The 144179-nt window shown below is 36.2% G+C and overlaps 1 protein-coding gene and 1 non-coding gene across 3 annotated transcripts; both read left to right on the top strand.

Annotated features, from left to right (window-relative positions):
* Window positions 1-5970: 5970 nt before the first annotated feature.
* Window positions 5971-6077, top strand: LOC118927809 (U6 spliceosomal RNA). The gene has a single exon (XR_005030985.1). It is a non-coding gene; the product is annotated as a U6 spliceosomal RNA (small nuclear RNA).
* A 38262-nt stretch (window positions 6078-44339) lies between these two features.
* FAM83B (family with sequence similarity 83 member B) lies at window positions 44340-130725 on the top strand. 2 transcript variants are annotated; one of them, XM_036916330.2, is made up of 5 exons: window positions 44340-45044; window positions 61502-62005; window positions 116917-117081; window positions 117832-117956; window positions 124161-130725. In XM_036916330.2, the coding sequence occupies exons 2-5, from the start codon at window positions 61562-61564 to the stop codon at window positions 126460-126462; spliced, it is 3036 nt and encodes a 1011-aa protein (XP_036772225.2). In that variant the 5' UTR covers window positions 44340-45044; window positions 61502-61561; the 3' UTR covers window positions 126463-130725. The 2 variants fall into 2 exon arrangements, with proteins under 2 accessions (XP_036772225.2, XP_036772226.2); XM_036916331.2 differs by lacking the exon at window positions 44340-45044 and adding an exon at window positions 45137-45288.
* Window positions 130726-144179: the final 13454 nt, after the last annotated feature.

Here is a 144179-nt window from a genome sequence, read left to right as displayed (position 1 = left end):
ATGTGCCTTATCATTTCAATGGAGAGTTAAAAATTTAATCAATTTAAATATATTTGAACCCTTTACAGAAGATACCAAATGTTAGTAAGTATATACTTGTTATTTCGATTTTAAAGTTTGAGAATCAAGTCCCTATTGAATTAGATTTAACAAATTATATGTTGATATGATGTATAGAGTTTAAGAGTTACCCACAGAGTTTAAGAATTGAGTTCAAACCACAGCCACATTCCTTATTAGTTGGGTGAACCCAGGCAAGTTTCTTAACCTCTTTAAACCATAGCAGTTTCAATAACTATTAACAATATTATTGTTAACTTTTTACATTGTCATCATCATTGTCATTATCATCATGATTATTGTTACCATTATTTTAAAGTTAAAAGGGAAGAATTCTGGATATTTTTTCAAAAGATTCCAAATATGTATCAGGGAAGAATTAAGTTATTACACACAAGTCAATGTCATTGAACAATTAAAACATACTTTGAACTGTTACACTATGTCTATCTGTAGTGGTACATCTCATCACACCTTAATCCTTAACTATTGTGATACTTATTTCCTAGTCCATTAGTTTCACTGACAACTCTACACAGCTACCAAAGTGATTGTTTTAAAGAAGAAAAAGCATCTAAGCATGATTTGGAGACTCATTTCATCCTGCTCATCTGCTGAATACAACTACAAGCCCTGGAAAAATTCAAAAGCCAAAGGACTAAAACCTGGAAAAGAAGAAGGTAAACTGGTTAAGAACTCCAGGGCTAGAGAAACATCACAGTCACAGGGCACCTTACCACCCTCCACCCAAACTAGCCCAAACTAGCAACACAAGTGGTTTAGGAGGCTCATTCTCTCTTGGATCAAACAAGAGCCCTGGCAATAATACCAAGTAAGCCCAACAGCACAGGCAAGGGGACTGATCTGGAGCCAGGCTAGGAACACACAGCCAGGGACAGTGCTCTCCTTCTCCATAGAGTGGAGATGATCCCCCTGACCCATGCTATGAGACACCAAATAGCCAGGCATCCTGACACAACAAGCAGCCTGGCCTGGGCTGTGATGTCTGTCCTTACACACCAGACACTCGCTTTCCCCATGTAGAGACACCAGGTGACTCAGCAAGAGGAAACTCTATCTGCTGCATTGGACAGGACTAGCAAGGACCAGGGGTAGCCCCAGACCCAGCAAATAAACCAGGCAAACCAAAATAGCAAGATAAAAACTCTGAAAATTAAACTATCTTTGGAATAAACAGTCAGCAAAAGTAGCATGGAACTGTATGCTGAACTTAAACAAGATGACTGAATATTATAATAAAATATCTAAATAGGACCTACAGCCTCCTTATGTAATATCCAAGGAGTCCAGGATAGAATAAAAAATGATCATGAATAGCAAAGATCATAAATATTGTGACTTAATCAGGAAAGACAATCAAATGGTAGTCAACACAAATAAATCAAATGTTGAAATTGTATGACAAGGCTTTTAAAGAAGTTGTATGAAAAAATCTTCTAGAAGTAATAACAAATATTCTTGAAACAAAAGAAAAAACAGAAAGTCTCAACAAAGAACTAGAGGTTATTTTAAAAATGTAAATAACAGAGCTGAGTGAACCAATAATGAAAATAAAAAATTTAATGGATGAGTCAGTGGGTCAACAGTAGAGTGGAGATAATACAGGGTAGAAACTGAGCTTTAAGACAATCAGTAGATTTTACTTAGTCTGTACAACAGAGAGAATAGAATAGAAGAAAGAAAGACAGAGAGAGAGAGAAGAAGCTTTAGGGATTTGAGGGAAAATAAAAGATCCATCATTTGTATCATTGGAATCTCAGGAGACAAGAAAAAGAGTGGGGCTGAAAGAGCAAATAAATAATGGTTGAAAATGTTCCAAATTTAGTGAAAGATATCAACCTACAGATGCTAGAATCTGAGTGAAAGCCAAGAGAGATCAGCCTCAAAGAAATCTATGTCATGGCATATCATAATTAAACTCACGAAAACCAAAGAAAAATAAAAAATCTTGAAACATGGAGAAGCAGCACATTGCCCATTATGGAAGATCATTTGATGGTAGATGCTATTTGTGTCTCCAACCATGGAGACCAGGACAAAGTGACACACCGTTTTTTAAGTGTTGAAAGGAAAGAACGGTCAGCTGTGATTTCTACATCTGGTGAAACTATACTTTAAGATGAAGGGGAAAAAAAGACTTTCTTAGATGAAGGAAAAGTAAAAGAATTTTTGCTGAATGGCCTGCCTTAAAGATTGGCTATAGGGAGTTTATTAGCAGAAAGAAAATGATAAGAGAAGAGATTTTTGAGCATCAAGGAGGAAGAAAGGACAAAAGAAAACCAGAAATATGGGTACATGCAATTTATTTTACTTTTCTTGTGTTTTATAAATCATAGTTGATGACTAAGACAAAAATTAGAATAAGATCTAATCCTCAAGAAAATGATTTTTGAAGTGAGAAAATAAAGGGACCTAAACGTAAGTAAAGTTCACTTACTTACATTATACTTGAAGTAGTAAAATATTGATAAAAGTAACTGTGATAAGACACATATGCATAATTCCCAAAGCAAACACTAAAAAACTATACAGGCAGGCACACTCAAAAGCACTATAAATAAAGCCAAATGGAATTTTTAAAATTTATTTATGTTATTTACAGGAGCGCAAGAAAAGAGAAACAGGAAGTGAAAAGCAGAGAAAACAGGCAGCATACAAATAATAAAATCACAGACATATGATATTGACCTTATATGCATTAATATATGGCTGCTTACCATAATGTAAATGATCTAAATAGAACAATCAAAAGACAGAGACTGGAAGAGTGGAGAAAAAAGCACAATCCAACTATATGCTGTTTTTAAAAAAGCCATCAAATTCAGTCACATAGGTGGGTTGAAAGGTAGGTTGAAAAAAGATATACCATACAAACATTACCCTAAAAAAGCAGGAGTGGGTTCATGATCAGGGAAAGTAGACTTAGAGCAAAGACAATTACTGAAGACAAAGAGATTCATTACATAATGATGAAAGACCAGTCTACCAGGAAGACAGAATAATCCTAAACTAGGAAAAGGAAAGTCTCAAAGGACAGTGAGAAAATACTGATAAGAGCTGAAGTGAATAAGAGACAGATCCACAATTTAGCTAGGGACTTCCACACTTTCCTCTCAGTAACTGATAAGGCTGCCAGACAGAAAATCAATAAGTCTTTAGAAGATTAAAACATCATTAACCAATGAAACTAATAGACATCTGTTGAACACTCCACCACAAAACATCAGAATGTACTTTTGTTTTCCAAGTGCCCATGGGATATTTGCCAAAATAGATAATATCTTGGGCCATTACACAAACCTTAACAAATTTAGAAGAATTGAAATAATAGCATTTTTAAGCCAAATTAAAAATCAATAGCAGAAAGATAGCAAGAAAATACCTTATTAACAAAAAAATTTAATAACGTATTTCTAAAAATTCCTGAGAATTTTGGTCTCAAATTAACCTTTAGAACAGAATGAAAATGGAAATATGACATATGATATGTGAGATGTAGCTAAAGCAGTGCTGAGAAGTAAGTTTATAACAATAAAGGCTTACATCAAAAAAGAGGAAATATAATTCCTCAAATAATTAAAAATCCAACCACAATAAACTGGAAATAGAAGAGAAAATTAACTCAATGCAAAGAAAAGAAATGAAACGTAAAGATAAAAGGCAGGAATTCAAGAAAACATATATAGAAAAATAATAGAAAAAATCAATGAAACAAAAAGATGCTCTTTTGAAAAATCAATAAAATTGATAAACCTCTAGCTAGAATGAAAAAAATGGAGAAAAGACATCAATATCAGGAGCAAAGCAGAAAAAAATCATCACAGAAATTACAGCCTTGAAAATGATAATAAGAAAATGCTCTGAACGGTTTTATACTTACAAATTTGGGAAATTATAAGAAATAGATTAATTCCTTAAAAAAAAAAACAAAAGCTAAACTTACCCAATATTAAATGAATTTGAACAGTCCTATAACCAGTAAAGAAATTGAATTTTTAAATAAAAATTTCCTGAAAAAGAAATCCCTACATCCAGTTGGTTTCAATGGAGAATTCTATCAAATATTTAAAGAAGAATTAATAACAACTTTATGCAAACTCTTCCAGATAATAAAAGGGGAAAATATACTTGCAAACTCATTTTATGAGGCTAATATTTTCCTGATACTGGCCAGTACAAGACAATACAGAAAAAAGAAACTATAGACCAATACTTTTCATGAGGTTAAAAACAAAAATCACCAAGAAAATATTAGTACAGTGAATCCAACAATGAATAAAAAATAATTATATACCAAAACCAAATACACTTTTGTTCCAGGTATACAAGACTGGTTCAACATTTGAAATTCAATCAACATAATCTAGTATGTCAACAGACTAGAACACAAATCATATGATCATACCAATTGCTACAGGAAAAGCATTTGACAAAATCCAACACAAATTCATGATAAAAATTCTCACCAATAGGAATAGCAGGAATTGTATCAACTTGGTTTTAAAAAAATGTAAACTATACAGTTAACATGATACTTAATGGTGAATGCTTACCCCTAAGATTGTCAACAATGCAGATATATTCATTATCATCATTCATTCAACATAGTACTGGACTTTATCCAGTATTCATTATTCATTATCATCATTCATTCAACATAGCTACTGCAATAAGGAAGGAAAAATAAATAAAAGGCATACAGATTGAACAAAAGAAATAAAATTTCCTTTATTTGCAGATGGTATGATTGTCTTTGTAGCAAACCCATGGCATTTACAAAATGTTCCTAGAACTAATGTGAATTCAGCAAAGTTGCAGAGCACAGGATAAAATCAATCACATTACTATATAATAACAATGGCCTGAGGAGACTAATAATAAAAACATATTACCATTAACAATCCAAAGAAAGTGAAATATTTAGGTATACACTTAAAACATGTATAGGATCAGTATGTGGAAATTTATGAAAAGCTGTTGAAAAAAATCAAGACCTAAACAAATGTAGAGATGTACCATATTCATGGATTGTACATAAATTTAATGAAAATAACCATCAAAATCCCAGTCAGGATTTTTGCATACATAGAAAAGCTCATTATAAAATGTTTACAGAAAAACACAGCCCTAAAATAGTCTTAAAAAAATCTTGACACTTAAGAATAAATAGGAGAAACTTCAACTATTTATGGGTTTATTATATAGTGGTAGTAATCAGTAATAAAAGCATTGTGATATTGGCAGAGGAATGGGTATATAGACCAGTGGAACAGAGTAGAAAATCTAGAAATACATCACACAAAATTTGACTTTTGACAATATACAAAAGCAATTCAATGGAGACAATATAGCCTTTTCAACAAATGGTGCCAAAACAGTTAGACATTCATAGGTGAAAAAAATAAAGCTTGACCTGAATCTTAAACCTTATATACAAATTAATCCATAATGGATCACAGATGTAAATGTAAAATTTTTAAGTGTAAAACTTTTAGAAAAAAAATATAGGAGGAACTCTTGGGGTCTGAGGTGAGAAAAAATGTTCTTAGACATAACACCAAAAGCATGAACCAAAAATAGAAAAATCGATAATGTAGACTTCATCAAAATAAAAATATTTTGCTCTGTGACAGCCCATATGAAGAAGATGAAAAGACAAGCTACAAACTAGAAGAAAATATTTGCAAACTACATATCTGACAAAGGACTGCTATTTAGATTATGTAATGAATTGCCAAGACTCAACAGTGAAAAAAAAATCCAATTCTAAAATAGGCAAAAGACATGAACAGACACTTCAACCAGGAGGATATAAAGATGGCATATTAAGAAGTGAAAATCTATTCATCATTAGCCATTAAGGAAATGCAAATTTAAGCCACAATAAGAGTTCTTGCTTTGTCAGTACACACACTAAAACTGGCACAACACAGAGAAGATTAGCATGGCCCTTGCACAAGGAGAACATGCAAATTCATAAAATGTTCCATAGTTTTCTAGTGTAAATGGTGGGGAAACAGGGCCCAGTAAATGAAGTGACTTGCCCAACTGAGGTGCATTCCAGCTTCAAACCTCACCCTTAACTTCTCAAAATAAGAAAACAAGGTATCAGTAAGCACCTATCAGAATGGCTATACTTAAAACAGTGACAACACCAAATACTGCTGAGGTTGTAGAGAAGCTGGACCATTCATACATTGCTGGTGAGAATGTAAATTAACCCAGCAATTATACTCTTGGACATTTATTCCAGAGAAATGAAAATTTATACTCACACAATCACCTGTACACAGAAATTCATGATAGTCTAATTGTAGTTGCAAAAAACTGTAACCAGCCTAGATATTCTTCAACTGATGAAGGTTAAACAAACAGTAGTGTATCACTACCATGGAATACTACTCAACAGTAGGAATGAACAAACGTGATACATGCAAAACCTTGGATGAATCTCCAGGGAATTATGCTGAGTGATAAAGCCAATCCCCAATGGGTACATTTTGTGTAATTCTTACTTGATAACTTTTTTTAAATGAGGAAATTTGAGAAATAGAGGACAGATTCGTGGCTCTCAGAAGTTCAGAGGGGGATTGCTGTGGAACAGAGGGGAGGTTAGATGAATGGAAGGGAAATGAGTGTGGTTATAAAAGAACCACCCAAGAAATACTATGGTGTCAGTACCTTGACTGTGGCAATGGATACTTGGACCTACATAAGTGATAAAATTGGAGAGAACTAAACACCACATATAAGTGCAAGTGAAACTGAAGAAATCTGAATAATATTGGTGACCTGTATTAATGTCAATACCTTGATTTGATATTATACTATAGTTTTTGCAGTATGTTACCATTGGAGGAAATATAAAATGCACAAAAGAGCTCTCCTTTTCTTACAACTGTATATAAATCTAAAATTATATCGAAATAAAAAGCTAAGTGTTTAAAAAACCCCAATGTACACTGACATCAAAACCATACTGAAAACATGACATATGAAAATAACTAAAATGCCAGGAAACACCTAATGCTTAAGAAGTGAAATTATGCATAATATTTTTATTTTGAAATCTCTTTTGTGTTTTCATGTTCACATTATAATAAATAAAATTTTAGGATAACAGAAAAAAAGGAAATCCCCTCCAAAAGAATAGCTATTATATTTCCATTTATTTTAACAAAATAAATACATAAAAATGCAATCATTAATTAATGATATGGTGGAATATACTTCAAAAGAGAGAAAAATAGAAAAATCCTGTCACTTCCAGCCCAACATGATTTTTCAGTGGGTCTCCTTCATATTCAGCAGTTTCAAACCTTTTTACACATCAGAAAACACTTAGAATATTATTTTTATATGCACTATGAGAGTGTACAGAGTTACTGACAGCCTGGCGGGACCAGCTATCCTTCTCCAGAGACCCTAATTCCCATCCTGTCACATCAAGACTAAAGGGATAAATATCTTAACAGACTTGTAATTTTGCATGGCCTTTGGGAATTCTCATCCAGACTGAAATTAAAGATTTTAATTTCTTCCTGCATGAGAAGCTTTCTGGGATCTGTGGCCTGCTGACAAATCCAGTTTAACCTTCTTCCATTTTTTTGCCTCTAACTGGGCGCTCCAATAACAAGAATGCCTTGTAGATTTCTGTTCGCCTGTTGAGTCCTCTGTTTCTACATTACTAATTCCTGTGCCTGGAAGGCCTCCCAGGCCTAATCCATCTAGCACAAGCCTTTCATCCCACAGCTACTGGGGTGATTAAAAGCTTTAGGGACTAAAATTGTTCTTAGAATTTATGCATAAATGCAATTTCATTTGGCGGAATTGAAGTGTTTTGTATGAGCCTCAAATTTAACAATTATTTTGCTATATAAGTTCATTGACTTGACATACCCTGACTAGGCTGCCTCCCCCTTGAAGGCAAGGAATGAATATTTATTGGTAGGACTAGTAAGGGATCATAAAACAGGTGGTCAGTACATGTGTGTTGAGTAAATTCATAAAAAATGCTTAGATGATATTCAGCTAGTGGTATTTACTCTGGCAGGATAATGTGTTTATTACATTTTTGGGCAATATGTAGGCCTCTTCATTACTAAATGATAGTATGAATTGTCTTTCCGTAAAAAAAATCTGACATGTAAAAATTTGGCCACAATTGCCATATTCACAGATTCCTCATAGATCCCCAGAACCCACTATCCTGGGTTGTGGATTATACCAAAAGATCTCCTAAAATGGAAACTGATTTTTGGTACTATTAGACAAACTACCACTATAATTTGATATTTATAGATTTTCTTACCATGAACTTAACACTAGGCAGAATGTACTTATAAAAATTGTCAGAAATGAGTAAGAATTTATTTTATGCCTAACGTGTAAAAATATAATTATACCAAAATTTGTGTTACATGTTAAGGAAAAAGGAGTCAATAATTACCCCAATAAATTAGAGATATTTCATACTCTGGAGTAACCCATTATGTTATAGTTTAAATGTCCAAACTATCAAAACATGTTGTTACCTCTTAAACTGATTTCACTCATTTTTGATATTCAGAGTATTTTATTTCCAATGTGCTAAAAAGTGTAGTATACAATTGTAATTCATTTTAACTATGGTCATGTCTATGTCATGAGCTGAATATAAAAGACACCTTAGGAACTACTAGAAGATGAAAAGTAGTTTGAACAACATTCAAGTTATTTCTACTTTTGATACTATCTAGGGTCCATTTGTAACCATCTCATTCTTAATATTTATGAGGCAAATTTGAATGAATTTCAGTCTACAGACATAATAGTAAGAAGTTTTAGGTGAAATATTTTCAATGTTCTTCTTGGCTATTTATTTTTTCATTAGATTTTTTTATCAGTAGACTTTACTTTTTTTTAGAGCAGTTTAGACTTGCAGAACAATTGAGTAGAAAATAAGAGTCCCCACACCCTCCCCTCCTCTATTCTCTATACATAGTTTCTCCTATTAACAGTTTTCATTAATGTACTACATTTGTTACAATTGATGAGCAAATACTGATAGATTGTTATTTACCAAATTTCATAGTTTACATTAGAATTCACTCTTTGTGTTGTACATTCTGTGGGTTTTGGCAAATAAATGACATGTATCCATCATTACAGCATCTTACGGGATAGTTTCATTGCCTTGAAAACCCTCTTTGCTTCTGCCTTTCGTTCCTTTCCCTCCCCATGAATACCTAAGCAACCACCAGTCTTTATACTGTCTCCATAATGTTGCTTTTCCAGAATATCATACCGTTGGGCTCACAGAGTATGTGGTTGACTTCTTCCACTTAGTAATATGATTTCAAAGTTTCACCATATCTTTTTGTGTCTAGATGGCTCATGTTTTTCAATTGCTAAATAATATTTCATGGTATCGATAAGCCACAGTTTGTTTATCCATTTACTGATCAAAGGACTTTTTAGTCACTTCTGTTTTCTAGAAATTATAAACTGCTATAAATATTCCTATGCAGGTTGTGGTATAGAATTAAGTTTTCATTCTACTCATTTGGTAAATGCCAAGAAGCATGAGTGGTGGATCATATGGCAAGAGTATGTTTACCTTTGTAAGAAACTGCCAAACTATCTTCCAAAGTTGGCTGCACCACTTCGCATTCTCACTAGCAACGAGTGAGAGTTCCTGTTGCTCCGAATCCTCGCTGGCTTTTGGTGTTGCCAGTGTTTTGAATTTAGGCATTCTGATACATTTGCAGAACGGTATCTCACTCTTGTCTTAGTTTTCATTTTGGACATGTGATGTGTAGTATATTTTCATATACTTCTTTGCCATTTGTATATCTTCTTTGGTGAGTTGTATGTTCATATCTTTTGCTCATTTTTTAATTGGGTTTTCTTTTTTTCTTATTGTTGAGTTTTAAGAGTTCTTTGTATATTTTAGATAACATTCATTCCTTTATCATATGTGGCTTTGCAAATATTTCTCCCAATCCGTGGCTGTTCTTCTCATTCTCTTAACAAGTGTCTTACACACAGCCCACATTTTAAGTTTTAATGAAGTCCAACTTGTAAATTTTTCATTCATGAATCATGCTTTTGGTGTATCTAAGAATTCATCGCCAAATTCAGGATCACCTAGAGGTTATGTTATAATATTATAATCTAGGATTTTATAGTTTTGCATTTTATAGCTAGGCCTATAAATCATTTCAAATTAAGTTTTGTGAAAAATATAATGTCTGTGTCTAGATTAATTTGTTTGCATGTGGATGTCCAGTTGTTTCAGCATCATTTGTTAAAGAAGAATTAAGAAGCAATCCTTTATCTGTTAATTGTCTTTGCTCCTTTGTCAAAGATCAGCTAACTATATGTGTATCTTATTACAGGGATATACTTGTCTCTTCCTCCACCAAAAGCATACTGTCTTGCTTGCTTTTGATTATATAATAAATTCTGAAGTCTGGTGTATCAGTGTTCTTTGTTCTCCTTCACTGTGTTGGTTACTCGGGCCTTTGTTCTCCAAATAAACTTTAGAATCACTTGTTGATATCCACTGAATAACTTGTTATGATTTGTTTATTCCACTTTTGCTATATTTTTATGCCTTGGATTTTATCTTACTTTTAAAAATACCTTCACATTTAAAACTATACGAACACAAAGATCCGAATTATTTTCTCCAAGACTAATGTTAACCTTTTAGCTGTCCAATTATTATACTGAAGCAACAATTTTTTTAATACCAGGTGAATGCACTATACAACCATTTATTTTCTATTAATACTAAGCCCAGAATAAAGTTCTTATTGGCTTGTTTGTTTAATTTAGCAGCTTCAGTATTGAAAGAGGGTCCAGCTTAAAAAGAAAGATCCACAAAGAAAGCCAATAGCAACAAAATAGACTCATAATAGAAAACAGTAAAATAGCAGAGGTGGAAGCAGACCCTTAATATACTTGTAGTCTTGTTGATTTATTTGGCATTGAATTTAATTTATTTTCATAGACACTGATCAATTTACATACAAATTTCAAGCATTTTATTAGCCAGAACAGAAAACTGAGATTAGAAACCAAAACTAGCAGCATTCACTTTCTCATTTCAATCAATCAGTACCCATTTATTTAATTATGAAAGTTCTACTAAAATACTTGCAGGGTTGTAAAAAAAAAAATTGGACAAATTTTTTAATAAGACTCATAAACTTAATATATCTATACATTTCTGATATGATATCCATCTTTTAAGGCTAATTATGAGAAACATGCACTCCATGTCTTTTCCATGTGAGTTTTTGTCAGTCTGAGAACAATTACTGTAACAAAAGTCCCCTTTATAAAAACAAAAAGACTAAATTGCCTGGGGAGGTCACCATGATGTGCAGAACATTTGACCTCTACTGGAAATTTCTGTATTTAGGTCAACTCATTTGTGAAATTATATTTATTGTCTTCTTTTTGGGGTGTTGATAATAATATATATTATATGTATACATATATTATTACATATATGATATATGAGTAAGGGCTCAGAGCCCTTTCCTTCCATTATCTTATCTTATTCTTCAAAAATCCACATGCAGTAGGTGGTGCAGAAGGTGATGTACCTGCTTTGTCCATGAAGGAATGAAAGAACAGAAACTTTAACTTCCCCGAGTTTAAACTGGTCAGTTGTCATCAAGACTGCATCAAGTAAGTGTGGTTCCAAGTGGAACGTGTTTCCATGACACTATTTCCAGAGATGAAAGAAGAGTGACATCCCTGCAAGCTAAATTGGAAGGCAGAAAGCTGCTCATAATTTTCATGTATCTTTAAAATAGAAAAGTGCTAGGAAAACTGGCACTTTGTTCACTGTGCTGACTCTTGATTTATACATTGATATATACATTTTTCGATGGGCTTTAAATAATATCAGGAACCATTTAATGTTCTTTTCTCAGCTGGATAGAAGTTGAAAGATAATATTCTGTATTGGTGATAACAGATGCACTTTCTGGTGGATATTTATTCTAGTGACACTCTCCACATAAGATTTTCTACTGTAATATGACTGGCTTGACAATCCATTTTCAAGTACAATGTTTTTGGAAGCCCTCAGGGTAGATACCATTGGCAGAAGACCAGCTTTGAGGCAACATTCTCTGATATCATAGGAATCTTGTAATCATGTTGAGTCAGCACCTTTAGCGGCCAATTCCCACGGTATTAGCAAGATGGTATTACAGCTCTTTCAAGTCCAAGCAGCACTATAAAATGCCTGATTAAGAATGATTTTTCAAATCCCTAAATTTTTTCGTGAAATGAACTCTCATTTTGGAATTGGTATCTCTGGAGCTTTTTTTTTAAATTTTAGATGCTGCATTGTGTTATTATCAGTGTTGGTGCCCCTTTGTTAGCTATTCTTGTCCCATAAGACATCTGCTCAGTTTTGTCTGTATACTGTAATTCATTAGAGCTCTGACTTGAGCTCATGCTCAGGAGAAAGAGTATCAGTCCATTTCTCCTCTTCTCATAGGACAGAGAGAAAATACTGATAAATCAGGCACAGCGGCATTCACACTGGACTCCCCAGCAGCAGGCCGAAGGCAGCCCCCTTGCTGCCCTTCCACCGGCCCAGGCTCCCCTTCTTCTTACCCATCATGCCTGTCCTGGAAATCCCAGTCCTGGATAACATCAAGCTGTGTTTCTTCTACTTTTGCTCTGGCTCCTACCAGTAGATCAAATACAGGAATGACTGGCTACACTTCAATGGGGGTGCTTTCTACCCCTGTGCAATGATTTCATAGATAACCAGGTAATTCTTTAGTGAACACATGATGATAACTGCCCAGACCTTTTTTTCCCTCAAGTCTTCTCTCCCATGCTCTCATTTTAGCCCTCTTTTAAATGCCTTTACAATCCATCTGGAGTGAGTGCCCATATTTCCCTTACTTCTAGCCCAACATACTTCTTTGTCTACATCTATATTCATCTTTATCCTCCAGACAGGAAAAGATTCCACTTGTGGTCTAAAGCTCATTTACTTCCAATAAATACTGATTTTCTTCCTCTCTCACTTCTTAAGTAACGTGTTGTCACCAGTCTTTCCATTTTCATTAGCAAAGTCACTTTTAGCATGGAGACATTTCCTCTGGCTTAATAACAACAATGAAAACCTTCAGTGAGCATGGCTGGCCTGTCCAGCTACCTATATGATTTCCCTGCAAAACGTCTTATATATCTGGACAGGAGTACTCACTAGACCTGGAAAGATCCAAAGTTTGGCAGATAAATGTAAAAACTTGTACCATCAATATGATCACTATCTTACTATTTTCAAATATAAAAAGTACCACCCGGCACCTTGCTCTACCATTTTATTTTTATTTATTTAATTTTTAAATTTTGATACCATTAATACACAATCACATGAGCAACATTGTGGTTATTAGATTCCCCCCATTATCAAGTTCCCATCACATACCCCATTACAATTGCTGTCCATCAGCGTAGTAAGATGCTATAGAGTCACTATTTCTCGGTGCTATACTGCCTTCCCCTTGCCCCCCCCCCCATGTTATGTGTGCTAATCATAATGCCCCTTAGTCCCCTTCTCCCTCCCTTCCCACCCACCCTCCCCAGTCCCTTTCCCTTTGGTAACTGTTAGTCCTCTGTCTACCATTTTTAACAATCCTTTAGGTTGGGCTATATTTTTTCATTTCATTTCCATTCCTGGACTGTAAATTCTTTAAACTATGAGCCAAAATTTTCTTCTTCTTCTCTTCTTCTTGGTCTTTGTTTTTCTCCCCAACCTCCCTTGTTCATAATAGGTATTATATAATCTCAGTAATCCATTAACTGATAGTCAAATGCTTGGAAACTTAACTAGAGTGTGGCTGTGGATTGTGAATCAGGAGAAAAGACTACCAAAGGAGAAAACCCTGAACCCTGCTTTCGCCAAATACTATGGCTATCAAGGAATGGGCTCCTTTTCTCCTGGGTGGAAGAAAGGACTAGAAACACATTTTGAATAAGCTGTGAAATAAATCATCTAGAGGTGACTGAACCATGTCATAGTGAAGCACTAAAGCCCCATAGGCAGTTTAATTTCTCAACGGCTACAAGTCTTTATTCACAAAAATGCAATCCAATAGATATCATAACATTGCTTATTGTCCTTTTGCATATCATTCACAGGATTATTAGTTATGAGCACCTGGTACACATCTGACAAAGACAAAAAATACATGGAAGAAGATAAAGAGATTTTATTGGCTTGGTGCCAGTGCTATGGGAATTCATTATCAGAGTTAATAAGTTAATAGAATTCTCTTTGTCTTTAGAGAACATGGGTCATGTTCAGGTTCACAGAGAGGTGCAACAAATAATAGACCTTCCAAAGTGGGAAACTGTTGTGAGTGAAGGTGACAAAAAGACTTAACCTAAAACTTCCCTGGAAAATTATCTTGCAATTTAAAGCGTTACTGCTACAGAATGTTGTGAACTTGGCAGACACCGAGAACATAGGAGATTATCAACACTTTTTTCATCCCTGGTTGCAGATTTAAAAGTACAATAGTCAAATCAAACACATAACAAGAGATGTTAAATTCCAATACTTACGAATTACTTTCTAACATGAGTGAACCAGAGATGCCCTAGTAGCTGAATAATTTGAAATGGACTACTTTTCTTCTCTGCCAACAAGGCCTTGCAATTGTGAATATGTCTATTCATAATCATGAGGTATATATTCTTTTGCTTAATGAATATTTTTAAATATCTGCCTTATATCAGACACCGAGCTATATACTCAAATAAGGCAGGATATGTGCCCTTGAAGACTTACAATGAAGTAGAATATGATGTAGACCATTCTTTGGTTTCAGTATTAAACACTAACTTGCATTAAAAAAATTATCTCTGGTTTCAGGTTACCCATATCATCTTTTCCTTCCTTTGGTGCAGAAAATTGATCAGAGAGGTTGAGAAAGAGAAAATCAGTTCGATGTAAAGCCAAATATTACTTGATACAATTTAAAATCATTAAAATATCTATCAACTTTTTCACCATTTCTAATATCTATCATTCCAGGAAATCCATAGTCCTATGCTATAAGCAGCAGAATTTTCTCACCTGTCAGTCAAAGGCACTCAGCTCTATAAGAAAATATGCCTCTGTCTACCCATGCACACCAATCAGTCAATCAAGCAAATGAAAAGTATATGTGGAGTGCATGCAGTGTCGGTGAAACTTGGACACTTTTCTTCCACAGGTATTCCTGGAGGCATTAAAATTTTCCAAATGGAAAATTACTAGACCACAACCCTTTTCTGGAATGTCAGCCATCGTGAAACAAAAATAGCGTAAGAGCTAGAAAGGACACACTGTTATCATAATCTCAAAATCTTAAAAGTAAAATGACAGTTCCTTCAGCATCAAATTATTACCTTCTATGACCTACACTCAGCAAACTCTACACCACCACTAAAATATTTCATATACTCCAGGGGTCTGCTGAAAGCCTTTATCCACTGGTGCCTGATCCATTTTACTTTGAAAAAGTTAATTATGAAATTACAGCTCAAGAAGCTATGCCTGTCAGCATAGTCATGTGATATCATGTCACCAACCTGCAAGTGAGCTTTGGTACTTATGACTCATACTAGTGACGCATAATGCATCAGGCAGGCAGGGCTATTTCTAAGTTATTTAGTCAAAAGGTTTTTTTCTTTATTGCTGAATGTTCCTGAAGAATATGCATCTCATATATATGATACATAGTTCACATTAATAAGGTTCACTGTTCTAAAATTTATGTTCCTAAGAGGAACTTTATGTTAATTAATGAACAGTTGGGTTTCAGGGACTATATATTTTTTCTTTTAAATATATACAATAAATGAAAGCAATAATATTAGTCCCAGAAAAATCGATACCCCTTCCTTAAAATTGTGGGTTGCAATAAAAGTGATTAGAAGAAGATGTGAAGGTTAATTTGGGTTAGAATGGTATCTATTATATTCTAGAAATCTATTACTCTGGGAGATGAGGTCAATGGATCATTACAAGAACTTATAATGATAAACTTAATACTGGGCAATGCTACATTTTTCAAGCATTCTATGCACCTCCTATGTAGAGTTATAAACTTCTTACTACTGTGATTTATCAACAGATGGAGATCTATTATTTATATTTAAGACTGTATCATAACTAACAAGATTATATTTAAATTCTTCTAATTCTGCAATTCTCCATGGTTTTCCTGTAAGGAGAACGGGTAAGTTGGCCAAGACAGCTATAGGGGAGCAAAATTTTCCAACACAAAATGCATCTTTTCAGCATGTGGATTTTTTAGGCTGATGATTTTTAAGAAACAGAAGGCTCAGGAAGAGCCTTTGACCTACCTCCTAACTGCCTACAAGAATTTAGATAGAGGACCTGTTTTAGAAGGGAGCTATCACTATAGATAACTAACTACAGTATGATAGGATGACAGGGAGGAACTTAGCAAAGCCTGTTTGTTAAAATTCCCCTCTATGTCACATTGTTTCTGTGTGACCCAGGCAACATTCCTTATGAAACATTCCCTCTTTTTTGTCTTTCTGCTTTCTTCCCTTTGAAGTCCCAGTCTCCTACCTCCTTTCATTAGCTCTGAATGGCATATAAGCCTTAATTGCCTGGCTGCTTGTGGACCTTGTACTTTTATGGAACCCCCAATACATATGTAGTTAAATTATATTACATTACAATAATGTAATTAAATTTCTCCTGTTAATTTGTCTCACATCAGTTTAAGTCTTAGATCAGTCGAAAGAACATTGAAGGGTAGAGGAAAATTTTTCCTCCCCAACACTGTCGTTAAAATGAGATTAAGAAAATATGGCACTGCTTTATATGAGTGTTTGAGGATTGGCTAATTACTTGTCTTAAATTGCATATAACATTTCAAATAAATGAGGCATTGGCCTTGATGTAATTTACAAACAGAGAAAAAGTACTAAGAATATATATTTGTGTATAATACTCTTTTGTGATTATGAAGATCAACATCTTCTGCTCTGTTTCACCTGACAAAGAATCGGAAAAGAAAGATTCTGTCTTACTATACATTTTGCATATACACTTTAATACAGTATTAAAGTGGGAAAATTCCAACACTGAAGCCAGCTCTATTCTTGGTGCCTTTCTACTGCTTCCTTCATATCTACGGTACTGCTGAGATATGCTCTTTCGTTTCTCTGCTTACTGCCAAAAGTCATGAGACCAAGTCATGGCACTAGGACCCTTGGCAGGGGCTGAATATGTTGTCTGACGTAAGAAGGTTAGAAAGTCGTGCTACCAGACATGCCTTTACAGTGCCAGAAATGCTAGCATTCAGGTCACCCCTTTGAATTAAGCACTCTTTCCAACTGGCTTCTAATAAAATGCTTCCAAGTTACTATGGTGAGGATGAGGAGTTCGGAGCAACAGCACTCATTAGCACATATTTTAACCACAGTTTTGAAAGAAGAGCAGAACTCGGCGTGAATGTGACACAGGACTATAACTGGATGGTTTGGTACACAGAACACTCCTCAGGAAGGCAAGACTGCCAGGGGCACACAGAGGTTGGCCATAGGCAAGCGGGAGGGTAACGTGGAGACCACGGTGGTGAGAAAAAGCCAAACCATTCAGAGGAGGCCCTGGAAAGAGAATTCCTTTGGAAGGCACCTGAGAATTACAGCCAACTCACATTCCACACCTCTCTCTCAAATTCTCCCTTTCTTTGGGGTGTAGATCTCAGCTGGGTGTAATCCTTAATTAGAATGGGTGTGATGAAATTCCAGCAAAGAAAGGGAGACACCAGTTGAGTAGAAATCAGTATAAATTGACTTGGGATCCACAGATGCCACAGAGTCTCTTAGGGCTCTTTCAGGTTTTTAAAATAGTCTTGAGTTTTGTATAGTTAAATTTTATACATAAGTATTAACATGGAGCTGATTTTCTCTAAATTAGTATTTTATGAGTTGAACATAAACTATATCAAATATAGCAAAGTTAAATAATAATACAAGTCAGTGCATGATTCAGGGCAAGTAGGTTGTAGAAATAAAGTGACCAAAGATTATAGTGTCAGGCAGGCCAGGAATTGAATCCTAAATTCACTCCTTACTAGATTTGACATACGGGTCAAATTACTCAGCCTGTTTGATTCACAGTTTCCACATATGTAAAATAGGTAAAATAAGAACCACCTATCAAGGTTAGAGATATATATGAATTGCCCAGTAGAATGCTCAGTAAAAAGGTAACTGTTATTAAACAATGGTTATTGTTGTTACTGGAACTGCCCCTATAGACAATAAAAGCAACAGGTGTTCAAAGAAAGTATAAATTCTGTGAACATTAGTACTCCGAGGCAGCTTCACAGCAGAGATGGGGCTTCTGCTGGATATGAAAGTTGAGAAGATTACAAATAGGCAGAAAGGATTCTGAGAGTGGGAAGCTTCATTTCATTTAAGTGAGGAATGTTATAAGTGGGTTGTGCAGAAAGAAATATCTCTGATATGATGTAAAGAGAGAGCGAGTAATAACTGATCTAATAAAGAACCCATTTTAGGGTAATAAAGAGTAAAACATGAGTAATAAAGGAAGAAAGGTTAACTTGGGGCCTAATTATAATTATATGATCTTGAATGTCCACCAGCTCTTGGGCTTTTTTTTATGGATAATTGATAATAAGTTGGGTCATGATTCATGGACTGGTGTCAACCAGAATTGGGATGTGAGGTCATGATCTGTAGGGCTGTTCTTGTCATTGACATTTTAAACAGGTTATCAAAGACCTTGCCTACGTAATTAGTCAGAGGCTCTCTCTGGAGCAAGTGCATTGAGGGTTTGATTCTATTCCTCACTGAGCAGACCACACGTGAATTACTGGGGCACATCCATGCAAGAGTGAACATAATAATTAGGAAACTAGAAACCTTTGTCATTGAAAGATGGAAAGGTCTGGATGTTGTGAAACAAAAAGCTCATAGACAGCTTTTGATAGCTGAGTGAATGTTTTTTCTTCTTCTGATCATGTAGCAAATGCAAAGGAATCTAGCTTTCAGAATAACTAGGGTCCCAAAGTAAAAAAGAGAAATACTTGAAGTACTTCTACTATAATATATAGCATGAATATTAGACCTTATATTTACTATAGCTCATAGTATAGTATATTGTAGCACTTGTAATCTATATTTATCCTGCAAATAATTATTTAAGGTAAAAAATTCCAGTTGGATAATATTTTGGTCATTTTGATATAGGCCAGGCATTCCTGGGTTTGATACCAAGAGAAAGGAATGTTCTAGCTTGTAGCAGGATCCAAAGCTATCTGAATGTGTTTGTAAACTGTATCTTTGAGGAATGCAACGTGTTTAGAAATGTAAATCTTTCTGAGCTATGGAATGTGATAAGTTCTGTGTGGGGCTAAAATAATGGCAACAGTTTTACTTTTTATTTTTAATTCTGTATGTTTAGCTTGGGGAAAGAATCCTCAGGAAGACTGACTACTAGCAAATGTTCAAGTAATTAACAGGCTGTCACGTGGCAGAGTACACTTAATCTTGGTAGTGTCACAGGTTGGAACCAGTTCTGTGAGTAAAAGCTACCTAATGGCCAATTTTAGCTTTATATAAGAAATATTCTTAAAACTGGCTGAAAATAGCTTAACCTGCTTCAAGAAGATGAAAATATTCAAGCCAAATGTGGATGATCAGTTGTTTGTGCAGCAAGAAGCTATTAGTTAACTCTGATTTTCATTCGGTCTGGACATTTGCATCCCCCAAGAGTTTTTAAAAGTTACACAGATGCCAGAACCCTACCTCAGGTTAATTCTTCAGAACCTCTGGTGGTGAAGCCTGTGGGCATTGATGTTTCTCTTAAGCAGCACTATATTTGCTAAGGGAAGTCTGGATGGTCCCACATCTATCTTATCTGTGATATTAGTTAGGAAAGTGCCCTGAGGAATCTTTGTTAGCATGGTCAGTCATAGGATGGTAGGCAGAAAGGACTGAGGGTAATCCAATCAGGGGTGAGCGAGACAAGGAAGGGCTGCTGTGAATACAGCTGTCAGATAAGGGAGACTTCTACAATGAATATGCATCACTTTCCTAATCAGAAAAGGCAGTTAACCATATTAAATGAAATAAATGAAAGTAGGGAAGAATTTTCTAACTTCACCATCAGTCCCTCCTGGACACCACCACTGTCCCCAACACGTGCATACATACTTGTCTTCTGGCTACCATTGATTCCTGGAATATTTTAAACAGTGTCCTACCTACACAATTTTCAGTCACTGAGATCAGTCTCCTAGGAAAACTTTCCTCCGTTCACTGCAAGATCTCTCCAAGGTCTTGTTCAGTTAGCACATCCTCTGAAATGTTCCCTCACTTCCTCCAAACTTAATTGTTTATTCTACTTCTATAATATTTTGAACATAGTCCAAGAGCTGTATTGATCAGATTGTATGTTAATTATTTTTATTCATGTTTGTCTCTCTAATCCTTTGTTAGCTCCTCTGAGCAGCAAGGACGGAGAAATCAAAGAAATATCAGGTTTCCTTTGAGGGTCTATAAACTTACTGATGGAATCACAGACTTTGACTGAGGATACTTTCAGTTTGGCAATGGTTGAGCACTCATTTGAATATCTCAAGTGTTTGGAAATCCATGTCTGAAGAGCTTTTCAGAGAGGTAGGGCCAGAAACTTAAACTCAGGATGTATTAGAGAAGAAATGGTTAAGGCTTATCAGTTTATTCATTCAATCATTTTATTCATTGTTTTCCATAGATAAAGCTCAGTGCTAGATGACAAGGGTATCATGGGAAAAATACAGCTGTTGATTTTCGCCTTTTGGAGCTTATACTCTAATGAGAGTGGGTGACATGGTGGAAATGAATTCTTTAATGCAGAGAGTACATATGCAGAAAACAGTAGATTGCTAATATATGGACCCTAGGAAATGCTCACTTTAATATGCAGGAGGAGGAAAGAGAATTAAGTAACAAGACAGGAAGTATAGCGAAATAACAGAAGAAGAGTCAGAGAAGTTAAAAAATAATGAAACCTATTAGAAAGTAAAGACCACAGTTTGAAAGTAATTCTTTTAGCCAAGTTAGAAATGAAATTTTCAAAGTAGGAAAACTTCTGTGCAGTTTAGGTGTGATTAGTATATTTTTTTAAACCCTTCCTCCAAATTTTTCCTTTTTCATTTTGATGGGGATATCAAATTTTCTTTTTTCTTACTTTTGGCCCCATGTAATCCCCTGAGCCAGACTCCATATGCATTTGGAAAGGTCTTCTACTGTGGGAGCATTCAGTACTTTTCTTAACCAGCAATTGAAAAGAGCTGCCATCTAAAACCTAGCACTGAATTTGCTGCTACTTGACAGAAAACTGGCTACATAATTTATGTATTCCTGCAAAATAAAAATGTTGTACCTTTTGTTAAAAAATGGTTAAAATTTCAGGATGGTGACAGCGAAGTATTAAACAAATGTGGGTCCCGTGTGGCTGCACAGATCACATGCCATGACTAGATGTTTACCAAAAACTCAGTCAGAAGCAATTTTTATGAATGATGTTCCGAAGGCTGTTTACTCATTCCTTCAGCACTCTAACATATTTATCTGGGTTCAACCGAGCCAACTGGAGAATTTTATGCCAAGTGGAGTAGTACAGATAATGTAAAATACAGCAAGCCCAGTTATATTTGAACTGCAGATAAACCATGAATCTTTATTTTTTAGTATAACTTTGTCCCATGCAATATTTGGGACATAATTATAGTAAAACATTTTTGTTGTTTATTTGAAATTCATATTAAACTGTAAATCCTGTATGATTACTTGCCAAACTTGTCAACCCTAATTCCAAGATCACATCATTTGAATTTTTGTAAAACATGCTTAATGCATTTTTCTTCAGAATATTGTCCTAAATTGAGATTACGTGAGAAAAAGCTCTAGAAAATTTGATACAGTAGTTTTTATAAGGTGGTTGTTGAAGATACTGCGGTTCCATTACAAAATGTTATCTTAAGGAAATCCACAAGAGAAAATTCTCTTGGATTGATTAAGATGGATAGAAAGATAGGTGGATTTCTGCAAACTTATAATACATTGAGAGAATCTAGATATTGTATCATTAATTATATGAATAAATTGAGTCTTCACCAATTCATATTTATTTTATTCACATGTGCTAGAAGCATCTGTTTTTTCGGAAGAGATTCTCTAATGTCAGTACACACAAGTGGGATTTTATAAAAATGCAGATTCCAATCATTCTGATTCATTCAACCTGGCAGTGGTGCCTAGGAAACTGTATTTCAATAAGCACAAATCACTAGACCTGTAGTCATTCTCCAAGTGTATTTCAGATCACCTTTGAGAAAAAGCTCTACAAACATGAATGATTTAAAACATCTTTAGTACAGAAGTCAGTATGCTTCTCTGTGAAGGCAATATAATTAGAAAATGATAGCCTTTTTTTAAGTAAGTCTTTTAACCAGCTGTATTTATATTTATAATAATGTATATATATTATACTTGAAGTTGTACTAACAAAGGTAAAATATTTCCAATTTTTTAATAATTTTCAGGGTTTTTCTCATTATTCTGTGGCAATATGATTTTTATTGTTATTTTTCTCCTATCCAATTAAAGGGTGGGCTTTCAGGGGAGCAAAATTTGTCACCTCAAATAATGTGTCTCTTTTGGATTATTTCAGGCTGATGGTTTTTTAAAAACAGAGGTTGAGGAAGAACCTTTGACCTTCCTACTAAGAGCCTTAAAGAATGTAGATAGAGGGCCTGTTCCAGGAAGGGATCTACCACCACAGATAACTACAGTGTAAGGAGAAGTAGGTATGGTAGACAGGGAGGAACTTAGCAAGGCCTGTTGGTTCAAACTCCCTTCTGTGTCCCTTTGTTTCTGTGCAGCCCAGCAAACAGTCCTTTACCAAACATTTACTCTTTTCATCTTCCTGCTTTCCTTGCCTTTGAAGTCCCTGCCCCCAGCCCCCTTCTCCTTGTCAGGATGGCAGACATGCCTCATTTTCTGACTGTCTTTGGAATCTCTCATGTTTCTATGGGTTCTTCCTACATACCTAATTAAATGTTATTTTTCAATTTAATTTTTAGACCAGCCAAAAGAACCTTGAAGGGTAGAGGAAAAATTTTCTTTGCCAATAGGCCATACCCATAATTTAGGGTAACTGACAGATGTTTACAAATCAAATAAAATCCACAAAGACAGACTGGCTACCTTAGGATGTAAAGTAATTGGGTGTGAAGCGTTCACTCTTACTGTGATAAAAGTCCTGATTATCTTGAAGTTTCACCCCGAGAGTTACTTTCAATTGTATCTGGCATTCATCAGATATATTCAAAGACACTTTCACCTCCATGGGGTAACATTTAAAGGAATTAGTTGTATAAGTAGTTTCTTCCCTTAGGATATAAGTAAGAATGGTATGTGCAACTTGTGGAAAATGTTCTTTCTCTCTATTTAACTTTATTCCATCCTCCTGAAACTTGAGAAAAAGATGGTGTCTGGGATTTTACATCCTGTGGCATCATACTGGTCCAGAAGTTTTATGCATGTAAGAATATTCTGCCACGTTTAATCCACTCTTAGAGTTGGTTCTCTCTCACTTTAGCCAAAACCTAAAACTAACAAATACAGCTTTCTACTTGGGGGAACTGGTTAAAGAAAGTATTCAGACATTAAAATGATACAACAGAATGGAAAGTCAATTACAATGTATTGAGTGATAAAAAGAGATCACAAAATAGAATTTGCAGGATGGTTTTAAAAGCACAGAGAAGCACTGTATTAACTATTAATAAAATTATACTACATAAGAAACCACCCCAATATTCAGTAGATTTAAAAAAAATAATGACTTGTTCCAAGTAGCTAATCTATTGGTTCTTTGCTGGAAGCAAATCCAGACTGGACTGTGCTGGACTGGGCTCCAAGTGGTCGGTCAGGTGCAGGTCTTCTCTGTGAGTTCTTATACTTTGGCCAGCCGTCTAGCTTTTTTGGTTCACAGCAATAAGATAATTATAAGAGGACAGGCACATTTCATGCCATTGCTTGGTCACATCTGCAATATCCCATTGGCCAAAGCAAGCCACATGGCAAGCCTACACTCAAGACACAAGAAGTATTCACAGACTTAAGTGGGATGAAATGAAAGTCACATGGCAAAGGTCATGGATATGTGGACTTGATAAAAAATTGTGACCGATAATTCTATCCTTCACATTTACAAAATTTATTTCGACTGACATCCATTTTATTTTATTCATTATTTTTATATTTCCTTATATTTGAAACTGATTTTTTTCTAATTTATATGCAATGAACAGTTTTCACACAGAGTAAATCACAAAGTTATATCTTAAAACATGATACCCATGCTTCAAGGTTCACCTCAATACCACTTTCTCTTTGAAATCTTCTTGGAGACCCCAATAAGCATTAATACTTTCTTCCTATGAACTACAAAGTATCTAATTATATTTTTCTCTCTCATGGAATTTCTCATGTATTTTTTTTAAATTATCATTATCTGTATTCCTTTCACATTAGACTGCAGAGTAGAAACTATGTCTTGTTCACGAAAAGCATCTGTTTAGCTTAAGTTTTGCACATGGAAAGTTTTCAAGAAATATCAAATGAGTGGATGAAGTACAATTAAATAAAAAAATAGGACATCTTATATAGGAAAATATTTACAAAATATTCAGAAAACAGATGTTGACAGATCATTCACAAAATATATGCAAGCTTTACAGAAATAGTATTCATCAGGACAGACTCCCATGAGAGATGCAGTTTACCTCATCTACCCACTCTGAGGACCTACTCTTGATTCTTGTAGACAGACAAGGCACCTCCATTTTTGATAGCCAATTCTTTACCTTAGGGCTTTACAAACATCATAGGAGGATTCAGTGAAAATAACTGAGCTGAATATGAGCAAACCTAGGGACCACCCTGGGAACTTCCATGAATAACTTGGAGATTTAGAAGGTGGGGTTGGTACTCTGCTCTCTATAGGTGAAGTATACACTACTTTGGAAATAATATTAATATGTTCTTATTAAGCAAAAGCTTACATGCATTCAGTAAATTCTACTGAATATAAAATAGGTTATGCTGTCAATCTCTAGTGCTTTCTTGTAACAGACTTTGAGAAAAGTCTCATCAGAAGTAATAGTCTTATACAGTCCAATTCCCCACTCCAGACGCCTCATGTCATTCTTTCTCTATGCTGCTTGGTCTATTCAAGGTACGTTAACTCTCTCTTTTCAGACCTTCATATCTACATTTTTAAATGGGCTTTTTCAAAATATCAGTGCTCATTAACAGGTTTCTTCAGAAGTCTTTCCATCTCTCGAAAGTGATCTGACAGATGCCAGGCCTGACTGTGGGTGCTGCATCTCTCTGCATCTCTTGAGTTGTATTCTACAACATCGGATAAGGGGGATGTACTACAAAAAGCATTTCATTCCCTTTATCTGGAGGATTCAGATGTGACATCTAAAAACAAGTGTGCCATTGTGCATGGCCAGTAAGCCACAGACCCTTAATCAGAGCATGGTGATTTATTGAGAATGAAACATAGCAAGTTAATGTCATAAACAATTAAAAAATTAGTTTGGTTGCATTTTTCATTGTTATGGGCTCTTTAAGAAAGAATGATAGTAATACTCTACCATTTTAAGCAGTCAATTCTCATTTGTAAAGCATAGATTCTCCATTTTCACTTAAAGATGTCAATGAAAAAGGAATAAATAGTCTTTTTGTATTTTACAACTGGAAGAAGTTGTAAATGCAGACTGAAACTTTGATGGGAACACTTTATGACCTTTGGGGCAAGTACATCAAGAAGAAGAAAGTTACAGCAGCTTTGTGTTTAGAGTTGGCATGGAACTTCCAGCAATTCAGTTTGGCAGTGGATTTTATACCCATTAGTTTTATGAAATTCATGGGAATAGGGTCCCTGAAATTTTTGTTGTACATGTTTGAAATGTATTAAGATGAGAGTGTTTGAAAAATACTCTTTTGACAATGAACTAATTTATAGTTACCTTATTTGGAAACATTTTGAAATGATTAGCAATATATGGATGGACAGAACATATATATGCACCTCACTGAATAAGTGTTTTAGTTATTTTTTGCCAAGTTTTATTAGTCTGGAAATTTTATTAGATTCTTCCACTTATTAGTCTTGATGGTGTAATATTCTTATATTTCTCCCTTTACTTCCATAAAAGAGTCTCCATACTTATATATGGAGAATATAGACATGTTTGTAGTATTAGTCATTAGTCTCTTTGCTGTTAAATATTTGCAACACATGAATGTCTGAGATAAGATGCCATTGACTTCACTGGCAATTTGGCCCAGGAGCAGCTTTTATGCAAAAGCCAGAAGTCACTTTAATTACCAGTATTTAGAAGGATTTCAACTGCTGTACATAACATGTTGTCTACTGTGAGGGCCTTCCATGATTTTGATGAAGCTAGTGTCACTAATGACACAAATATTAAAACACAAATATTAAAAATATTTTTCTTTATAATATGCTTTGATTTGAAAGCAACAATGCTGGAGATGTTACGCAGATAAATAAAACTTTCCATATCGTATTAAACACAGGACAGGCTCTCTTAAGCATTTTCTAGGAGTTTTAGGGCTTGTCATATTATGGATTCTATTGATAATGCCTAGCAGTATAAAATAAAGATTCAAATGCTGATAAACAGAGAAGTACAGTGAAGAGCATGAGAGTCTGCTACTACCAGTAATTTATGTTTTTTTTCTGATCTAATTAATCCCTTCTGCCTTTCTTTCCCTTGTAAAATTGAGATAATAATATTCACAGATGTTTATAGACATTGCTTTGGGATATTCAGATGAAAGATGTTATTACAGGTATAGAATATTTTTGAAGATAAAATCTAATTAACCATCACTTCACTTCTGGGGTGAAGTGTCTCTAATTATTTCTTCGGGAATGTGGGATCTAAGAAATGATGAGGCTAGGTGATGTGCTGAAAGTAGCATTATAAATTAGGCACAGTGGTAGAAATACAGCCTAATGAGTATAAAATTTACTGTCATAAATCTGAATAGAATCAAAGGCATCCACAGAATATTTTAGGTAGAGTTTTCTGACTAGTTTGGTAAGTTTTAAAAAGAATGCCACTCTACTATAATAAATTAGAGTTTATAAAACATTTTTTCTTCTAAAGTTCTTGTATTTGATATTCACTGTTATTATAGTTATGCCAAAATCTGTGAGAACTCTGCAGATAGAATGATATGGTGATCTGAGAATGGAGTTAAAATGAAAATGCTACAGGTGCTCATATGAGCAGTGAGTAAAAATTTAACTTCAATTTCTTTGGCGACAGAGATAATGAATTCTATAAACTATGAATTAAAACATTTATTCTCCATCCTTTTCATCTCCTGAACTTCTTGAGAGTCAAATACTCCTTCCCAAACTTAATTCTGTGTTTTGCACTATCTGTGTTAGATAGTGTATTTGTTTTCTTCACTGCTGTAACAAAATACCATAAAATATTACCAATGTTTAACCAATTACCAAATTAGAAACTTAGTACCAATTACCAAAAAAATTAACTTAATGGCTTAAAACTAAAATTTATCGCCTTACAGTTCTGGACCTCAAGAGTCCAAAATGTGTCTCACTGGCTTAAAGTCAAGGTGTCAACAGGGCACAGATCCCTCCGGAGACTGGAGGAGAATCTGTTTTCTCGCCCTTTCCACCGTCTAGAAGCCGCCTTCCTTGGCGTTGGGTCCGCTTCTATCTCAAATCCAGCAGTGGCTTGTCTAGTCTCCTCACATTGCCATCTTTCTGGTTCCCCTGTTTTGTCTTCTTCTTACACCTTTAGTAACTCTTGTGATCACAGACTCCCACCCTCAAGATCCTCAAATGAGTAGTAGTGATAAGAAAATGTTGCTCTAAATAACCTTATTATTCTCAGAAGTTCTGATTTCTTTTTCATAGTCCTAAATATCATCTTAATTACTAAGAAGTGTTTTTTTTCCCCAAATCAAAGCTTTTGTTATCTTAAGTATTTTTTCTTATCTTTAATTAAGATGAACATAGTCCTGTCTGATAACTACTGAAGACATACAATAAATCTAATCATGTAATGGTATGTGACCAGTAACAGTATTAGCCAGTCAGCATAGATACACAGAATTCGTAAACCTGCATGGTAATAAGAATAGAAGCTCAATCCACAAGAAATGCATTTTGACATTTTAAAACAGAAAACACAGACTTATAGGAATGGTGAATAGTTCCTTTCTTATAAATGTATATTTTAAAATAGTCATGAGTGTATGCACCTTGATGATTTTTTTTTCTAATCATTAAATATCTGCATTAAAGCTAGAGAGAAACATCGTTACAGGCAATTATAGAATTGTTTTTCATTTTAAATATAATTTATATCATATGGTCATCCAAAAACATAGACTGAAATGGAGTTCCAAAGGAACTTGCCAACTTCTCCTTTTAAAAATATGGTTTTTTTCTTAACTTCTGTAACATTTGCTGAAGACACCACTACTCCCCTAGTCACTCAGTGTCATTTACACACTTATTTCCTTTATCCAGACATCAGATTCTGTTATTCTTCTTTTGAAATGATATTCTCACTGTTACTATAGCTCTAACTAATCCACACAAGATTGCTATAAGAACACATTTTAAGGATTAGTCTACATATTTTTTTTTTAATTTGAAAGTTAGGGGAAAAAAATCAGCTCACATGTATTGAACAATTTATCATGTCCTAGGCAGCATTCCAAGCCTTTAAAATTTAAGACTCATTTTGTTCTCATCTTGGCCCTATGAATAAAGTTCTTTAACCTTGTTTCACAGATGAGAAAGCTGAGACATAAGGAAGTTCAAAATTTGCTCAAGTTTGGGCAATATAAGTAGTAAAGTCAGAGTTCCAAATTGGATGGTCTAGGCTGAGAGTTTCCATCCATCTTCTCACTATGCTGCCTGGCAAGTTTTACAAGAGGCAAATGAACCCCATTCGTTTCTTGGGGAGCCTGAGAGACCCACCATCCTTTCAAATGGTCTCACTCTGGCAGATTCCATAGGGAACTGGAGGGCATGTTCAGCAGAGGCAAGGAACCGCTGGGTGTGAGGGTTTCCATTCCCAGGGGAGGCAAGACGAGGAACAAGTCTGATCACCCTCAGACAAACTAGTCGAGTCCTGTTTGCCTTCGGCCTGCCTTGTCATCCCTCTTTCCCCCTGGCTAGGCAATGCTGCCAGGCGCTTCCATAGCACCTCTTACATCACGGTGTTCTACCCAAGAACCTCAGCTGACCTTGTAATGCTTTGCAGGAGCAAGTCTCGACGCCTCCACCTGGCACTGACAGTTTCTTTATATTCAGCTCCCATTGTATCTCTCTGACCCCGCCACTTCTTCCAAATACAGATTTCCTACTTCCAAAACCTCAGAGGAACCCTGGACTCCTCCTTCTCTAACATCTTATAGCCAATCTATCAGCAAATCCCACCAACTCTAACTTCAAAGCATATCCCAAATGCAACAATTTCTCAACACCTTCACGGCCACCACCCTCGAGCCTGTTGCTACCAGGCCTTGCTTGGATCGCTGGTACAGCCGCCGGACTAGTCCAGCCGCCTCCGCCCTTACCTTTCTACAGAATCTTCCAAACACAGCAGTTGAACGATCACTTTAACATAAATGACTCCTCGGCTAAAATCCCTCTACTAATCTTCCTATATCATACTTGATAAAAAGCCACAGGCCTTACCCGAGTGTACAGTCTAACCCCAGCAATCTCCCTGAAGTTCTCTTTTCACTCTTGACCTTGATCCCTTTGTACTGGCTACACTGGTACATAGTATCATTAGTAGATGTACATTTAAGGGTAATTTTGGAAAATACATCACTCCCTGGAGCATGAGATAAAATAAGATGGAAACCTTAGATTTTATATAAAAACATATATTGAAGTTCCTGGGGGTAAAAACAATTGCCATTATAGTTGATGTTATAGTCTTTGAAGAAATACAGGGTTTTATTTTCTAAATACACTTCAGTATTTTTTTAAAAAAATGGTTAAAGGTCACTCATAAATTCTCTTATGGGTTGTGAAAAAAGTTCATCTTAGCTAGATATAGTGTACCACTAATAAGGAAAACATTACAACAAAAAAGTTAGTAAGTTGACATTTTCTAAATGGAGGGAATTTATGAAATAAAAATCTGGCCCTAACTTATGTTTTAGTGTGATTTTCCAATTTGAATTTTAGTAATAATCTTACAAAAAGTGGGCCTGAAGGGTAACCCCTCCTTTTTCCCTCCTTGAAGTAGAATTCCTGCTAAAACTCCAAAAAGTAGATTTTACTTTATCTTCTACTTCAGTATCCATTTCAGAAAAGTCTCCATAATGTTTCTTTAACATTTAAAAAATAAATTCCATTTTAATGCCAAACAAACCAGCATAAAGCTGAATAAATACATGTATTCCTACAAACTTTTCTTACTTAAAATTGCCCTGGTTCTTGCAACTGACAATGGATCGAATACTGAAATCTATAAAAATGAAACTACGGAAGTATTACATAACATAATGTAATAATTTTAAAAATTTTGTTAAAATATGTATAATATAAATTTTACCATTTTACAATTTTACCCCACAGCCCCTGGTAACAACTATTCTACTGTCTGTCTCTATGAATTTGGCTATTCTAGTACTGGATAGAAGTCGAATCATACCATAGTAGTCCTTAGGTGCCTGACATATTTCATTTAGCACAATGTTTCCAAGGTTCATCCATGTTGTTCCATGTGTCATAATTTCACTCCTTAAGCCAAAATAATATTCCGTTGTATGTATGCACCACATTTCGTTTATCTATTCATCTGTTAGCAGACATTTGAGTTTTTTCCACTTTTGACTATTATGAATAATAATGATTGAATGTTGTTCAAATCTCTGCTTTTGGTTCCTTTGAATATGTACCTAGAAGTAGAATTGCTAGATCTTATGGTAATTCTCTACTTCATTTCTTGAGGAACTGCTACCTTAGCAGCTGCACCATTTTACATTCCCATCAACAAGTCACAATGGTTCCAGTTTCTCCACATCTTCTCTGACACTAGTTATTTTCTGTTTTTTTTTAAAATAGCCATCCTAATTGATATGGGGATAATTCTTTTTACCAGTTTTATTGAGAAATAATTGATATATATCCTTGTATAAACTTAAAGCAGCATGATGTCTTGATTTACCTTTATTATGAAATGATTACCATGATAGGTTTGACTAATACCCATCTTCCCATACAGATACAGGAAAAAGATATCAGAAAAAGAAAAAAAGCTTTCTCCTTGTTATGAGAACTTTTAAGTTTACTCTCTTAACAACTTTCTTATATAGCATTCAGCTGTGTTAGTTGGAGTCCTCATGTCAGACACTACAACCCTGGTACTCACTTATCTTATAACTGAAAGTTTGTACCTTTGGACAACTTTCCTCCAATTCCCCCTCCCCTCACCCCATGTCTTTGGTAGCTACAAGTCTGGTCTCTTTTTCTCTGATTTTTAAACAAATTCTATATATAAGTGAGGTCAGTATTTTCTTTCTTTGTGCTCATTTCATTGAGTACAATGCTTTCACATTCCATCCCTATTGTTACAAATGGTAGAACTTCTCATTTTTTATTGCTGAAAAATATTTCATCATGTGTGTGCACATGTGTGTGCGTGTGTGTGTGCCTGTACCACTATATTCCACAGTTTTATCCATTCTTCCAGCAATAGACACTTAGGTTGTTTCCATGTCATGGCTATTATAAATAATACTGCTGTTGTTACCAGCAGACACGAGAACAGGGTCCTCAGTCCTTATCTTCTCATACTAAAAGAACTTAACACCAAGACTTAGGTAAGTATGCAAAAAAGCAGGAAACTTTATTAAAGAAGTGAGGAAAGAGAATCACCTTGACAGACGCAGGTGGGCTGTCAGACCTTAGAAGACTTAGGGTACCTCCTACTATGGGAGCAACAATGTTTGTTCATTAGTTATTAGGTCACCGAGCATGAACAGGGAGGGTTTCAATTAGCACCTGCACAATTGGATTACATACATATGTGTATGTTACAACGTTATCTCATGTAGCATTGGTATGCAAAATCTCTATCCAGGGATGGGAAATTTAGTATTATAATGAGGAAAAGCCAAGAATCAGACATAAAATTTCCTTTTGTGCATATCACAATATGTTTGTTGCAGTTCATTGGTTATCTGATCAGGGGTCTCTACACCTAGGACGTAGTGGCTCTAAAACTTGTTAAAACAACAGGTTGACATGAAAAACAAGATATATTGGTGTCTTACAGAGCAGGTGGTCCAAGTCACAAGGCATTTTGTCAGGACTCAGGTATGTGGATTGGACTGGTCTCTCCATTTTTTTTCCTACCTATCTCACTATGAATATGGGAGTGCAGATATCATTTTGAGTTACTGTTTTTGTTCCTTTTGGATATTGCTGTGGAATCGCTGTGTCTATGACAGTTCTGTTTTATATTTAATGAGAATCCTCCATACTTTTCTGTCCCATGGCTGTACTAATTTACATTCCCACTAACAGAGCACAAGGGTTCCCGTTTCTCTACATCCACTCCAGCATTTGTTATCTCTTCTCTTCTGGATGATCGCCATGCTAACAGGCACGAGGTATCACCTCATTGTGGTTTAGGGAAAAATGTTTCCTAATCTCAGAATGAGGACTATTTTCCAAAATGTGATACCAAAAAAAAAAAGAGAGAGAGAGAGAAGTCATGAAATAATATATGAATTTGATTATTTGAAAACAAAAACTTCGGAAATTTCTGCATGGCTGAAATGACATCAGGAAAATCAATGTAAGGACAAACTAGGAAATAACTGCAACTTTCAGACAGTTAATTTCTCTAATTTATAAAATATTCTTTCACATAAATAAGAAACTAATCAGCCACCAGCTGAAATGTGTACAAGAGGCACACTTATAAAGTTAATAGAATAGAAAATGCAAATAGATCTTGAACATATGGAAAGATAGTAGGAGTCTTAGGTTACCCACCTTCAAAATGGGTTTATGATACCTACTGCATTAGGCTAATATACACATTCAATGATACGTACTAAATGAATAAATTTCATAGGTTTTAACTAATGATCTAGAGACTTTAGGAAGTAGACCAATACAGTCCACCTATGACTGGGACAAAAGAAAAAAATAGTTCTTAACTTGGAACTCAGCAAAAAAAGTAATATCTTCAGAACCAAGGTGTAAGAGATAACCTGTCAGCCTAAGATATTAAAATATGAGCCAGGTTATTTAATTAGATTAAGTCAAGCCAGCTTTAGTATAGTTTTAACTTAGAGAATAGATGCTCCACCAAGAATATCGGGAAAATTTTCAGCCTAACGTCTATTTCTGAGAAGACTTGGAACTATGGATATTAGCAGTAGAAAATGATTGGCGTGAAAACGACTAAAATTTCTTTCCACACCCTATCATCAGAGCTTGAAATAGTTACTCCCACCATACATTGAAGATTTCTAAATGTCTTTGCCCACCATAGACACATGGCTTCAGTGAGTCTTGTAATCATTTAAATATAATTTAAGAAGCCTCATTAACTTTAGGAATGATGCTTCCTTGAGAAAACTCCTTGGTAAGGAAAATCTATTTAAATTTCATAAACATTCCATATGGGAGATGTGTGTTTAATTGCCATGTTTCATACCCACAGATCAGAATGACCAAGAAGATTCATGTTGCGGCACTTTTTATCTCACCCATAAAGATATCACTGAATGAGCAATCAATACCCTTATAAAGGAATACATAAAAGCAAAGCTAATATATTCAAAATATTATTTTCTACATTAGATATTAACTGTTCTTTAGCTCTCACTAATGAACTTAAATTACTCCCTCATTATATATTGAATGCCTCTGTATGTCAAATGCCATTCTTGGTGTTTCTGGACAGAGTACTGAACAAATGTGATGAGGTTCCTGCCCTGGAAAAGGCTAAATGCTCAGAGGAAGAGATCACAAAAATCACATAAGATGTTTTAAAAAGTCACATAAGAGTAAGTGTATTAAGAAAAAAGAAGTGTGAAAGGGACTAGAAACTGACTGGGGGTGTTTCTCTTGTGTAGAGTGGTCGGGGAAGACCTCACTAGTGAGGTCATATCTAGTAAGTCATATGAATATTTTGAGGGGAGGATATTCCAGCCAGAAGGCATGGTGAGGGCAGTGGAATTATGTGTGAAATGTATGAATAAAGGCAAATAAGACAATGTGTGTGTAGATAGTGAGCATGGGAAAAAGTCAATGGCATTGAAATCAGGGGCAGCCAGGGGAACTTTTGTGTTAGGCCTTGCAGGCTATTGTGAGGACTCTGGATGTTTCTCTGAGTGGGATAAGATGTCATTAGAAAAATTTATAATGGAGAATGATATGATCAGATATATTTTTCAAATTTCGCTCTGGCTGCTCTGTGTGAAAAGACATTATAGGGCAAGGGTTGGGAGACCAACTAAGAGGCTCTTGCAAAAATTAAGGTGGTAGTCTCTTTCCAGTCATAAAGGCACTAGGTGTCTGGGTAGTTGTTTCTGCTGAAATAGGAGCAAGTGCTAAGAAATACACTATAGGAAACTGGCAGAAACTATTAGATGCCTCCCAATATTTACTCTCCTCTTATTCTGTTAATTATTAGCTTGACACCTTGATGGGAGGAGTTACATATTTCCCCACTTCTCTTATAGGTAGGCAAGACCAAGTGACAAAGTTCTGGTTAATAGTAAGTGAGGAGAAATTGTATGCACAGACTCCCAGGATGATGCTTTACAGGGTGTAAGCAACCTCTTCTTTGTGCCTTCTTCCCTCTGCTCACCAGAATACAGACAGGTGTCTGGGCTGGAGCAGACATATTGTGGGCAATTCTCTTAACATGGTGGGACAGTGAGACAGAAGGACCCTAGGTTTTTGATGACTTGGAATTCCCTGGAAATTTCTATCTTATTCATGCTCCTACTTGTGTATTCTTACTGAATATAGCAGAATCTAAGCTTAATGAACATAAGAACAGAGGTGAATGCAGGTTGACAAGTTCAGAGGTTTCTGCAATGGCCCAAGTAAGTAATGACTAGGATTAAGAGATAGTGAGAAATAAGTGGAGAGATTCAGGATATATTTTAAAAGACAATCCAACAGGATTTGTTGGAAGATTGAATGCAGATTACAAAGAAGAAATCAAACACTCATCCATATTTTTAGCTGAAATGAAAAGGAATGGAATTATGATTTGGGGAAGATTTCAAGTAGGACAGGATTGCTTTGTTTTGTTTGGCTTTTGAAGGGTGGGCCTAACCAAGACTCTACTTTGGGTATGTTAATTAATCTTAAATGCTATTATCGTTCCAAATTGAAACATGGTGGGGGCATCAGGTAAATGATTCTGCAGTTCAAGGAGGAGGACTGGACTGCAGGTAAAATTATGGACTCACCAGAGATCATCTAGGGAATAAGCATAGATATAGAAGAGATCTGACCAGCTGAGAAATACCAGTATTTATAAATCCAAAAGATGAGGATGAATCAGTAAAAGAAAATCTGAAGGAGCAACTAGCGAGACGTCTTGGAGGCCAAAGGGCAAGGAGCGGGGGTTGTATTTAAACAAGAATAGGGTGATCAACTGTGAAAAGTGTTGCAGATGGAAGCATTTACATGGAATCAAGAACTGACCATTGGATTTGGCAATATGATGACACAGAAGATTCTTGGCTGGAGCTGTTTTTGTTGAGTGGAAGGGGAAAGGCCTCATCAGAATGTATTCCAAAGAGAATGAGAAGACAGTCATTAGAGATGCCTGGTACAGAAAACTCTTCTTAGAACCTTTGTTGTAAAGAGGAACAGAGAAATGAGGAAATTTGTTTTACATGGGAAATACTATAGCATGTTTCTTTTCTCATGGGAAAGATTCAATAGAGACAATCAGTAGAAAGGAGGAGGCAGGAGAGAGAGGAAGCCGTGCCCTGTATCTGAGTGGGTGGTGGGATGGAATCCTGTGCCCATGAGAAAGGACTGGCCTTTGGTAGGAGTAAGGGCAGTTCTTCCGAAGGTTACAGCAGGATTTTATATTTTTAGATTTTTATCTTTGGAAGCAGGAATACTGGGGCATTTTCTTCTGATTTCTTCAGTTTCTTCAGTAAAATAAAAGGTGGTCATTAACTGACTGAGGGAGGATCAAGGCAGTGTTAGAGGCTTGGGGACAGAGGAGGGGATAGGAAATAGGAGGAGCAGGGGAGTGAACCGAGGGAGGGTGTGGGGGGCATTGTCCTAGGTGCTGCGGGAAGTTTAACTGTAAACTGGGACCAGTCAGCACGGTGCTGAGTTTTTCTCCAGCTTGAGTTTCTCCTTGGGTGTATGTGCAGAATAGGTAGAGGGTTATGTTCAGCAGACTAGGCACTTGGTTAGGAGAATGCAGTGGAGGGAGAAAGGGGAGAGGGAATAAGAGTATATATATAGAATAGAATGATTGCGATTATGGATCATGGAATCTCAGCCAAGTAGGAGAGAAGTGAGGAATGAGGAGGCAAAGAGGGGTGAAAAATTGTGAGAGTCAATGAATTGGATGCCCACAGGCGCTGAGGTTTCACATAGAAGTCTAGGAGAACAAACTGAAAAGAATGAAGGTGCTGGTTAGAGAGCGTGATGTTTGAGATTAATATACGGAGGGGACGTCATTATTGGTGATGGCAAAATCCAGGGTATGAGCATGAGAATGGTCACCTGAGATACACTGATGGCTAAGATTATTGGTAAAGAGGTTAAAAACCTAGTGATCAGGGCATGTTGAAAGATGATCTATGTGGATATTGCATTCACCGAGAATCAGAGAGCAACCAGGTGCTAGAATCTTCAAGAAATCAGAGCAACTAAGAAATCTAAAAGAAGCAACAAGGAGAGGCAGCTAAACTCCTGTCCTCCTCGCACCAAACTGTCCTGGGTATGTGAATACACTGGAATTTGGGGGTCATCTTGTGTTTGATGTTTGAAATAGGTGTGGAATGTCTGCAGTAATGATAAACATAATAGTATCAGACTTTTGTATGATAATTGTAGGTTTTCTAAGCTACCCAACATGTCTTTGAGGTTGGTCAGTAGTATTATAATTATGGCAGATTTATGGATGTGGCTATGGAGACACAGGGATTTAAGATGTCACATTAAGGGGTCCTGACAAATCCAGGATTTGAATGCAAACCAACTGGCTCTAAACTTGAACTTAGTAAATTTAGGCAATAGGATAGGATTTCAATCTGTGTGTCATTTGGGTTTCTATTTTCTTTTCACCATTTTCATTCAGATGCTCTAATGTCCCAATTGCTTTTCATAATAGATTTTTTTTCTATTTAAGAAAAGATTATTCTTTATATAATAACAAATAACAATGTAATCTGATTGTCTACAGCAATAGTATCCTATGTTTTTTGTAATTTTATTTCTTTGGTTAAACATTCTCCCTTAATTACTTTTTCTAACTAATATACATAGTGATGGTAGGTTTTATTTGCCTATATTTGTAAGCAGAATTGGAGCCCTTGGGAATGTCTGCTTAAATGAAGCTTAGTATATTTGAATTCCTGTTTAATCCCCACTGGGGAAATTTGGTGGGAATATGGCAGGTGGCAAAGGCAGAAAAAGACCCTGTTCAAAAATATATCTGCTTGTGTTTAAATATGAATAATTTCACCCTAATGGGTAAAGCAGCGATTAAGAGATGAATTTTTACATTGAAAGTTGGACGCTGAGGACTGTAGAAGTTGCATCTTTGAAGCTCACAGTCTCTTACGTTTGTCCTTTTCAACACTGTACCAACCCTCAGTTCTTATAAGGAAGAAGAGATGTCATATGCAGGAGATGTTAAGAGATGAAAGGGAAAGTATGCAAGTAATATTAGGAAGAGTTAAAGAGAGAGTGTTTACACTTCCCATACTTCAGGAGTTCATTCATTTCATTTGTTCCCTCATTCATTCTTCAGAAACTTACTGAGCCCCTACTATGCACTGGGGTACAGTGGTATAAACAGATGGATGCTGTTCTTTCAGAACTAGTGGGAGTTCTTTGGAAACTAGAGCAGTTGGACTTTTGCATAAATAAACCTAAATACAATTTTGATTATTTTGGGAAAAAAGTGCTCATGAAAGTTTATTAACCTGCTGTGAGAAGCCAGGAAGCCTTTCCTGTGGACGAAAGTGTTCCATTTAACTCTGAAGGAAGAGCTCATAATGTATTTTTTTTTCTTAAATGCACAAGGATGTTTACAGCAATATTGTGAATAGTAGAAAAATATAATCTGGATATAAAATTCCAATCAACAGGGGAATACCACATACATAATAAAATATATTCTCATAAAGGAACCTTACATCCCCATGAAAAAATTGATTAGAGCTTTGTCTTTTAACATGAAGTAATATTGCATGAGAAAAAAAACATGTATTTAAAGAATGCAGCGCAGGAATAATTCTAGAGAGTGGTTTCTTCAAGGGAAAACAGGGTGAAGACAAGCTTTCCCGGCAGAAGGAACAGCATTTGCAAATGCCCCAGGGAAGAAGAGAACCTGGTGAACAGATACACTGAAAGGAGGCTGATGGGGCTGAAGCTAGAAACTGAGGGCAGGGGGTACAAAACAAGGGGAGAAAGATGCCTGGTGAAGTAGAGAATTAGACAGGCCAGACCAGGCAGGAAAAGGCCACATGAAGGATTTCACTGTTACCATTCAGTATAGGTTTTATACCTTTCAACTATTTGTCCTTCCATCACTTAGCAGTTGCATGCCATCCCTGAGCTGCTCCTGCAGAGTACTGAGTGCGTGTTAAGAGTTTAAGACACTGTGCCTGACAGAAAGGAATAACTCAATAAATCCTAGTTTTCTCCTTCACTTACTCCTCCTTTCCATCTTGCTTCTCCCATGGAAGGGTATAATTTGGTTCTGTAGATCTTAACTCTCAGACTTAGTGCCCCTTTATGTTTTTGAACAAATGAAGTTAATAAAGTTAATGTCCCTTTATTATAGTAAAACAATGACATGCACAGAAAAAATAACCTGCATATTCACATTTAAAAAAGTAATATCATGCCTAATTGTTATATAAGTACAGGACATTTATTTTAGTTTTAACTAAAATTAAAGAGCTAAAATAAAAAACTATACTTAGTTTAGTTTAAGCTAAACTAAAACAAAAATACTATTTTTTTAGTTTATAAATATTCATACACAACTATACCAGAAAAAAGGAAGTCATCAGGCACGGAGGCTGATGATTTTTATTGGTAACTGATGTGGTTCGGATGCTGTGATTGAAAAATAAAGATAATTCTTAGCAAATGTCTACATTAAGCCGTATATATTGTAATTGGATTCATGGAATTTGATGTATAGGAAGACTATGTAAAAATATTCTTTTTGAATGCAAAACAAAATAGTTCCAGTCTTAGGTAATTATTAATGGATTTTTCACCCTCATTATGTCCGGCAGGACTGCTATTCTTCGTACAAGTCATGGAGTAATTTTCCACTGTGCATGACACATTACAGGACATGTCATTCCAGGTCCTTGCCCACCAAATGCCAGGAGAGCCCTCAGCTGTGTCAGCATTTTCCAAATTTTCCTATGGGTTGGTTATCCCTTCCACTGAGAACCAAGGATCTGATTGGGAAGCAAGACATTGAGAGGGTTAAATTATATCAGAAGACTTCACCAACAGCCCAGAAAAACAATAAAAGAGATGTAATCAGGTCACATATTTTTGGCAGAGTAGTAGAGAAGGGATTAAGGCTTATGCATTTCAAGGAGTCCACACTAGTCAAAGCGAGAATTAGGCAATGTAGGAATAAAGATGGGTCTTGAGCATGGCCATCCTCAGAGAGGTAGAAAGGAGAAGGGAGGCATGCTAGGCTGGAGATATACCGTGCAGAGGAGGACAAAGCATGTGGCAAATAAACACAGTGTCTGGGAGACAAGAGACACAGACTTGCAAACATCTGCAAATTAACCTTCCAGAAAAAGCAAATTACCGTTGCTCCTGTCCTTTTCTCTGTTTACTACTGTTTATCTCTGCTCGCTCCGCACCTTTCATTCTCTTTTTCTCTTAATTATAAGAGTCCAAGTTAGATCCCAGACCTCAGCTGACTGTAAAATCCAGTTCAGATAAGGATTGACTCTGAGGACACTTAGAATGATCACTACTGATGTAATTCTACATAATTCATCCAACGTAGAATAGCAATGGATGTTCCTGATTATGCTAATAATGTTGGTGATAATGATTTTTACATATTGTCATGATAAAGTACCTCAGAGGATGGTTATTAATATTCATCCATAACAATGATAAATCATTTGACTTTTCAGAAGTCAGGTGAAGTATTTTAAAAGATATTTAAATTGGATAATTTTTCATGTGTCTAAAATACTGGTAACAAAAGACTAATGGGTATTTTAAAAATTGAATATAAGTACTTTTTATCAAATATCTTCTATTAGCATTACTTTATGTTCTATCCATACAAGTAGCTACACAATTATGTATTTTAAAGGTAAATGGTGAGATTTTTAGCTATTTATGTGTGTTATAAAAAATGTAAGCAACCTCATCTTTTCATGTGTTTGATCTGCTAAAGAGAAAAAGAGGAAATGCATTTGCAAGAAGGTAGGATCTAATGAGTTCAGCAATTTAAAAATAAAGGACCATGACTTTCTGCTGTTTTGTCATTTTTATTTCTTTACCTCATTCCCTATAGTAATTTGTTACAATTATCTAACCTTTACAGATAATTGTAGATTTAAAAAAATTACCATAATTTTGAAGAATGGAAGGAACACAAAGTATAATAATGTGTTTCTCATGCTTCTAAAAGAATTTAGTGATGGAAAAAAAACAAAGGAAACAATTACTATCTATATATCTAACTAATTTTATTTAATTACATTTGTTTTCACACTTTTATACAAGTATTTGTAAGATCTTTTTGGCTTTAAGTTGTCTTTAAGTTACTCTATCTTTGCACACACATGAACACACACACAGACAAATAAAAAATTCAGATAAACACATGATTCCTAGTTATATCTACAATGCTTCATTAATCTTCCATCCTCTGCCCCAACTAATGTCTGGGGCAATGCCTTTCCTACAGAAAATGCTCAATAAAAATGTGTTATGTTAACAACATTTACATAATACTTTATGTAACAATTTAAATGTGACAGATATATGAAATTATGAAGTTCATTTCAATAATATTCATAGTAGTCCTACATGAAATGTCATAAGACTATTAAACTAGTGTGATGACTCATCCAGCAATAGGTTTTGCCCATACTAATAGGAATTTTGTTTCTTAACTTCCCCCAGAGTACTTGGGATAAGTGTTTTTCATAATAATGTCCAGTTTTTTATTGTTGGACATAACATTCTTTTCCGTTTCAATGCCTTTATCTGCCTGGAAGCCTTTGCTTTTGAAGTGAATTAAAATATGTGTATTTCAAAGTTCTTAAAGAGACTAGAAGCTTAGTCTACAGATAATGATGAGACAGACAACTGTGACCTGATAGCCAATTGTAATAGCTTATCATACTTCTAATAATTTTTGATGGAACATGTTTATAAAAAGTACAATAATTACACAAAAATGTCACACATATAATTTACTTCTTTTCCAATGCTTTTTTTTCTATGATTTATGTATCTTTTATTTTTAATCTGTATTTTTGTGCTTATATAGATTACTCTGTATTATTCTACTTCACATATATTTTATTTCTTGATTAAATTTTAAGTACTTTGAGGGCAGGAAAATAATAGTTGAAACTGCTTTCGAATCCCCTTGTATACTTGAACTCAGTATGGGAGGTAAATCAAGATCTGTTGAATATAACCTTTTTATTGTTTTGTTCTTGGACTTCTAAATTTTGTAGAATGGGATGAAGAAACAATGAAGATTGATTTGTTGTCTTTATCAATGAATATTGCCTCAGGAGCCCCTCAATCATGAGTGTAATCTCACTCATTACATTTTTAAGTATTAATTGCAAAATTCTATTTTTAGCTCCTGTTTTCAATACAACCCATCCATTAAAAAAATCATAGTTGAGAATTTATTGGGCAGTTTTCCTATAGAAAGACTGGGGTTTGTCTCCCTTCCCATCCCAACTGGACCTTGTTCCTTACTCACTATCCTTCCTATCCTCTGCTATTTCCTTTCCACAGTCTCTCTGAGTGCCTATAGATGTTGAGATGTCACCAATTCTAAAAAATAACCTTTCCCATGACCCTGTTTCTGCCTCTTCCTGCTTTCCACATACATAGCTATTTCTTTCTTTCCTTCCCTTCACTGAAAACTTCTGGTGGCTTGAAACTCTGGTTACTTCTTCTTTCTTTCCCTTTGACTTCCTCATCCAATCTGACACTAAATCATGTTGATTATCAAACTCACTGGCTCTCAGATTGGTCTTCCCCTTTCCATCTTCACTGCCCCCATCCTTGTCTCACGACAGCTGGCCCTGACTGCTTTTCCTGACTCTGTAGAATTAATATCAATTATCAGTCATACATCACCATCAGTAGACACCCAGGCTTTCACAATCTGACTCCCAGTATAATAACAGTGGCCACTTATTGTGGTCCTACCACCTATCAGGCACTTGTGATAAGGGTTTTACTTATACTATATCTAATCCATAATTATTCACAACAACCCTAGATAGACAATAATACTGACCTCATTCTGTAGGTGAGAAATGACCCTAAACTTTATTTCTAAATTTACCTTCCAACACAGCCCTGTCATGTCCATGGCCCAATCTGGCAATTGATTTCTATGGTCTGGAAACTTGCTTTTGCTTTCTCACTTCTAGTTTTTGCTCCTTCAGCAACTGGTCATCTGTGTATTTGAGACTCCTGCCACATCTGCTCATCAGTCAGAACCCAATTCAAATTCCAGGAGTTTTGTGAAGTTCTGTCAGCATTTCCCAACGATCTAAGCAGTTAATCATTTCTTCCTCTTACCTCTTAAAGCACTTGGGTATTTCCAACCTAAAGTTCCGCACACTGGCTTTCTTTGTTTATGTGTCCACTCTACTCACCCAGTTTATAGGCTCCTTAAGGGGCTAGGACAATTTTATATATTCTGTTATCCCACTAAGGAAGGAAGCCCTTAGCAGAGTACCTTTAATGGATTCCTCGTCTCTACTTACACTTTACTTGCTTTTAATAATTAACACTCTAGCAGAATGAGTCTTTGTGATTATTGACTTGGTTTACGTATGAATGGTTGTCTTATTTAATCAGACTTCCCATGGACCCATTTTCACTTAAGTCTAAATGTTCTTTCTGTTTCTTAAATAGGTGTATATTTATGAATGCAGTCTCAAAATGCTCATAAATATTGCTCCTTTAAGAAACATCCAGAATATTCTGAACACTATAAAAGCATACCAGCAAATAAAGTACCACACAGAGTAAGCCAGATGATTGCATGTCAAAGATCAAGACCAGAATTGCAAAAAATATTAAAAGGGAGATATGGGGATTAGGAAAATAAGAAAAAAGTTAAATATGTAAAATAAAGCAATTCTCTATATGCTGTTGTAAGGAAAAAAACAAAGTATAGATCACAGTTACCACAATTTGGAAGCTTGGCCTTATAATTATAATGTCTTGGAACTTGCTTTTACTTTCTGCCTTGGGCCTTTGCTGTGTTTCAACATCTAGAATGTTGTAAATTTCATTCATTCTCTTGCCCAAGTCTACTCAGCAATCAAGACCTAACTCAAATCCCAACAGCTGAGCATTTTCCCCAAGTATTTCACGTAGGGCAAAGTAGCCATAAAAATAATTTTTAAGGTCAATCCCATTTTATGGTAATTTACATATCATGCCAGAATCTTATGCCTGTTATTACTACATTTCATTCTTCTGGTACTAAGATAAATTTTTAACATTTGCCAAACGGCAGTATTTTGAAGACTATGTAATTGTTAGGAACACTGAGACGTACTGAGTTGTAGACAAGGACATAAAAATGAATTTTATTAATTGCTATAATTATTTTTTGTTAAAAATGAATTATAATGTCTCCGTGTCATTGTCGCTCCATAGCATCCCCCCAAGAGTGATCTGCTTTTCACGCAGATATTCTTATTTTAAAATGTCTTTTCATCCCAAGTCAGTGACCAGGCCAGTCCAAAGTCTGTACCAAATCTTTGATGATGCTTAAAATTCTAATTTCATGAAAAAAAGAGAAACACTTTTCTGCACAAGCCCTTCAAGTCCCACCTTTTCTTCACCTCCTGCTCTTTTCCCAACCCGGAAACGCGCAGGCGGGTGAGTAGGGGTCTGCCCTGCCGGCTGCTGATTGGAGTCACGCACCGGGGCTCAGTGCGCCCCAGTGTCTCGCAGGTGGCGCGGCCCTCGGCCTTCCCCCCACATTCCGGAGCCCGGGAAGGGCGGCGGGTGGGAGCTCAGCCCCGCTCCGCCGCCGCCCGCCCTCGCCCAGGTGAGCGCCGCTCACTGGCCCGGGCCCAGAGGCCGGGACGCGTAACGCTGCTGGCAGGAGGGCGGGCACTGGAAAAGGCTTTGTGCTCTGCTGGGGCAGGGCTGGGTTTGAGCTCAGACAGGTTCCGAGGTGCCCCGGCTGCGCGGGGCCTGGGGTGACACACGGCCGCCGACTTGTTGCGGCCCGTCCGGGGGGACGCCCGCCCTCGCTCGGCTCCGCACCAGGCGCGGGGAGGCGCGGTCGGGCGGAATGCGCTGCCCGCCGCCGACCTGACGCTCGCAGGTAACTCGCCGCCTCCCGGGAGGCCGCCGTGTGGGACTCGGGGCGCTCCTGGCCGGGAGTGGGCCCCCGGCTCCGGGCGGGCGCGGGCAGGGGCGGGCGGGGCGGCCAGGCCCGGGCTGCCCCCAGGGCCGCCCCGCGGGGCGGGGACCGCGACCACCGCGCGGGATCAGGACGCGCCCGGGCGCAGCTCGCGGTCGCCCCCTGCGCCGCGGTGCCGGGGAGGAAGCGCTGCGAAGTTTGAAAAGTTGAGTGTGAGACGGGGTGGGCTCGGGTTCCTCCGGGGCAGGCGCCGCCCTCCGCGGACGCGGGGTCTGCTTCCTCTTTGCCCCGGGAGCCGGCGGGGTCGGCTGGGGCGCGGCGGGCGGCCCGGGGAGGAAGTGCGGTAGGACGGGCGGGGCAAGCGCAGCGGGGCGGCGGGCAGAGCGGGGAGGCGGCGGGCGTGCCCGCGGGTCTCAGTGGGGAGCGGGACTGGGGAGGCGAACGCGAGATTTTTCTGCATAAAATCTCTTTTCCCATTTGTACCAGACTCCGCCTCTGCCCCCGGGTTAGTTGGGACCTGTGCGCATCAAACTTGAGTTATTCTGAACCTGGGTGTGCGACCTTGGTTAGCTCGCCAGGTGATTCTGGTCCAAAACAGTTTTTGAGAACCCGTGTTCTCGGTTGTGGTGGCCTTAAAAAGGAGAGTGTGACCGGAGGACATTGCTCCTGTAGAGGTAGCTTGGAGACTTCCGGCCTAGGCTTTGTGACATATTGGTATTGGGGGGAATTACTACCTGCATAAAGTGGGTGAGGAGGCAGGTACGTGCATGTGTGTTAGGTGTTGGGATCATGAATATGTAAAGAGACAACAGTGCTTTCTTAATAAGGCACAGAAGAGGTTATGGGAACACAAGATAGCACGTTGACTATGCACGGAGTGGTGAGGTTAGAGGTTCGAGGGTCTTTAAGTGACCTGCAGAAGAGGCGGTGAGAGCTAACGAGGCCAGAACACTAAGAAAAAGACATGCTGGTGGCAAACAGTCAAGGCTAGACTCTGAAGTCTAACTCATTTCCAGGTTCCCACTTGCAAGGCGTTGTTCTAGGTTCCTGGCAGGCCCCTCCGCTCTTGCTCTTTCTCATTCCCAACAAATGCTAGAACCCCAGGGAACTCTGTGACTGAGGCTGAATCAGTCCAGAGGAGAAATAGGAAAGGGGACAGCGGTGAAAGGGACTTAGAAGAGAAAGCTGGTCTTTTTGGTTTTTCAAAATAACTAAAGGATGAGAATGGTGTGTAACAGGATGAAGCGGGGGTGCTGTGGTGCTTTGTTGTGTTAGTTTTGTCTCTGTCTTCCTGCAGTTCCCAAAATGATGGACTTCCCACACCTTCCAGTTCCGAATTCCACTCCTTTTCTTTGGAGCTTTGCGCCCACACCCGCGTAGTGTACACCCCTATTAAGGGTGCTGGCTGCCCTCTGCAGAGCCTGCCTGAGGGCCTGGGGTGGATCCTGCCTTTAAAGCTGGCACATTCTAGAGGGCAGATGCTCAGAATCTACTGTGGGAAGCATCAGCAATTGAACAGCTGCTGAAAAGGATTGCGTAGACAGACAAACCACACCTCGGGTGCTGACTCAGTGATGTCTCCTGTGATTGCTCTCTGGAAATTACTACCTTACCTGTGGCTGACTAAAGTCTTTGGGGTTGCATTAATTAATTTCATTATTCTTTCTATTTTGTGCCCTACTGCTACATACCTGCTACCTATCCCCTTACAGTGTACGGTGGACATTCATACATTGCATATTTTCTTGACCGTGATTCACCTTCCAGTAGCTCACCTCTCTGTTTCTGATTCAATTACATTCCATAATAATGAGTTTCCAAGATGTAACTTTGTACTTTAAATCTGGAGAATCTTGTGGTCAAAATGTGATCTTTGGAAAGCAGGCCACTTCTATAACATACATCTGGATGGAGGAGACCTTTTGAAAAGGCCCCACTTAGCTTAATTTAATTATTTGTAAAATTACATGTTGCCGGCGTTGAGCTAGGTAGGTAAATTGGCATGTCTGTTTCTCGGTAACATGCAAAATATGACTGTTTCAGGGATGTTACACAATTCAGAGTTGGAGTAACATAGTGTTACTGTTAATTTTGAAATGTATTTTTGTTCATTAAATATTTCTAATCTGGAAGTGGGATGTATTTTAGAACTTGTTGGTAAATGTATTTTTTGAAAATCAGAATACATTCCCCTCCATGGAAATAGAGTTCTAAATTATGCTTATGTATTTTAAGGGTGACGTGGATTAAATATTATACAGCTATATCCACCTACATTTCTCTGAGAAAATGTGCTACAGCCCTCAGGTGACTCATCCTAGTGAGGTGGGCCGGTGGGCATTGGCACTATTTTGAGGTATGTGTCCCAGTCTGTAAGGGCGGTGTGGGTTCCCTGGGGGATTGACAGTCATCTGGAGGCTTAGTACAGTGGGCTGCTGACCCAGGGGTTAAGGAAAAGGTGGGTTCCGTAGAAAGGGTATGTGTGGAGGTGAAGCAGAGTGGGGCAAGCTGACTCCAGGATTGGGAAAGAGGAGTTGATTAAAGAGTAGGGAGGCCAACGTGTGCAGGAGGTAGTGGTGGGGGATCAGGGAGGCAAAAGTTATGTTCAGTAGCTCTGATGCTGGGAAAAAGATGAGCCTGACTTGGAGAGATGATCCAGACAGAAGGGATATTCACCCACTGGGCACGTCTGTCTTGGGAAGTGCTTGAATCATACGATCATGACTGATAGGGAGAAACTTTTCCTCTGGGGACATCTAATTACTACCCAGTTTGTATTTCATTTTCTTTTCACATTGTCCTTAAGAGTGAGGCTGGGTGTCCCCTAAAGGCACATGACATTTATTTTTTGAGCAATGTGTCTAGTAATTTGTAGACTGCACCCTTCCTGGGGTAGATAAAATAGTAATGGTCAGCCTGCTGAGTACTGGCATAGGGTTAGGTACAATCCTAATGTTACTGCAGTGGCCTGTTTCACAGAGCTTAAACAAAAGCTAGGCAGTTGATATATAAAGGTTATAGTTGTGTGCTCTTATACTCTATCCATTCATTAAACATGTATGTATTGACTACTATACTCAGAGCAATGTGTTCCATTCTGGGGATCTGAAGGTAACACAACACTATTCCTGGATCTTCTGAAGCTCATAGGGACCTAATGATAATTTTAAGTACAAATAAAAATTAATGAATCTCACTTACTTACTTAGTATTTCCCTTATATTCTCTGAGGGTTCAAGCAGATATTGTATGTATTCATTAATCATTTGTGAAGTTGAACCTAGCAGACCTAAGTTAGTTGCAATTTTGACCAAGTACTCAAATTCTACTGGCCTCTGAGGTTTTTCACTGGTGTGCCCCATTCTGTTCTGAAACTCTTTGTGATCTGAAATTCTTTGTGATCACTCCATATTGAGGGTACCAGCAAATGATGTTAACTAACATCTCCCCATGGTATGACTGGGAAGTTCATCGTCTGCACTTCTGTTGTCAAATTTTCATTTCAAAGTGTTTTGTTTATCATTTTTCATCAGGTTGCTTCTCTGATTGTATAAGCATTACTCAGGGGGGAAGGAAAGGCTGTTTTCAAAGCACCAAAAAGTGGCATCTCCCAGCTCCATGTCTGTAACAGCATCACTCAACATGGGATGTTTGTCTAGGCTGTCATTTATATGCATGCACAAGCAGTGATGGCTTGCTTTCTTAACACATTGCTCAAAATACTTAGTTTCATCTGATTCATTCAACAGCTGTTTCCTGGTGTTTTGAAAGAATTGTATTTTTCTCCAAATAGTGTAACTTCTGAATTATTTTTAGAGAAGGGCGAAATAAAATTTAAGTTGTTTTTAGAGTAGGGAACCAACTGACAGTGTTCACCAATGATTCCTTTTTCCAGTCTCAACCCTTCTTTTCTTTTCTCATCTGTTGTTTTTTAACCTTTTGCCTTATTGTATCATTTCTGGCCTCTTTTGTCCCTCCTTGTTCCCTCTCTTCCCTTTGTTTCTATTCCTCTGTCTTCCCTTCCCTTCTCCAGCATCCCTTCCCATCCTTTCTCTTCATTTTTCTACCTTATGTTTCATCTTCTCTTTTTCCTTCCCTGCCATTCCCTACTTCTCTTTGTCTATTTCTCCATCTGTTCACCTATTTATTTTTACTTCCGTCTGTCATCCCTTATCAGTACAGTTCTCTACTTTCTATGTACATTATGTTTCTATAAATCAACGAGTCAAATAATTGGAAATCAAATAGCATATATTACAAGGGCAATTCTATTCTGTAATAGTTAAGATAAATTATAAATAGACTTGTCAGTTATACTTTGAAAGTTAAATACAATATTCAATAGATTTCTAAAATTTTATACATTTAAAAAATTGTTCTTTTCCTTCACAGTAGAATATGTGTACAGTGATCATCTCATTAAAACCAAAGATTTGGGTGGGCGAAGGGGATAAAGAGGCACAAAAATCTTTATCATAATATAAATTAGTCATGGGAGTGGAAGTATAGCATGGAAATCATAGTCAGTGGTTCTGTAACATTTTTCTGTGTTGACAGTAACTATACTAAGATGGGGTGAGGATTTAATAATGTGTGTAACTGTTGAATCACTATGTTGTATAATTGAAACCAGTATAATATTGTATATCAACTATGCTTTAATTCAAAAAAGTAACAAAAAAAGCAAGGTAACATCTAATAAATTTTAGAAACTGGTTCATCTAAAATGATTAAACAAATATCACTGATTAGAAAAAAATCAGTGAAGATTTGCCTCATTTGGCATGTCCAGGAATTTCCATTTTTGCCTTGATTAAATTCAATTTATTAGATAAACATTTTATTTATAACATCAAGACTTGCATTTTCCAATTTTCCAAAACCTTATAAAATTATAAGTTCAAGTTGCAATAAAATATTCAAATGAAAATACAAATAAAACAGTAAAAAGAAGGATAATAATGTTATTAAAACTGCATGTTGACATTCTGACAGCCTCGCTGTTCAGTAAGTTGAAATATTTGTTAATTGATGAATCAAGGACTAGATTTATCACAAGAAAGGTACTTGGAGTTCAATGTCTAATGTAGAAAAGTTCAAAGGTCAGACCTAAGTAAAGGCCCCACTCAACATATAAATGAACCTTTCTTTAAATAGAAATTTCAGTAGAAAATAAAAAAGAGATAAAGAAGAAAATTAAAATTACAGCATATGTCTAGAATTTCTCTGTTAATGTCATGCAAAAGTCTCAGTCCATATACATTGAAAGTAACACGGAAAGCACTTCACTGCAAAAGTGTTTATTTGTGCAATTCTGGGCCAGTTCTTGACTACTCATATCTAAAGGTGTTCTCCAAGAAATCAGTTGCATCTGGTATATACTCAGGACCTTGATTCAGAGCTCTGTAATTAAGATAGGGTCTTCAAACTACTTTAAATTCTGTATTTTTGTTTATGGAGTAGATCTATATCTAATCACATTTAGCTGGTCAAATCTTGTTTGTAAAATATGAACCCTTAAAGGAAAAGAGCATAAAATCTCTCCCAGGCTCTTGGATCCAAACTGTGTTTCCCTAGAAAGTCGGGGACAGGAGCCCTAGGGCACTGCCACTGGGTGTGTGTGGCATCACACGGAGAGTAAAGGGTTTGACAAAATCATTTGGTATTTGAGATCAAGAGACTATATATCTGATTCTAATAGCACAACAGAGCGCTACCATTATTTGGGGTATCTTCTCCCGTCTCCCTCACTGTTGTGCCACAGACACGGGCTTTAAGGACAAATGAAAGTGAAACAAAGGAGCTGCCAGGTGCATTTTCTGGCTCTGTCTGGTTTAGGCAACTGTGACCAGAGCTTTATAAACTTCGGCTTTGTTTCTATCATTAGTCTCCCAGGTTACAATCACTGTCAGGAATTGAGTACTCTGGTAAATAGGGATCTCAGGGAACCCAGTAGATTTTCACGTGTAACCCGTAAATAGGGATCTCAGGGAACCCAGTAGATGTTCACGTGTAACCCACAAGACCTAGAAAGCCATGCATACAAATCGACCAGCATTTCACACATTCAGAAATGTATTTCTTTCTTCATACCTTATTAACTTCCATGTGCAAGTGTTCTGTGAGCAAGTGAGAAGAGTCAGGGAGGAAGGTTATTTAGAAAACAATAAAAGATCTGAACTACGTAAGCTAGTTTTCCTATCAGAATTTTGGGGGAATTTCTGGGAGAAATTAAAGAGAAGCCCCTTATTTCAGCTGTGATACAGTTTAAGCATTCTTGGTTGGCAGTGAATCTAAGGGAAAAGACTAATAGAAGATTGCTAGACGTTTTCTGACTATTTATATGGCTTTTACACAAATTAAAATCATTCTAGGCTAGACATATTATTAGCATTTAATGTATTTTTTTGCATTTTAGGCACATTTATGTCCACTTGCACAATTTCTACATTATTACTGCTTTTAACCTCTACTTTTTAATGGTCTAAGATTGCTTTTTTTTGCCACTCAGTATTTGTAATACTTTGACTCTTCAGCTGTTCCCAACATACCTGAGCAAAATACATTTTCACTTTTTCACAGATGAAGCACACACGGCTTTTTTTAAAACGTGTTTGGAAAGCCTAATAGTTCATATTGGAGCACATATTTATTATGTTTTCCTTCAGCACCTGTCCCTCTGTAAATGTCAGCGTGTACCAGATAGACTTTTTATTGTCTTAAATAGACTCAAAAGGTGAGACAGGAGTGCATATGACACATGTTCAACATTTTACTCCATGGGGTGCTTCTTGCTCATGGTGCTCTTGTCTAAATATATCAAGTGTTTGTTATAAATTATACTGAGATTTGGAAATTGAGGTTCAAAGATCCTGAACCCCACTAAGTGGTAACTAGGAAATTGTGGATAGGTGTTGTGAAGTGGGGAGGAGAGGCAATGTGAACGAGTGAGGGGATGGCTGGCTGGCTGGCTGGCTGGCTGGCTGGCTGGCTGGATGGCTGGCTGGCTGGATGGATGGTTGGATGGATGGATGGATGCTGGATGGATGGATGATGGCTGGAAGGATGGATGGATGGATGGTTGGATGGACTGACTGATCCCTAGCTATTTCTCCTTTATGATTACACAGTGAGGGAAGAAGTGAAACATATTCTGACATGCTTAGAATATAGGACAGTGGTGATACTCAAAATACAGAGTAACTAATATGACAGGGTCACTGATAAATTAGAATGCTGCACCAGCTTGGTGGCCTTTGAGGAGCTGCCAGTCTAGTGGGGGATGCAGAGAGCGGCAAGTAAGCCATTACCTTGATTATTTTACATGTTATAAGTCAAATAAAGCCAGGTAATAGAATTAAGCATGGCACAGAGGGCAGGTTCTTTTTTAAATGGATAGCCTGGAAGACTTCTCTAAGGAGGTGACATATCAGTAAGCTAGGAATGAAAAGAAGGAATGAAAAGAAGGGGCATTCCAGCAGATTGAGCAACTAGTGCAAAGATCCTAAAATGGGAATTAATGTGGCATGTTAACTGTAAAGAAAGAAGGCCTGTGAAAGTATCTGGGAAGGTGTCCAGAAACCAACAGAGTGTATGAATTTGGAGCCTAGAGGAATAGTTAAGGCTAGAGACTTGAGAGTCATCCGTGGATATGATATTTCCTTTAAGACTGGAGGGGATTATCCTAGAGAGAGCATTGACAGGGAAGAGGAACCATAGAGATGAGTAAAGCTTCCAAGTGCAAGCCCAGACAGCAGGAAAATAAGTAGCTTTGATGACATTTGAAGGAAATTCTTAGCCTCTGTCCTAGAATCCACCACTGAGGATATCTCAGCAGTACTTTTCAGATACTACTGGCACTGCAAATAGTCACTATTAAAAATCTTTTCACCTAGTGCTCTAGAATCCTCAAGAAAAAAGTAGACCCTGATCCCAGTGTACATTTTGCCTACCTTTAGAGTACAGAGAGATGCATACTTCTCGAAACCAGAATCTCGTATCTGCATGATTTGTTGGTTGAACTTAAGCCTCACACTGCTCTGTTTATCAGGTTATAAAAGATGGACTTTTAAACTTCTCAGGGCTGCTCTGCAATATATACTTCACTCAATTTCACTATAATGATAAACCAAACATCTATAATCATAATTCATTTAAACACCTAGTGAATCCTTTCTTCTGCTGAAATAAGTTCATATAATAACAGAACTGATATCAAAAACACAGGAGAAATGAATCATGCTTTACAGCCAAGTTGTTCCATTATTTTGAAAAAACAAGACTTAGAATTTTATTTCACTAAGATTAATTTAAATGCACAGAAACAATTGTCAGAGGGACTTTAACATAATTAAACATTTCAAAATACAAATTTTAGGGAGAATCCAAATCTTGAATCCACACTTGATAACTCAATACTTGACACTTAATAACTATTTTCCTGACAGTTAAATTAGTATTAATGCTTTTAGATAGAAATCTATGGATTTATCAAATTACTTTTACAGAACTCAGTGAATTTCTAATTATTCTTTTGGAAGCCCTTTCCACATGGGTAATATTTTGTATTATCAAAAATGAATCTCTATTTAACACAAATATATGTTTCCATCTTAAAAAGTTCTTCGTGTGTATTATCATTAAAAAAATTATACTTAAGCATTTTTGGCATATCATAGTTTAACAAATTCTCATTCTGTTATATTGAGTTACTAAGGCAGTATATATTAGCTTATTATTTAACAGTTATGTACTCAGCATTAATAATTGTGCTAAACAGAGATAATCTCCATCATCAAAGAGCTTATAATCTAGTGAAGAAGGTAGAGAATATGCATTTAAATGCATGAAAACTGATAACATGATCAGGAATTGCTGTGAGTTACTTACTAATAAGACCTTTCTACATGCATGTAGCTAATTTTATTTTTTATTTCTTTTACGGTTCCTGTACCCATAGAGCTTGTGTTTCTGGGTATTCTTTGCTTACTCATATGCTGCTCTATAAGAATTGTTAAACTGTTTTAAAAGAGGAGGGCATTCTAAGGTAAAAATTAACTATTGGGGTACTTTTAAAAACATTATTTTTAAATATGTACAGAACAATACATATTAATTGATCAACATTTGGTAAATACAGAAAAGTGTCCAGAAGTTTTAAAACATCACCCATAGGACCATCACACAAGGACATTCACTCTCATTTTTATGTGTGTATTCTTCCTTTTGTTTGGATGAATTTTCTCTAATTATAATTTTGTTCTTACATAGTTTGGTAGCCTGTTCGTTATCTGTGTAGCACCATAACATAAACATTTATGCAAGCAGTAAAAATCTAGAGGCAGGTTTTGACTTCTTGGTTTCTTTTGCATTTGAAAATGGGTTTGTATAATGTTGTGCATTTAACTTCCAAAAAGATGAAGCTGAACTGTGAAGGCTGACTCCGTTTTTTGAGAACAGGGATAATAGGCAGTTCTTTGTCATACCAGAGAAAGAAATACTTTTCCTAACCACCTCCCTACTTCCAAACAAAGTTAGCAAGTTTGTGGGTATCACAGATCTTTTCAGCAGGCAAAAATTAATGTCCTCTTAGAATTTTGAAGCAAAAGGTGCCCTAGAACACAGCTTGTGATACATTATAGCATTCTGTCAAAAATATGTCCTCTGCTTGATTACATTCAGAAAGAGTGAAGAGTGTACTCAGTGAGAAAGAGAAAAATCGAGCTTTATTATTGAATAAAATGTCTTCCTATATCACTCCCTAACAATTTTTTAGCAGTTTTTATGGCTCATACAGAGTTGAGGGCTTTTGTCTTATTTAGTCCCTATAGAAACCCTTTGTGGTAAATACTGTTATTTTATGTATTTTTCTGGTGAGGACCATGAGGCTCAGAGCCCAGAAATTAGGTGACTGATGTCTTACGACCAGTATGCGGCAGAGCGGAAGTCACATTTGGGGCCACCTTACCCGTTCTTTGTCATGGAGCTAACCTGTGATTTGTCACTCTGCCCTACTGTCCCACTTGATGTAACTGAAGACTATTTTTCTGTATCTCTTTTAAGTGTTCTCTTTGGATTAAAGACTCCAACTTTTCAGTGATTCTTCATGATGTCATCTCCAAACACTGTTTAATTCTGTGCTTGTATAGTTAACTTTTAATACAAATTCAAACCATTACATCTATTGGATTTAATCTTGTTCACATTGATTTATTATTTTGAATATTAATTCTGGCATCTAATGTATACTGCTGTTCAATACTGCAAAATGTATCAGTGTTTTTCTATTCATTCATTCGTATGTTGGTTACACAAATCCATCAGGATCAGGACAAGATGGAGCATTTTGGTACAGTACAGACATATCCCCGTTAGGATGAACTTGTCCTGCTCACTGGAGCTTCTGAAGTGCTGGTATCATGGTAGAATGCAACTCAGTGCTTCCTAAATGACAGTGAGTGATTATATTTTAATGTCATTAACATATGTCAAGGGCCTTTATGTTCTTATATCTGAACTGTCATTTAGACTGGGGACGACAAACTTTGAATAACAGCCAATGTATACAAACTCTGAAATTGTTTTGGTGTGAAAGTGATATTGTTGACCCTACGGTCCACTTAAAAGAAATTAAGGAGATTAAGAAATGTTTAGGTATTGAGCAAATGGAGTTTTCCTTTGGGATTTGTAAAATGTATTGGAGGTATTTAGGTTTGTCCTTTACATGAGTTTGATAAGATGGGTGGTTCTGTGGTGACCTACCTACGGAGGTGTTTGCCCCCAACACCCTGTGGCTGTGTGTGCCCTGTGCTCATGTATTCCCTGGCCTGCCCAATCATCCTCTGTGGGACACTGCACTCTGTACAATTGGTCCACTGTATTATAAGCATTATTATGAAGCCAGCTTAGAATTTTTAAATAAGTCTGGATGCCAAAATTAGATATCAAGTTCTACTTGACAGCTTGATTATTCTAGTGAATTTTTCATTTAATAGGAACTTCTTCAATGTTTTAATTGTCATCTTAAATTTCTGGTAATCAAATTCAATGTCAAACAATCTTGGCAGCTAAAAAGTTGAAAGAAGAGATATATATGATTTTCAACTGTTGTGAACCATGGATTATGATTTTATTAGATAGAGATGCTCTGAAACCATCCTTTATGAAACATTTTCTCATAGTCTGTAGGGAGACATTTTGATATACATCACAATTACCCAGAAGAAAAGATTGATTTGAGATTTTTTTAAATCAGTATTTGAAAGACTGTAAAATGTTCCTTAATAAAATTTGCTGAACATTGAAGTCATGTCAGAGAACTCGTTTTGTATCATCACATAGCTAGAAAAAAAAACACTTGAAATAATTTCTGGATGGTAAATAAACTTTTTTATTTATTAAGTTCCTTTATTTTAAATGTTTATGGTTGAAAAATAAAGATAACTTATATATATATTTGTATTAGCTTCCTAGTGCAGCTATAACAAAATACCAAAAATTTTGGCTTAACACAACAGAATTTATTCTCTCAGAATTCTAGAGGCTAGTAGCCTGAAATCAAGGTGTTGCCAGGGCTGCATTCTCTTTGAAGGCGCTAAGAAAGAATCTGTTCCTTGCCTTTCTTTTAGCTCTGACATTGCCAGCAGTCATAGCGTTCCAGTCTGCTGCTGTAGTCATTTGGAGTTGTCCCTGTGTATTTCTCTGGGACAGCTCACTCCTTACAAGGACACGAGTCATATTGGAGTAGGTCCCACCCTAATTGAATAGGACCTCATCTTAACTTGATCACATCTGTGAAGAAGACCCTGTTTGCAAGTAAGATCACATTCATTGGTACTGAGGGTTTATGTTTGAGCATACCTTTTGGAAGACACAATTCAGCCCAAAACAATATTTGAAACTGCCTCAGACAGAATTTGGGAAAAGGATCTCAGATATTAGCAGCTTTTATCTTTTTTGTGTTTCTTTCATAGTCTTGACTCCGAGTCACCTTCTTGCACATTAAGTAATTATAACCTCGGACTATTTGTGATTTAAGAAAGTTGTAATTTCTTTTTGGAACATTTTTCTATTGACCTATTATTTCAGGAGTCTTTGCAATGAATCTTCTCTGGTCAGAAGCCATAAACAAATTGATGCGAGGTTTGGCTGTTTATTACTGAAGTTGGTGAAAAGTGAATGACATTCCCAGTGGTCTGATAGAAAACATTACCTTTATCTGAATCTTAAAAAACATCTTGTGAGCAAACTTTTTCATATCTTTATAAGCAGTTACACTGTAAGAGCCTGTTAAAAGTAAAGTAGTAATAATAATATTAAAAGATAAATACTTTAAGTTCATTGTCTTATTTATTTCTTATAATGACTCAGTAAAGTGAAGACTGCTGTTAACCTTGTTTCTACACATGATCAGGCTGAGGCTTGTGGATGTAGGTAACTTGCTTGGGAGCTTCACATAACTGGGGAGGCAGGTTTGGAACGTGGCAGTCTGACTGTACACACAAGCTCTCACCCCGTGTGTTATACAGTGTTTTGTTCTTGTTTTATATTCAAGGCACATGAAATTGCTCATCAGTACTATTTTTCATTTAAACTTTATGATTTGAGATTATTGTCCATTTACAGGCCATTGGGAGAAATAATAAAGAGGATTCCTTGTATCCTTTACTTAGTTTTCCCCCAGCTGTAACATCTTACAAAACTGTAATATTGTATCACAACCAGCACATTGACATGGAAACAGTCAAAATCAGAATGTTTCCACAAAAATCCTTTTTGCCCTTACATAGCCATATTCACCTTCCTCCTTCCACACCCCTTCCGGATCCTCTGATAACCATTAATGTGATCTCCATTTCTATAATTTTGTTATTTAATGAATATTGTATAAATGGAATCATGCAGCATGTAATCTTTGGGTGTTGGTTTTTTCACTGAGCATAATTCCCTGGAGATTCATCCAGGTTGTTTGCATGTATCAATAGTTAGTTCCTTTTATCGCTGAGTAGAGATCCTTAGTAACAAACATACCACAGTCTGTATAATATTCACTTGTTGAAGGATGTTTTGAGTTGTTTCCAGTTTGAGGCCTTTACAAATAAAGCTGCAGTGAACATCCATGCACAAGTTTTTTTTTGTGATGATAAATTTTTAGTTCTCTGAGATAAATCATGGGTGCAATTGCTATAGCATGTCATTTGCATATTTAGTTTTATAAATGAAACCGCCAAAATGTTTTCCAGGGAAGCCCATGAATTGAAATCTAAGTTTTTATACCTTGTTTTATATCCTTTGTATTCATACATTTCACGTTTGGAAGTTTTATTTTCCACAAATGACCTGAAAGTTTCAATGTCAAATGCAATTTGTAGTGATTTTTGAGGTGTGGGTTTGTATTCCGTGTTTCATGAGGCGTTTTCCTGGAGTGAGTCATTTAATGAGTACATGAGTCTAGTGGTCTGCTCAGCTTTTACGTCATTGTGAGATTTTATTTTCCTCTACTCGTTAATTATACCATATATGTTACTTTTGAGAAGTTTTTAATGGTTATTCATAAAACCATTAATTGGCATAGCCAATTAATTTGTCTTCAAATTAATCCCGCCAAATGTTCAGTGGCTGAACTCTTGAGAGTGCCGTGTTAAGTCTGTAACTGTATAAAGGTGCTATTTCACCACAGTGTCCATTTATCCAAGTGCCATTCCTTTGCTCTTCTGCCTTAAAATTTGTTTCTAGTTGGTTCCTTCACAAGTATCCCTTCTAAATAGCTCTTGTGATAAATGCCTAGCTCTTAGTGGTTAGAATATGGCATCTCCATCAGCGCAACACCTAGTGTATTTATTTATATCTTAGTTCTTGTACATAATATCTCAACTTCTGTGCTCACAGCTGTTGCATTTTTTTCTGAGGCCTTTTTTCTGCATTTCATCTGGCATTGCCATTTGATTAGTCTTATAATGTTTCACTTTTTTCTCCCAATTGTTTGTTCCTTTTCAATTTACTTTTCATCTGTGTCCTTTTGGTTTGGTTTTGCTTTCATAGGCCTTTGATCTCAGTGATGTCTCAGTTTGCCCATAGTTTGAGAATGAATTGCTTACAGCTGCAGTGTATGTTTGCCTAGATCAAGCTCAGAAATGAATACAGTTGTTTGAGACACTTTACGCGTTTTAATTTCCAAGTAGGTAATAGGTGCTTAATGTCATGCTATAGGAATTCAAAAGTTAAATTTTAAAAGGTAAGGAACAAACACGAAAACTTGAGATTTTCATGAACAAGCAGCAGTTACCTACTGTTTTTAACAATCACAAATAATAAATGTGATTTTCATGTGATCACTGGTGCCTGTCCCTTGAATTATCAGATGAAAACGAAAACTACACCTCTCTAAGCCTTAGGGAACTCTATTTTCATCAAATGCATTGATTCTGTCAAGCAAATATCTTTTTTCTTTGTTACAAATGATTATTTTGTGCAAAAGAAAACTTAAATGAGTACTGAAGAGGTCATGCAATAGTAGTTTGACGTCATGCCTATGAATTGAGCAGCTTGAAGATTTCTCAACCTTGGCACTGTTTACATTTTGGGTCAGGTACTTCATTAATGTGCGGGGGCTGTCCTATCCCGTGAACTATGTTTAGCCACATCGCTGGCCTCGCCACTCTTCATGCCAGTGGCATGAACATGTTCTGCTTTTGGTCTTCACATAAGATTTAATCATTAGGCTTTCTCTACTTTGAATCTTTCTTGGTACAAATGCTGAGCCTAGGGATGGGGACAGGATTGTCCCCACTAAAATAGTAAACTGGACCTTTTACCTCCCTTGCTCCTCAGCTCTTTTTATATGCCTGGACCTTTTCTGCTCCCTGCCTGCCCTCCACCTCCCCAGCCCACCCCCTGCCCCCAGCAACACTTCTGGCTCCATTGCCTATTCCTTCCCAACTTCCCTCCATGATTAGTGACTCTTGTTACATATTTTGAGCTAAGGAAGTTAATAAATGATAATGGCTTCCTGGGTTACCCTCCCGAACCAGATTTGAATGTTGGTAAGCCTGAGTTGGAAAAGGCTAAGTTAAGTAGGATACTTAATTAGAGCAGGTCCACTGACAAAGATGTTTCTGCTCAGATTAGCCCTTTAGCTCTTATAGCACATCCTCAAGTTGTACTTTGAAACCATACAGTGGCGATAATGGCTTCCAGGAACTGGAAATTACTTTATTTGATGAAAATAGAGTCCAGTCCGCAGTCTCACACAGTGAATGAATGAGTAATATTTTGTGGGCATTGTGAAGGATGAGGTGTGAGTTTAGAGAGGCAGGTTTTGATTCCTAAGGCAAATCCCTGAATTATATTTGATGTCTTAAGTTTCAGCATCACATAAACACTGTCACATCATCGATTCTCATCTGTTCTTACTTCCGTCCATCTCGTGAATATTCTTGTCCCTTTTTCATTGGTTGTTCAACTCTGACAGACTCCCCTACCCACGTGCCTCTCCTCTCTTCCCCTGACACTGCCAGACCAACTGTTTAAAGCACAGGTTATGCTAAATCACAGAAATCTGCATCCTTCCACCCCTGGCTATATCGTATCTATTCAGCTCTATCTCCCACTCCTAGTAAAACGAACCTGTTTTCCAGTAGACCAAGTCTTTTTCACTAATGCTTGAAGGTACCAAGCTCCTACTTGTTCTGTGCTTTTCCTTGTGTTTTTCACTCTAGTGTAGGGTGAAAATATACGTTCTTGCCACCTGATCATATTCTTACTCATCACCCCAAGTTCAGCTGAAGGCCTCCTCTTGCACCCAGCCAGCCATAATTTATTTATTCCATATTGATCTCTACTTCCTTTTATCGAACAGCATTAACTACACGCTCATTTGGCCCTTAGCAATGTATGGTTTTGTTCAATGTGTTAACAAGCAGTTTTGTGTGTACATTTTGACTCTTCAACTAATTAAGAAATTCCTAGAAGGCAGGTGTTTTATGTTTTCCGTATTTCCTTAGTATGTGATTATATGCATAACAAGCACCTGTATTAATGGCTGGCCAGGTACTGATTGTATTCTAATTCTATAAAGGACTATAGAAACTGATACCACCATGTATAGTTCCAGATTAAAGTTAGGAAGGATAGATTTTTTTGGATGTCAGAGATGGAAGGTGTATTTCTTTAGGTGAGAATTTGAAAGTACAGGTACCTTGGAAAAGGAAAACCACTAGCACTCTATAAAAGGAACTGTTTAGCTTCTTTGTGACAGGTATATGAATTATTGTGTAGTTAATACCACTTTGGATATGAAATGTATGTCATAGTGAGCTACTGGTAGTAGAAATGAGTAAATGTAAAAATGACATTGAGTGGGCTGTAAAACATTTGATTACAGAATTCTGATGATGATTTCCTTCTTTTCAATCACACAGATACCTCTCATCAGTGTACGAATGGACATTTGAGAGTGCTCTTGTCAAACGCTTGCAAGCATGGAAACCTCATCGATGCTGTCCTCACTGAATGAGGAGTGTAAATCAGACAATTACATAGAGCCTCACTACAAGGAATGGTATCGAGTAGCTATTGATATGCTGATTGAACATGGCTTAGAAGCGTACCAAGAATTTCTTGCCAAGGAACGTGTATCAGACTTTCTAGCTGAGGAAGAAATCAACTATATTTTGAAAAATGTTCAGAAAGTTGTGCACAGTGTAGCACATGGCATTGATAATTGCTATGATGATACCTCATCTTCAGGGACTTACTGGCCCATTGAGTCTGATGTGGAAGCTCCGAATCTTGACTTAGGCTGGCCTTATGTGATGCCCGGACTCTTAGGGGGCACCCATATAGAGCTCCTCTTTCATCCGCCAAGAGCACAGCTACTCACGATTAAGGAAACTATTCGGAAGATGATCAAAGAAGCAAGAAAGGTAATATTTCTATTTCTATATGAAAAATTTCCAACTTGGATAAGCACTAGAGTGGTATGAGACACATATGGTAAAAGAATATATGTATGGACCATGCCTATGATTTTCAGGAAATATATTACATGGATACCAAAGAAGGAAGGCTGTCCTTGTGTATTCCTGGGAGAGTGCTGTCAGGTCCCTGTTAAAGTGGAGATTTCCTTCTCTTCATAGTGTACATACACCCAAGAGAGCTTTTGCCCATGAAAGCTAAGATATGGACTATGAATGAGATCGTTTGACACATTCACAGTCTAAAACACTTCATTTTCTTTAATCTCTGAAAGGAAATGTGTTGGTAAATATGGGGTAATTTTCTTTGTTCTCAACAGGAGCAAGCCCTAATTTTTGCTCTGGATATAATTTCTCATATTTAATAAGCCATAGATTTACTTACTCATTTCCTGAGTTGTGTGGAAACAGTATAAAATCAGGCATGATAAAGTAAAATTCTGAAGTAAGGTCCTGAGGTACTTAGCATTTTACGGCTTCTGTGCTCCTTTTTTAGCTACTTATATTGGCTTATAAATCTCAGATATTGTATTTTAGAACTCAGATAAAACTGTAGAAATTTTCTTTTAGTCAGTAAAATACAAGTTATTGAGAACTTTCTATGTACTCAACACCATGACGGGCTCTTCAGAGGTTACAGGAAAATTTCCTAGGTCATTTAATTTAGCTTAACCTAGACTTTAAAATGAATGGACAAAAATGATGTTTAACTGTAATGTGTCTATTTCTTAGTGACAGATACTATACAATATAGAAATTTAGATCTAAAAGGGACCTTAGGATACACACATACATGACATTGCTTTCTTTCATGTCAGCAAGACATAGAAATACTTGAAAAGCATACTTTTATAAAGTACAGAAATATAAGACCCTTGAAATCCACAGTGATGTGGTAGTTTTCAAGACAGGCAACTAAAAGATTTGCGATCATGTTAGGGAGACATAATGTTCTGAAGCTAATGTCAAATGCAGGCTTTGCAAAAAGTAAGGTTATTTTTTTTCCCCAGACCTTTTGAGCTCAAATAACCTGATGTGTTAGTTGCATTAACTCCTTCAGCAGGATTATATTAAAGACAGCACTAATCTATTCCATTTGTTAAAAATTAACTATAGAATTAGGTGTATAGTAGGTGTCCAAAATTTATTGAATGAACTATCAGTTCAATTTTCTTAATTGAACCATGTGTATTTTTTAAACTGTAATATCTATGCTCTGTGAATACATTATACAATTGTATTTTTTAGAACAACAGGGCAAAAAGCAAGAATATATGTAAGTCTTTGTAAAGATAAAATAACAAATATTAAGTACTAACATTTGCTTGTTTGTGTTTGGGGAAACAGTATGATTTTTGATCCACAATATTAACTGAAAATTGAAAAATACATCAATGAGGATTAATATTATTATTATTATGAACTTAGTATTTATGAATTCATCAGCTTACAAGACTGCTAGGTTCCTTTGGGGCATTGTATTTCTGTGAAGCAGAGTAAAATCCAGGAGATACCGTGAGTTGTTGGGCTAGCACTCACCAGAAGCTGAGTAGCGGTCATGACTAATGTATTTTTCTTTCTAATGTAGCAGCTATTTATTTAGTGAACCTCCAAAAGTAATATCTTCTGCCTGGTCATTGTCTGTTGGGAACTCCCACTGAAATTAGCAAGCTGAGGAACTGGATGTCCACCCTATAAAACAATAATGTTTTATAATTCTGATTCCTTACCACAAAATCAAACTGACAAAAATAAGAAAGAAAAGTTTACCTTTGATTTGTATGTACATATCCAAACCTAATCCAAAGAAAGATAATTATTTGACCCTTGTAAAATAAGTATATTGCAATTGAATATACATCGTAAGAGAGAACTTAGTTTTTTTTCCCCCCAAAGCTTTAGAGAAAGTGTTAGCTTCTACCTAGATACAATAAATATTGAGGTCAATGGACTTTATATTCATGAAATGTATATTTCCAGGTATTTGAGAAATAATCTTCATATGTTACCATGTCATTTAAAGAGTTTTGAAGGATCCAATACTCCAGAAAAGTAAAAATTATTCACCCCATCTTTTAAAAAGATCAGACTTTGTAGCCCATAACTGGACAAGGTCCTCTGAAAAAATTTAAAAGAAAGCAAATATTATAAAATGAAAGCTTGTCAGAACACATTGCTTTTTAAATGAGTAAGCATGATTTTCATGTCTATCATTTACTAAGCCAGTAAGTCATGTTCTTTTAATCCTTCAGAATCAGTGGAAGCCTATTAGTTGTCAGGATCAGCTTTCTGTTCTTGAACTGTTTTTCAGAGGACAAATTCTCTCTAGTGGTAATCTCAAGGAACTGTCATGGCATTACAAAGAGGATGATCTTTTTTTTTTTTCCATAAAGTGTTTGAATAATTTATATTTTAATGGCTAGAACGAAGTTTCTTGCCTCCAAAATTTCTCAGGGAGATTCTTTTGGTCATCAATATTATGAAACTCCAAAGAGAGATGAGGCCAGACACGTAGGGCTCAGCACCAGCAAAGCAAGACCCAGGAAGTGGTCTTGGAGAAGAATTTAAATCCATTTTCATTGTTCTATTTGCATTTGAGGTAAGGTATTTATGAAAATAAATGTCATATGGGAAAACCTTCAAATAATGAAAGGAATCCTAAAGCACTTTTCTTAGACACCCAAACATTTGAAATCTGAACATAACCCCTAAATTAACCTTCTAATCCCTTGAGAAAGGAAATAAAAATGATACTGTATCTTATTTATCTTTATTGGGAGTATTTTGTTTTTGGATTTCACAAATATATATGCTCTTTGTTCTAAAGTAATACAAGCTCTGAATCATTCTGCTTTTATAAGTAGAATATAATCTTTATCATATTTCAAAATCCATAGAACTGTTTTTATCTTTTCATTTTAGCCAGTTGTCCCTTAGGAGTTGTTTAGAGGTTTGTTTGTTTGTTTTTTTAACTTTTTAATGTTTGCTTGTTTTGTTATTAGAGAATTTTCCTTTGAGAAAATCCAATCACAGGTAATATCTTGTGCACTAAAAGGGCAATATGTTCATTCACTGGCACTTTTTCTAATCCCTTTCTACTTTGCATTATGTGGTGGACATAATTACATTTGGGTTGACTTTGTAAAGTTTGATAGTGTTTAGCAAGACTTTTCCCAGGTAATTATTTGTCTCAAGAGGTGTTCCCAGGATGATATATGCATGTATACCCAATTACTGTGAGCACCTCTTATGAAAGTATCCTCCCTAATTACTTTAAAAAGTCATCTATCATTAAAGTCATGTTGCTTTTAGCCACTCACTGGTAGATAACCATAAAGGTATACCTTCTGATGGTCTTGAATATGTAAATGCTTAACTGGAATGCTATTGTGTCTGTTTCCCAATTCTCTTAGCTTCTTCTGTGAGATGTGAATCTTACTCTTGTGAAATACGGAATCAAGAACATACATAAGCAAAAGTCTAGTGAGAATTAGGGCAGAGTCATTCCTGAGGTGTCCTGTCCTGCCTCTCCTGGGTTCAGCTCTTGGTCCCTCCCTGAGTCACTGCTCTGGGTGTGCCTGTTGTGGCCTAGGGAGTTGTTAGTAACACAGAGAAGCATTAACTGCCAGTTGGCTCCATGGCCACAGACGGGAAGGTGAACAGATGGGGACTTTTCCTAGGATTTTGCTATATTGTAAAACTAATACTGGACTAGAGGCTTTGCCAACAAGGCTCTACCATTCCCTAGTTAGGGATGGAACAAGTTGTTGCACCTCCCCAGGCATCTCATTTATTTAGTAAAAGATACGAAGCAAAGCCTGTTAGTGGTTTTTAAGTCTTACGTTCCTGTCCAAATGTCTAATAATGCTTACAACTCAAGATTATTTCAATATTATACTCCTTGCTGAATTCGTCCATTATTGAGTGATTTGTATATCATAATGTGCTACTTTCATCTGCATTGTTTTGCAACCATATCTTGCCCCACTCAGTGATACTGATGTATTTATCACACCTTTATTACACCAGGATCATCTCTTTCCTAATGTTCCCAATTTTTATTAAGAATTTTCTCTCTGCTCCCTCCCTGTTCCAACTCTCACTGTGAATACATTCATTTTTTTGAATTTGAGTCAAAATTAGTTTCCTCTAGGAACTATCTTTTACTTAGATTTGGTGCCATTTCTATCCTGTGACATTAATTTGAAAACCTCTTCTCTGAATAATATGCATTATATGTTTATATATATATGTTTGTGTGTGTGTGTGTGAGAGAGAGACAGAGAGACAGAGAGACAGAGACAGGGAGGGAGCGAGAAATACTCTCCCTATGCCAGACTTCTGGATCTACAGAGAGGTAACCCATTCTACATTCTTCTCAGTACATCCATTCTCTTCCTTCACTATTGCCAACAACCCTGATGTCAGGTAGATAATTTTTTACACAGTCATTTAATGGAGCAGAAAGAAGATACCCAGTACAAACTCTTTAACCTTATATCAAAATAGAGTTTTGGGATCCCTTGATTGACTAGATGATAACTTTTATGGGAAAAAAACTATAGGCCTTTTTTTTTAATTGCCTGAACTCAAATAATACTCTTTTTTTAAAGAGGCTTCAGGGAATGGTATGAAGGCTCTGAATCTTGGAGTCATTTAGGGCTGGGCTGAATACTAGCTCAAACAGCTGTTTGTATTAGATACTACACTCCAACGTCACTCTCTGGGCTTTATTTTTCCCATCATAAAATGGAGATGCTAATACTCCATGGGATCCTTGTGAGAATGGAATGAAATAGCTGACCTGTCTGATATGACACCTACCACACATTTAATGCCCTACGTATGCAGTTAAAAAATCTTCCTCCTCCTACTTTTCCTCTTCCTTCAACTCTTCTTCCTCTTACTACATTACTCCAGATCTTTATTTTGTCAAAAAGTAATCCATCAATCTGTATTTTTGCATCACTGTGACCTGGCATTTGTTCTTTAAGAGTGAGAGCAGCATCTGACCAAGTTCAATATCTAACAAGACAGCGTCTTACTAGAATGGCAGTTAGGAGTGATTAGCTCTTTACGAAATGACTATTTCCAAAAAGACTTAAATACATTTCTGAATTATCATAATAATTAAGTACACTGCACCAGTTGTAGAGCAAAACAGCATTTTCCCAGTGTTACTGCTTATAATGTTCAAAAGGGAAAATATTGGTTTACCATAAGTATATTTGAAAATAAAACCTACTATGAAGACAGCTTAGATACATCTATTTTATATTCAGGATATACAAAAAGGTATCCTTTATGGAAAGCTGTTAAATATTACAGAAAAAACTGTAAACCATACTTTCTTACCAAAAGATCTAAATATCTGAAAAGGTACAGCTCTGGTGAAAAGCTAAGGGTGGGGAGGAATGTTTTCTAGACCAGGAGAAAAGAAAAATCACTCCATGTTCCTCCAGAATTCGAAAGTGCTAATTGTATTAGATTTTTAAATAAAGACATGATACAAGGGTTCCATATATACAAAAAACAACCAGGTTTTGTAAATTTTTTAAAATTATTATGGACCCACCATTTGGTGTCTAAAGTTGCTTTAAATAACACTGAGTTTATGGATTATTATTACTTCCAGAATATTTCTGATATAATTAAAAAAGTGATCTGGGAAAATATTTAAGGCTTATCATAATTAGTCTTCTTAGCTTAAAAAAACTGCTTTCCTCATAAAGTCATTAGTCTTGCTTTGTTGAAGAAAAAAAAAATGGAATATGACATAATAAAAATTGTTATATAGGAGATCTCCAACTTGGTTGCACACTAAAGTCATCTGTAGTTTGTGGGTTTCAGATATTTTGCCAGGCAGTGTGTTTTCAGGTGAAATCTAAACATCACCTGTGACTTTTACTTTTAACAGATTTTCATTTGAAAATTGGTAACTTTGGAAAGAATTTAGCTTTAAAAAAAATTAGAATTGCTTAGAGGTGACAATAAATCCATCAGAAACTCTGCCTTGATACATATTTTTTTTCTGTAACCTTTTTTTTTGTTTAAGGTGTTATTGATATACAATCTTATGAAGATTTCACATGAGCAACTTTGTGGTTTCAACCTTCACCCATATTATCAAGTCTCCTCTGACCCCATTGCAATCACTATCCATGCCTTGATAATATTAACCTATACCTCTGTCAACAATTGGAAAGAAACAATTTAAAATTGAAGTTATTTCAGAATGCGTATGATTTATCTGATTAAGGAAAATATTTCTAAGACAAATTTTTCTACTTAATTTTCACCCTTTGGTACTCTTTAGTTCTTTTTTTTCCAAAATACACCATGAGAAACAACTCCTATAGGAACACATGTAGTGTATACAATCTTTCTATTGAACTTTGAGGGGCTGTTAGTGACTATGGGACAAAATTTAGTTCTCTGTATTCTGGAATCTCTGAAGGACAGTGCTTATTTTTATGATTATTTCTGTTCACTCATTTTCCTTGTCACAGGATTAAAAAAAAAGAGTATTGTGATGTGTAGTCTTTTTCTGAAAACACACCTTTTGGAGGTTGTTGGAATGGCAAAGCCAATTGTCATAAAACCATTATGATTTTCCTAATGTCTAAATAGCACCTAAATTCCATAGGGAGCATCTAAATTTAGCAGTCTTATAAACCCAAATGCCTTTAGGGCCAAACCAGAAATGTAACTCTGAAGTGGGGAATGGGGCAAGTATCCCAATAGGTGGTCAAAGGAGCACGGGCAAAGAGGTGATAAGTTGAGTCTGCAGGCATTCTTGTTTCAAATGTTGTAAGTAAAATGTAGCTGGCGACTGAATGAGATAAGCTTAGGACCCTCAGGTCCATGTTCAGGCATTTTATCAAAAGTTGACTTTCATAAGACTAAGAGCCATAACTTTCTTTTACTTCTCTATCCTCCTAATGCCATGGGAAATAATGGAGATCTGCTGCAGGGGCCTTGTCCAGATGATGAGGTCAAGTAACACCAGACTGCCAGTTTTTGTGTTTAAACGATTCTGCCTGCTCTTCTATAGTTTCTGTCAGTTTCAGATATGCTACTTCTTAGTTCCGGTAGCATCCTCATAATGAACTTGTATCTGACCCATTTGGAAACCAATGCTTCCACATCTCCACCAGCTGGTCTCAATCCTCCAGCCTCTCAATCAGGTCTTCTAAAACGCCATTTAGGCATATGCAGTCATTACTGCTTTCCAGTTATGATCATTTCGGATCATTACCACTGACAGGAGTCATACCTATCATAAGAAAGCAGACTATTCATCAGTGAAATATGGATGATAAAAGTTCATATTTCACCAGGTGGCTGTGAAGGTCAATTAAGGTAATGCAGGTAAAATGCTTGACATAGTGCGCGACACCTAAGTGTTAAAAAAAGACCTGTTACTAAATTATGTAATGTAAATTCATTACTCAAAATCAGATGCCAGTTTAAGTTCTAATGATAAAAATCAACCAATTTTTTCAAGGTAATTTGAAGAGTGTCTAGGTAAAAGACATGAATAATTAATAGAAAAGTATATATCACAATATGCTGGGTCGGGTGAGTGAGTGACAATAAGACACTGGGAAGGTGTCACTTGGGAGGTCATTTTTTCAAAGGTTATTTTGGTGAATGAATTCTGAGGAGCAGGAGATGTATGTGGAGAGCTTGGAATTTTCAGTGTGGGGGGAGTGGAGTAGGGGAAAGAAAGTAAGGAAGGGAGGGGGTGGTGAGAGACAGATTGAGATCAAATTGTGGTTAAACTTCAGGATAAAACAAAATATCTTCTTGAAGTGAGAATATACCTTCAATTTCCTGCTAGAATAGAACACTATAGCTACTTAATTCTGTATCTTAAGGAAGGTGATTTTGGGAGGGTCTTAAAACTACTTTTAAAATGATTTTAAGTCCATAAAATTCATTTCTGTACAGAGTTTCAACTATATACACATAGTTTAATTCTACATATGCTTGTTGAATCCCTCCTATGTATAAGCCACTCTGTTATGTCATACAAGCGGAAAAAGAAACACTTGAAGCGGTTTAGAGTCTAATATTTGAGATGTGTGCTGAAAGATTTGTAGAGATATCTAGATAAAATGCTGTGGGCGAATGGGCATTATGTGAATAAACTATTATTACATAGTGATGTATATATTACACAGGGTCTGTATTTTTTCCCACCTTTTTACTTTTTAGGTATCAGAGTATTATAGAGATACTTCCTGAAGTTTAGAAGTAGAACAATTTTGATACAAATAAAATACCTTCAAAATATTTATTGGCAAACATAGCTTACTAGTTCAACAAATCTGTATAATAAAGGTTTATATTTTCTTATTATCAGAGTATTAGAAATTTTGTTCCCTGTAAGATAAATAAATAGATAGAGAAGTACAGTTAAACACAAGAGAATATGTGTGTGTGTTTGTATTTTAATGCCACATGTAGATCTCTGAAATAGAATGTTTTCATGTAGTATACTTCCTTCTTGAGGTTATGTATAAAAATTTGCCTCTGACTTTTCTCACTTAGGATTTTTTTCCATAATAAAATATGTGATTTCCTGTACTAATAAGCGAGTATATAACCAAACAGGGGTCAGTTGGAGCTATTTGCCCTGGGTGCAGGTAATAAGGAAGTTCATTATCTCTAGGCAATTTAAAAATAATAATATTGACTAAAAGGTTGTCTACTTTTTATTATACCATGAGCTGGCAATTGTAAATAATACCATGATAACGTGCTCCTCTTCACTGAGGCACAGTCTGCTGCGGGCAGGGCAGATCCCTGCTACTACACCCATTCCTACCCCTCTTTCCACCCCTTAGCACACTATTCTATAAGATGAGAGTCTTGTGGTAATATTCCTTTAGGAAGGAAAAAGCCTTATAACTGTTTTTGTATTATCATTAGCCACTTGATAATTAGTTGCTTCCTGAAGCTTTAAAAGCAGAAAAATCAATTAAGCATACATTTGTTTACATAAAACAAAACTTTCCTTTGGGCTGTATTTATTTCTGATTAATAATCCCTCCCATCCCCACCGAGAATTAAAACACATATTTTAAACAAGTAAATAAACGTAAAAGGCTAGCACATTGCCATCTGGCTAAATATCAATCCAATATATGCTACTGGAAAATCCATAATCATGAAAAAGAATCAGCATCCGAGTCACAGCATTCATATTCAACCCTGCTGAAATTGCAGTAATTGAAAAAAAAATCTGGGTTTTGTGGTCATGTAGTCTTTTTTACAGCTATGCACTTGAAATTGAGAAAGTCCAAAAGTCCATAATTGCTCAACTGATTAGTATCTGTTTCAGCCATCTCAATTTTCATTCCAAGACTCTTATATCATATTGCTTTTTCTAGTGGGAGGAACTTAATTTGTTAATGACATTAATAAATATTTAATGTTTATTGAGTGATGTTTGCCAGGCAGTGTTCTAAGCTCTTCAGATGTATGAACATTTATATTCACAGTAGATCTCTAAGACCTCTGTTGCCTCCTTTCAGAGGTGAAGAACAAAGGTTAAATAATTGATGCTGGGATTTACAAGTAGGAAATGGCCACACTGGTATTTGAGCCCAGGCAGTGGGACCAGACAGAGCATTTAACCATCAGCATGACGTCTGATAGACCATTCCATGCTGGTACCATGCAAACCACCTGGATTCTCACAACACTTGTGTGTAGGTACTATTACCTTTGGTTCCTGATTATTGACCAGATAGCGCCCAGCTCAATAAGCATGGCACATAGGAGGCTCTTCCAGTGGAAAGAGGCTCTTCATGCATCCTTACCTTTGTGCTTTATCTCCTTCCATCTCCTTCCAGTCGCTAATGCCCCAGTGCTATGGAATTGCCATTCTCTGGGCCTTCCATGGTTGCTTACTCCTTCCTAACTTTGTACGTGATTATTCCTCTACTTGGAACATCCTTTCCCATATTCTTTGCTTCCCATTCACTTTTAATATCCATGTTAAAGTATACTTGTTTGGTTGAGTTCTGACCAATTCCCTTGCCAAACTGGGAGTAGTTCTCTCTCTGATGTGGTCACCTTTATCCTTGTCCTTGTATTTTACATGAGATATATTGTCCATTCTGTTATAGTGCTCAGGATTCTTTACTCAGTTTTTTTCTTTTCTTTTTTGAACTAGTTTTTTTTTTAATTCTAAGAATTTTGTGTGTGTGTGCTGTATTTGAATTCTTTGTCAGATACACATATTGCAAGTGTCTTCTACAACTTACTTTTTCAACCTGATAATAGCGCTTTTTTTTTGTAAAGAGAAATTATTTTAATATAGCCCAATTTTTTAACCTTTTATTTTAAGGTTAGCTGTTTTGGGGTTTCTGGAGGAAATATTTGCCTACCCTAAGATCAAGATGTTCTCCTTTATTAGTTTCTAGAAGATTTATTTTACCTTTCTTATTTGGGTTTACACATCCTTCTGATATTGCTATATATGTTTGCTGTGAGGTCAGGGTCCATTTTAATTTTTGGGTGGAAATCTAGTTGACTGAGCACCATTTATTGAAAAGATTATTCCTTCCATGCTGCACCACAGTGTCACTATTGTCATAACTCAAATGACTACTTATATATTGGTATATTTCTGGTGTATTTTGTTCCATTGATCTATATTCTATCCTTGTTGCAAGACCACAGTGTTTTCATTATTACAGCTTTATAGTAAGTCTCTCTATTTGGTAGTAAAGTCCTCATTGCCTTTGGTTATTCTAATCCTTTGCTTTTCTGTTAAAATTTTCAAATCACCTTGTTAATTTCCAAAAAAAATATCTGAGATTTTGATTGGGATTTCATTGCATCTATAGTGCAGTTTGAACAGAATTGAGCTTTACAATATTGTATCTTCTAATTCATGAGCAAAGTATATTCCTCTATTTATTTAGTTATGATTGTTTTATTTCAGGAAGATTTTATAGTTTTGTCTTTATAGGTCTTATACATCATTTGTTTGATTGATTCCCAATTGTTTATTATTATTTTTGATTCTACTGGGAATTTTTTAATTGTTCTAATTTTTTTTCTTCTTTGCTAGTATATAGAAATATGTCTTTCTGTATTTTGACCTTGGGTTCAATGCTTTAATAAAATCACTTGAAAACTCCAATAGTTTGTATAAGATTATTTGGAATTTTCTAGATGGATCATCATGTCAGTAAATAATAGTAGTTTTATTTTCTCTTTTTCAATCCATCAAAATTTAAGATTTTTTGATTACCTTTTTACATTTCTAGGTCTTCCATTACAATGTTGAATAAAACATGAAATATGAATACTATTTGCTGTGGAATTTTTTTTTAAACAGTCATTTTAATTGTAAAGTCAGCTAGTTTTTATTGTTTGCTTAAAGATAACATATCCTGTTTTTCTATGTCTGTTTTTGAGACTTCCTTTCCATCTCTCATTTTTAGTAGCTTTATTATGATGTAACTGAATATGTATTTTTCAGTTTTGTTTTTCTCCTTGACATAGTAGAGCTTCCTGAATCTGTGTCTTAAAGTCTGTCTTCTGCTTTAGAAATAGCTGGCATTCCATCATAACTGCTGCTGCCTTAATCTGTTTCTTCACTTCTCTTAGGAATTCTTATTACAGGTACGATAGATGTCTTTTTTCTTCACTCAAACACATCCCATATATATTTCATAGTCATTTCTGTGATTTCAATGATTTTCTCTCTCTGTACTTCACTCTGGATATTTCCTTCCTAGCTATCCTATCCTTTCTTCATTTGAGTATTATTTACTGTTAAACTCACCTGTTGAGTTCTTAATTTTGGTATTGGCGTTTTTCAGGCACATAGTTCTTGAATGCCTCAATCATAGTTATTTTGAAGTCTGTTTCTGGTAACACCAATATCTGGATCTCCTACAGGGTCTGTTCCTATTGTTTTTCTTGTTTTCTTCTCTTGATGTTTGGTCATTGGTTCTGTCCTCTCACATGCTTGGAATTTTTGATTGAATGCTAGATATTTAGTATGGAAAGTTGCAGATGTAATCTGTTTTAGAGAGGATTTAGTTTTCTTTGGGTCGAACTTATCCTGAAGTAAGGGTAGGTCACCTTAGTCCAGACAGGGATTGAAACAGTACAAGGCTGAGATTTAAGTTGTCAGAAGAGTGGCCTGGCTCCAGGTGTCACTTGCTCCTAGGGTGACTCTTCTGGGGTTTCCTTTATACCCTGGAGGTTTTACCTCTCTTTCCTGGAAGAATCTGTACTCCAGTTTTTATCTTCCCAATGTGAAAAGCTTTCTTCAGCTTTTTACCCTTGTTACCAGCTCTCTTCTGTTTGGTTCCTCATCCTTTTACTCAGGGAGCAATTTAGAATTTGGCAAATGTCGTAGGGACAGTGATTGCATAGAATCTTGAGTTCCCTTCATTGTGATCCCCTTTTTTCCGTGATTCGGGGTCTTCAAGCCCTTTGGCCTGGGCGATCGTGTGCTCCAGTGCTCTGTCTCCTCCGTCTCCGAGACCACCGACTGCGCTTCACCCTAGCCCACTCTGCGGCCTCGGTGCCCTGCTCTGAGTTGGCAACTGTGGAAAAAATGTTAGGTGAAAAACTGGCAGGAAAAATTTGGCTTCCTTCCTCTGTATCAGTTTCTCCTTTATCTATGCTCTTGGCCCCACAAATCCTGGCTGCCTTTGTTTTTGTTTTCCAGTCCGTAACTGTTCCCAGTAGGAGAAGTTTTCATTTTATGTCGAATGAAATTAGTGTGTTTAAATATTACAAACTCTGCAAGTGAATTTAAGAAAAAAAGGACACATATCTTAGATAGGTGTTAAGGTGCTTAAAAAAATGATAAGCTATCTCTATTTTAAATGTTTAGAAAAAAAGTGTTTAAAATCTTTGTCTAGGATTAAAATAGAGATATTGCTCATTCAAAGAATCAGTCAAATTTTACTCTGATTTTGAGCATTTCCAACATTTTTACGGCATCCTTTATTTTCTTTTTCATTTTCATGTTTTACATTCCCAGTGTTTCTCTGTGCAGTGTACCTCATGTATCTCAACGGTTATGCTAGTGAAATTTTGACTAAGGTACAAATGATAAATTCTTGTGTTTAAAATACCACTTAAAAATAGCATATGTGTGAGAATATATTTGTACGTAAGGCTAGATGTTCACGTATTCATATGAGGATATTTATACTGACTTTCAATTCCTTGTGTTTAAAATCTTGAGAGAGACTGCCAAATCCTTGAAACTCACAAATGTTTCACTCTATGGGAAGTGTAATTGGGTTTAAGGGCTTCGAGGTTTAAAGCCTTAAAAAGTTACCTCTGTGTGTGTCATTTTAAAATGGCATTATAATATCATAAATATTGCATACAACCATATATATAATTTCATAGTAAAGTTTATATATAAACCCTCTATAAAACTTCCATATTTTAACTGTTTCTGTTAATTTTTTAAACAAAAGTATTATGGCATAATCTATTCAAAATATGAAGATGGAAATGAATAAGCCTGAATGCAACCAAATACAAGAATCTTATAACATTATATTCTTTATAGTTACATTCTAGAAAATAGGTTTAGGGAAGTGTAATGCTATTTTTTAACCATATGTTCAATTTAATTTTCAAAAACACCTGCCACATTCAAATAAAAAATGTGTTCATTGGGCCAAGTATACCAACCTTCTAAGTTACATTTCAAATAGTTTATTTAAGTCAACAATCCAGTTTGAAAACCCACGCAGCTCATTCATTCCTAAAAGAAAAGATTGTCATGTCAGCTGCCTTTTTATGTTGTTGTAAAAGTAGTCTGGCTCTGATTCAATCAACAGAGCTTTTAGGATGGATTTACATAGTTTCACAGTAGCAAAATCCCTGGAGCTCAAAGTCAGATTTCCTAGAGCTTCGTTTCATATTAATCTGTGTGAATGCACTGTTTTATTTTTAAAGGTGAGATCAAAAAAATTGAGAGCCCAAACAATTACTTAAAAACACCACTTCAGGAAATGTGACCCAAAGAATGCATTTGTTTCACATGTGAAATTGTCTCCTCAACCCCAAAACTAGAAAATGTCCAGTACCCCCCACCCCCGTTACTACTGAAGAAACTGGACAGATTCCCTGTGTACCAACCAGTTCATTCAACTCATGTAATTGTGTCACTGAGAAGAAACAGTGATGAGAGCGAGTTTAAAAATTACACACGTTTATCATGGAGCTTAACATTTAAACCTGGATCGAAGATCTTTATTCTCCTCAAATATCAAGGCCTACTCCTCTTGATAAATCCCTGCTGCTTCCTTCCTGATTTGGGATTTTCCAGAAGTCCTTTAAACTTCCAGCTTTTCCAACTCAAAAGCCTAATTTCTGCTACTCTCTCTTCTAATCTGTTTCCTTTAGGGGAACCAAAAAAATTCAAATCTTGACCCCCACCTCACAATTCTATTACTTTGATTTGTTTTTAATTTATATAGAGTTGTTAATTCCCTTCTGCTCTCCAATGTATTTCTCTAGAGTGAGTCGCCTCCACCCTGTCAACTCTTGCTACTCTCCTTTATCTCTTACTTTTTACCATTTTACTTCCTTAAGAGCTAGTTTCCATCAAATATATCTACTTCCCTATTTCTCTTTTCTCCCACCCCTGAGCCTGGATTTCTCTTGCTCTCGTCTCTGAGCCTGAGGCCTCAGAGGCCACTGTGGTCCCCACGATCAAGGCAGGTCAGTGACCTTTGAATAACCTTTAGTTTTTCCCCTTCTATGTAAGCAGTGTTGACCTGTACTTATCATCGGCTTCTACGATATTTCTCTTTCTCCGTTCTTCTCCTGTACTTCTAACTATCATTTCTTAATGACCTTTGGTAACTCTTTCCATCTCCTGAAAGTGAAGGTTTAACCAACGTTTGTGTTTGGGTCTGTCCTTTCTTTGCATTTTGTCCCGCATGCTGCTTCCCCTTCCACACCTTCAGCTGCCACTGCTATTTACAGCTCTGGTGTGGCCTGTCTTCTGAATGTTGGCCTTTGATTCTAGCTGACAGTCCAACATCTTTATGTGTTTGGCCGACTGGACTTTCAAACTCAGTTTTACCGAATAGTGTCTGGGGGTTTACAAAGCTCACTGAACATTTTCTCCTGTCTTCTCTCTTTGGTAAAGGCATCCTCACTACCATAGACACCAAGGCCACAGCATCTTGGAACCACATGTGATTCATCCCTCTTTCATCTTATACCTCCAGTTTCATCATCAGGCACTGAGTTTTGCACATCTGTCACATCTACCTCCTCTCCGTTGCTCTTCTCTCCATTGCTACCACCCATGTTCTGCTTTCTACTTGTCATAGTTAATGGCAACAGTCCCTTTCACTCATCTTGCTCCATCACAATTCTGCATTCTCCAATATTCCTGCAGTCACTCTTTGGAATAATCAATGACCATGTCATCCTTTTCTGACAAACCTTTGTGTCTTTGCTTTCTACAAGGGCCACAGCACCACTGACTGCATCCCTCATCTGCCTTTTTAGATATAACATGCTGCTCTCTCCTACCTTTAGCTGTATCTTGGCCTTCCTTCTTCTGGAAATACTCTTCTCCATCTTTACCTGCTAATAGTGCATGTATTTTTGTGTACCACGTTTTAATATTCTGGGTGCTGTTTTTAAAATATGTCCACAGCTATTCAACAGTCCTCCCTCCAGAAGGCAGGGCTGAATTCCCTTCCTTTTGACTGTGGACTAAACTTAGTGACACCCTTCTAATGAATAGAACATGGCAGAAGTGATAGTGTGACCAGGTTACAAAACATGCTGTGTTTCCCCCGTGCTCTCTTTTGATTAATTATTCTGGGGGGAGCCAGCTACTGTGTCATGAGGCTACTCAGCAGTTTATATAGAGGGCCACGGAGTGCAGAGCAAGCCCTCCTATCAACACACATGTGAGTGAACTGTGCTGGAAGCAGATACTGCTTCCCAGCCGACTGCAGATGACTGCAACTTCAGCTCTGAGTCAGAACCACCTGGCTAAGCTGCTCTCAGATTTTCCACCCACATAAGCTGTGAGATAATAAATGTTTTAAGCCACCAAATTTTGGGGGTAATGTGCTATGCAGCAATAGATAACTAATATAGGAAGCCTCATCTCTACTAATGAGATATTATGCCTGGGAATTCTCTTGATTTATTCTACTGACATGTTCCTTGACACAGTCTATTTGTATGGTAGTTATTTGTTAATACATTTTATAATTTGGTGTATTAGGACACATTTTTACAAGTCTAAACTATTTAATAAACTATATATATATACATCAGAGCTTAAAATATGAACCACATTTCTGGTATCAGCTCAATACCATAGCACTTTGTATCTTGGGAGAGTTCTCACCTGGTGGCTCTTGAAAGACATTCTCAGCATCTCAAGTTTTTCATTTCCAGTTATGATATATGTTCAATATGCATGAACCAACTAAAATATTACAACGCTACTAAATCAAGTTACATACAGAGCCAAAGTTTAAATGAAATCTAAGGTTGAATACCTGAACAAAGCAATGTAGATGGAAAGTTTTTTTTTAAATAAAAACCTTCTGAAGTTTACCACCAAGGATTCTCCTTCAATAACCCTTCTGTGCAGATAAATATAAAAGGAATCTCAAAGAGTGCTTTATAGTGCATGTGTATATATGTGTGAGACCTCAGTATTTGCTACTGTAACCATTCTACTTCTCTCTCCGTTTTGGAAGTAATTTGACTTTCTAATCACTTTAAATGTTAGAAGTTGTAAAAGATAATTATTTTCTCATCACTGTATTTTAACCTGAATCGCAAGTTTTATGGTGGTCAGAGAGCAGTAGTCCTTAATCAATCCAAGAAGAAAACTGTTCTTTTCTGTTTGGATGTTTATATTTGTCTAGAGAAGGTTAATATACGAGTGAGGGAGAAGAGTTCTTTCTAGGCTCCTATGTAACAGTGTGTCCTTGGTTTCAATCACATACATGCTGCCATGTTTGCAGCCAAAGGCCTCTAGGGACCGTGGTGTCCTTTGTTTGAGTGGCTCTCCCAGGTGCACCATATCTAAATTCAAGAGCAATGGATCTGCCGAGAATTTGCAAACTGTAAGTCCTAGCAGCCTTTTAATTTTTCTGATTAAATAGTGGTCAGGTGGTATGTGTAGTCTATTTTGATTCTGATGAATCTCCTGATTTTGTTTAGGGTTGTGCTCCTATGGGAGAAATATAATCTGCTTTCTGTAACCTAACATATGTGTGTGGTGTCTGCCAATAAAAAACAGACATATGCCAAAAAAATGTACAAATATAATCTGGTTTATGTAGGTGTCCTCTATTTGAGAGAACATGCTTGAAGAGATTTTAATTAAGAATATGTGTCATCTTAGGGAAACTAAGAAACAGAACTCAACAGGGGTTTTTCCTCAACCATCTGGTGTTCAAATTGACATTTTTGTGTTGGCCTGGAATAGAACACAAAGCCTATTGCTTGAGTTTTCAATAGGTGACATATCAGAAATGGTAACAGGTCCTTGGAATTTAGGATTCAAATGGAGAATGGCTTTGGTCAGAAAAGTATTAAAAATAGGCAGGGACAAATCTGTTCCTCTATCTTTCAGAATAAAAACCTTCAGAATATACAGATGTGGGTGGTAGTTTAGGGAGGTGGCCACCAGCATGGACTCCGGATACAGACTGCCTGGCTTTGAATGTCAGCTCCACCACTTAGATTGATGTGTTTGGTATGATACCACCTGCCTCAAAGAGTGTTTAATTTTGATCTTAGAAAACACTGTGGGGTATGTTTTGTTTTCCAGTTTTCTTGATAAAGACTCTTGAGAGTTCAAGAAGTTAAGTACTTTGACCAAGGCTAGCAGCTGATAGATACATGGTAGATCTGGGACTATAACCTAAGTCCCTAGCTTATTGCCAGGACCTTTACAAATACCGTGTCGTTGAGGACTCTGTAACTCCGAAGGCATCTGGGAAAACAACAATAACATCCAGAATCGGGTTCAGTGAGAATGAGCATTACAAAGGGACTGAAGAAATGATAACTGGTGAGCCTGGAGTGAACAATTTTGGTTTGAAGCAGGCATATTCTTGGGAAGGTAAAGGGGTAGATTCAAGACCATGTCAAGGCCCCTTCAGTCTTTTGTCATTTTGGCCTTGCATAAAATCATTACATTTCTTTGTATTTCTTACGATATACATGTGTCTTTTTTGTCCTCAGGGAGACAAGCCAATTTGTGGTTCTGGCTTTTACTTTCATAAGCAGCACGTGTTCAAAGGCAGTTGTTTGATCAGAGTTTTAGCCCACACTCATACAAGGCATCATATATTCCAAAACTAAACATGAAGTTCACGTTCGTAGCTTTTACTTTGTAAGTCTTGTGTATGATGGCTATTTTTATTGCAAGAGGCTTCAATTAACATTAGGGAAAAAGGGGTCCTGACACTGATAACTAATAACGTGACATAGGTTTAAAAAAAATCATTGGTTAAAATACTTTCTCACTTGCTTAAACCAGAAGTATGCACTTAACATTCTACCTTTCCAGATTTGGCTTCTGGTTTATAGCACCCAATCTAGAATGATGCAGAGGACCAAGAAATAAGCAAATCAGCCTTAGAAGAGCCTAAATTGACATTACAAATACCTCCTTTTGGTGCAGGAGGCCTTTTGGTCCTGCCCTAGAGCCCATTTTACCCTTATTCTGCACACAATTCAAATAAGTTCCCTTATCTTTCCAAACCCAGATCCAGACTGTAAGCATTACATTAGAATACAGGGAGCCACCCTGACAAGAAAAGGAAGTGTTAGCTCGAATCCTGTGATAGCAAGGGAATAGTAAGAAGCTTATAAAAGAATACCACAAACATAGCTGTTAAGGCCTAGAATGTAGTGATTGCCACACTCAACAGCCTTTAAAATTGTAATTTTCCTAGAGTACATTTAAGTAACTCCAGGTTTAAATTATATTCAGTGTGCTGTGCTGGAGAAGTTAGGGAAGGGAGATTATTCTATATTTAAGAATGCTTTACATTTGAAAGAGAGTAAAAACAACAAAAATATTTTGGTACTTAAAGTCACATTTCTCAACCATCGGGAAAACACATGTGGTTTGATTTTATACATGATCGCCAAAATCCTTGGAAGGAACTTCTTTAAGAAGAATCAACTGTATCTGTTAAAAATTACACATAATTGAATATTGAAGTTGTTGACCTGAAAATAAAGAAGCCCTAAGGAGAATCAAATAAGTATTTATTTGGGATCAAAGGCTTGCAGTTTGGTGAGTGTAGATTCAGGCAGAAACTCACATGGTGTTGTACAAATTGGGTGAAAGCAAGGGGTTTTTATGAGGAAAAGAGGCAATTACACAAGTTGAAGAAAAGACAAAACAAATTTTCTATGGGCATTTTAACAAACTAAGCTACTCTGAGTTATATGTCAATTGGCTACTGATTCTATTTCCATTAAGTCCACAATGATCATTCTGTGGTTAGGATGTCTGTTGTCTCCCTGACGTCTCAAGCAGTGGCTTAATGCGGTTGCCATGTTGCTCATCCCAAAGATTGTGCCCCAGTTCAAACAAATGCGGGTAAGGCACTTTCTCCCCAGTGGCCCCCAGACACCATTTTAAAATGGTTCTAGTCATGACAGTTTTTCACATTCCCCCATTTTAATCCAGATCTTTTCCTGAGAGTGTTATAGGGTTGAGTTCGTCCTCCTCGGTCCTTGTCCCTGCCTCAAAAAAGAATTGAAAGGCAAAGACAGAATAGCAAAGCAGAGGGAAAGTTCTGTTTGAACACACCCCAAGGGAGGAGCAGGCCAGAGTCAAGGTAGACAAAGGCCTCCATCTGTTAGGCAGGAGGCGTATGTACTGCATTCTGGTTAGGAGGCATCTCTTTGACTGACTAGGTGGGTGTTATATAGTTTGCAGGTCTTCTCCTATATAGCCATCCCCCTCAGTATGCATGTCCTTTCCCCACGCTCAGGTGTGACTTGGGCCATTCTTAGTTCTATTCAGTTGTGATCTGGTTGGGCTACCTCCCTGCTAAGCCTTTATTGTCTCCATATGGGACCCCCTACATAGGCACCTTTTGGGAAGCTGCTTCTTTGAGCCTTATCTTCCCTTTTTCTGGCTGCTCATGTCGATCTTTCATTGCTAATTAACCAACAGAAGTCACCGCTGATCAGTTACTAGAAAACGTGGTTGATCAACCACTGGAAAGCAGCGCTGATCAGCAGCCATCACGCATTATTGATCCCTGTTGCCAGGAAGGCTCATGACTGGTGCACCATGTCCCACACAAGAGAGAAAGTGACTACCTTGGGAACCTCCGGCCACATTTGAGTAACAAGCATGTCAGAGCAGAGAAAGTCCTTACTGTCAAGTTCCTTAAGGCCAAACATCTTCTGCAGGTTCTGGAGTTTCCCTGTGTGGTATCTAATAAGCTGTAGAAATCGTTTCAAAATGTTGACTGACCATTTCCTGGGTGATGTCTTTATAATATCAAGCTGTACAAAGGAGAACAAGCTTTATAATGACAAAAATTCCAATAACAAACAAAATGTTGAGCCCAAATAGGAGGACTGATCAGAAACAGGAAGCAATTCCTGAGGACAGCCAACTAAAAAGGTGAAAGACTGTGGGATGTCAGTGGGCACTGCTTTTATCTATCTAGTTTGTGCTCAGATTTTACCTGTTTCTGTTTGCCAGAGGTGTTGACCCAGGTATAAGAGGCATTCATCACAGAACAAATCTCACCTTATTCAGCAGCAGCATAATCAAGAACAGTTCTGTTATTATCTAATACAATTTATGCAAGGGAATCCAGAGATCTTTCCTGGGTGGCTATTGCTTTAACGTCAGATTTAGCAATGACCCCAGGGTTTTAGAGAGGTTTCTGATCAAGTATTCCTTTATAGTGGTGTCTACTCAAGAGAAAAAGTAATCTTCCAAACTTGGCAGCTTGACTGGGATTGATCCTCCAGGCATTCAGCACCGTTGACTATGTGTACAGCCAGTTTCACACTTTAATCTGTGAAGTAAATTTAAAGGTGATGCCCAATGTTGAGTTTCTGATTGATTATTATACAATGAAATAGTTATAACCAATGACCATTAGTCTGACAGAAAGTGGTGTATTCCCTCTAGGTCTTTTTGCCAAATGCAAGTGAAAACCCTAAAGGAGCACACATTGTGGAGTATGATAAAATTGATTAAATCAAGGGCTTGAATGCTATGCACAATTGAGAAGGTTTCTGTAGGTAGAGTGTGATTAAACTGACAGAAGTCAGGCAGTCTGCAGTTTTTCTTCCTTGCAAATATACTTTAAGCCCTTGGTTTGAGTGATCAGGCAAGGAGTACTAGGAGGAATCTAAATAAGTCCCACCTGGTAAAAAAGTTCAACAGTACGATTAATACAAAAAGTCAGGGGAGGAAAGACGGAGAGATTAGTGGCTAAATGTACTAAAGGATCTCCACATTCGTGTGCAGATTGAGGCTTCTGATGAGAAATTCAACAGTTTGTCAAGTTTTCTCCACATGCAAGAGATTGGGATATGTGGGCAATGAAACTGTCCTTCCAGGCAGAAATTAAGAAGAAAAAGGAAACAACTATTACAAAAAATGCTCACCTTCCATACGATTTGCAGGATAGGGAGGTACTGATGGAAATGTGTAAAGAAAATGGACTCAATAGCTAGCACTGCAGTTATAGTATGTTTTGCAAAGGCAGGACTCTTAGTTTTCAAAAATCATCAATCCATATTGTGGACCATTTTTAAAATGGCAATTAACATAAGAAAGAAGATATGGAGTAGTGATATTTTAAAAATATATCAATAATCTGAGACTTCGCTAACGTTGACTTTTCAAAAATCTAAGGAATTCACCAGTATTGTGAAGCAGTTCCAATGTGCAAAATATTAAGAGCAGAGTTAAAATGATATTCATAAGCATACAGGCCAGATAGGGAGCTGGGTTAGTCCTCCACATCAGAGATCATCTGCTGCATTTTCTTAAGTCAGTTGGAGTTGGAGGTCTCCAGCATTGTAGAGGGCCAGACAACAGGTGGGTCCTTCTTTAGCGGTGAGATGTGTACTCAAGGCTCAGTGCCTGAAGTTCAACTGCCATCCTGGCAGTGAGGAGGGCCTGGTATATTCTCTTCTGAGGGTAAAGGCTGTCTTTTTTTAATTTTTTTTATTTTTTACTGATTCCAAATCAGAAGAGTGGGAGAAAATTGGAAACATTAGTTTGGAGAGTCATAGCCAGAGTTTTGTAAGGAAACTACAAGAATTTAGGATCTAGTCCAGCTTCTTTGTATGTAACAAAACTTCAAAGACAATTAATAGGACTAGAATCTAATATAGACAAAGGTATAAACATAATTTTCTCTGTACAATTACTCCCCCTTTTTAAAATAAAATATTTTAATGATAAAACTAATTTGTTTATTTTAAGCATGGCCTGATTATTTATGTAAATAAACAATTTTTAAAATTGCTTTATTGGGAAGTTGTAAGGAAGGTACTGGGCTGATTTTTCTAAGCCATTCTTTAAAACCATCTAGTCGTATCTGAGTCTATGAATATATCTCTCAAACATGACATTTTAGTCAAACCCTTGGCCAGTTGTGTGTGTGTGTGTTTGTCCTATGATAAGAAGAACCGAGACTCACTGAATTTATATAAATAACTAATGATATTTCCAAATTCTGGAGATGTCAGTTATGGACAAAATGATAAATGTTTCATCTTTGTTTTCAGAGGTATATTTTACCAGACTGTTGACAGCCCTTAAGAGAAAAAGATCTTCTTAGATCTGGAAAAACAAACATTGAACAGAAGAAAAAAGTCATAAGAAATTATAATCATATTCATCAGTTCATTCCTTCCTGTGTAATTAATACTTGTTCTGCTTGAGTCCAGTTTTTCCATTTGTTTTGTTGACCTTGCCTGATGATTGACAGTGATAATTTTAAGACGTTTGTAAGGTTTTCATTAAGTCTTGTATAATTTTTACAGTGAAGTGTAAAATCACTGTGTGGGAGGGGGTAAGGAAGTGAGTGAAACTGATGGTGCCTTGATCACTGGAGATAGTGAAAGGTTACCCCAAATGGAAAACACATTTGAAAATAAGAACATTTTGATAACCTGTAGTGACAGTTGAATGAAGTCCAGCTGTCAGTGTACATAAAGTCCAGAGGGAGGGTGTCTGAGGCTTCTGAGGACCAAAAAAGTTTTTCTAAAATATGCTAAAGTTGGTGATGGAATGCAAAAATCAAAAGTGGGGTTTGCCAGGGAGCTGGGAAGAACCAAGCATCAGTCTTGGCTTTCCTATAGCCCTGGGTATTCGTTTAATTTATAACCATTGTTTACCCATCTTATTCTCTGATTCAGAAGACTCCTGCCATGTTACAAGGATATCAGGATGGAAAAGCCTGGTAATGAGGAGCCATTTTTTGTAGAAACAAAGTGGACTTTACCCATATATGCCACAATCTTTATAGGTTTTCTTGTCCATTGTTAAAGAATTAATGAGACTCCACTACAGTGGAATGGACAAGAAAAGTTAGTTATTTTTTGACTCACAATATTTTAAGATAATAGCTGGAATTAAAGTGATAACCTGATTTGGAGAGGCTTGTTAAAAATATTAAAAAGGTACACTTAGTCATATAGGACCATAAGCCATTATGATACAATACTCAGTTACCTACCCAGCCATTGTGACAATTAAAGACTGCAGGTAAATACAGAAATTTATATAGTTACAGAAACCTTAGCTTTTTCAATATAAATGACTCAGTTTTAAGTAATCAGAAGACTTGATAAAACCATTTTTAAAGAAAAACCTTTCAGAATCTTTAATCAAGAGCAGGCCAACATCCCAAGAAACTTTGTCCTTTTGAAAGAGCAAACCAAATTCTAATTTTGCACCAGAATACTTTCCATATTATATCTCATTTTTTATCCACATTATTAAATGCTCACCCCAATAACTGTAGTCACTGTCAACATAAAAAGATATTACAGTATAATTGACTGTATTCTCTATGCTGCACTTGCATCCCCATGACTCCTTTATATTACAATCAAGATTTTGTGCCTCTTTATCCCCTTCACCTCTTTCACACAGTCCCTTACCCCCTCCCACATGGTAACACTAGTCGCTTCTCTGTGTCTAGGAGTCTATTTCTGTTTTGTTCATTTGTTTTGTTTCAGATTCCAAATGTAAGTGAAATCATGTGGTATTTGTTTTTCTCTGCCTGGCTTATTTCATTTAGTGTAATACCGACTAATCCATCCATGTTGTTGCAAATGGAAAAAAAAATGCAAATCATTTTTATGGCTCAATAATATTCCATTATATAGATGTACCACACTTCTTTATCCATTCCATATCTTGGCTATGTCAATAATGTGGCAATAAACATGGGGTGCATATGTCTTTTCCAATCAGTGATTTTTGTTTTCTTTGAATAAATTCCAGAAGTGGAATTACTGGTATTTCTATTTTTAGGTTTTTGAGGAACCTCCATACTGCTTTCCATAGTGGCTGCACCAATTTACATTCCCACCAACCATGTGGGAGGGTTCCTTTTTCTCCATATCCTGGCAAACACTTGTTATTTCTTGTCTTTTAGATAGTAGCAATTCCTACTGGTGTGAGGTGATAACCTCATTGTGGTTTTGATTTGCATTCCCCTGATAATTAGTGATGTTGAACATCTTTTCACGTGCCAGTTGTCTTCTTTGGAAAAATGTTTATTCAGGTCCTCTGCTCATTTTTTAATTGGGTTATTGGTTTAGTTGTATGAATTCTTTATATATTTTAGCTATTAGGCTCCTTATCAGATATATCATTTGCAAATATATTTCCCCATACAGTAGGTTGCCTTTTCATTTTGTTGATGGTTTCTTTTGTTGTGCAGAAGATTTTTAGTTTAATGTAGTTCTGCTTGTTTGTTTTTGCTTTTGTTTCCCTTTCCTGGGGAGACATATCCAAAAAAAAAAAAATTACTATTGCTGATGTTTAAGAGATTCCCACCTGTGTTTTCTTCTAGGAGTTTTATGGTTTCATATCTTACATTTAAGTCTTTAATCCATTTTGAGTTTACTTTTGTGTGTGGTGTTAAGACAGTAATCCAGTTTCATTCTCAACCATGTAGCTGTCCCGTTTTCCCAACACCACTTATTGAAGAGACTGTCTTTTCCTCATTGTATATTCTTGCCTCCTTTGTCATATATTAATTGACCATATATGCATGGGTTTACTTCTGGGCTGCCGATTCTGTTCCATTGATTCATGGATCTAGTCTTGTGCCAGTACTATACTGTTTTAATCACTGTACCTTTGTAGTATAGCTTGAAATCAGGGAGCATAATATCACCAGCTTTGTTCTTCTTTCTCAAAATTACTTTGGCTATCTGGGCTGTTTTGTAGTTCCATACAAATTTTAGGATTATTTGCTCTAATAATTGAAAAATACCCTTGGTATTTTGATAGGGATTGCATTAGATCTGTATATTGTTTTGGGCAGTATGACCATTTTGATGATATTAATTCTTTTAATCCATGAGCATGGAATGTCTTTCCATATATTTGTGTCTTCTTCAATTTCATCAGTGTCTTACAGTTTTCAAAGAACAGGTCTTTTGTCTCAGGTTAGATTGATTCCTAAGTATTTAATACTTTTTGATGCAATTGTAAATGGAATTGTTTTCTTGATTTATCTTTTAAAACTCATTTTTAAATAAATCCATTTTAATCTTTGCCATACATTATCTTTGACCATACATTAAAATTCATTTTCAAAGATTCTTTTTTCACAAACCTTCTACAACTCTCTTTGTTACATTCATATTTTGTCCTGTATTTTCCATCTTTAAATAACCAGCCTCACTTGAGGGCAAAATTTTTTTTTTTCCTCAACAAAAATTAATCTCCATTCCTCATATCTGTTCTTATCAAAGAACACATATCTTATTCTCTTTGCATACAGATGTGTTTCCCTTATTATTCCTATTAGACTTAATTACATTTATCAGAATTCTTAACTCTCAGAAACCATAATTTCTAGTGAAAACAAGTAAGCAAGTGTGAACTGTCTGTTACACCACTATTCTTTAGCTTGGCAAATTTATAAAACATTTCATAACTTACATGAACATGTGATTCTTCATAGTACAATCTGAAATGAAGCATAAAATATGTTTATTAACAGAGTGAAATATATCCTTAGTTTCTCTGTATTAAGGAGACTAAAAGTAGATAAACCTATGTTTAGTAATCAATTTGTAATATTTTATCTTATTTGGAAATTATCTATATGTTTAATAAATTTCTTAGCAAAACTCTGAAGTTTGAAGTTACCAAAAAGGATTTTGGAAGGTATTTTAAGTAAACATTTCAGCACAGCAAGTTATCATTGACAAATTTTACAGTAGAGATAACAACATGTATTTATTTTTAGTCAATCTAGGTTGACTAAAAGTTCTGTATTTAATGCTAATACTTCTAATGACATGTGTATTCTAATACAACTAACTTAAATTAGCTTTAATACTCAATATTTTTCCAGATCACATGAACATATGTGTTAGTAGTTTTTCTGTGTTTGTTTTGTTTTTTATTCTGAGAATTTCAAAGTGCCTAATCCTTACAAGTTCTTGCCTTTAACCAATTAAATATAATTCAATTAAATTGTAACAATCACACATCTAAGACACACATGCACATACAGACGTGGAGACTTTAGAAGACACTCAACGGTTTTTTTTTCTCCTAAATTTCAAATTATCTTTTCCCCCTTTCTATTCTAAAATGTGTACTTTAAAGAGGTTATCTAAACAGGAGTTAACATTTTTTGTCTGAAAGTCACAGGAATAAGCCTCTGAAAGCCAGTTTTCAATTTGGCCAAAGTTTTGATTATAGAGTTATTAAATTTTCCCAAACATCTTGTCAGGTTTCAGCTAGGACAAAATATAAGTATTTCTGGCAGTATTGAATAGTCCCATGTATTTTTAATTTTTGTTTCCCCTTGGCTTATTTAAGGGAATAGCAGTTTATCAGAAAATCTCTTACAGTCTTGTTGTTTCTGTGAGCTTCCCACATGGGAGATCTCCTTTGCAGGTAGACAGGTGTATAATTGTAAGGTCATTAAATTAGCAGTCTTCGTTTACGTTAGAGTTTTTTTCTTTTAGTTATCTCATCTCTAATTTATAGTAATGAAGCTATTCTGGAATTTTGAAGACTTTGCTTTTACGTGCTTTTCTTAAATGATTTTATCTAAATAAAAGTTCTTCATAATGGCTATAGTTACCGTAGGTTGTAATTCCTCTGAGAGCTGGCAGCTGTTTGCTTGGACTCTAGCAGCAAACGGAGTTTAACCCACATTTCTGTCCAGCCATAGCAACCTGACAGTTACAAAGCCGTGTCCTCAAGACACAAAATGAATTAGTGGGATTTGTCATGTTTTTGTAGATAATTACAGTTTTCCTGGGCCTTACTAGTTTTTTAAGTAAGTGTGTCAAAAAGTAGCAATGGTAGCTTTTTAGAAACTAAAAATCTTATTCAAAATCTGTGTTTTTTTCAAATCTAGTGTGCAAAAAGACAAGTTTTGGAAGCTCAAAGTAGCCCAAAAGTGGCCACTATAGTTTTAAATCCCTTTAGTAGTTTCAGTCCATCTAGATAAAAATTTGCAGGAAACATGACTGTAGTTTCTTAACATAAATCCAGCTGGAGTTCCCAAGGGGAGGATTTTGGGGGGATTTTTAGAAACTGAAAGTCCCATGTTAAGGAAAAGTACACAACAGCTAGAGGAAGCTTTGCTGAGGAGAGCCTCTCCAGATTAACCCAGGTTCTCACCAAAGAGGGGAACCCTCCCACATAGAAATGACTGTGAACCAGCAGAGACCTCTGTGTCCTGGGTGAGCACACCAAAATTGAGCTGTTGACCCCAGAATCCCTAACACAGGCTGTGATCTCTACCAAAAGGTGGAAGGTCACAATTGGAGGAGTCAGCAGTCTGCGGAAGCATTTGGGCTGAGGGGCTCACTGTGGTACCTTACCCATTTCCAGAGGAACACCTGGCCGCAAATGTGAGATCGGTTCAGGCCCTGCCTCTGACACCAGATACGTCGGCCTGAAAATAAAGAGCTGTAACAAGGGTCAAGTGAGCATTTACTTGGAATCAAAGAACTACAGTTTGGGGAGCACAGATTCAGGCAGAAACCCAAGTAGTGTCCCACCTATAGGGTGAAAACAAGGGGTTTGTATGAGGAAGAGGAAAGCAGGCGATTACATGAGTTAAGAAAAGAGAGAGAAGAGAAGAGAAGAAGAAAAGAAAAAGCTTTCTATGTGTGTTAACAAACTAAGCAACTCACGGTTATACATTGATTCACTACAGATTCTATCTTCATAAAGTCCACAACCATCAATCTTGCTGTCAGATGCCTGTTCTCCAACTAACTTCTCAAGCAATGATTTAAAGCACTTGCCATTTGCCAATCTAAAGGCAGTTCAAACAAAGACAGATAAGGCAGAATCTCTGCAGTGACTGCTCTGGCTCAATTTTCAAATGGCTTCAGCCACATCAGTTTTTAACATAATCAAGTCTATATTCTTAGAGATCAAGAGGAAGGAATGAGAAGGGAAAACAGTCTAAGAATACATTTGACACCATCCTGACTTAGAAGGTGTCTCTGTATTTTTTTTTCACTTGAGTCTTCTTTGTTGTTATCACTTTTGTTATTATTTTCCAGTTCAGCATTGCTACATGCCTTCCCATGTCTTCTCTCTTAGCCCCTTCAGGCTGTTTATTACCTCCCCGCAGACGTGGGACAACTTTACCAGCTAATACTGCTAGTACGCTGGGGTGATAGTAACCCACCATGTGACCTAATAGAAAACAAGAACATTTGGGTAGTGTGGAAACCACAGATGGGAAACGCCTCTGGGCACCTTGATTAACCTAAAATATTTATAATCTCGCTGATAACAAAGGCCTTGACTGCTTGTTGTGTATTCTGAGTAGTTTAAATATTATAAGTAGGAAGGCCCTTAAATGAGGTTAACATTTCTGACATTCACTTACATATTATTGAATTCTCTATGAATACAATATAGGGTCACAGGGCTAAGAAAATTTTCTTAGAACTTTTGACAGAAATCCCAATAGCAATTTCCATCTGAAAAATTCTGCACATGTCTAGAAAGAGACAGAAGAACACAAAAACCTAACTGCTGAGTTAGCCATCAAATTCAGGTCAAAGTGTTTAAGCTTTTGTTTGGTAGATTTATATTCTGGAACTTCTTAGTTTTTCTTGACTGGTAGGACAATGTTTCAGTAAAAAAAGACAGGTAAGTAGCACTAAGATATTTAACAGAAGAATTAAGCTGCTGACAAGCCAGTTCACAGCCAGCCATCCTTTTAGGAAGCAGGTAGGATAAGACATGTATAAAAGAAAAATGATGCCTGTACTAGGTTCTTAATCAGCCACCTTAACGTAAGGTTTAAGGAGTTTTTCTATTGTACTTATATCATACTCAAATGAAATGAAAAGCGATCAATTATTAGATCTGACAGAAAACCTGAATAAGGCAAATATCTTAATTACCATACATTTTTACCTAGCCATTATCAGACATTCCAAAAATCATGATTTTTTTTTTTTTTGCTCAAATAGGGTTTCTAAAGATTCAACATCACTTTCTTTCTCTATATCCTCTGGGAATTAATGCCTGTGTTGAACAGGGAGCTTCTGGCATACTGAACCTGCTGTTGCTTCTCTCTGATGCGTCTCCCAAGCTGTCTCTAGCTCAGGGAAAAACTCTCTGCCAGCCCCGCAGCAGTGCAGGAGTAACAGGATTCCCCGGGAGACCCATCACCAGCTCTGTTCAGATCTGAAGCAGGATGGAGAGCTCTCCACACTTTGTGGGCCCTCAGACATGAAGAGAGCTGGACTGTCAGGCCATCTGTTCCTTGCTGAGAATTGGGACAAAGGCAGGAAAGAACAAGTTGCTGCCTATGACCCATCCACAATCACTGTGTCTGCACAGCTCCCCTTGAGTGTCTCCTTCACCCCGAGCTTAGTACTTCCCCAACTGAATTCCTTATCTCTACCCCGCTTCCCAGTTGGATATTGCATTTATATTTTCTGAGTAAGATAATGGTATCACTATTTTACCACGTGTTCAAAATAGTAACCTTGAAATCAATTTTTTTTAACTCCTTCCTCTCCCGCATACTGTCCCCTCCCCTCTTCCAGATTGTTATCAAGACGTGTTGATTCTGTAACCAGCAAATGCCAGACCGGTTCTTTCCGCTCTGCTTCCAGTGCCACTGGCTGCACCTCAGCTTTGCCTGGTCCCTTGCTGGGACTTTTGGGGAACCTCTCAACTTCTCTCTCTCTTCTCCTGCAGTGTTCCTTCCTATTGAGTTCTTCTTAACCTTCGAGTTTTAATCAGCATGTCTTCCCAGCTAAGCATTTCTTGAACTTCCCGAGTTAGGTCAGTATTACGTTTCCTGCTCCCATGCACATCTTTGTAGCTCTTAGTCGTGCTGTGATTTCAAATCTGGTTTATGTCTCTGTTTCTCCACCTACACTTTGAAGTCCTTGAGAAATGAACTTTAACTTGTACACTTTAAGATTCCCAGCACATAGTAAATGCCGAGCATATTTCAAAATAAAAATGAGAAATAGAAAAGTTGGGCTCTGATTTGTCATGAAATCCAAAATTAGTGGTATAAATTGATGAAGTAGAAATTAGGAAGGTCTTAGTACTATACTTGAAGTAGATGTTACATAAAGCATTTGTGTAATTGGGAGAATAGAGATTCACGGTTTTTCCAAACATTTCCCTTTTAAGCATTTTAAAAATCACAAGCAAGGATCATGGTGCCTAGAGATTTTAGGATGTAGTAGTAAAGGCGGCAACTTGATGCCTGATTCAGAATAACATTTTGTCTTTTGTCATACCTAGTAATTCCAGGGCTCACTTTACTAAGTTTCGTCAATATTCTGTTCAAAAGCTAGTGGTAATTGCCAAACTGAGGGCTGTTGAAATGTTCATTCTTAGATTTTGGTGAACGAAAATATGTTGAGCCCCAGGGGCCAAATGACCCAGAGAAGACTTCTTAAAAAAATTGTCATGAAGTGAAATGTTGTAGGTTAAAACAAACAAAAATAAAACCTACTATATGAAGCAGGTTAAAATAGTTTATCCCATGATAATACACTTTATAGATGATTACAGATTACAATATCATGTTTAAAATTGACTAAGACTTGGTGAAAATGCACATTTGATATGCAATATGTAATTATGTATGGGAGGTTATTAACATACTAATGATTATAGCATACTTCTGCTCAATGGTGGGGCTTTGCAACTTTTAGTATCTTCATGGAAATATAAGGCACACTTGAAGCAAGAACAAAAACTTACCTATCTTGACATCTTTGCCCTTCTGTGGGGTGGAGTCATGGGAAGAGAGCGAGGCACCCCCAGTTTCATCACCCCTCAGGCAACCTCTCAGAATCTCTGGGGCCTGAAAGAACTGCTCATTTCTCCTGGCCTCAGTAGGAATCACCATGTGTATCGGTTTGCTTGACAGGAGTGTTGTAGTCTTGAAGAATATTGAAGCAGAAAAATGAGAGTATTATTGAAGAAAGAAGTCAACAGTTGATATGATTTCTGTTTCATATTTTAAAAATACCCAAAATAGGATGCTTTTTATAATTTTACATACTCAAAATATAGTACTATACTTTAAGTAAACATTACATACAAAAATACTTTTGGTGCCACCAATTCTTTCTTTGTTGTTAATCAAGTAAATGTTGATGACCCAAGAGAGGAAAACAAACACATCGATGGTAACATATATATATATATGTAACAAGTATACACAGCAAATAAAATGCTTGACAAGAAGCCTGCATTGACTGTGTGCTTGCAGCTAAATGGTGTCATGCCTCAAATAAGTCCCTTTAGTAAGAAAGTGAGGTGCTGGATCTGGTGAGCATGATGGACCACCCCACTCTGCTGAGCAAGCATGACTGGGAAATGTGGGTGCAGGGCAACAAGCAGTCTATCCACACGTGTAACCACCAAGTTATATCAGGCCTTGGTGTATTCAACGTTCACAGCAACCCTAAATATGTATTCAGACTTTAAAGGGTGATCATAGGTCAAAATTAAAATTTTTTCAATAGCACATGACTGTTCTTTGACACCAGTCAACTTGGCTGAGTTGCTGGCTATGGTTGAATCTGTTCCTGGGCCACAGCCCTGTTTCCAAGCCAAATTCAGCTGCTTGATGTTCAAAAAGCCAAAACTGGAGACACACCTGTTGGTGAAAAGGAAAGGCTATTTATTCAGGAAGCTGGCAATCCTGGAAGATGATAGACTCATGTCCCAAGATCATCTCCCATGTGTCCTTCAGAGTGAGCTTTTAAAGGGGAACTTCATGGGGACCGGAGGGGGCTAGCAGTTAATCAGTGGCTCCAGGAGAGACTTGCTGGCGTCAAAGAGGCTGTGTGCTTTGAAACTGCCTCGGGATCTCCTTATCTGTAGTAACCAGGGAGCTCCAGGCGAAATTCCTGAAACTCAGAAAGGTTTGTTTGGTTAGAGGGTGACCTGGAGGGAATTTCTTAGCTTGTTTCAAAATAGAGTGAGTTAGGCTCTGTTCCTGCCTCTACCAACATCTGTGCAGGGGGTGCTGGGGGAACAGAATTTATGTATATGTAGCCAAACCAGGATTCCTGAATGTTTAAAAACACAAAGCCTTAAAGTTAAAGATGGCAAATATCTCAGAATACAATTTACATATATCCTGCTTTTTAGGCTGTTATGCTCAAATTGCCATCCTCTTAATTTACCACATTTTCCTAAACTGAAAACACCCCTGGGACTGGGCGAATTTGGTAAAGACCTAGCTCAATATAAAATCTCAGTAGGTAAAATCATATTGGGTTTACAATGTTGCTCACTACTATAAAAAATTGGGTAGTTATCCTCTTGAAGCAAACGTGGTAAAAGCCTGCCATAAGGTAATAGTCTTGTCCCCTGAAACCATTATGTTCAAGCACATATGAAACAATATGTACAACTGAACATACTCACTGAAACAGGCTTTTAAAAACATTGTGGTGACACAGCACTGCCCAGATGTAGAAAGTTAATAAAATAATTCAGGTAGGTTCTTCTAAAAATAGCATTACTTCCTTTATTCATTCCTTTAATATTGAAGCAGAAAAGAAACACCCGTTGCTGGCTGAAGTTACCCTGTTGAGATACTAAGTTCTACCTTGGAATGACTTTGAAGAGAAGTCAGAATTTTACATTCAGATCATTTTTATTAACCAGATTTATAAAGAAGTGATTTAAGGTAATTAATCACTTGTTCTCTGGCAGGTTGATGTTGTTTAGTGACAGGGGTGTCCTTTGTATGGCAAGTAGCTAATTTGACAGACTCTAGTTCCTTCCACGCATCCTTCCCTATTTCCTTTTCAAGTCTTTAGAGGTCAGCTGTCTTCCCATCCCTGGGTCTTACTTATTTAGGGAGGATTAAGACTGAGTTTGTTTTCATTCATCATATATGAACTTGCCACCATTGCCTGAATCACTTTCAGCACAGTTTTTATTTCATCAAATGCATAGTAATGGGTTGAACATTATTTCCTATGTCTCCATGTTTGGTTTCTGACACTGACATCAAACTACATGTTGTGGGAGAGCAGAGCATTTGTGTTGCCTGATGTTGACTCCAAAAATGGGGGGATGTGTCCCTAAATGCCCCCACATTCTATTCCACAGGCATTTGTGAATTAATAAATCATGAATTCACTTTCAGTATTCATCAGCAGACTTTGTTTTGACTCTGTGAACTTCCAGAGATAGAAATTTCACAAGTCCAGTACCTTATATTTGGAATTTCTTCTTATCTGGGGATATATTAGTAGGAATTGTGCGGTTTGTCATTTCAGTCTTCAACTCTATTGTGATCATACTTTTTATGAGAATTCTAATCAGTTTTTCATGGTTATTGGGGAGGTTGCACATACCCTTGTTCAGTATAGTTATCTCGTTTTTGACAAAGTCCAATACTTTTGTGTTTGTCCTGAGATCAAAGGACTGTAGAATTCAAGGCAAACCTCCCTTATTTTGTATAGGAGTCAGATTGTTCTCTTCACCTTATTTCTATTATTCTACTAGTGATATCCAAAATCTTATCTATTTACAACCTACAGCTCATTCAGGCCAAAATAAGTCTCAGTAAGAAAGAATTTTTCAAGGAATGCTTGTGACTGTAATTGTTCTCTCTATGCACAAAAATATTGAGGGACTCTTTAACTTCAGACTTTAAGACAAAACAAAATGATTTGTTCATAATGTCTGAACTCCCAATGTGTAAGGTGACATTTATATAGTTTTAATTTCATAAATACTTAAATGCATTTTAGTAATCAAATAAAGTTAGTCATACTGAACTACATATATAAACAGAGAACAGACTCGTGGTTGCCATAGGGAGTTGGTTGGAGGGATGGGTAAAATAGGTGAAGGGGGAAAAAATTAGTTAAAAAATACCTAGTCATGCTTAAATAATATTCATACAATCCCAGAGTTAGACAGAAACAACAAAAATAACCTGAAGCAATTTTTGTGATTATAGTTATAGGTCTTTTACTATATATATGTTTACCTGGATTTCAACAAATGGGTTTTTATCCTACATACAGCTTTGAATCTTGTTTATTTTCACCACTTTTTTCCCATTATATGGATGTACCAAAACTGTAACACCCTGTTATTTATTGGACATCTTGGTTGCTTACAAATGTATGTAATTATGCAGAGTGCAGTGTTGACATGCAAGTACATACATCTCTACATTTGAGTAAGGGACTATCCCTTAGGATAAGTCCAGATAATTGGTCAGGTGAGGTAAAAGGATGTGGTGTGGTCACCAACTAATTGTAAAAGAGCATTACCAGATTGTCTTCTATGCAAATTGTCTCACTCTTCACTAAGTGCTGAGATTTCACATGTGTACCTATTTTCTCTCACTACCTGCCAACACTGAGTGTTTGTTAGTCACTTCAGTTTTTTGACATAATGATAGGTAAAACATGATAGTTTACCTTGCTTTCCTGTTATTCAGGTCTTGGACATCACGTATGTTTGTTGGCCATGTGTATTGGTTTTGATCATGTTTTCTATTGGGGTTTTAGTCTTTATTTTCTTGTTTCCTTATTCCATTAATGTAATTTGTTGTGCTTTTTTAAATGTCCTAAAGTCATCTTTATCAAAAAGCATCTTGAATTTGTTCTTTTCTTTAGAACCCCATTTCTGCTGGCTAATTTTTTATATGCCAGTAACGTATTTTATTTTAATGTAATATTCCACTTTTCAATTAGCTATCAGATTCACATTTCATTTTCCAGATATTAAAATCACTAATCTACATGATTATAGATCAAGCATTTACAGGGTAGGTTCTAATATCCCAGCTCCTCGTAACTAAGGAATTTATGTCAACCCTTGTCCAATGTGACTAGGGAAAGAATCCCCCTGCCCCCTCCTCCAGCCCTGATTTATACCTCTCCCAGTGTCTGGCAGAGAATGAGAGCTCAGTATATAATTGTTTTTTAATAAAAAGTGAGCAGATGAATATGACCCCATCAGTGCACATTCCATCCATTAGAGATTCTGACTGTTCAGACATTAGAGAAAGAGATTCAGAGACTGAAGCAGTAGATGGCATTAGCTCTTGAGCTGTGAGGCCCGGAGGTAGGAAGAACCAGAGGCTTGCCTTGGCCACACGAATCTTCGGCAAAGCTGGCAGGGTGGCAGAGGGAGGCAAGACTAACTTTGTGGAGAAGTCAGGCAGTAAAGATAAGCAAAGCAGAAACATCTCCAGAGTGACAGAGAAAGTGGAAAAAAGAAAACATGGGAGGGTAATAAGAGAAAAGAAGAGAGGAGAGAAGATCAATTACCTGTAAGGAAAAGGAAGGACACGGAAGGCCTGAGAATGATGCCCAGGGGCAGTGACTGTGGCGGAAGGCAGGGTCTGAGGAGTCGCTGCGGGCCACCTGCTCGTATCTTACTGCTTCCTCCGAGGAAAGGCGGCTCAGCTTCCGCCCAAGGTAAGAGTGAGACGTGGAGAGAAGGACTGAGGGGTAAGCAGAGAGCAGTTACTTGCTGCAGAGAAAATGTCAAGCTGTGGAACAGTTTGAAATCACTGTTGGCACCAACTCTGCCTCTCACAGCTGCCTTCGGACTGACCGGGTGCGCGGAGTCCAGGCCTCAGGGAACAGGTTCCCCCCCTTGCTCCAACATGAAGATATCAGTGTATGTGCGATTGTATTGTATTGAAGGACTAAATTTAGAAACTGAAACGTTTGTTTCAACTGACCATCCTGCCTAAATTCCATTGAGATGGAATTTTCAGAGGACCACAACTTAGAGTGTCTGCTTTAATTTAGAAATAGACTAGGTCATTTGTACTATTAACAGTGGGTAAAAGTGTCAGAACCTAGGACAGTGATCCCACGTAGGTAACAAATGTGGGCTGAATTGAGCTAGTGTTTCCTTTCCTATTTTATTGGATTTTTGCCATCTAAATTGAAATTAAGAAAAAAATGAATTTCTTCTAGTCTTAGAACTCAATCTAATATAGTACACAGTCAAAGCAAAACAAGTTATTGACTATTCCCACAGCTAATAGGTGATTTTAAAAATACGGTCATTTGATAATAATGTTGCTAAGAATTATCTTTAAGTCCTGGTAAAATATGACTACATAACAACACAGTAAAATGCCCATTCACAGATACAACAGGGATTGTGCAGTCTTGCAATCTCTTTTATCCACCAATACAGATTTATGAGCCTTTTGGTTAGACATTCTTTCCTGGTTATATTAAAATTCATTCTGTTTTATGAAGTGTGGCAATTTCTATTTTATTCTATTATGATAATGTTTTAGAGTAAACAGTACCATCAAATAAACCTCATTATGGTTATATGGAGAAAGCCTACTTTTTCATGTGCTGTGCATCCACTATTCAGCCTGTGCCTTTTCTTGAATGCTGGTTAGCTGTGTAAAACCACTGTTGGAAACAAATTCCAGCCTTTTTTGTTGTTGTTGTTTCTTTAGTATGGTGAAGCCATTACCTAGATTAGCCTTATTATATTTCTAATTAACCTAAAGACCATTCCTCTCTTGTTTTATTCAGTCAAATGGTATTTGAGAATGTTATTTTTCTTAGGTGGTGCAATTGTATTTACTAATCTCAATTGTTTGAATAGGTTACCATGTAAAACAAGTAGCTCAAATATAAAAGTAAAAAAATTCCAGGATGGCTGACACTTTTGAGTTAGCCATTCGTGTAAGCTGAACACTGTGTGTCTTCAGTTCCTTATTCTCTTTGCTCTCATGTGATCTTTACTTTCAACTTCTCTACCTAACACCTCATTAACTTGCAACATAAGGAGCCTCCTGACGGTGTGAGACAGAGAAGTAGAAGAGAAGCCTCGGTAATATTTTCATAGGGAATGCTTTATGATTTTTTTTTTAAAATAGAAGCATAGAATCTCAGACTTTGAAGGCACTTCAGGGGTCAGAATTGACCTAATTCATGTCTTTGCTCAACAAATAAATTTCTTCTATTCTATGCAGGATTCCAGTTAAACACTGTAATGCTGACCAAATTTCAGCGAATGTATTAAGAGTTGAAGGAAAATCAATTTCTGAAGTTAACATGTCTTTTATAATGGCTTGGAAAGACTTAATAGCATAAATATTATGATAACACATTTAGCTTTCGTTAAGTCACCGTAAGATTTTTATCAAAGGAATGGCATCAAACATATGTGATACAGAACCCATTATGAAAGAAAATTCACTTGAGGGATTAAAAAAAAAATTACCATCACTTATTGAAGACCCCCCTTTACCAAAATTTAGAGAAAGAAAAAAATAAATTTGGACTTGATACTTGTGAAATACAAGGCAGCTGTTGCTCCCTCATTTGTTGACCAAATGGAGAGAAATTCTGCCTTCTTGGGATTTCCTGAGATTGGAAAAAAAAAAGCCTAGCAAATACTGGAAAGATGCTGGGTAAAGGTATTCTGCTAGCTGTGGTCGGTGATTCTGTTCACTCTCAAATTCCTTCTTACCTCATCCTGCTTTCTCTTTTCCTCCATTTCCTTATTAGAAATGAAGCGATTTCTTTCATAAGCTACTCTATTTGTACTTCGGCGGTACTGATTTCTTAATAGGTAAGGGTCTTCCATTTTGAGAAATATTCCTAAAGTATAGCTCTACCACCAAGGAGAAAAGCTCCTATAAAATAAACACTCTGAAACCTGTGCTATGTAAATATTGTGTGAATTTAAGCATGGATGAACATATGATTTATTCTGATTACTTGATTTGTAATTTGTAATTAATTAATGAGATGGAGTTTTCAAATAACCACTCTGTGGCTATAGTTTCTTAAAAATAATATCTAGTCATAATTTTCACCTCTCATATAATTTATGATACTGGAATAATGCCTTAATTTTATAGATAAAGCAATGTGGTTTAATCTAATGAAAATGGTTGTAATAAATGTGATTATTTCAGTCTTTGATAAAGGCAGTCTCAATTTTGATAATTTCATATTTCAAAAAACTGCGTTATTTGTGATGTTGGAAATCATCCATAATAGGCTTATATACATCTGGAATAGAGCCTCTCAGACTAAGATTCTGTTCCATATTGTCTTCTGCATAGATTATAGACACGAAGTGGAACTGACTATTAGCTAACAGTGACAATATCATGGAGATGGTCAGAACTTTCAGAGAGGATTCAGAACATAGTGCACAGTTGTATTTCAGAAACGAAGCTCTGCATCAAACTATTCCTGGCCTGTTTTTGTCAATTAAGCATTGACCATACATCTGAGATCTAGCAAAAGACATGGTCACCGTATCTTGGAAACCCCTCATGTGTACTCATTTTCCCCTGATTCAGGCAGGGGCTAAGGTCATGTGGCACAGTTGTAGAGTCCTGAACTAGAAGAAAATTAGTTCTGGTCATAGCCTCATCACTTACTGTGTGATCTTAAATGCTTACCTTAGTTTCCGTATCTTTAGGTCTTTGTTGCTGATGTCATTGGTGTGTCATACTACTTGTCTAGCCCAACGTATAGAGCTGTTTTGGGAAATGTAATTCCTGTTAACACTTTCCACAGTGTTAAGAGTTATTCCCCACTTACTAGGACCCATGTTTTCTACATTATTCATATGACATTTAGAATATATTTCAGGACACATTTCATTTGAATAGCAGGCAGATGATCTTTTGGAGTCTTCTAGCTATTTCCTACAAGTGTACATACATAAAATATTGCCTAGAAACAGAAGACCAGTAAACTTGTTATAGTGACAGTCCATATGCTCCCACCTACCTCCTTCCTAGAACACTGAAGGTTTTAAATGAAATGTACCAGGAGAAGTTTCTGAGAAAGCATTTTATTAGAAAATCACAAAAATTTTGAGGAATTCAAAAAAAGAAAATAAATATAAATATCCATTTAAAAATATTTGCTTGCATATTATTTGACAATAATGCTTTGACAATACACTTGATGCTTTGGAGAAACAGTAATGAATAGTTCAGTAAATTTTATTGAATTATATTGGTAAGTTGATGGGGACACAAAGATGGCTGAGGCATGTACTCCCCACCCTCTGGTAGCTGATTACTCCCTTGAAAGTAATAAGAAAGCAATAAGGCTGAATAAAATAAATGCTATGCTAAAAGTATCACTACACTGTCAGTGGAACAGAAATGAGGATCAAGTTAATTTAGGTTTAGGGAATAATCAAAGGCTTTGTGAAAGGGGCCTGCCTGTAAGCTAGGCCTTGAAAGATGAGTTGGATTTTCACGAAAGAGGAAATGGGGATTTAAAACAAAAGAAACTGCATAAGCAATAAATGAAAGATGGTGAAAGAACATGGTCGTCGCAGCTGGATGCATGGAATATACAGTCAGGTATGAAACTAAGAAGAAAAGGTATTTTAGATCATGATAGATGTTGAATGCCAGTGTAAAGACTTTGCATTTGATGTTATAAATTATTTTTAAATAATCTGAAAGATAGAATGGGAATCTGTGAAACTGAAGGCCAGGAACTTCCTCTTGAATCCCAGACCCTGGCAGCCTATAAGGGTTTCTGCCTCGGTGTGTCATATCATAGATGGCTGAAGCTCGGCAGACCCGAAGCCAGACTCATTCTTTCCAACCTCCATCTGCCCAAGTTTGTCATTGACAAGACCAGCTACTCAGTCACCCAACCCAGAAATCTGGAAGTCATCCATAAATGCATTCTCCTCATGCAGCCTGAAATCTAGTTGACTGACACATTTTATTTTTGTCACCTGTTTCCTGAATCTCTCTGAATTCTGGCCTCTGATTTATATCTCTGAGCATATTATCCTTTACCATCACTCCTATCAAATCTTTCCATCCTTTTCTGCCCTTCCTTGGCTTTCAAAGATTGATGCCATAGATGGTATTACTTGGGCTGACTTGCTTGCAGTTACGTGGGGGAGTGGAGGTGGGGGCAGGGTTGGGGGGAACCAGGAGCAGCAGAAACATAGGAAGGACAGAAGCTCATTTTTGCTTTCTTTTTTTTTTTCCCTTGCTTACTCCCCACTTAAGTGTCAGGCTTCTGGCTCCTGTGTTGGGTCCCTTAAGCAGGCCCACACTTCCATAAATAGTATTTTCATAAATTTGTCAACACTGAAAACTTTTAGGGAAATTTGTTTTCCTGCCAGAACTCTGAATGATGTAATTCCTTTTACCAATTAAGTTTCTGAATTTTTGAACTTCAGAGAACTATCTTTCCTGAACATGTGATGTCATGACAGTTTGTATAATAGAATATTTTTCTATAATGATCAATATATAGCATATAACATTACATAAAATTAGCTCAGTTTTATAAAAACATGGATATGCAAAGATAAGGAAAATGCCCCTGTCTCTGGAATAATTGTGAAAATATTGCCATTTTTCTTAGTCTGTTTCTTAAAATTTTCCCTCTGGGGGTGAAGAGAATGTGACAGACTCTGGGTATGTGTGTGTGTGTGTGTGTGTGTGTGTGTAATAGAAAAGTACTTCATAACATTTTTATTTCATAAGGTTATTGTTTAATCACTTGTTTACTTTCTTATACAGATACTAGAATTGAAGGAAGTGCCCCTAAATTCTTACTAGGAAATTTGAAATTAATGTAAAAAAAAAGGGGGGGAGGGCAATCCAACAGGAAGTCTAAAAAAAATAACAAGATGATTTAATTGGATAATTAGCCTATCTGAAGAAGTAAGGTTGGGAGTCCTTTCTAGATGCTCATGAATTGTAATTAAATTTACAACTAAAAATTTAATTAGAACTGTTACCTCCTATCAGATATTTAAATTCACCAGAGTATTTTGCATAACCCTTTTTTATATTCCCCTCAGAGGACAAATTACTGTGGACCCCTTATCAGTTGGCAGGATTCCTGTTGCATTTGATCAGCTCAGTATAAAAGCTTAACGTTAGATTTCCTATTGAACTGCAACATTTTAATGATTTAGATCATTTTTTTTCCTCTGTTATGATTATCTGAATGTTTAAATGCCTGTCTGGTGTAATTTTCTTTAACCATGTGATCTATTTCCAAAAATGAAATCTCAAGAAACCTAAATTACAGGCGTATTTTAATTATTTCAAAAATATGTCACTGCCCAGATTGAAACTCCAACTTGAATTTTGTTATAATGGAAGTGCCTTTTTAATGTTGTTTGTGTTTTTATGTATATAAAACATGAAATGATTTGGCCCCTTGGAAATACTTTTAGTTTAATGCCTATAAATGATGTTTAAAATGCCTTTTATATATTTTGTATTGTACCAAAATTTTAATGTAGTACTCCAAGAGAATTTTGTATTGTTTTCTCCTTTTTTGTCCACATCATGCTGTTACTCTACTTTAATCATTGACTTTCATTTTGCCTATATTTATAGCTTTACTGGTTCCTTGAGGATATATTTACATGGAGCATATTTCATTTTTTTCCAATAACATATTTATGTAAAATATCAATCAAGGATGATATATAAGGACATGGAACTTCCTTAGTTTTATGAATAAAACAATATGGTTTAATCTAATGAAAATGGTTGGAATAAATGTGGTTATTTCAGCTTTTGATAAAGGCAGTCTCAATTTTGATAAAACCTTTATATTCAGATGTAAAATATGAAATAAACAGAAACAGGCTTTCAACCTAGAATCCTAACAAGTTCCTTTTATAAGCCTGCTTTAGGGAAATAAATTATACTTTGTAATTTCCCCAACAGAGAAAAATGAAGATCATAACAATGAGATTTTAATCATTTTACTGAAGACTTGAAAATAAAATAGCTGTTAGTAAAATATGAAATCTGTCTTATTACTATAGCCCAAGTGGAAAACATTTGCCATCTTGTGTCTGTGTATTGTTTATCTGTATAGAATAACTGTTATCAGGTGTTCAAAATACTTAAACATGAAGTATGTGGGGAGAAGGATTATTTTGGAAATAATGTAAATAATGTGGCTGAAGTTTCTCAATTTAGCTTGATAGTCCCCTGAAAATTAATTATTTATTTATCTCTTAGCTTTTATAATGTTTCCTACAACCTGAAATGTGCTGTCTTTCAACTATAAGACATCACAGTGAAAATATACACAATTCACAGGAGCTAGTAGTGTGAAACTCATCCAAGAAAGAAAAGTGTAGTAGTAGTAGAGTTAAGTAAACAGGGGATTAAGTACAAATAATTTGACCATAGGGTAATGATAAAGGAATGAGTTACATTAAGTACTAAAAGGCTACTGCAGTAGTTCATGATATTAATGTAACTCCTTGATATTTAAGTTTCTTATTCAAATAGAAATTACTATCGAATAAATTAGGACTTGTGGTATTTTCACCATGAAGTATGTTTGATCTTTTATGTCAGGTTAATTAATTGTTTACAGTTGACATTAAAATCAAACAATTATTACCCTGGTAAAGAAGGCAGCCTCTTAAAGCAGGAATAGAAAGTTTTGATTGGTTTTATTGTAGTTGTGTTTTAATTATTGGGGAATATTTGGTTGAGATCAACATTGTAAATTAAGAAAATAATGGCTTGAGAATGTGGAACACTTCACTCATCTTTTTTCAAGTAGGGACTAAACAGTACTGCTCAAATATAAAAAGAGTGTCTATTCTCTAAATGTTATTGTCAACATTTTTATGATCTTTTCTTGATTTTATGATTTTTTTATGATTTTTATGTTATTGTCAATATTTTAATGATCCCTTGCCATGTGTTTATAACGCTTATCATCCTTTATCATGGGCCACTCACAGTTTAACATATGTCATCTCAATTTTCCCAACAATCCTACTGGATAGGAGTTACTTACTTGATTTTTAGATGAGAAACTTGAAACTCAAAGAGGTTAATTTTCTTACTTCATCCAGTTAGAAAATGGCATATCCCAGATTCAAATAGATATGTAGTGACAGACATTTCTGCAAAATAAAAAAAACACTGAAAAGTGATTTAGGAAGATGAGTACAAAAGTAAAGGGAATATTTAACAAGGATTATATATGAATTAAGAAGATAAAAATTGAAAAAATGAGAAGGAATAAGATGGATGAAATAAAAGTCTAGGCAGTTTTCATGTTTACTTATCATCTTGTTATGCCTGTTTGCAAACATATATAAAAGAACAGAAAATAATATAATGAATCCTCATGTACTCACTACCCTGCATCAGTAATTATGAACTTGTGGTCAATTTTGTTTCCTTCATATCCCTCACTGCTGCTGTATTTAGTTAAAGGAAATCATATACATCAGATCATTTCATTTGTAATTATTTCCATATGACTCTCAATTAATAAGGGATTTAAAAAATAAAATATCAAAACTAAAAAGAACTATCATTAATATTACTAAATATCTAGTCAGTATTGGAATTTCCATAACTGTTACTTAACTGTCTTTTGACAGTTGAACATTGCTGGAAAATTTCCCAAATACTTGCTAAAATGCCAACTTCAAGTTTACATTATTTTAATCTCAAATGGGCTCTCACTGTTACACTGCAAAACCATTTTAATTTCCTGTTAACCTCTTACTGTATTCCTCAGAGCAGCTATTCTGAATTTCTCATCCTGATGCAAGCCCCCAATCTGAGCCCTTTACTAACCACCCACCCAGAGGAACATTCTACCTCCAACCATGAAGTGTATGCTGAGGTCACCCTGTCCCATCCCCTGGTCTGTTTCTTTTTGTCCTCTCACCATACCCGGCATGCCATCAAAACAAGTCTTTCAGTTGTCATCCATTCTCTTCTTCTTTATAGTCTTAGCACATTATACATAGTGTAATTCTAAGGCAAACTTTTCCTCCTGTGCTCACCCTATCCCCTTCTGACCCCACTAAGATCTGATGCCATCAGCCAAATCACCTCTTTTCCATTATATTTCAGGTGTCCACCAACCTTGTCATGTATGCCTAATGTGGGTAAAATTGTAATATTTCCAGAATATCTTGCCTGGCTTTAGTACATCTGCATATCAACAGGTGTTTCTCAGGGGTGGAGAGTAGTTCATCTCCATATCAATGGGTAATTACCTGGGCAACCAAGGGCTGATCTGAACCTGAGAGGTTAAGGGGAGGGTTAGTTTTGCTTCTAGAGCACAAAAAAGAAGACTGCCCCAGACTGCAGTTTGTAAACAATAAACAGATTTTAAACTTTATTTCCCCCTTTGACTGATTTTGGTTTTAGAGGTATTTTGCCCTGGAATTTCCTCTCCCCCCTGAGTTACACCTAAAAATGGTTGAAAAGAAAAGCATGGATGGATGGACAGATAGAGAGATGGGTATACAGGTAGACAGAAAAAAGCAAAGAACACAACTTTTTAACATGCTGTTCATCACATGGTTTTGGCTTTCCTTACAAAAAAAAATGAATTTCAACTTTCAGAATTTAATATTTTTATAATTCATCATATAGGTACAATAGGTCTCCATGTAAATTAAGATCTACTACCCCTAAAAATCCCTGACTAGCCCCTCTCTGTTGTCTTCCACAAGCACTCGGCCATTTAGCCTTGTCCAATAATCCTTTACAACTTCATCACCATCAGTTTTATTTCTGCTCCCGCTTATCCACATTGGGATTTTATACTTACATGAAACATTAGGACCGAACCTCCCTAACTTCTCTGCCCGGTAGTAGCTGTTCCAATCTCCAACTCTTCCCATATATACTAACATTTGATCTTAACTATTGTTTTAATAACATAATTCTTTGGCTATAAAATGCTACCCCATTGTGCCTGTGGAACTGGTAGTTAGCCTGTCATTCAAGGACTTCTCTTCCACTCCAGGCCAAATTGATCATTACAATCTTTCTAGCCCTCGGCTAACTCCTCAGCAGATGTCCTGTCCCTGCAAAACGGGATCACTAGCTGCTCCAGCTATAGTGATGTCTTTCCTCCTCCTCATGGATTATTCTACAAGTTTCCTAACTCACCTGGATTCTTATTCCTTTTTTCTCACTTTCTCTTTCTACTTTCTTCATGACAGATACCCCTTTATATCACAAAAATTCAGACAAGATCATAGCTATCCCAGGCCCAAGGATGATTATGTTACAGAGTAAGGAAGATCTCCCAGAGGTCTCAAGAAATAATGTTATGCTTGTTAGTTTGCCAAAACCTAGATTCTGGAACTTAGACTTAAGAATTAAAAGCTCGATCCATTTCTTTAAAGAAAATTCATATTGGCTAGGATTGGAATACTGATGTCTGACCATAGAATGCCATGTTACAGTGCTAATTGTCAGGGCTCCCCATCCTAAGATTTGAGTTAGGCAGCCAGCTCGTTCTCTCTCTGTAGCAGGATACATAGTAAAACCCCAATATACTTGATGGCCACAAAATCAGATGCTGTTGCTGAACCAAGTATACCTGGCCATCATTATAAAAAAGTCAAGTTTGTGCCTTTGGTCATCCACCCATCCCTCTGGACAAGTAGTTAAATGAACATGGGCAATGTTTGTCTCTGTGACTATTTCCACAGCTTACCATCCAAGTGCTACACTGTGCTGTTGAAACATCTACTTTTGGATATGCTGCTGTCATTCAGCTGGCTATAGTCGTACATGCAGAGCTCACTGTCTCTGCTAAGGGACTCTGTGTACCAGTAGTTTGATCCACTATCCATTAACTTTTCATTCTTAGAAGGTAGTCTCATTCCCTTATTAACAAGATCTAAGTGGCTACCTTGCCTATTGTAGGCTACAGGTACTGATGACATATAATTCTTTAGGAACAATTGTTACTTTACAGTAGCTTGACATAATTTTACCATAGCAGTATCATATTGATTATAGTTTTATGAATGAATTTCTCATAAAAACTGTGTGCTCCTTGAGAGCAGACACCATGTAGCCACTGAATTCCAACAAAAATTTATTGATCATCTGTTATATTTCAGTTATACCTGCCTTGGGAGCTAGGTAGAACAAAGTAAATCTACTGAAGTTAGGAGGAGTTAATTATGGAAATACCCACCTAGCCCAATAATTCAGAAAGATCAAATATGTTTTAGTGCAATATAGAGGTTTTACTTGCAATTAACATTTTGACAAGACTCTAAAATGACTGTAAAATAAAATTTCCACTCCTAATTATTTCTTTCTCAGTGGCTTCCTCACAAATTTAAAATAATTTATATAATATATTAATGCCATCCTCATACTCATGATTAGTGAAAATTAAAATACAAAGAAAATAAAAAATATAACAACGATCTACCCTTGGCCATATTTTACCTCCTAGGTCAGTATTTTAAATAGTTTCACTTGTTCAAATTAATTACTTAAATTTATAGTTACTGTAGTAAACTCATTTTATTCATACTAAGATTTCTTTTAAATATCACCATTAGAAATAACCAATTGCACATACAACTTTAGTGCAAAATTGAAAGGCTAATAACAAGCTATTATGAAATTAAGTAAAGAAATGCTTATTACATTTAATGAATGGCTTTTGGTCTCAAATAAATCTTATATTATAGCAAGTTGCCTTATGTGTTCACCCCAAGCCTTCTCCCAAACCCTGGGTGAAAATTATAGCAATAGTAAAACTGACATCAGTTTTTATTTTGAATGTGGATCCAAATCTCTTAATGTATTTTACATACATAAAATTAAACCAAATATGACAAAATGTTAACAAATATTGGTGGTGAGTATGGATATTCATTGTATTATTCTTTCATCTTTTCTACATGTTTGACAGAAGTTCAGGATGAAGTAAAATAAAAAGTCACACATAAATATTGTATGTTGGTATTTTAATACATCCCTGGTAAGGTAATGCCACTGTATCCCTGTATACCTGTATACCTTGAAATATTAGTGTACTATACAGCATGTACTTTATCTTTGAAAAATTATGAATGCTTCAGTTTCCTAGTAAAATCTATTATTTCTTTTAAATTAATATATAAATATAATTTTCTATTTTTACAAATGTTGTTAGATTTTAACTAAAATGTGGCTCTGATTCTTCCGTAGCAGACTCGACTAGCATTTCTAGTGCTCTGATGACAGAGGACTAGTCTCTATTTGAAAGAGCATCTCTCTGACATTCCATGAGTTGAGTTGTGCACAAAGGTAGGGGCATTGTAACTGCTGGTCGAACAGAATCAGCTCTGCTGCCCTCTTCTCTTCCAGCCGCGGAGTGTGAACCCTCCACAAGGCTCCTCCTTAGGCTCTGACAGGTGGACTGTTTCTGTGATCATGTAGCCTGGGAAGTACTGAGCTCATTTTTCTACTTCTAACAACTCCACTGAGATCCTCTAATGCCGTGGTTTTGGGCGCCTATGCTAGGGATCCTTGCCTCAAGTCTCCAGAAAAGTCACTTTTTGGGATGTGCTGGGGAAATGAGGACTTGGCAGAGGACTGAATTGTGATGGTAGTAAAAAGACTATGGCCCTTCTTTTCAGTTTCTTTTAGACCCGTTCTTCATTCTTTCCTTCCTCCTAATTCATTGAAGTATTAGAGTAAAAGCTGTTTTAAAAAGCAAAGTTGCCCACTGGCACAGAGCTGATAGAAGGCTTTTCTTAAATATGACAAAGATAATATAATTCATTTTTTGGTTGTCTTAGTCTGTTCAGGCTACTTTAACAAAAATACCATAGACTGAGTAGCTTAAACTGCAGACGTTTATTTCTCACAGTTTTGTACTCCAAGGTCAGGATGCTGGCAGATTCAGTGTCTGGTGGGGACCCCTTTCTGGTTCATAAACAGCTGTCTCTGCACTGTCCTGGCATGCTTAGAAGGTGTGAAGATCTTTCTCGGGTCTCTTTTATAAGATCACTAATCCTGTGCATGAGGGCTCCATCCTCATGACCTGATCACCTCCCGAAGTTCCCACCTGCAAATAACATCTCTTTGGGGGAGTATATTTCAACAGATGAATTTGCGGAGGGCACATGCAGTCCGTAACAGTGATTGTATCAGTACTTTCAATCTACTAACAGATGTAAAAAATGTGGGAAATCACTGATGCAGTTTCTCTACTGCATTTTCAAACATGCATACTAATAATTGTAGTCCTAACAGAGCCCAGGCACTCCCCTTTACCTCTCTGCTGACTTTTATTACAATATCAACTTTTTTGTTCACTTTCACCACATTGTGGTTGGTGAGATTTTTTACAAGTAGGTACAATGTACTTTTTAATCCAATTGTTGGATAGTTGGGAATGGAAGAAGAGTTATTGAAACATAGAATTTTAGAACTGCAAGATCTTCTCTGGCTTATTTAATATATAATAGAGGTCATGAGACTCAGAATCATTTCAGTGACTTACCCCAAGTTCATTCAACTTTCGGTGGACTGAACCAGTTGATACATTGATATAGCTGTTAGTACAGATGCTTAAATATCTGAAGAAATTAAGGTATGCATAATATAAAGCTGTAACTGATTAAACAATATGATAGTTCATAGAATATATATAAAATTTCACATGGGATGAACACTTTTACTTAGGCTGCAGAAAGATAAGGGCCAAAAACATTTAATAGCAGCCTCTCTTTTTACTGAAATGCATTTAGGCACATTGCTTTTGACAGGCTTTACAGGCTCAGAAATAACATATTCCCTAAGTGATCATTTACCTTGATTTCTATTATTCAGGTCTTAAAGTTTTCTAGTTGTGTTGAATTTTATTATAAATACAGTTACTATAGAGCTCTATTGATTTTTTTTTTGAAACTCCTTATTAGTTTTTCTTTTGTTTGAAGAAAGTGAATCCACCTGTATCTATGCAGGCAATTACCAAGCAAGTCTGACTCCTTTCAAATGGTGCTTAGTATTTTGAAGCATAAAAGGTATGACACTCCATTTTTTTTTTTTACTTTGAGGGTGATAATGACAGTTCTGTGACTACAGAACATTAACCCAAGGTATACTTACATTTCACTAAGTATCTAGGTCATATAAAAGCATATTGCTAATGGCTTTCTATCCCAATGGATTGCAATGGGAAAAACAAGATAGGGTTCAAAATTAATGTTCTGAAGATGGTGAAGCATATCTCTAAGGAAATATTATTATTCAGTGTCAACATTGTGATGAACATTTTCTATCAAATCTATTATGATTTCCAGTTGTTTATTTTTTTCATCTTTTTTTATGACTGGTTTCTACTTCACATTTTTTAAATATTTCAGTGCATTTATAAAAATGAACATTACAATAAAAATAATAAAGAGGACTTTGTAGTCTTCTTGAGTCAATGAGACATAGAATTTAGATATTTTCAATATGAGTATTGTTATCAGGTACATTTTCCGAAGACCCTATTTTGACCAAATTTTTTTTTCAGAATTTTTATTGCTCTGCAAATCAAATCTAAATGTGTCAGATTTTCAAGACCCTTCATAATACGTGTAAATCCTAACTAAATTTGTTATCTTCATTCTCATCTTTATTTCTATGTCTTTGCAATATTAGCCTTCTAGCTTGGATAGCTAAAAATAATCTTTATTCATTATTTAAGGCTTATCCATGAAGACCTGGTAGTCTATTGCATTCTACTGTGTACCTACTGCTAACAACCAGATGTATATATGTAGCATTTTTTTTCTTTCTCTGAATTACTATTATAGTTTATTAGTTAACATCTGATTATGTACTCTCCTGATTGTCCTTACATTGTGTCATCAATATGAATTTATCAGAAATTAATTTTCAGTATTTATATTATTTTAATTCAGTGTGACTTCCAGTGTCAGGGTCACTTTAGGAAAATTTACTGCTGTAAGAGAAATAAGTGAAAACGAATGTCTGTGAGTCAGATTTTCTCAAACTACTGAAAGATGCAAAATTTCATTCAAATCCTGAAAAATGACCTGGACTGTCTTTCTAAAAATTTCTAAGTCTCATGTTACTGATGAATGCATTTATTTTTTACTTTTTCAATTTATGAAGCAAGAATGAAACAAGAATTAATGAAGCAAGTGAACTTAAATGGTATCTAAAGTCAGGGTAGTTTAATGGATAATGTAACTAGTATCTGTATTGCCTTAGGAATCAATTGATGTATCTTTTGAAAAGCCCTATGCTAATCAGATAGGTGATTTTTCTTTCATTGCATGTAGTCATTGTGGTCATTTCTGCAACACAGTATGATTTAGTTAACTTACTGGAAATGTAATACCTTCAAATCAGGCATACTTCATTGCTAATTGTTATTCTTTTCCAAGAACGTAACTCACCGTAAGAAAAGAGGTATATTTTATTTACCTTTCTTGACGCAGCTGAAATATTTCTGTAGACTTCATATAATTTTTCATTATACCTAGTGAGGGCTCAGGAAACCAAAATTCCTGATAAGCTACCTGACTCCGTTGACATCAGATAAGCCTTTCAAAGGAGTGTCATGTAATCTTTTGGGTCCTGATTTAGTGTATTATCTGTCATGCAAGAGACTCTTATTTGTTCTACTTTTGCTACACTAGAATCAGCCATGGGCTGAGTCACTTCAATTACTTTTTGCAAACAAAAACCTTTATTTGTCCTGATGTTTTTGTTCATTTCCAAAGTCTCAAGTAATTTGGTACATGAGACTATCTGGCAAATTAAAACTAAATTCTTTAGATATGTTGATTAATTTCTTAAAGAATACCATGCTGTATAATAATGTCTCTTTCTTTAAAAAAAAATACCTAATGTTTCTTTATATAAAAAAAAAAATTCTAGTTAAAAAAAATAGTGCTAGACTGCTCCAGAAGTATATTTTTAGAAGTTATGCATAAAATAAGTTTATAATGTGGACATTTTCTTTATCTTAATGTCCTCCTAGTTCATTAATTGATAATTGTGGATGTGATTTGATGGTTTTTCACATATTGTTTTATAAAGGATATGCACAAGGCATGGGTGGGGTTGTTATCACTCCCCTCTCCCTTCTTCTGGGACCTCATATCATTTTTAAATAAGAAAAGAATCCTGCAGGGCCACTAGAGAAAGTTCTTGAAGGTGTACTTTCTGGAAGGAAGTCTGATTGAACTATGTTTCACATATAGTTCAAAGAATGTCATCAACTTGTATGATTTAAGATGGCTCAGTAATACATTTGAATATCTTATTGGAGTAAATAATGAATTTATATATTGTTTTTGACTTTTCTTTATCTTCTAACATATTCACCATGTATCCATGACATTATTCTCGCTGTTGTTGCCATGTGTCTATCTGCACATCATTCCCTTCCCTCTTGTTTCTGCACAGTTTTTGTCCTGTGGTCTCTGTCACTCTTGACAACACTCATCCTATCTCACTTCTTGGCCATTTCAATACACATGTAAGAGAGCCTCTAAAGACCAGTTCTTTGCCCTTCTCTCCTGCTGTGATTGTTCTTACATATGCTTCAGCAACTGACTTCTAATCACAGCCCTGATAGTATTGCTGCAGCTCCTGTATATCCTAGTTCATGTATCCCCATGTGGCTACCACTTCTACTTATAGTTCTGGCTCACCCCTCTGGTACTTGGTAGTATCCAACACTCCTTTATTTAATTCTTTTGTCACAACTTTATTCTGTGGAAGCTCTCAAAAGTAGAGAGAACCATATGCAGAACCCTCAATACCATCAACCAGCTTCAATACTCATCAATTCACGTGCCAATTTCATTCCATCTATTATAATGTGAAGTAAATACAAGGCCATATTATCATTTCATATGTTCCTTCTCAGTTGAAGACCTTGCCTCCCAGCTCACTGAGAAAAATGGAAGCACTTAGAAGTCAGCTTCCATAGCACCAGTACCACACTTGCTCAGACACCAGTGTCTGCATCTGTCTGGCTTGATATTATAGATGATCTTTTATTGGTTTTTATTCTGTGTGCTCTAATTTCTTTAGCACTAGATCCTATCTTTTATTGTGTACTCAAAGACATTGCTCTGTCTGAGAAATTCTGTTTCCCCACCCCACCTTTCACCATCTCTTGCGTCGTTAATTTTCACGTTTTACTGGACTATTTCATGAGCACACAGACATGTTCTACTTCCCTCATCTTAAAAGAAAACAAATACCACTTCCTTGTCCCAGCTTTACCCACAACTACCTGTCCATTTCTCTGCTTCTTATTGCAGCCAAATTACTCAAAAGGAGTTGACAATACCTGCTGTTACCAGTATCTGTCCCCTAATTTCTTCTTAAACCCCTTCTAATGAGACATTTGCTCTTACCTCTCCACTGAAATTACACTGGTGGAAGTCATCAGCAACCTGTATATTCCTAAACCCAGTCATTCTTGACCCTTGTGTTACGTGACCTAGCAGTAAGACTTGACACTCAAGCACATTGTTCTTCTTGATAACACTGTCTTAACTGGGCTTCCAAAATGCCACTTTCTCTGAGTTTCCTCATCTCCTTTGCTGGTACCTCTTCTTGTCCCAAGGCTCAGTCCTTAGTCTTCTTTTCTATTTATCCAGTCTCCGTGGTGACTTGGATTTAATTGTCATCACTACGAAACCAATACCCAAATGACGTCTTTGGCCTAGATTTCTCTACTTAGCATTCCACTTGGATATCTGGGCTCATAACTTGCATTTTAAATTTTATACCTAAAATGTGATGCAGCTGCATTCTTCCCTGTCTCAGTGGATGACACCTGGGTCCTTCAGGTTGGTGAGGCTCAACATTTTAGTGTCATCCTCTTTTTCTCCCTTTTCTCTCACATTTTCTCTGATATTCAATCCATCCAGAAGTCCTTTTGGCTCAAAGATACCCAGGATCTGACCATTTCTCTTTGTCACTGATGGTGAGGAGGAGCAGGGCCAGCAACTATCCCCTGCCACTTGAATAGCTCCCATAGTTCTAACTGGCCTCCCTGTCTGTACCCTGTTTCCTATCTTAAGTCTGCTCTTAACACAGTAACCAGAACAGTCCTTTCCAAACATAAATTAGATTCTGTTATTACCTCAATTTAGAAGCCTCAAATAGCTTATGTTCTTACTCAGAAAAAAAATGCTGAAGGCTTTATAGTGCCTTCAGGGCATTGTGAATACTCTCTCCCCTTCTCATTTCATTTCGCTATTGCCTTGCTGTTGCTTGAGTGTCCCAGGCATGCTCCTTACATAGGGCCCTTTCAGCGGCTGGTTCCATGTGCCCTGAGCATAGTTCCTCAAGATACCCACATTGATGACTTCCTCAATTCCTATTATGTCTTTCTCAAATGGCATGTTCTGAAAGACGCTCACCCTAAAAACCCAAACCCCTCTTTGATCTCTAACCAATGATCCCCCTTCTCCTGCTCTTTTTCCCAGTAAACTTATCCTCGTATAGCTTATCACATAATTTATCTATTTATTACTTACGGTTTCTTCTCCCACTGGAATGTAAGCTTCACAAAGGCCAGGGATTTTGTCCTTGTCTGGCACATAGTAGGTGGTCAGTCAAATGATCTCCCTCCTTTCAACGTTATTTCACTTCCATTGTTTCTCAGAGTCAATAATCATTCCACTTAACAACAGTTAACTTGGACCTCTCTGTTTTAGGGGCCTGTTCTTTAGGACATTTCTCTGTGTGTTTACCTTCTTAATCATAATGCCTTTATTGTCTACTTGTTTTTTTCTTTTGCTTACTCTGTTTGTTAAGCAAATTTTAGGCAAATGTATTTATTTTCTGGTCTCCAAGTCTTCTTATACCTGTTCTCATATTTGACTTTTTCTTTGCCATATTTCTATTTCTAGAAGATTTTTTTTTTCTGTCCTATTTTTCTGACATTTCTGTTCTTAACACTAGTTCATCAAATCTTCCTTTTCCCTGGAAGTGTTTCCTGTAAAAGTTTGTAGAATGCATTTCCACCTTCCTAATACGTTTCCCCTCCATCTACCCTATAGGTACCCTTGCTATCCATGATTCTCATTCACCCCTCATTCAACATCCTACTGAAATACGGATTCCTTTTGACTTAAAACTAGTACCCAATTATTAGTATTACAAGTCTGTATATAGCCATTTGTTTATTTTCAATATAATTTTTGTCTTCTGTTTTAGTAAACTGTACAAATATTTGTGTATACATTTATAAGTGTTCTATATTTAATTATTTCCTATTTTATCCTGTTCTTACTGAGAGCAAGCAATTACTCAGTCTTTCCCTATTGAGTCTCTAACACTGTTCCATATTCTTATCTTTAACAGGTCATTGCTCTAGTGATGGACATATTCACAGATGTGGATATTTTCAAAGAAATAGTGGAGGCATCAACACGTGGGATATCTGTATACATTCTGCTTGATGAGTTCAACTTTAATCATTTCCTAAAGATGACCGAGAAACAGGGCTGTCAAATTCAGCGTCTCAGGGTAAGAATTCTGTATGTATGTGTTTGTGTTTTTTCCAAAAATGTTGTGTTCCTTTTATAGCTCAGTTGAATTTAAAGCATGTCAACCAATATTACTCCAAAAATAAATCCTAAGTATGTGTGTGTTTATATATAAGGTGGTTTGACAATTTATCACAGAAGAGTCCCCTTGTACTTTTTGGAATCTGACTGAAGAAACGTCTTTGTGATGATTTTGTATGGTGCTTTTCTTGTTTCTCTTAAGCTTCTGAGTTAACTTTGCTGCCAGTCATAGTTAATGCTTCCAATTTGCATGCACAACCTTGAAACCACTGACTCAAGTGATTCTTCCATTGAGCAGATGTTGCTTATCACAATCATTTGACATAGTGTTTTCAGATACATTCAGCTTTTTCAAAGGAAGGTGGATTTTAATTTTAGTTATTTTGGCATCATGCTACTATACCCCAAGAGGATCTTTTAGCTTGGGACACTAAGTGATTTATGAAACCATTCTGTGTAAATGTAAAGTAATATCTCCTATTTAAGTTATGTTAAAATACATATTTTAAGTAAATATTTTCCTTAAGTATTTTCCTTTTAAGTGATGTTGTAAAATTTCACTGTTTTTTGTTTTGTGTTTTAAGAAAATCACTTCAAGTATACTTTTTTAGTAGTAAGGTTTTATACTGACATCAATTCATATGTTTTACTTTTCAAAATACTCCCTTTCTAGTCATCATTTTTACTATGTATCTGTATGTAATTCTAGAATATTCGAGTGCGGACAGTAAGAGGCCAAGATTATCTTTCAAAAACAGGAGCAAAATTTCATGGAAAACTAGAACAGAAATTTTTGTTAATTGACTGCCAGAAAGTTATGTATGGATCCTACAGGTAAGATCGTTGTGTTTGTCTCAAGCATTTTCAACCATTTATAGAATTTATTCGTTTCAAATTTTAATGTAATCTGTTCAGTTATTTCCTAAAAATAAAAAAAGAACCCTTGTATAGAAGCTTGGAGACTTGGTTGCAGTTCTGGGTGCTTCTAAAGAGCATTAAGACATTGGGCAAGTCACATGACTTCTGTAGGTTTCAAGTTCTTCATCCCCAATACGACGGGACTGATTGATATCCCAGGTTCCCTTCAGTTCCATGGTGCTCAAAGTGTTTTTTGCTTCTTATGTAAACAATATGTAGTATGAACTTAATAATTGTTTATAAAAGTAGAAGCTGTTTATCACTTTGAAGAAGGCTGTCAAATAGATTTTTCTTATATGAGTATTATTAAGAATCTGGTAATTATCATGTAGTTGCTATAGTACTGCCAAAAAAGCATGTTAAAAAGTCCAGCTATTTATGATGCCATAGTAGACACTAGACAAGGTTACTCAGCCCCAGATGCTACTCTGATATCTTCTGAGGCGACCGCTGGTGGAATATGTACTGTGTTCTAGCCTGGCTATTTTACCTATTTTGTCACCAATCCTTACAATTCAGCTGCAAGGCAGCTGTTTTCATCTATATTTTATAAATGATATACTGAATTTCCAGAAGATGAAACAAGTGTGTAAACCCCACAGTTAAGGGTCAGAGGCCGTCCAGGACTGGCTGGCTCCAGAGTGGAAGTGCTGTGCCATATACTCTCTTATAAATTCTGGGCATCAGTCCTGAACAGGATACACAGTAAGGCAATAGCAGCGGGCAGATACGAACACCAGCAAGTAACATGTACACTGCTAGGTCACCTGGGCAGAGGAGACTCATTACTAAACACTGCAGGAAGAAGCCAGGAGAGCTGTACATGTAAACACAGTGTGAGGGGAAACTTTTGCCCTTATCTTAAGATCTTAAAAAGTCCACAAGAAGACGGTGGGAGGGATAGGCAGGAGCAAGTTACTTAACTTGTTGGCCCTTTAGTTTGCTCCTCTGTACAATGAGGATAATCATAGAACCTACCTCATGTTGTTGTGAGGATTAAATGAGTTAATGCATCCAAAGCCCATAATTTAGCTAGTATTTTAGGCCTAGTATTTTAGTTTTAACTGTTATTATCTGCTAACTTTCTCCTTAAGCTCAGGGACTATTTTTGGAAAATGCTATTTGGAGTTCCAAAGGAAAGCTTGTTAAGATCAGAAATTACAACTAGTGCTTGAAACTAATGAGTCCTTTTGAAGAGTAATTATATATGCTTATTCAGTCCACTTCTTTTTAGAGGGTTTTTAATTGAAATTTTAATTAAAATTGGGAGTTTACTTGACGTATATAGAATGCTATTTATTAGTTAATCTCATCATAATGAATACTTTCTATTTTTATTATTTAACTTGGCTTTTAAGGTTATCCTCAACAATGAATTTACCTCAACTTTGTTTTGCTACCCATAGGTATTAATAGGTGATCTCTGTTGAGATGACTAGAGCTGAGTTACTTCAGAATTGATGTTGCAAAAAACAACTGCAAAAACTCTATCTCATAAGCCAGGGGCAGAATTTACATTACTATTTATGAAAATGATTATGGAATACTAGGATCACAGATTATAAAAATTCATCAAACCTCTTTACCTAACAACTCTACCCTCTTTATTATTTTATGTTGGTTTTAAATTCATTTAAAAAATTAATGGTTGTTAGCTCTTGTCCTTTTTTTATCTGACTAATCATTATGGACCTTTCCTAACAGGATCTAATGGAATAGGTGTGAACCTGTCGTCATAGAAACTGGTTAAAATTGACTTCCTTTTGGTTAAAAACAGGCTTCATCTCTTATAATTGTCCTCATACGCAAATTCAGAATATCTTTAGTTCAAAATTCTTTGCCATAAAATGCCCCCATATTCCAAGCTCTCGCGGGTTCTTGAGAGGCCTGGTGTCTGTACTCACCGCAGTCACGCATTGGGTGGCCGCTCAGTCGTCATGATGACAGTTTTACCAGGAAAAGACAGACAACAGGTGTTTTGCCTTATCATGATACCAACATTGATGAGGTGAAACACTTAGATACTTCTTATCAATGTATGTAGATAAAATTTCAAATTGGATACCTTCCATTTTGAAATTGTCATATGAAAAATTTGCAAGATATTTAGAAAAGTATTGTCCACAAATTTGACTGAGAGACAGTTTTACAAGCTTTTTAAAAATCTTATGATCTCTATAAAAGTTACTTTCAAAAGACAAATGTCACTGTAGGCTCCAAGGTGCCGTTTTTTGACCAGATTGCCACATGTAGAGATCCGCCCAGTGTCCTTTACTACTTTCATCCCATGGACTTCACTTTATAACCCCTAGCCAGGAACTCGAGAGTTTTTGAGCCGCTCTTTAATATGTGAATTCATAACCATCTTCTTCCAACTTCATGACTGCTATGTGACAGGGAATGTGGAATGGGTGAGAGTGGCAAGGTAATTTTATTTCTTATCTAAGTAAATGCATGTGCATATTTTTAAAAATTCAAATATCACTAAAAGAGATGCAATATAAAACAGTAGTTTTTTGTTCTCCATCTCTATCCATTTTGGCTTCCTGACCTCCAGATGCAAGTATTTAATTCTTTTAGCTAGCTCTTCTGATACCCACTTCATTCTCTTAAATAATGTGATTATGCTGCTGTTTCTCAACTTATCACTCTTTGCTATTATCTCAACGTTATATTATGATAATTAAAGAATTGTATTTCCCGCCCACCCATATCCACTTGCCCTCCTGGTCTCCATTCACCCAATATATCTTTATCAAAATTTTTAGATTAAATGAGAAGTCTGGGTTTGCGTTACTGAAATTGTCAGAATGGATCACTGATGAGCCATCAAGCAATTTATAATGTTTCCTTTTTATAACAAAGTTAATAATGACCCTTTTGTCTTGATTTTATTGTCTTTGTTTTCTATTATCTAATGCCACTTCTTTTCTAGTTCACTGCAGATTTCTTAGCACATGAACAACTTTTCCAAATGTTCATTTATTTTCTACCAGCAATCTGTGATGTCCAGTCTGGACTGGTAGGGTCTGTAACCTGCAGCACAGCGGGGGTTCTGGCATTTACCCTATTTCTGGGTAGTTTAAGCCACAATTTCTTGAGTCCCATTTTTAATCTCATTTTCTTTTTCTCCTCATTTTTGATTTTACATCAGATATTTTCTCCCAAGTGTGCTCAGGAACATTTCCGTTAGGATTTTTAAAGTCCAAAAATTCATAATTTTAAGTGATTTATGGCTTAACTGGGGATGAACTCCATCACTTTTCCTCTGAATTTGAAGGTGGTGCCCTGTAGCCAGAACTGATGTTGACAAGTCTCAAATGTTTGTTATTCCCATTCTTTCCACGTGACTTTTTAAAAAAATTTCCCTTTCATTCCCTGCTATTTTCAAATTTATTATGTTTCTAGGTTTAGGCCTTGTTAAGTTTGTTGTTCTGTGCAATCCAAATACCCATAGCTTTCAATTATGGGAAGTTTTCTTATTCTTCGAAGATTTCCCCTTCTCATTTTTCTCTGTTGTCTGGAATTCTTACGAACTAGATTTTTGCTCTCATTATGTTTTATTTTCTCTGATTCTCCATCCAGGGATGGGGAGTATTATTCTGCCTGGGGGCTTCTCTCAATTATATCTTCCAAACCTTGTATTATAATTTTCTTTTTAAATGTAGCTATCAAATATTTTGAATATATGCTACTTAGACCACTTTTATAGCATTCTGTTCATGTTTTATAGATGCATTATTTCCTCTATTTCCTTGAGGATGTTAATTGTAGTTTTTCTGTGTGTGTGTGTGTGTGTGTGTGTGTGTGTGTGTGTGGTTTCATACATATTCGTATGTGCCTTTTCTCTGTTTCCTCCGGCTACCTGTTTCCTGTTTTTTGTTTTGTTTTGGTCTCTGTTTTGCATTTAATTTTCAAGTTTTGTAAGCCATCGTCTGAATGTTTTTTACTTGTCTGCCAGTATTTTTTTAAGTGTTATTTAAGAATGAGGGGCTATAAAGCTTATTAGAAATTGTGTGGGAAATTCTGATCAGCAGTTGAGTTTACTGTAGAGTGTTTGGCTGGGGTCCTGGCAACTTAACAGCAAGATCACTAAATGTCAATATAAACAGTTCTTTATCTGGAGCTATGCATTGTTTCCCAAGACTGATCTCTAAATTGATTATGTCCAGTTGAACATCCTTCTGTTACCTGAAATTACTTTACAGTATTATTTCCTGATTTACCAAAGCAGGAACCTTTTCCAATTGCAGTATGTTATCTTCTATTTCCTGAGCTCAATACCTGGAGGTCACTTTTATTCATAACCTGTACACATCCTTTATATCCTGCAGATATTCTAATTCTTTCTGCTTGTTGATGACTCAACATTTTGCTCATTATTTTACTTAATTTCTCATTTTACTCAGTTTCTGCTCTGGTTTGAGTCTTACTACCTCATTCAAACTATCTTACTCGTCAATGTAAGTGCAAGCCTTCATCTGTCAAGTCTGTACTGTAGATAGCGACTGAAAGAAATTATCCCCCAATCATCTCTTTAGATCATAATTCATCCAAATTTGGAAACACATCCTCCACAATCAAATTCTCTGTTTTCCCTTGCTAGTTCATCAATCTCTTGTAGTTTCTTTACTTCAGCTAAATATAATTTGTTTTCTGTGTTCAGCCAAAACATGGCCATTATTGCTTCTTTCCTTTTTCCATATGTTTCTTCTTCCATGCAAATTATTCTCCCACACCTTTCAGGTCTGAAGTTCTGGGTATCTACTCTCTTGTCAAAATACTGCTCGACTTGCATTGTCTCCAGGGATTTTCTCTTTTGATAGCTGACTACCAAATTCCTTTACTTCCCATTTCTAACTAATTTTGTATCCTTATGTTTAGTGGGGTGGAAAATTCCTTTAATTACTCACTTCTGTACCATTTCTCTTAAGTTGTCCTGGTGGCCCACCATGTGTACATAAAGAGCGCTTAGTAAATGTTCTTCATAGCATGCATTCAATAATAGATACAATGAAACACATCAGAATAATGAGATTGTTAAGTTGTACACTGCTTTTTATGATATTTTATGTATTTTAAATTAATACTCTGAACATTCTGTTAACGTTTTCATCTGTCTTTGTTATCGTTTCCCCATATAAACAGTAAGCTCCTTCACTGTGGAGAATTTCTCTGTATCCTTTTCCTTTTGTATTGACCCCCATTATACCATGTACATTATCTGGTGCATAGCATATTAGCAATTCCTTTTCAGCTCAGTGACTCTGTATGTCTCATTATCTAGATTTCTAAAAACTACATTTAAAATTTTGTATGAAACTTCAAGATAACTGTCACTTCTAAATTCTAGGAAAGAGATTAGAAGTTCCACAAAGTGCTATGCAGTAGTTACAAACTTTAATTTCCTAGAAATTGTGTGCTATATTAAAAGGTCTTAATTGGCATTCTGCCTGGCATGGTACGTTTGTCAATCCTGTGTACATAAAGTGTGATGATGTATGCCCTTTAGTGACTGAGGCTGCTGCCTACAGATCCTGTCTCTGTTTACAACTCCTGGCATCCTAAATTACACTTATTGAGTAATCCACAGAGATAAAATACACATATTAGCACTGACCTAGTTTGCATTATAACATGTTAGAATTGCTACAATGAGGAATTGTAGCAATTATGCCATCCATGTCCTCATTTTGGACGTGAGGAAGCTCAGGTCCAACCTCATATGGATGGGTAGCTCAGAAGAAGCCAGTCTCTCAACTTCTCCATTGATACTAGCCTGCAACCTGCCAGGACGCTGTATGTAAAATACCATTTTTTGCTCCACAAATATTAGAAGGCAGAGTTGTAAAATGCTCAGCAGGCTTTTCTGTGGACTTTTGGAAAGTAGTGTAAGAAATTCTGGTAGATTCAAAGCCAAGAATTGAGTTGCTTTGTTATTTAAAATATAAATATATTACAAGCATTTAATGATTGAAGAATGTTCTAAATTATGGTGGCCAAGGAAAACAAATGAAAATTCTCTTTTGTTGGCATTAAATAACATGTTTGCTTTAGTAGAGATATATATTGCAGCTAATCTTTTAACAGCAAATTAAAATTTTCCTATTTATTTTCTAGCTATATGTGGTCATTTGAAAAAGCTCACCTCAGCATGGTGCAGATAATCACAGGACAACTTGTTGAGTCCTTTGACGAAGAATTTAGAACTCTCTATGCCAGATCCTGTGTCCCCAGTTCATTTGTCCAGGAAGAATCAGCGAGGGTGAAGCATGGCAAAGCACTCTGGGAGAACGGCACCTACCAGCGTTCGGTTTCTTCATTAGCTTCTGTTTCCAGCCAAAGAAACCTTTTTGGTAGGCAAGACAAAATTCATAAACTAGAATCTGGTTACTTCAAAAACAGAGGGATATATACTGTCAATGAACATGAGAAATATAACATAAGAAATCACAGATACAAGCCTCATTTTATTCCAAACTTTAATGGCCCAAATGCAGTCCGTCAGTATCAACCCAGTCAGGTAAATGAAAATTGGAAGAGGCATAGCTATGCTGGGGAACAGCCAGAAACGACACCATACCTGCTGCTTAGCAGGACTCTGAATCGCAACGTGAATCCTCCCAGCAAATGGAAAAGGCCCTCAGATAGTGTCAGTGTGGCATCTTCCTCACAGGGAGGCTATGCAGGCTACCACAACACACCTGCTCAGAGTTTTGCTCATCGGCTTGCCCAAAGAAAAACAACAAATCTTGCAGAAAGGAATTCAAATGTGCGGAGGTCTTTTAATGGGACCGATAATCATATTCGCTTTTTGCAGCAACGAATGCCAACTCTTGAACATACCACAAAGTCATTCTTGCGTAACTGGAGAATTGAATCCTACTTAAATGATCATTCAGAAGCTGTACCCGATTCAAATGGATCAGCTCTGGGAGACCGGTTCGAGGGCTATGATGGTTCTGAGAATGTGAAAGCCAATGCCGTTTATACTCATTCTCGGCTTCGTTCCTCTTTTGTGTTTAAACCAACTCTACCTGAGCAGCAGGAAGTTAACAGTTGTACGACTGGCTCTTCAAATTCAACTGTCATTGGTTCCCAGGGAAGTGACACACCTAAAAAGGCCCCAGACACCCCCACAAGTGCACAGCCCTTGACAGACAGACCCTCCCCAGAACCAATCCCCAAGCTCTCATCCCAGTCAGAGGCACCAAACATGCACACCTTGCAGGTTCCTGAAAACCATGCAACAACCTTAAATGAAACTACAAATGGCCATGCAGAGTCAAACAGCTACTTATATACCACCTTGTGTAGAAACAAGCAGACAGAAAATCTCAAGAATGAACAAAATGAGAGTTTGCTTAAAAGGCGAAGTTTCCCATTCTTTGACCACTCCAAAGCCAATTTAGATCCTGGAAACAGTAAGCATTATGTATATAGTACCCTTACCAGGAATCGAGTTCGACAACCAGAAAAACCCAAAGAGGATTTGCTGAAAAGTTCTAAAAGCATGCACAATGTGACCCATAGCGTGGAAGAGGAGGGGGAGGTTATAAAGAGAGACTCTCCGAGTGACACTACAACCAAGTCAATTTCCATCGCTGCTTTGCTTGATATGAATAAAGAGGAACCTAACAAAGAACTCACTTCAAAGAAGGAAGTCAAGAGTTCCCCGAGTTTTTTGAAAAAGGGATCTCAGAAATTGAGGTCATTACTTAGCCTTACCCCAGAAAAGAAAGAAACTCTATCTAAAAATAAAGCACCTGCCTTCTATAGAATGTGCAGTAGCTCTGACACATTAGTTTCTGAGACCGAAGACAGTCAAAAACTTAAAATATCAGAACCAAAAGTTGATTCATCTCCTAGAAGAAAGCGTTCTTCCCCCTCAAACTCTCAAGGAAGCATCCACAGGAGTAAGGAAGATGTAACCGTTGGCTCATCTCAGGGGATGAGTTCTCCATCTGATGAGAGTAATGAAATAATACCTTCTCCAGGTCCAGTTGAAAGCAGGTTCTTGGAAAGGGCAGGAGATGCCTCTGCCCCAAGATTTAACACGGAGCAGATCCAATACCAAGATTCAAAAGAGAGTAATGCAGCTGTTGCTCCAGAAAGGAAACAAGCAGCTTCTCCAAGGCTGAGGCCCAGCGAGCTGCTAAGATCTCATTCAACTGATCGGCGTGTTTACAGTCGTTTTGAGCCATTTTGTAAGATCGAAAGCCCTATTCAGCCAACGAGCCATGTGCCAAACACTGGTATCCACCGCCCAGAAATAAAATCCACAACTTTGGGCAATAGTTATGGCAGGTCCAGCCCAATGCTGAATTACAACACTGGGGTTTATCACACCTACCAGCCAAATGAAAACAAGTTTCGAGGATTTATGCAGAAGTTTGGAAACTTCATCCACAAAAATAAATGAAACACTGTAATTGCAAATAGATATTAAAATACAAAATGAATGTGGCTATAAATATTTGTCCAAAGAACACTGTGGTCAGTTCTTGTAACAGGCCAACCGATTTGTAGAGGGACAGAATTTGGGGTATGATATATATGTTTACCAACATACTTAAGTACAGTAAGGTGGTTCTGTGTGATAAAGTTATACTTAATTGCACTATAGATGGAATGTCTCTATGTACATGATTTTTAAATGGTAATGGTAAAGAAAAGGTAATTAAGTTGTTTTCTTCAGACTGAAGATCTTAAGGCTTAACTAGAAACTTTAGTGCAGAGATAGTGTATGGATTTTAACCATTCGTTGAAAGTCTTTCCTTTTTAAAAAGGATCATAGTACTATCAGGGCTTTTTATAATAAGTCTTTTTGGAGTTTTCATACTTTGAAATTATGAGAAAATAGGACAAAGCCATTTTAGTCTTTAATTACCTTTAAGTTCTACAGGATAATGTTGTGTTTTTAGTAATGTTCTATTGATTTTCCTGCAGAGCCTATGCAACTGGTTGGGCAGCAGTTCAATTTAAATTATAGAACTCAACAGTCCTACAACCATCCAGGATGTGCTGCTTTCCACTCTGAACCAAGGGAGCCTTTACTCCACTCACCCATCAGCTGCTAATATTTTATAGTCATTCCTTCCTTCAAACTTATAGCAAGCCAGCAGGAATTGGAAAAACTTGAGTTATTCCTCTTCTCTTTCTAATGTAAGAAAGCTTTTAGAAATGTAAACTTCTGCAATTTTTTTAAATCTTGGATTAGTATGACAATGTTTACATGTTTTGCTTGAAAAAAAGTCTTTATTCTTTAATATGCTGTGCCACTAATGGTGTGACCGCACGGTGTTCTCATGAGTACGGCGATGAAAGTGAGAAATGGCACCTGCCTTGTTCTTCTAGGATCATGGGGTCTGGCTGAACGTTTTAAGTCTTTCTGTATCTTAATTCGATGACAATATTCAGATCATAAGATACTTTTGCTTTTCTTAGAGTGATGAAATAACGACTCCATATCCATTATAAAAACTTGGCTCTATATCCACGGAGGACAGAATTCAAGAAACAATTTATCATTTGAGAAGTGTGAAGTGTTTCTTTGACACTTTGAATATATTATTTAATATCTCCTAAGTTGCTGACTGGGGCAGTATGTTGTTGTTTTAGAAATTTAAGATTTAGTCAAATATTAATATATATGTCATTAAATAATTAAAATAATAGCATTTTAATACCTTTACCTTGAAAATACTTTTCCATAGTATTTATAAACATTAGGAAACCTGACAGGAGAAAAACACAACAGTGGGGGTGGGGAGAAACACTATATTTTTGAGCACTTACTGTAGACGAGGTCTTGAGCTAGAATCTAAACTCCCCGTAAATATATTTTTGTGGGTACCATTGTCCCAATTATGTATAGATGATGAATCAGGTAATAAAGACACTTAGACTCAGAAAGGTCATGTCTCAAGTCACACAACTAATAAGTAATGGTACTAAAACATCTATAACATTCTGTCATATGACATTACCTCCCAATGTGGTGATAGCTGTATCACCCAAAATGTTGAGAGAATGTTTATATTTTTCTGACTCAACAATCAACCAAAAAGGTTGAGTTGAATTCTTCCAGGTAACAAAGATGTACAGGGTTTTAAATAATCATAGTAGATGAGATGAGGGATTGAAATTGAGATTAATTTCTAAATGTTACCAAGCAGGCCAGTTTTAATTGCCAGGCAGCCATTTCCATCTCCTTCTGGATAAAGAGAAATGAATAAGGCATTACTAAAATATAGCAAGTTTTCCTGTAGAACTTAAAGGTAATTAAAAACCAAAAAGGCTTTGTTCTATTTTGTCATAATTTAAAGCTATGAAAACTCAGTAAAGACCTATTATAAAGAGTCCTGATAATACTATGATCCTTTTTAAAAGGAAAGACTTTGAATGAATGGTTGAAGCCCTTCTGGAGAAGGCCAGCCAGGTACCACTTCTCACTGTCATCTCCATACTCATGAACACATGCAGTCACACCACCTGTGGCACAAGGAAAGGAGCAAAGACTTTATGTGACTTAACAATGAAAGAAACATGAGTGAGTTGTAACCTGCTTTTGTGCTATGGAAAGAAGTCTGTTAGGTTAGGAAGCTAGGAGGGTTGGAACCCAGTGTTAAATGTATACTTCATTAAATATTCCCAGTAACAACCCTGGGAACTACCTCCTTTTTGCAAATGAGAAAACAGCCTCAGAGAAGTTATGTAACTCTCCAGGAGTTACACAGCTCCTAACTGGTACAACTGGGATTTGAACACAAAAGCCTTTATTTTTAATCCTATACCATGTTCTACCTTAATGGCTTGTATACTCCACTATGTTTAAGGAACCTTTTTTGAAAATAACCATCTCTCTCTTCACAAACTGCAGAACTATACTAGTAACTGTACAGTGATAGCATTTTATAAACAGAAATCCAGAATATAATACTCAGTGTTACATCATTCATAAAGAGATGTTTTAAAATCGTCTAAAACAGAATTCCCAAATACTACAACATGAGATAATAGGCTTTAGAAAGCTGAGTGTAACAGATTAGAAATTTTAAACACTTCCTAATAAATTAATAGCATAAAAATAAAACTTTGAGAAGTCAGTTGTTTTTCATTGGAAAGAAAGCCATATATATTTACCAAAAAGTTGAATTAAAAAAAATAACTTTTGAAATGTGTATTTCCTTATCATCAGATAAGGAATTCAGTTGCAGTAAGAAGAATGTTTCTGTTACTGGATTTATTTTTTTAGTCATCTGGAAAAAATGGTATGATCTTTGTAAATTTGTATCAGATTATTAAAAAGCACTGAATTGGGGTCCAGTGCATGAAAGAAATTTTTCATTTTGTTCTTAGAAAAATTCACCTCTGTAATTATGGACCTTAGTCCTTTACTCATTTTTCAAGGGTAGAACCCACAGTAACCAAGCCAGGCTGACTAATATACTAATATTACCCATTCTTTGTTAGTGTTAGAAGGGGCATCTTTCAAAGCTGCAGAGATAGGGGCTGGTTGTCATTAGGCAGCTCTGAGAAATGGCAAGTCCTGAAATTTAGAGCAATGCCACTCTAAAGCTGAAATGACATAAAGACTAAAGTTTCAGTCATGTTTAATTATAAGCAAAGCCTGTTGCCTTTTTGTACAGCCACTGCCACCATTTCTGGAAACACAGATAGCTTTTAAACAGCTCCGAGTTCCTCCTCTCCCTAGTAGAATTGGGAGTGCGGGATCCTCTGTTCATCCTCTTGTGATAAGTAGCTTAGGCTTTTGCACAGCAGATTTATTCTCCTCTGCCTTTTTTCTTTGATTATTTTCCTTCTATTTTTTTTTTCCTTCAGAAATATCTCTAGGTCAGAATGTATACATGGTAACTTTCCAAAGTTTCTGTGGCTGAGAAATTCCTGAGTTAAAACTGAACCAGCACATAAAACTGCAAATCATTTATTCGAGAGTTTGTTTCAACAGACATTCCCAAGCTTCACGAATGTAATCATTTCAAGTACTGTACTTTCTTTTCCTCCCCGTATTAATATTGGTGGAAAGGTAATGTCAGATACCCTTTCCTATTAAATTTAGGTAAGGCAGTGTTTACTCTCTACATTCATTTGTAAGTAGAAACTCAAGAAAACAGGTACAGTTCCAAAGCAGCTCTTGATAGTTTCAGAATGGTTTAAGTGCCTGTATCCTGAACCTGCTGATATCCTTCTATTATAACGACCGGGATTAGCCACAATCCTGATGTGGTATATTGATTTATGGGTATATATTGGCAGTCTGCATTTGTGGAAGCATATGTCTTGCTTAATCAAGATGACATCCAGTGTGCTCCAGATAAGCAAGGAAGTTGAACTCTGGCTGCATTAAACCTAAACTTCACTCAAGATTATCCAGTTATACTATTATTACACAGATATTTGTCTTTTGTGAATATCTGTTAATTCTTATTGTGCCTATGTTTAAGGGATATAAAGTCAAATCATTGTTTCGTGTAACTGATGTGTGATGTTCTCAAAAATGTTTATCATAATACAGTTTGGTTCTAGAATATTTAAAAAAAGATGAAATTATAAACCATAGAATCAATTTTTTATATACATACAATGTTCACAAAGAAGTATTCTTCCAAATTAACTTGTTTTTAGATCTAATAAATAAATATTAAATAATTTTGTACAAACATCAGTATATTGTAAGTTGTTTATTTGCTTCTTCATACCCTGGATTTCCTCATTTAAGGTTATGCTTTTACCTTAATTATTTTATCATAAATTTAGATCTTTATGTATTTTAAAATATTTCTCCATGGATTTCAAAATCATATCTTAAATACTTTTAGTTTTATTTTGGTTAGCAATTATATTTCATATGATAATTTATCCACCTTTGATATCCAGTGATAATACTCTTCCCTAAACAACATATACTCTTACTTTCTTTATTTATATTTCTACTGGAGTATAGTAGTTATTTTAAAGAACTCGTGACTTTGAAAACTAGAGAATCTATTTCATTTTTAAAAAGTACCTGACTTTTGTATAACTTTGGATCATTTAGTTTGTGCAAAATATTCTTAAGCTGCGTTTATATTAGATCAGTTAGATACATTAAATAGCCTAGAGTTGAAAGTTGTTTAAAATTCGAAATACATTTTCTTTAGAAAAAACATGTCCCTTATATCAGAGTAAGATGCAGTTGAAATACTGTGTATTGGGAATTAAATAGTGTCCTTTTAAAGGCAATCGTGATTTTTAAGTAAGTATAATTTAAAGTAGTTAAGTAAAAAATAAATTTTGATTTTTTTTTCCCCATTTACCATAGTGGTTACAAAAAACCTGGTTCAATGGGATAGTAAAGGAAATACAAAAGGTTTTACTTCCATGGCCATCCTACAGGAAACACGAATAGGCTCAGTTGATTTACAGAGTCAAAGACTATCCTGAGGTAACTGGACTAGATTAAGATGGAAGGGTATTAAAAGCCATAATTGTATATCCTGCCTGGGGAAAAGAATCACGGAGCAGAAGAAGTAGTACCAAGAAACATACAGAAGAAAAGTCTTCAAGAAAACTATAATATGTCAAATTGGACATTTCTCCCCTAATCTGTTTCAACAATCTAGCTCATTTATTTATTTAATACGCATACTGGGAAACTACTTTCTTCCAAGTATGTAAATTATTGTAGATTTTGGAAAGAAAAAAGAGACTGTCTAATCAGAAGCTGCAGCAAGTTTTCATGAGTATTTCAAGAGTAGCCCAAACAGCTAAAATTTGTATGCTACTCAAAGTCCACTTGTCCGAACTTGTGCTTTGAGGTACTCCTAGTGCCTAGCAAAGAGCTCACATTTCACAAAGAGATGTCTGATAAATATTTTAGATGTCAATCCAGTCATTCCTTAACTGTATAGTTAGTTGTATGTATATTCCATCAATATCCATACATTAAATTGTGTGTTTTATAACTATCAGAATCATTTGTATTAAAAGGCATGGATGGGTCCTAGTTTAAATGTCAGCCACATCTACCCTAGCATCTGGGTATCCAGGGATTCAGCGGGATCCATCTTCCAAGGTATATATTTTTGAAGGACAGAAAACCCCTGATGAAGAATTCATCTTAAAAGAAAAGGGACTAGAGCTGTTCAATTTCAGTTCAAGGGCAATTAGCATGCAAGGGCAAGAAGCTGTGACTTCGTGCTCTTCATTCAGATTGCAAAAAAATGTGTGGACTATGGCTAGAACTGCAACAGAAGCACGGCTCATGGATGATCCATACACAGAGTCGGGCGTAAGGAGCAGCTGCCACGCACATGCTCACCGTGGGCCTCTGCACAGCCTCCCGTTTTCAACAGCCAGTGTTGAAAGGTTACAGCAACCGCTGCGGACTCTGCTGGGCCCCGATTAAGCACATTACCACTTTTGGTGTAGGTGATGATAGGCACTGTGACCACAGTGGGCCAGGGCAGGCAAGAAGAGCTGCCATGGGACAGCCAAGAGGGTAAACCCTCCAGGGACATCTAGAGCATTATGGTAGGAAATGGGGGGCGCTGAAATGCCGGTAGAACAGATTTGGGTGAGAACTTATTTATAGTGGAATTTTCCGTTCCTCTATTCTTACTGATACAGGATGGATGGCCTAGGAAATGTATCATCTGTAATAAATACACAACAAAATAGAAGATGTTTGTAACAAAATTCACAAAATGAATTTGACCAAAAGATCTCCACTATTTTGCTTTCTTTAGAAAGAGGTAAGTGGTGGGATAAACAACCCCCAAAATAAAACAAAAGTAAGAATATTTAATGAGGAATTTATTTCAGAAAACGACTTTCAGGACATAGCCTGTGGTGGAACATTTTGTCTCTAAATTTCTTTATCTAGCTGTAGGAATAAAGATTTTCATCAATCTTTATATGTCTCATCAGACAGATTTAATCAAATATAGTAGACTTCCTTTTTCAAAGAAAGATCTTTGTGTGTTTGTGTGTATTTTTGGTTTGTTCTACAAATTACCAAAGTCATGTAGTTAACCGTTGAGATGACATAAGTTAGATGTTCATTAAAATAATCATTCTAACTAATGAGGATCTACCATAAAGCTCAGAATTAGATGTGTTTCCATAAGTGGGGAGTATAAAATACTTGAAGTTTTATTTCTTATTTTTCTCCCCCAAGTGAAGTATAATATTACTTGCTTAAAGCCAGAAGAAAATTCTGCTACACATTTTGCTAATTCAAGTACGAAGAAATACAGAGCTTTGCAAAGCATTTTTTAAAGTGTGTTTTATGTGATTCAAAATTAATAATGTTTATACCAAGTGCTTTCACAGTGCTTGGCACATGGAAGGGACTGTAAATGTGTATCTCACCTGATTTCCAAAGGAAATGAGATATATTTTGCATTGTAATCATGATATGGTGAATGACATTGCTTTAAAATTAAATAAAAATAGGAAGAGCAGAGAGGAAGTGGAAAGCTGAATGTTACTTCTGTCTTCTCACAAACCACTTTTTGAAACTGAAAATATTTGTGCTGATTTCCTTTGCATTAAATGAAAATGATAATATTTTGTACTTCCTAGGAGTACATATTAAAGGCCAAAATATTAGCACTGTAGCATGATTGTCCCTGTACAACTACTCAGAATATTTTTTACTCAGCTAAAGGCAGTGATAACTTTTATATTTTTAGTAGCTCTCCCCAAGGAATTAGTTTGAAAATGAGGTTGATTCCCAGATGCTGGAAATTAAAACTTTAAGCACGTGAGGGTAAAATACATTTTTCAGTGTTATCTAGCTTAGTATTTCTGTATCACTTTCACGAAATATAACCAGCGGGCCGAGCCTGGCTGGAATAGAGTGGCTTGGAGGCTGAGCACGCCCTCAGCCCCCTGCGGGAACCGCTCCCAGCCCAGCGCCCAGCAGCGTCCCTGGGACGCATGTGGAAGACAAGCGTTCCATCCATCAAAATGACAGAATCCTATTTACTCTTACTGCAATCTTAAATACAATGGTTTAAGAAGATTGCAAGATTTCTTAATGTTTAATGAACCTGGGAGGTTAGTTTTGTTACCTTTGTCTCACGGGAGGGAGTCCTGAGAACATTTGGGGTTCTGACAGACCATCTACCACTCTACTGACATCCCTCAGTATGGTTAAATTCAAAACGTGTTTAAGCTGCAGGGACAGGCTTCATTCTTTTGCACACTAAATTACAGATTTTAGGTTTGTTACAAACTTTTTAACATTGGGCTCCATATTAACTCACCCACATTCCTGCAAGTTTTAAAAATATATATATTACTCAACATGTAATCACCAAAAACTATTGATAGGTCAGTTCTTTCAAGTACTTAATTTCTTTTCTGTACCTGGAAATTATTTGTCTTTCTATCTCCCCATGTCAGAGTAATAAAGAGATGAGTTGGGATTTTGATTCAAAATGCATAATATTAAATTACCTACCATACATTAAACACTGTCTTCCACATTACAGAGTACAGGCCTCAAGGATTATAAAATACATTTGTAGAATTATGAAAATATGTAAGAAAAATTACAGAAGGCTGGAGATTCTAGCACAATGGATAAGTTGATACAGTCATCTTTATCAAGCCTTTTGGTTTCTAAATGTAGTACTGCAGATGAATATGTCTATTAACTCATCCTAAAACTGTTACGTTTGCACTTTTTAGATGACTATATGGCTTGTTAATATCAGCAACTTAGTCACTCAGCTGTTCATTATTACTACATTTATTTGATCAGTTAAACCAAGTTGAGGCTTGAAATAAAGTGCCACTCCACTGGAGTTGACAGTTTAAAAAGGCAATTCAGTGAGACTGCAGAGTATTCAACTTTATCATTAGGCTGAATGCTGCAATATAAAATGTATTTATTTTTTGTAGATGGCACCATCCCAGGAGGTCTAGCTTGCACCATAGAAAATAAGATTGAAAATGACCTTGGTAAGTGGAAAAAGTATTTAAAAACACAGAATGGCATTCGATTTTTAAACATCAGAAAAACAGGCTACACAAATATAAACTAAAGGAGCGACTTTGGATGCCTGGCGAGTTTATGAAACTAGATGTTTCTGTGTGATTGCAAAGCTCAGAATAATCAGAATGCAATGTAGGCCAGGAAAACAGGGAGAATACAGATGTTTACATACACAGTGGAACGTAGGGAAGAGGACTCTCTCTTAACACTAGAGTCAAGTTTGAATAAAGGATGCAACTTAATCACACAGAACATTGTTTTATTCAGAGTAAGGTCTCTGTTCAAAAACAGAGTCAGGAAAATGATTTTATGATGTCATGGATTGTCCTTCCTGGGTTGTCTTAGTTTCATCCATGGCCTGTCTAAATCTTCACCGCTTTGGACCAACCTAGAAAGCTGTTCTACAGCTGACTGCATGGAAGAGCCACGTAGAAAAATGAAAGCAACATCAGGTAGGTGAGATGTTTAAAAGTCTGAGAGCCTTTTGAGGAGGTTAATATTTAATATAAATAAGAAAACTCTTAGACTGAGCATTGGGCAGGAGGGAAACTAATACATGGAGAATTATTCCACTAAATAAAACAGTGCTTGCTATTTCCCATTAGCAAAGTAGTTCATCACTACTTTTTTAAAATAAAATAGAATAGGACTGAAAAGAATAGGGCATATCAGAGTACCTCATAAATAGTAAGGACAAGTATTTTATGTCACTTTCATTATTCACAATTATGTAGGCACTAGTCATGATGGGAATTTTAAAAAAAATTTTGTATTTCAAACATATGCAAAAATGGACAAAGTGGACAGATATTTTAATGAATGCCCACTATCCATCACCTACCTAAACACTTATCCAACTGAGGATAAACCTGCCTCATCCACACTCTTAAATACTTTACCCTTTCACGTTATTTTGACACAATCTCAGATGTCACATCTGTGTTTTCATTATGTATCACCAGAATTTAAGGATTCTTTTCTAATGCAACTACAATACCATTATCAGTTATTCCTTAATATCCACAAAGACCCCAAAAATGTATCCTTTGTGTCATTCAAAGTCACTATCTACATATCACTTATAAGAAGTAATATTTCTGACATTACACATAGGGGACTGACTCAATATTAGATGTGAAAGTTTAGGACATAATTTCTGCATTCGTTTTTGAAGGGGGTGTAAAATAGCATTCTCTGGGCTGCTTTAAATGTAGAATGATTCTTCAAGTAAAAAAGAAAAAGTTACATATTTACAGATTTGTTTATCCTTCCTTAAATGTATATCTCTTGAGCTATTTCCTACTCACTGATTTATCAACTGATCCTAACATCACTAAGATCCTTATTTATAGATGTAATGACTATGCATGCTGCCTTGGGTTCATTTATGTGTTCATTTACTGAAGTTAAATGACTATTATTTGCTAGATACCTATGGTGTACTCATAATCCCATCCCTCCAAGAGTACAGTTTAGTGAGCAAAGAATCACAAATAAACAATTAATATCCCATGTGAGATACCATAGTGGAGATACTGTATGCCAGTAAGATAAAGTAGAGAATATTCTTGAGATAGAGAGAAAGTATAAGCATACACGAAGAAATAAATGTATACAATTTATGGTCTTTCTCTAAAACAATGAAGAGGTGTGTGTGGTTTGATCTTAGGGTTATGGGGATGCAAAGAAGGAGCAGTGAATGTCAGGAACCAAGTTTTAGAGCCAAATTATGTGAGGCGAGCTTAAAGTTTAGACTTCATCTGCGAAGCAATGAGAAATCTTTGAAGGATTTTAAGTATGGAGTGACCTTTGAATTTTTTTCTTTTTTGTGAAAAGAAATCTCAGAAAATGATATTGAAAATGGATTGAGAGGCAACATGGACACATGCAGTTCAGCTCGGAAGCTGTTGCAGGAACCTAAGGACTTTCTCATGGGTGATGAGCTAATATGGTAGCATTGGGGGATGAATAAGAGGGAACGAATTTGATAAACATTTTGGAAGTAGAATTAAAAAAAATGGATGACCAAATGATTTTTATTGAGGGAAAGTGGTGAGTTTCAGATAATCCTGAGGTTTTTAGCTTGGAAGACTGTAGAGTTTTCTTACGTGAGGGAAGGTATATAGAAAGAGGAGCAGGCTTGTTGTGTTTGTGTACGGGAGGAGTGCTGGTAAGTCATTTGTAGTCATGTTATGTTTCAGATGCCTGTGAGACACTCAGTCGTACGTAGCCATTAATGGTATGTCTCTGGAGCTCAGGAGAGAAGAATGAGACAGATGTGGAAGTTATACACATTGAAGTGAATAATTACACTGGATTAGATTGTCCAGGGAGAGAGAGAGAAAGAAAAAAGAAAGAAGAGAGGAGAAAAGAGCAAATTACAGTGTTTTTAACTTTGTTTTTTTTTTTCACCAGCCACAAAAATGAATGAGTATCCCTGCTGAAAATAAGTTTATTCTGCAATTTATTGTATGTTTTAATTAGTCAATGAGACTTTCCCTGAGATGTTTCCTTGAACACTCCTGATATAAATCCAAGATGGTGGCTGTTTCTTAAATACTTCTTCCACATTTATGATGAAGACATAAATGGGCATAACACATACCAAAATTTCTCAGGATGGTAGTGACCATAAAATTGTCCTGGGTTAAATGTAACAACCAAAGAAGTTTTGCGAGCTCTCTACCTGTGCGATCTGCTGAATTTCTCTTTATCCTAATGGTTTCTCATGATGGAAACACAAACTAAAAAAGGTGAACATTTTCTCAGAGGATCTCTTCCATCCTGATACAATCTGCCAAGGAAAGTTATTACACTTCAAAATATGAGCAGACGTGAACCAAGTAATGACAGCAGAATTGTGAAAAAAGATCTCAGGCCTATGGCTAGAACTAGAATCACTTAATGAGGCTTAGGGAGGGTGTAGCTACTCCGGCTGGAATGATGAGAGTATAACAGGAGACCAAAACAGACAGTCCAACTCAGAATTCAACATTTGGAAGCACTAGCAAGGAGTAAAATGAAAATCTCCAAAGGTTTGTAAGTGGTGCATAGAAACTGCTAGTTTATCCAAGAGAAGTTGGCATAGAGAGTTCCAGCCGGCCATGAGGGCCTGACCCGGACAGGGCTGCAGACACACGTTCCTGTCAACTTGGGACTTAGGAGAGCGACAAAATTACTCTGAGACTGGAGATCTTCGGTGGGTGTCCGGGCAGAAATCTGGGTTCAGAGCCCAAAGCAGGGATGCAATAACTAGGCCTGAGAAATTAGGATATAGGGCAGTGAATTTAAGTGTTTGAATTCTGAACTTCTGCTTTTTTGGGTTCTCTGATAAGGAAGCACCCGGTATGCTGGCACCGTTCCTTACACATTCAGGGCTTGGCTGAGATGTAGCACCAAAGCTTAGATCTATGGGGCCATTAGATGCTTCCTACAATAATCTTATTCCTTTCCACCCACTTCACTGCCCCACGATATTTTATCCTCATACAAATACACATGGTGTTTTGGCACAAGTGCGAAAAGTGGCCTATTCACTGACTTAGTCTGTGGTTAATCTTACTAATCAATCCACCCTTGCACAGTAGCTGGTAAGAAAAGGTGGTCAGAAGCCCATGCATGGATGGACATTCTATTCTATAAGGTAAAGGTGGAAATATGAGACAAGGAGCATAAATGTTTTGCTCTTTTCTAGAAATTGGGGCTTGACTTGGTAACTAGACTAAGTAGAACTAGCCAATATGGTGAGTCAGATTAGCAATGACTGTCATGACACTGAACCTCGAAATGTTGATCTGGAGTTACTTAAATGCCCTGACTATGTTCAAGAGCCATCCTAAAGATCAAAATGAGGTTGAGCTTGAGTTTTTTAAAGAGAGAAAGTAGAGCAGGTGTGGTGTCTGCTCTAATATATTGTTCTCTGATTTAATCAAAGAAATAGACAGGACCGAAGTGTCTAGAAAAGGCATCAGTGGAAAACATCCTATTTAAATTAATGATTTCCTGTGTTTGCTCTCAGATTTCTTGGCACCTATGTCCAATTTCTCCTTTTTGTGAGAAATTGATTTAAACCAGAGGTCCTTGAACTTTAGCATGTGTCTAAACGTCTTAGAAGGTTCATGAAAACACAGATTTCTGGATCTTACCCCTAGAGTTTCTGAGTCAGTAGGTCTGGGGTGAGGCCCATAATTTTTCATTTCTAAGTTCTCAGATAACACTTATGCAGCAAGCATAGGGATCAATTTGAGAGCCACTGAATGGTAAATTCCTTAGTGCTTCTAGAAAAATTCCCATGCCTTAATAATTTTAAGAAAGCTTACACTTCCAGAATTTAACGTTGAAATCATAATGTTTAACTATAATACATTCTATCAAAATAAAATATTTTAAGGCTTATTTCTTAATATTATGGAATTTTTATTTGGAATGACTTAACTCCTTAGTCATCTGCTACAAAACCTTCACACACACAGATCCTAGGATCTATATTTGTTACATGACATTATATTAGAGGGAAATTACGCTTTCTCCATCTTCAAGTTTAGATAACTTTCTACCAAAAAATTTCCCTGTTTAACTTGTGCAAGGTTAGTTAATTCATCCACCTACTCCAAATTTGTAGATTTGTTTGCTCAGCTATAAGAGCTGTGTATGTCAGCAGTGGTTAGGGCTCGTATCTGCACTAGTTTGCCTTGTTGAGACAAATGTTATTTGCCTTTGTGCTCATGTATATTCTTTTTGATAAATGATGTTAGAAATTATATACTCTATATCACTTATCATCCATGAGAATATGATTTAAGTTGCCCTATAAGAATGGAATCTCTTTTTTTCTAAATGTTTTACTGAAATCGGTGACAGGCGAGTTCATTTCCTATTGCTCCAGAGTTGTATGGTTGCAATCCTTTTGATCTGGCTACCTTACAGAAAGAAAGGGATCAGTAAATAACCTGGATATTAAATGTGAATGCTGAATGTTTTTAGTAACACCTAACATCAATGGTCATTTCAATAAATTTGAGTAGAAGCCATTAAGGTACTCCTCACAAAAATCTCATTTTCAAAAATAATAGAAAAATTAATTATTTTAGCCCATCCCTTACTTCTTGAATCAGTGTCATATAGTCACAGTAAAGGGATACTGAGTAATTGTGTTGACACCATTAAAAGAAGACTTAACATTCTAGAACTAAATTGTAAAAACATACTATTAGACTCATAGACACTGAGAAGTGACCAGTGGTTACCAAGGGGGAGGGGTTGGCTCAAGTACAGGGGGAAAGAGTGGGATGAAGGGACACAAATTCTCAATCACAATATAGGTTGGTCACAGGGACTGTTGAAAAAAACATACTATTGATTTATATATTCTATGCAGGTTAAATTTAAGTCACTAATACATTGTAAGATATACTTGACTGCATCTTAGTACTTAGAACTAGGTAAAGAGATAAAAATGGGAAGATCAAGACTGGTGATTCTGTGCTTTGTTAAGTATGGGGAGAGAATAGCAAGGACTCATGGGCTTGAGAGAATTCTTTTTATATAAAACATTCTGAATGGACAAATACTAGCTTACTGAAGTCCAGTTAATCAATTCAAACTTTATGAGCTTTAATTACTTACTCAAAAATGTCTGCCCCAGAGGTCAAGAGACCTGTAATAGGGACAGCTGCACTATAGATCAACAGTAACTATCACAGTATCAATAGCTGGTATTTATTGAGTGCTTATAATGAGTGGGGTTAATAAAAGCATTATAATTATAATGTGGGAATAAATGCATTATTTCAATTGATCTTCACATAAATTTTATTGGCTAAGTTCTACTATCATCCCCATTTACCTAACGAGGAAACTGAAGCTTATGTAACTTTCTTAATGGTCTTAACAGACAAGAAGCTAATAAACTGTAGAATCAGAATTTGAACTGATGTAATTAGCTTTCAAAACCTATAAAAGAGAAAACACCATGTTTTAGAACTGACTCATCTTTCACTGGATTAATTGACTATGGTTCAAACACATTGCATGCCCATTAGTGTCTTAACCATATGGTCTGTTCAGACCAGATTTATTGTCACAAATTAGAATAAACATTCATGCTTCTCTATCCAACTCAGCAAAATTAATTTAAGGCACCTAGAATACAAAATATTACAGTTCCTAGAATAGTGTTTTTCATATACTAAAGGTTTAATAAGTTTTAGAGACAGGGGAAAAACGATGAATATCCTTGGTTGCTGTGATTATATCTGGCAGAAAGATAATCCTGAAAACGATGTGCACTCTCTCCAGAGCCCGTGACCTGATAACCTGTACCTTCCTTGCCTTGGGAATTGCAAGTTCTTCTCAGGTCTAATCTTCTTACCTCTGTCTGAAGTTCCCATTCTCCTTAACTACTTTCTCCTTAGAAAGTAAATTCTCCTCTCCACTTCATATTTATCTAATCTTAGACCAAAGCAAATTAGACATTAAGAGTGGACAGGTTTCTCTTTAACACAAGAAACTGCATAGCACATACTAGTTTCCCTGTGTCAAACAAAAGCACACATCTTTTCTCATAATGTGTTTCCACAATTAAATTTCATTCAAGTCAGTGATTTTTCATTAATCTCCTATAGCAGGAAATGAAAATACCTTTTTAAGGCTCAGAAAATACCTTCAAAGAGTTTACAATATATGGAACCAGGAAAAATGACTCAAGTGAATAAATAGGAATAATAAAAAACCAAAGGTGTAACAAAAGCCAAAATTCTAAGAGGACTCAGAGGAAGGTGGAAATATAACCATGTAGAAGATTCATATGCTTTATTTATTATTTAAAAATAGTTTAATTTTGAAGCAAGTTTTGCCCAGAAAATGAGCCAAAGACACTAATAGGAAAAAGATAGTTTAGGAATATCTCATTTGCTTTAATTTTTCTTAAAGACTTTAATTTCCTAGGGCAGTTTTATGTTTATAAAAAAATTGAGAGAAAGGTGTGGAGATTTCTTATATACTCCCTGTGCCCACCATTCATATCCTGCCCCTTTAACAACATCACTCACCAGAATGGTGCTTTTTTTAAATCAAGGATGTTTATATTAGGGTTCACTTTTGGAGCTGTACACTCTATGGGTTTGGACAAACTTATAATGATATTACATTAATCATTATAATATCATACAGAGTATTTCACTGTCCTAAATACCCTCTGTGTTCTGACAATTCATCTCTACCCTCCAACCTCCACCCCCTGCAACCACTGATCTTTTTACTTTCTTCATAGTTTTGCCAGAATATCATATAGTTGGAATCATACAGTATGTTGCCTTATCAGATTGACTTCTTTCACTTAAAAAAAATATGCATTTAGAATTCTTTCATTTCTATTCATGGTTGGATAACTTGTTTCTTTTCTACTACTAAAGAATGTTCCATTGTCTAGATGTACCACAGTTTATTTATCAATTAATCTGATGAAGAACATCTTGGTTGCCTCCAAGTTTTGGCAATTATGAATAAAACTGGTATAAATATTTCTAAATAAGTTTTTGTATGGGCAATAGTTTCAACTCCTTTGGGTAAATACCAAGGAGTATGAAGACTAGATTGTACAGGAAGAGTATGTTTAATTTTGTAAGAAAATGTCAAACTGTCTTCCACAGCGGCTGTACCATTTTGCATTCCCAACAGCAATACATGAGAGTTCCCATTGCCCCACATCTTCATCTGCATTTGGTTTTGTCAGTGTTCTGGGTTTTGCCATTTTAATAGGAATGTAGTGGCATCTCATCATTATTCTAATATGCTTATCAATTTTATTGATTTTTTTCAAAGAACTCTTTTGGTTTTGTTGATTTTCTCTGTTGATTGCCTGTTTCCAATTTTATTGATTTATGTTCTTTTATTATTTCTTATCTTTTGCTTACTTTGGATTTTGTTCTTTTTCTAGTTTCCTAAGGTGGGAACTTCTATGATTGATTTTTTGATCCTTTTTCTTCTGTAATATTTGCATTCAGATTAGAGTTTCTATGGTATTTTTCTTCCATGCATTTATTTCTAATCTATGTGTGTCATTGTATATAAAGGGGATTTCCTATATATAACAAACAGCTGGGTCGCGTTTTTTGGTTCACTCTGACAATCTCTTTCTATAACTGGTGCATTTAGACCCTTTACATGCAAAGTGGTTATTGATACAGCTGGATTAATATCTACCGTATTCATTACTGTTTTCTGTTTGTTGCTCTTATTCTTTGCTCCTATTTTTATCTTCCATTCTTTTCCTCCATTTTGTGGTTTTAATTTAGAATTTTTTATGATTTGTTTTCTCTCATCTCTTAGTATATCAGTTACAGTTCTTTTTTTTACCTTTTTTTTTTTTGGTTATCCTAGAGTTTGCAAAGTACATTGACAACTAGTTCAAGTTCATTTTCGAATAACACTATATCACATCATGTGTAGTGTGAATATTATTTTATTATAATAAAACAATCCTAATTCCTTGCTCCTGTACTTTGCATCATCTGGTTCATTCATTACACATATATAAACATATATATGCATATGTAACTGAACACATTATTGCTATTATTATTTTGAACATAGTGTTATCTGTTAGATCAACTAAGAATAAGAAAAATAAAAGTTTTTACTGAGCCTTTATTCCTTCATAGATGCTCTTCCTTTCCTTGTATAGTTTCAAGTTTCTAACCTGTATTTCTTTTCTTTCTCTCTAAAGAGCCTCTGTTAATGTTTCTTTCAAGACAGGGGCAGGGCCTACTGGCAAAAAATTCCCTCAAGTTTTGTCTGGGAAAGTCTTTATTTTTTTTCTTTCATTTTTGAAGGATAATTTCACAGGGTACAGGATTCTAGGTTTGTGGGAATTTTTTCTCTCAACACTTTAAATGTTTCACTTTTCTCTCTTGCTTTCATGGTTTCTGAGGGGCATCAGATATGATTCTTACCTTTGTTCTTCTGTGGGTAAGGATTGTTTTCTTCTGGCTTTTTTTTTTTCTCTTTTTGATATTTTTTTCTTCCTCTTTGACTTTCTCTAATTTGAAAGTGACATGCTGACATATAGTTCTATTGTCATTTACTCTACTTGGTGTTTTTTGGAGCTCCCTGGATCTATGGTTTCTGACATT

The sequence above is a fragment of the Manis pentadactyla genome, chromosome 16 (assembly GCF_030020395.1).
Source record: "Manis pentadactyla isolate mManPen7 chromosome 16, mManPen7.hap1, whole genome shotgun sequence".
NCBI lineage: Eukaryota > Metazoa > Chordata > Mammalia > Pholidota > Manidae > Manis > Manis pentadactyla.
Note: the sequence above shows the minus strand (reverse complement) of the source record. Positions and strands in the feature narration are given on the sequence as shown.

Coding starts and splice junctions, on each gene's coding strand:
- FAM83B (XM_036916330.2), top strand. CDS start 61,562: ATGGAAACCTCATCGATGCTGTCCTCACTGAATGAGGAGTGTAAATCA. Junction 62,006..116,916: donor TGATCAAAGAAGCAAGAAAG/GTAATATTTCTA, acceptor TATCTTTAACAG/GTCATTGCTCTAGTGATGGA. Junction 117,957..124,160: donor GTTATGTATGGATCCTACAG/GTAAGATCGTTG, acceptor TTTATTTTCTAG/CTATATGTGGTCATTTGAAA.